We start from the raw sequence: 143,705 nt of genomic DNA, 5'->3' as shown, positions 1-143,705 counted from the left end.
TATACCCACTGTCATGCCATTGACTGAGTGTGATGGATTTGACAGTCAGCCGTGCCGCACGTCCAGCACGGGCTCTGAGAGCAGACACGGAGGATGAGTCCATCCCCTGGGCCATGAATGTGTAGAGGAAGAGCCAGGCAGAGAGCTGCCCTCTGGCTGGGATGTCCCTGCACAGTCCCCAGCAGCAAGCCACCCATGGCTGGTTCTTGATTCCTTCTTCCAACCACATGCTAAACTCCTGGGATCAGCCAGCTGGCAGGTCTCTCCTGGGCCCAAGAAAAGTGTGAATGTGAGAGCAGGAAGCTTGTCCTTGTCCCGGAGGACTCCCTCATCAGCGCCTGAGGAATCTATATTTCCACGGAACCTCAGAACAACCTAAAAATGGTATATTCCTCCCTGGCCAGAGAAAACGGATGCTCAGAGAGACAGGGTAACCGTCAGCAGTGGTGGGAACACCAAGTGGACAGGCTGAGTTGGGGACCTCGAACTCTTGTCCACCACCCGCCCTCATCCGGAGGCATGTCCCTCGCGCAGCACAGAGCCAGGGGCAGGGGCAGATGAGCGAAAGGGGTCTGTATTCCTAGATGACCAGAGGAAGCAGAGCGCCCCTCTCTGCTGCCAAACAGACTTTACATTAAGTGAGGCAGCCACTGAGGTTTAGGGGGCGAGAGGTTCTAGAATGACCCTAAAGAATCCCTAACTGAGAACAGAGGGCTGCTCAGATAAAGTGCATGGGGTGAGCAGAGAGGGGCCCAAGAAGGGTTCCTGGGGGCTCAGATGGTTCCGGGATGGGCAGAGGAAAGCCAGCAGCCAGCGGGGCTGAGAAGGAGAAATCGAGCGGCAGAAGGAAACTTCAAGAGGATGCAGCAGATGAACAAGGGACGTAAGGGCTGGAGGAGGGGGAGATGTCAGGAGGTCTGGTGCTGCCAGAGCTCATGAGATCTAGGTCTGCAAGTGTCCCCTGGGTTTAGCAACAGAGGTGGCCGCTGCCCTCCCTAGGAGCTGCCCACTTGACAGGGGAGCAGGTAGAATGAGGACAGGCATCGGAGGCCCGGCTGGAGGCACCGGCTGCACCGGGACGGAGAGCTGCAGAGCGCTGGGGCACTTTTGTTAAGGTAACAGAGGCTGGGGTGTTTATAGGCCAGTGAGGAAGAGGCAGTTGAGGAAGAGAGGGAGGTGTTTGAGACACAGGGCTTTGTTTTTGTCATATCTGTGCCTTTCATCTCAGGCTGCCTCAAATCCTAGTTGAAAATAGAGTATAAATAAATGATCAAATAATAAGACATTGTTCATTCCCTGCCAGCCGGTGACCTTGAAAGGGTCTTCGAACAGTCTTTGTTCTCTCCCGGCTCATGTCAGATTTGCTCTGTCATCCGCAACAGGCACACACTGGGGAGGCAGTTGCTGTGTTCCAGGCTCTGGGGCAGCTCGGGACACAGAGCCCAGCCTCTGCCTTCAAGGAGCTCACAGTCTGATGGTGCAACAGACTTGAAGATGAGCCCCAGTGAGACAGGGGACACACACACACTGAGAAATGCACACGAGGTACAGAAGTCACTCAGAGTAATCAAGGGAGGGAGGGAGAGAGGAAGGAAGGAAAATGTTTGGAAGGAAGAAAGGAAGAGAGGAAGGAAGGAAGGAAAGAAGGAAGGGGTCTCTCCAGACTTTGGAGGGCGGAAGTATCACAGAGGACCTCAGGGAAGAAGCAACACCTAACCGGGGCTTTGATTAACACCTAGGAGTCCACCAGGTGAGAGACACAGCAGCACATGCAAAGGGCCTGAGGTATGACAGCACAGAGCCTTGTCAGGACCTTAACACTGATAGAGCCTAAAGGTAAGAAGAAGATTAAAATGTGCCTAGAAGTGGGGGCAGGAACCAGGTCAGCAACCTACCAGGCAGGATCCCTTGGCCTCCTGAGGATTCTCACAATACCTAGTTCTCACAATACCTAGTACAGTGGAATAAACCAATGCTCTCCTGGTCCCCAATTTCAGGGAGCAAGTCAAGGATCAGAGGAAAGTGGTAAGGAAGTGGTTCATAGAGTGTCCCCCATGTCCTGAGCCACGTACCAGAATCCTGTGGCATGTGGGTGAGCAAAACAGGCAAAGAGCTTCACTTCTGGGAAGCAAGATACTGGCCGCAGGAGTCAGACAATAAATAGCCATCCTAATACTCCTTAAGTGTGTTGTGTAAGTTGCCAGGAGGCAACACATACTACGAAACAAAAAAAAAAAAACAAAAAGAGGGGGATAGGGTGAGGGGCTTGGGAGTTTTGGGGGTGGGGTGTGGATGATGCAATCCTGGTGTGGCTAGACAGGAAGCAGCCAGTTGAGCAGAGACTCAAAGAAAGTGAGGGAGTGAGCTATGCTCGTATCTGGGGTAAGAGGGAGTGGACAGCGCAAAGGCCCTGAGGCAGGAGGGTACATGGTGTGCAGGGAGAGGGCAAGGAAACCAGGGTGGGGGCCAAACTGAGTGGGCAGAGGGGAGCTATAGATATGTACCCAGGTCAGGAAGGCTCCCAGAGGCTACCTTGAACCTTTGACGTCACTCAGAGTGAAATGGAGAGTCACCACCCAGGGGTAACACCGTCTAACTTATGTCTTAAAAGGATCATTTCAGTCGTTGCAGTGGGAATGGATGGAGGTAGAGCTGGGGTCGCAGCAGAAAGACCAGTTAGGAAGCCAGTGGGCTAATCCAAGCGCCAGAGGATGGTGGTTCAAACCAGAACAAAGCAGAGAGAAATAGTCGATTGGGAATATAGGATTTCCTAATGTGGGATGAAAGAGGGAGAGGAAGCAATGAGGATTCGGGGGCTTTGGGACTGGGCACGAGAGGGACGGAGGCGCCGGTAATCAAAGTGGAATGAGCTACAGGAGAAGCAGGGGCTGGGGCTGGGGGAGACCGGGGGCCCAGGCGCATGGAGTTTGCGGTGTCCACCCACATTTGGCTGCAGGTGCGAAGGGCGCTGGAGGTACGAGTCTGGAGTTCAGGACAGGAGTCTGATGGGGGCTGGGGGGTAGGAGTCTGGGGGTCATCGATGCGTAGGGAGCACGGGTAAGGAGAGCGCCCTTTGTCCCCAGGATCTGGACATGACGCAGGGAGGAGGTGAAGTTCCCTTTAGCATCCCAGAGCCGGGATGATTTTTTCCTAAAGAGCAGGAGCAAAACCACATTCACAGGAGAAGGGTGTGTGCTTCTCCTGTGGATCAAACTATTGTCTTGGGAAGAATCAAATACCTCCATGCCTGCCTCGCAGTAAATCAGGAGAAAGCAGCCACTGCCACTGCTGAGGAACGACACCTAGCAGAACCAAGGACTTTCCATGCGTCCCCGGCAACATTCCCCTGCCTCAACCTACTCATCCATACAAGGGGTATATACCTCTGCAGCAGAGTTCTGGAAAGAGTAACCATAGCAACCTATGTTGCTGCTGCTTTCGTGATTAGGCCCGTTCTTAATCTCATAAAGGGCCCAGCCCATGGTAGGTGCTCAGGCAGTAGTGAGGGTCACTCTTTCCGACACTGAGGATGACGGTAGTGATGGGGAGAACAGCGAGTCTGGCCTTTCCCTGCTAGGGCCCTGCCTTTTGCTGGTGAGAGCCCACAGAACTGCGAAACAAGATGATCAGCCCCAGGCTGGGGACCCTGGAATGCTCCGCAGACGGCAGCAGGGCCGGCTTCCTCCAAACTCGCCCTGCTCCCACAGCTCTGAGGCCTGCCGGGCCCCTGATGTGAACCAGAGCCCAAGGAGAGAACAATGATCTTCATGGAGTGTCGGGTCCTGTCCTGAGTGCTTCTTCTCACAGAGACCGGGAGCATAGAGGGGTTCCCATCAGGCCAAGAGCCGGACCCCCGGCAGCAAGCACACTTGTTGGATGACAACAACGGAAACCAGCTGTGAGCATATAACGTGGGGGACCTACGTGGCTGGTGGGAGCACGTCAGCTAGTTGGCTGAAGCAATGGGCGAGCCAGAGAATGAGGGTCTGGCAGGGTTGGGGGGGCAGGAGCGCGGCAGTTCCAGGTCCTGGGGAGCCGGCAAGGCTCATTCGCTCACCACACCCCACGGGGGTGCCTGTGCTCCGACTCTTTATTGTTCGTGGCTTTCAACTAGGAGGGGAGATGTTTGTCACATATCTCTCTGTTCTAAACCAACAGTCCAAGAAGTCGAGTTTGGGTCAGTCGTCTAAGAACAGGCAGTGGGCAAGTCACCTGAATTGAGGGTGCCCTGAGACTGTACCCCCAAGAAATCAGGGTGTTGTGACTAAAGAATTAGGAATTGATTCGGGGGGGTGGGTCCTGCAGACAACCGACACCCATGGCCTTGGGCTCAGAAGACAGGCAGACCTGGATTCATGTTTACGATCTGCCACGTGCAGTCTGAGCCTTGGTTTCCTCATCCACAAAATGGGGATAACAGAACGCGCTCTGAGGGTCATGAAAAGCATCACCAGATGGTGCTTAGAAAGCCCCTGGCCGTGCCTGGCACAGGCTAGGACCTCGGGTAACAGGACGCCGGGAGGTCTGGCCCTAACCCAACCCCGCCGTCCCCCAGAAGAGACTCCACAGGTTCACTGTAGAAAAGGGGGCTGAATTCTCCAGACTGTCTTCAAGAAGGCCTGATTCCTAGGACGTCCTGTAGCCCCAGGGGCAGGAGACTCCTGCCAGAACAGCGTTTATCAGCGAGACATGCAAGAGGTCAGTCTGGGGTGAGATGAAGAAGGTGCGTCCGAGCCCCCCTTCTGCAAGACCTGGAACGCCCTGGACCACCTGCCCTGCCCTGCCCTCCCCCGGAGTCAGGGAGATTTGCAACGAGTGTGGAGAAAGCGACAGGGAGACTGTGGGGCGGACAGGAGGATGCCCACTGCTAGGTGTGGGAAGGACCTGTGGGTCTCCCGGGGCATGAGCAGACCTGGAAGCAGAAATTCAGGGCTTAAGTCAACGTCACAGCCCCCTGCCAAGATCAGGGGGGGACGCTGGGAGTTGTAGCTGTGAGCCAGCCTCCAAGACCAGGGATGCTGGGAGACAGCCGTGAGCGGATCCCTGCTGACTGTGAGCACTCAGAGAAGGAGGTAGAGACTGAGCCAGGGCTGCCTCCAACAGGCACCTCTTCCTGAGAGAGCCTGCCCTCAGGCACCTGCCTCACAGGAGGCAGCCTCAATGTGTTGGACAGAAATACAGGCAAAACCCTGGGGCAGAAGAGTAGTAAAGCTGCCATCTCTCACACGGGGCTATCTGCAAGAGGCAGCCAGTCTGAAGCAGGCAGATAGATAGCACAGCCCACCTGCAGGGCGCGGGCACACGAGGAGGCAGCTTTCTCTGGGACCAGACTCCAGACAAGGAATACACGGCAGCACACACATATATGTTCACATGCCCAGGCATGAACACGGGTGCACATGTATATGCACGTGCAAACACGCCTGCAGACACATGCCCAGACACACACGCACACTCGTGCCCCCCCCCACACACACACGCAAGACCCTGGTGCAGAGCCCAGCGTTCATGTGAGATCGACATTTTAAAATGAACAGGGTTGAGTCTTAATGATCGAAATGAAATGATTCTGTTCAATAACCGCAAGTGATCAGAAAGTAACAGGACGGGCCTGTTGTCCTGAGGGAGGCCAGCCAGAGGATGAGGCTCAACGGAGCACCGTGGGAGTGGTTGTTAGACAAAGACGCGTGATCACCGTTCCCTGCTGACCTCGAAAGCTGAGCCCCTTCATGCATGACTTACCTGTGTTGCCCCATCTCAGGCCAGGAGCTTTCGTTGCCACCCTCCCGGCACACGGAAGACGTCTCCGTTAATTTGGGAAACTGGTGCCTAAGCTAAAATTTGGGGGAGTTGGAGGATTTCTTGCTGCAACTTAGCTGCCTTCATGCCAAAGAGTACGTTTGCAGAGAGGTTCACCAGCGTAAAGGGGCTAGAGAAACTTCTGTACCTAGTCAAGGTACAAGAACACTCTCCTCCTTACGCTGTCGTGCTCCCCCACTCCCCCACCCCCTTCAGGCATTTCCATCTCCTCCCAAATTAAAATGAAGTATGGGAAGGAGCTGGGGATGGGAAGCCTGCTCCTGGCATATAGCAGCTGTGTGACCTGGGACAAATCCCTGCCCCTCTCTGATCCCTGCGTCCTCACCTGTCCTGTGATGATAACGCCCAGCCCAGGGAGGCTGTAAGAAGAGCAGACGGAAGACCCTGGTTGGGAAAGGCCCCCCGTGGGTGGTAACCCCCTAGACATGAGAGTTACTCCCTTTCTAAACATTTTCGCGACCCCAGCTACTTACCCGCCACGAAAAACCAGATCTGACACCGTAAAAATTCCCTTGTTCATTCATTCAAGACCAGTAGAGGCAACTAAGAGACTTGGTCCCCGTCTTCTGTCCTAACGAAAGAAGTTTCTGGGTGTGTTTGTTTTTTTTTTCTTTTTTGGCAAGCGCCTTTACACCTCCTGCCTGGGGGAGCCTGTGACAACCCGTATGCTCTCCCCCTCTCACCCCTGTTCACAGATGGGGCTCACCAGGGCTGCTCGGACAGGACCACAGGACTGCAGGGCTCCCTCGCCTCCCCCGTCAGGCCCCGATGCCGACCGAGGCCTCCGCTAGCCTGACCTTCCTCTCCCTGGGAGGGACTCTGCTAGAAGCTCAGGCTTTTCCTCTCTTACTGCAGGCTGTCTTCCCCATTCACTGATCCTCTGGCCCATGAATCAAAGCTTGTCTTTTTTTTTTTTTTTTTTTTGCCTCTGCTACCAGCCCTTGAGTTTCTGATTTCACCATTAGCTCATTGAACAGTGGCAGCGTTCCCAAGCCTCATTCAGGAAGGCTCCATCTTCGGCAGGAGGCCGAGCCCAGGGCACCGGGGCAGAGCTGGAAGCGGACCTCTTCCCCTCGGGGAACCTCGCCCCCAAGGCCACCCCCAGAGGCAGGGTCTCGGGCCCAAGAGTGCTCCCTGGGCCTACATGTCCTCATCTGTAAGGCTGGGGTCGGCGTCCCTGATCCCAGCAGATGCTTTGTGATGTACGCACTGTAAAGTTCTAGAGGAGTGAGGGGGTAGCGATGTGTGGTGCAGGATGAAGGGCTTCGTAGGCTGTGAAATGCGACACCCGTGCCGGGCATCCGTGCCTTTGCAAACACTGGGGAGCTGCTGAGTTGTGCCTTTCACGATGTCAGGAGAATGCTGTCTCGGGGGTGGACAAGCCACTGGGCCTGGGAGCGTGAGAAAAAGGGCTAACAGAACTACCCCCACCTGGAGGCCAAGGACACCTGGGTATGTCTTCAGGCCCCCTTGTACGCCCAATTTTCAGGGCTGGTATTAAATAGGGCAATAATAATGACTACAATTGCTTTTTTCATCTCAAGGCAGGTGACCCTCACACCATGCTCAGGGTAAAAGGGAAGCAAAAGTAGGATTTCCTCCTCTGTAAATGAGGTTGTAGAATCATCTGTCCTCCACGGTGCCTTCCCACGCTGGCTTTCAGGGCGCCCCGGAGTCACATTTCCTAGGTCCGTGGGACTGGTCAAGTGCAACCCCTACGTAATTGTCAAAACTGTATTTACTAAACCCCTGCCCTGTGTCAGTTTCCGTACACACAGAGCCTCTGGTCATCCTCAGTTCAACCTGACAAAAGGGAAATTGAATCCCCCCATATGGCCGAGAGGGAAGTTTAGGTTTTCGGGTGTATAGTCATTTGCCTATTGTCCCATAGCTGAGATTCAAAGCCAGGCTCCAGGTCTGAGCTCCTTCCATCATACTCCGCCACCTCCCCACCAGGAGTGGGCGCGGAGAATGGATTGCTAAAGCTGCTTCTCCCTCTGAGTGGCGCCCTGTGTGCTGCTGTGGTCATGATTCCTACCTCACAGGGCAGGACACTGAGGCCCAGGCACGTGGTCACAAATCGCCACCCTCTGGCCACAGAGCCTATGAGCTTAGCCACGGGGCTACACAGCAGTTCCCATGTGGAGGCGCCCCAGAAGATGCTGGGAAGGAAACAGTAGGAAGCATGGGGGTGCCAGGCAGTACCGTTAGGTATGAGAGAGGGTCCAAAAAGGGGGCCACCCTCCTACGCTGATGGTGGGAATGAAAGCTGGTGCAGCCACTCTGGAGAATAGCATGGAGGTTCCCCAAAAAGTTGAAAATAGAGCTACCCTATGACCCAGCAATTGCACTACTGGGTATTTACCCTAAAGATACAAACGTAGTGATCCGAAGGGGCACATGCACCCAAATGTTTACAGCAGCAATGTCCACAATAGCCAAACTGTGGAAAGAACCCAGACGTCCATCAACAGATGAATGGCTAAAGAAGAGGTGGTATGTATATACAATGGAATACTATGCAGCCATCAAAAAACCAAAATCTTGCCATTCGGAATGACGTGGATGGAGCTAGAAGGTACCATGCTAAACGAAATAAGTCAATCAGAGAAAGACAATTATCATACGATCTGACTGATATGAGGAATTTGAGAAACAATACAGAACACCATAGGGGAAGGGAGGGAAAATAAAACAAGACAAAACCAGAGAGGGAGACAAACCATATAAGAGACTCTTAATCTCGGGAAACAAACTGAGGGTTGCTGGCGGGGTTGTGGGAGGGAGAGGGTGGCTGGGTGATACACATTGGGGAGGGTATATGCTATGGTGAGTGCTGTGAATTGTGTAAGACTGATGATTCACAGACCTGTACACCTGAAAGAAATAACACATTATATGTTTCTTTTAAAAGTAATAATAATAAAATTTTTAAAAGAAGAAATAACCAAAAGAGGGGCATTTCCCATCCCAGACCAGGACAGCAGGAGTCTTCCCGTCGGGAAGTGGGGGGTGGAGTCCTGGAAGGTGAACAGAACCAGCACGGCAAAGGAAGAGAGAGGAGGTCCCCACACCATGTGTGAGGGGGGACAGTATATGGCTCAAAGGACATGAGGTTTGGAAAGCTGACACTAAGTGCCCTTGTGGTGGGCTGGAAACCAGGAACAGGGCTATGGTGCCCAGCAGGGTGGGGACATGCCTCCCACAGGCAGTGGCAGTGGGTGGAGAGGAAGATGCATGCTCAGGACATGTGAAGGAAACCCTTGATGCTTCCATAAGAAGGAGTCTGCGGTCACAGGAGACCCAGCACCCACAGCCCTCAGCCCTCAAGGCACAGGCGCATAGGCCAATCTCAAAGCCTTAGAGCTGTAGAACGTGTTGAGTGCTCTCGAATTCAGCTTCCCAAATTCGACTTACCGCAGGACGCTCATGCTGTCATTTTCAGTCTGACATCCTAGGGAACATGCAATGGAACTAATGTTCCATTGGAATTCACCATGAGGAAGTGAGCTGTGGGCATGCACGGATCGAACAGAGGAATGTCTGGCACACAGTGGGTACCGCGTGAACGTCTGTTGGCTGGACCAGGAGACACAGCTGAAGCAGACCCGGGAAGGGTCAGGGCTCTAGGGCAGGCTTTCTGTCAACCGCCCCCCCCCCCACTCCAGACCGTGAGCATTTATGGACCTTACTGTGTGCCAAGCACTTAACTACATGTCTGACTTACAATATCTTCTCCCGTTCACATGACAGCTCAATGACATGTGGAGAAGATAAGAAACCAGGGGCTCCCAGTGGGGTCAGTCAGAAGAACATGCAACTTTTCATCTCAGGGTTGTGAGTTCAAGCCCTATGTTGGGTATAGAGATTACTTAAATAAGCAAACTAAAAAAAATATGCCAATCACCATTTAACAAAACAAAACCAAACAAAAAAAGAAGATTAATAAACCAGCCGATGGTCACTCAATAAACAAGTGGCAGAACTGGAATTATGACCTAAATTTAGCTACTTCCAGAATCCTTTTTCTCAGCTGCTAGATGTTACTGATTCTCCAAAGTCCACATTTAAGCATTCACCCCTTTGACTTAAACATCTGCTGTTCAACATAAACATTTGAGGTCTGTGTCACACTATCTTATCAGACATTTACAGTGTGGTGTGAATGTGTATTTTGGTTTTTTTTTTAAATATGACTTTTTTTTTTTTTGGTCAGAAAGAGAGAGAATGAGAGAACAAGCAGGGGGAGTGGCAGGCAGAGGGAGAAGCAGGTTCCTTCCTAAGCAAGGACCTGGATTCAGGACTCGATCCCAGGACCCTGGGATCATGACCTGAGCCAAAGGCAGACACTTAAACGACTGAACCACCCAGACATCCCTGAATGTGTATTTTGAAGAGTATCTGTTATGTGATTATACTAATACAAACACCAGTATTAATATCATCCCTAGTATGAATTTTTACAGGGTATTTGTCATTGAACCCATATTATGTGCAAAATATTGTTATAAGCACTTGAAAGTTATTATCTCTTTTAACCTTCACAACAAACCATGTCAAAATGTGATAGAATTAGTATTCAACAAAGATTAACCTCCCCCCTACTATGGAGGGCATACATGTCCCTGCCCCCCGACCTTGTTTGGCCAACTGGATACCAGTAGACGTGACTCTGTAGGGACTCGATACGTGCTGACGTGGTTGGACATGCCCGCCTATGCTCCTATCTTCTGCCACAAGAACATGACCCCAGGTGGCCGCTGGTACAAAGAGAATGAAAGACAGATGGAGACCTGTGGTTAATGCACACTCGGAGCTCAGCCCAGCACGCTCCCCGCAGAAGCCAAACCCAAGCCCACCCACCCCACATATGAAAAATCTGAGATTTAGTAACTCAGATGTGTTCATGAATGTAGTCAATGACAGAGCAAACATTTCAACCCATGTAGTCCGTTTCCAGAGTCTATGAACACAGACGGGAGTGGCTGGGAATCTTGAAGAGCAAGTTCCCAAAGCTCGTTTGCCAAACAAACCAAGCGAGTAAATGACAACTCAATGTATGTTCAGCGTGGACGGAAGATAGCACGTCCGGACCAGTGTCTGACCGTGTGGTGCAATCCCGAGACTGAAGACATGGGGAAGAACTGAGTTTAGGGATGCCTGAGTGGCTCAGTCGGTTAAGCGTCTGCCTTTGGCTCAGGTCATGATCCCAGGGTCTTGAGATTGAGCCCCATGTTAGGCTCCCTGCTCAGTGGGGAGCCTGCTTCTCTCTCTCTGCCCCTTCCCCTGCTCGAGCTCTCTCTCTCTTTCACACACACACACACACACACACACACACACACACACACAGTCTCTCTCTCAAATAAATAAAATCTTTAAAAAAAAAAAAAAAAAGAAGCGAGTTTGGCGCTTAGTAGAGCTTTAGGGACTCCTCCCAGAGAAGGGCACAGTCTCCGGGGAGTGGGTTCCACGGAGAGGCACTCAGCCCATATCAGCACATCGGTGGTGAACAGTTGCTGAACTTGAATAAAGTTAGCGGCCACCCTCAGGGAGGATGGCACTTCCTCCTCCAGCCCCCTGAGGAAGAGGGAGGAACCAATGGACCAGGGAACAGAAGAGCAAGAGGAGAAGCCCGCGTACAAAGGATGGTGTGGAAAGAAACTCTGTGCTCCGGACCATGGAATTATTTTATTTAAAAAAAAAAAAAAAAAGCTTCAGGAACATCACTTTGTGGCTCCCTAAGTCTCGTTTAGTATCCTTGCTGAGCCAATAGAATAATCGAGGCATCCAGGAGGGATGTGACTTGTTTGAGATGAAATAATGAATCGTTTTCTCAGTCAGTAGGAATCCAGATCTCTCTCGCAAGTCCGGGACAAAGCCCAGTTTGAAGATGCCACTAGGTGTCTATGTGCGAGAGCTAGAAAGGTCCTTTTCATGCCTGGGATCCACGCTCTGAGATGGGGAAAGTGAAACCCAGAAGGGCCAGTGACCTGGAGAAACTCACAGGGCAAGACCCACCAGATTACTCTCCCATTGAAATTCACTGTGATTCTCACTTGTAGGAAACCATCCCATGGCAAAATCCAGAAACCATTTTTGCGTTAAAACGTTCATCTCATCATTCTTTATAATCATGAAAAATGGAAACATCCTTACCGCCAACAAGAAGGAAATCAGTCGCATATGTCCCCAACTACACAGCCTCTGGATTTGGGATCCATTAAACTGCTCTCCATTTTTGGAAGATTTGCCATTTCAAACTTAACTTCATGCCTTTGCACATGCTGTTCCCTCTGCCTAAAATTCCCTTCCCTGCATTGTCTGTCTATAATTTCCCGCCCACTCTTCAACACATAGCACAGACTTACCCAGAAAAATGAACAATGTATCTTTATATGCCCCCCACCTAGCTCGGGCTTGGCATATAGCTTGACATATAGAACTGATCACTTAGCAATCTACTGAATAAAGGAAGGGACCATCTAATGAAATAGCAAAGACAAATATGAAGGTGTCCTGAATCTCTATCCAGAGCTATTTATTTCTCTTGACTTTTTTTTTTTAACCTAGCACCTAAAACCAAAAAACAAATGTCTAATGTCTAAGTTATATAGTTTGGCATGAACTTTCACCAAATCTTTACGCCGCGCACCATCCTCCCCAAGCAGCCTCCCCTGGCACCCAGGCCTTTGCTCCCTGCAGCCTGGCTATAGCTGGGGCCATGTGGTCCAGTCCACGAAGATGTGTAACAAAGAATCAATCCAACAACCAAAACATTCCAGATAATCCACACTCCTTCCTTATGTGTCTCAGACACCGCAAAGGAACATACACTGCAGCAAAATGTCTTAAAATCCACCTTCCCATTGGCCTCTTCACCGCCCCTATAGCTCCTTCTTTGTGCTTTCCTCCAGCCCTCTGAAAAATTCCTCCCGAGCCTTAAATGGTGGGCTTCTTGTCCATTTCCTTCTGTCCCTTTCTTCTTGATTCTGTAGCCCCCAGGCTGCCTACGCACCACCCCCACCCCCCCACCCCCCCGCCAAAAAACTAGTCAGGAATCAGAAGGAAAACAAAACAAAACAAACGAACAAAAACAAACAAACAAACCTCAGCCAAACCTCGCTAGCTGACAGCCTGAAAGGAAAAACCAGGAACACTCCTTCAGAAATAAACTGTTCTTTTCAACAGCATCCTCTTATCCAAAGAATAAGTTTTATTTTATAGCCTCTCCGTTTTGTCCATCTGATGTTATGTCCTCAGCCGCTTCTCTTCCAACTTGCAACATCACAGGCGATGCTACTATGAAATAAACCAGCAAATGTCTATGCCCCGAACCTTGCTCGCCCACAACCGACACTCTCCTGGCTCGAGTCAAAATGGCAGAAGGGCCCACTGACCTCCATTCACATACCCACTCTACCTGCGTCAGTGTGACTTGTGTAAAAGCTACACGACAAAGGTCTGGGTATTGCCAGCTTCTTTTTTCAAGGGAAACATTGTGCTTGGGCACATTTTATCTACAGAATCCATTGAACTTGACATTGCTGGATACTTACTTAGAACAAATACAAACTAGCAGGGACCACATCAAATATTCAGCACACACAACGTGAATCTGATGCAAGCACTTACCACCACCTGCGCCCCTGACAACCTGCCCCGTGGAGGCTCCGGACATTTGCACTGTTCAACCAGGTAAATTCAACTCATCGGAGGTCAGCAAGGCCCGGCCCCCAGCCTCTCACACACACTTTTGTGTCTACACTGGCTTTGAAGAGTCACTAACCACTTGCTTCCTATGTTTCCAGTTGATTTGGCGTTTTATAGGCAGCATAGATCAATTGGAAAGTGAATTATCCCTGGTAGTGACTAATAATAAGATAATAAGGTTATAACCACCTCAAAAAGTGTGTAGGAGCTGGAGAAAATGTGGCAAGAGCGGAAAAATTGAATCAAGTTATGCAAAAAAAAAAAAAAAAAAAAATTAAAGCGGGTGACTTTGCAAGAAGGCAAAGAGCAGTTAATTTGGCTTCGGAATTAAATTATTCCTCTGTTACAGACGAATTTAGCAGGGCAAAATGTAGGAAAATGTATTTAAATGATCATTGAGGTAATAAATCCAATAAATCGTTTTGATTCTACTGAGTCTCTCGGTTCCTTTGTTTGAACCTATAAATGCCGTACCACGGTGTGCGGTAAGATCTCTGCGCACCACTGTGCCTACACCGCCTTCCACCTCACCAGCCGCGCTCCAGCCCCACCAAGCCTCCGGATTCCATCTCGGAGTCTTTGCACCTGCTAGTCCTGTGCTTGAACATCCTTCCCAGATCTCCACACAGCCTCCCCATCTTCCTTCAGTTTTCGGCTCCTTGGAGGGCCCTTCTCTGGTCATACCTGCTGAAGGCGGACTCTGCCCCTTCCTCCTCCCACTATTGGGTGACTGGTCTTTCTCTCGTTCCCACCAGCCTACCTTTGTATCTTTCATAGCCCTTCCTGCTATATGAAATTATTTTATTATACATACTGTATCATATTATGTATTACATACATAGCTCTTCATTTATAGTTTCATTGGAATGAACAGATGTAGAAGTAGAACATAGCAGGGGCGCCTGGGTGGCTCAGTCAGTTAAGCGTCTGCTTTCGGCTCAGGTCATGATCTTGGGGTCCTGGGATCGAGCCCCACATCGGGTTCCCTGATCATCAGAAAGTCTACTTCTCCCTCTCCCTCTGCCCTTCCCCACCCCAACTCATGCTTTCTCTCTCTCTCTCTCCCTCTGTCTCAAATAAATAAATAAAATCTTTTTAAAAAGAGAAAAGTAGAACACAGTGTTGACAGCAAGGCCTTGGGGTCAGAGAGCTCTGCTCCCACCAGCAGGGATCCTGGGCAAGTTACCGAACCTTGTGGAGACTTGTTTTTCTCAACTGGGATGATAACATCCACTTCGTAGGGTTTCCTATGGACTGAACTGTGCCCCCTACTGTCACCACCACCACCAAATTCATTTGTTGAGGCCCTAATCCCCAAGGCGATAGTATTTGGAGGTGGGGGTCTGTGGAAGGAGCTCTCAGGATAGAATCATGACCCTTGAAAAGAGACATCAGATTTGGGCACCAGGGTGGCTCAGTGGGTTAAGGCTCTGCCTTCAGCTCAGGTCATGATCTCAGGGTCCTGGGTCCCCTGCATCGTGCTCAACGGGGAGCCTGCTTCCCCCTCTTTCTCTGCCTGCCTCTCTGCCTACTTATGATCTCTCTCTCTGTGTCAAATAAATAAATAAAATCTTTTTAAAAATTTTTTTAAAAAGAAGAGATCAGAGAGCTTGCTCACTAGCTTGCTCTGCGCTGTGAGGACACAGCAAGCAGGTGGCCATCTGCAGGCCAGGAAGAGGGCTCTCCCCAGGAACCGAGTCTGCCGGCGCCTTGATCTTGGCCTTCCCAGTGTCCTAAACCGTGAGAAATAAATGTACGGAATTTTGTTCTAGAAGCCCTAGCTGACTGAGACAGGGCTTTTTTGAGGACTTGATGAATTAATGGATGTGAGGCAATTAGAATAATGCCTGAAACATAATAAGCTCTGTATGCGTTTTTAAAACTTTTTATTATGGAATATTTCAAACACAGACAAAAGTAGAGAGAGTAGTATAATAAATATTATACTATGAAGCCATTAAACCCTGTGAAACCATCACGGGGCTTCCATAATGATCAATTCAGCCTTGTTTGAGCTGTACTTCCATTCAGTTCTCCCATCCCCTAGCTTACTTAGCAGCAGATTCAGACTTCATATAATTTTATCTGGAAATATCTCCAGATACATCTCTAAAACACAGGGACTCTTGATTTTAAATATAACCACAATATTGTCATCACACAGAAAAATAATGAGCACGATACCATTGTCACACCCCAAAGCCAAACTTCTGTCTTGGCCTTGGCAAGACCCAGACCTAGATCAAGGTCTGGCATTCAGTAGGTGTCCAATAAACAGGGGTTGGAGAAAAACAATGATTCTTTCTCTTTGCTTCAAGTGTCTATGAGAGTCTCAGCATCCCTGAGGCTTTCTCTAGTTAGAGTCGTCTACTCTGTACCCACGTTCATGTTAACTTACTTTGAGCTTGCATTGGTCTTTAATACCTTCTAAAGTCCTAGAGGAGAAGGGCAGCAACAGCATTCAACCAATATCTCCCCAGTTAGTTGCTTGACCCCACGTAAGTCCCTGGGCTCCAGGGGTGGCCAGCATGCCATTGGCTAGAATGATCTCAAAGTTCTCCTGGAGGAAGGGAGACCTGGTAATAACCAGATCCAAGGAAAGGGAAAGCATCAGGGAAGGACACAGTTTACTAGAAGTGAGAATGTATTGAGGCCCCTGTTAACCAAATTCAGTTGGAGCTGGTGGGGAAGCGATGGGGGGAACAAACCGACAGAGAAGGACAAGATCAACTGATTCGTGGGGATTTAATATGGGGAAGAGACAGTATTGCAATTCAGCTGGAAGAGGGGTAATTGTTTAATTAATGAAATTTGCACGACCAGCTCTCTTTTGTAAGGAAGTTGAAACCTCACTTGACCTCAGATGGATCAAAGTATTGACATCCAAAAAATAAACCAAAACAATAAATGTCTTGGAGGAAAATGTGGAAGAAGACAGGGTCAGTCATAGAGCATAAAAAAACAAGAAAGTCGGACACCTGAGTGGCTCAGTCGGTTGAGCATCTATCTTCAGCTCAAGTCATGATCTCAGGGTCCTGGGATGGAGTCCTATGTTGGGCTCAGCAGAGAGTCTGCTTCTCTCTCTCCTGCTCCCCCTGCTTGTGCTCTCACTCCCTCTCTCTCTCTCTCTCTGTCCAATAAATAAATTAATTAATTTAAAAAAAAAAAAGGAAAAGAAAACAAGAAAGCAGTATGTAAAAAGACCCTTACTCTCCAAAATCCCTTTTGCAGGAACAGATTCTATTCACAACATCAATATGAAAATAAGGAATTCAAGTATAAAACTATTTGGCATTTTGCAGCACCTGAAACTAATATAAGGTTATATGTCAATTATTCTTCAATTAAAAGAAACTATTCCCAACATAGTTGTGAAATAAAAAGTTAATATTTATAATAGACAAAGAGCTCTTACAAACGGATAAGAAATTCACGAAGAGGATTGCGTCAAAGGGTAAGACTCAGGAAGACAAGGTGCAAATCCAGACGGCCAAAAAAACACATGGAGAGAGGCCCTAACTCATTACTTGCATGGGAACTTGAAATGGCAGTAACTGTGAGATTTCATTTTGTCCCCATCAGACTGGCAAAAACTAAAAATACTACTAACACCTATTGCTGGCATGGATGTGGGGAAATAGACTCATAAGATTATTGTTGGAAAGGTGACAAGTTACAGCATTGCTGGAAAGTGATGAGAAATTTTTAAAAATACATATACCCTCCAACCGAGCAATCCCACTGCTGGGTCTCTGGTACATCGAAATAAAAGCTCCAGCTGCAGGATACGCATGCACAGGTGGGTCCTGCCGCACTGCTTACAGGCTCAGGGTGCAGGGGCCGACAGGAAGTAGAGTGAATGCCTGTCAGTCAAAGACCGGATGAAGAAACGAGAGTGACTGCTCACTATGAAATATAATGCTTGTAATGTATTACAAGAATGAATTAGGGCTGATCCAGCTGACTCAGAGCCTCACAGGAGTTGCTATTTGAATGATAAAGCAAGATGCAAAAGCAGGGGCCTCCTAGGACCCTGCTTTGTGAAACAGCACTCAAGCCCCACACGTGCAGGGCACAGGAATAGGAGCAGGTGGGGGCTGACGGGCACACTGCTGCAGATACTTATGATTGTGTGAACGCCTAGAAATACACAGGATATTAACATGGGGATGAAAGGGATGGGAGAGAGAAATATGTACGGAGGAGGGAGACAGGCCAAAGGAAAAAAGACGGGGAAAGGGCTAGCATGGTGATGTGGTCCCTGTTAAGCCCTTCTGCAGATCATCTGCTCGCCAATCCCAGTGGGGAGGTAAGAGGAGATGTGTGAGAAGGGGTAGCACCAAAGGACCTGGCTCGTCCAGAGGAAGAAGGAGAGCATGGCTGGAACTTGGGGTATACGTGGGGGTCGGGGGCTATGGAGGGAATAAAGCAGATGAGATTGGAGGAGACGCGGCCAGGCCTCACAGGGTGAAGACCCCACTGAGGATTCTCAGCAGGGAGATGCTACCATCTCCCACCTTTGCCGGGCACCCTCTGTGTACCCTCTATGCACAGCTCTAGGTGCGTGATCTGAATGAATCCATACTATCTGAGGCGGCCGTGTGATTTCTCCCATTTCCAAGCTGGAGGAATTGAGCCTCTGAGAAGGGAAGCATCTTCCCCGAGATCCCTAGGACTCTAACCCCGTCTTTTAGCTCCAGACTCCATGTTGTTCCCCCTACCCCATTCAGTGTGGTCTCTGTAGCTAAGTACAACCCTTTACATCAGGGGTTAGGACTAGGTGTGAGGCCAGCAAGAAGGCAAGAGCTCAGTAGATGCCCACCTGTCACTGACTCAAGGAAGGGGAAGGACAGGTGCCCCGCAGGACCTCTCCCCCCTCTGGGGCAGAAACTCTACATGGGCAGAGCTGTAGGCAAACCTTCATGAATCTGCCGTTTGCTGCTTGACTTGGCATGTTCCCCTCCCTGAGCCTCAGTTTCCCCAGGTTTTCTGTACTATTAAAGGACGACGAGGCTGGCACACAGTAGGCAGTCAGCAAATACGAGACCCTACAGTGCAAGAACCTGAGGGCTGGCATCTTGACTCTCTCACTTCCTGGCTGTGTAACCTTGGGCAAGTTGCTTACCCTCTCTGTGCCTTGGATTCCCCATCTGTTGAATGAGAACTATGACAGACCTCCCCTGGAGGACTTGCTGTGAGGGTCACGGGAGTTCACGTGCCCTGAAACAGACCTGGTGCACAGGCCATGCTCAACCAACATGGGAGCTGGGTGGTCAACAGAACCCCCGTCATTGAAGAAAATGTGCTCCTATATCACTTTCGCTCCGCATCTCTCTCCTTCCCCCCAGCCCCCCACCACCATTTATCAACCAACATGTACGGAGAGCCTGTTTTGTGCCCAACTCTGCGCGGGATGGAAAGGACAGAGCAATGCTCACGAGGACAGGAGTGCAGCCTCTCGGGACCCACGACTGACCAGGAAAGATGAGGAACAGTGTTTGCAGCACAGGGAAGTGAGGCCCCAGGGAAGGAAGCTCAGGATGTGCAAGAGACTCCGCTGACACCCATGGGGGGCGCGCACAGGTGCACAGGGGTTGTTGAAGAGAACGCTACATCAGGAAAAGACGAACTTGACACCCTGCAAAACTCACTGAGGTCAGGAGGCGGGGTCTTCTCTACCTGCCACCACCGACTGTCCCCATCAGGCCTGGACAACGGGTGCTGGGCCACATCCAGTAGGCTTTGGACCTGGCTACCCTCCCCGCCCACCACAGAGCACCCTTCGCCATCTCAACCCCTCCTACAAGGAGCCAGGTCAGCTCACTTATAGAATCGGCGATGAACTTGGTAGAGCATAACAACCAATCGTTCGTACTGAAAACTTCCAAGGGGGAGACACACACTCGATCGATCTTCGTGATGACAACAGCCCCATAAAGTCACCATGACGTCCATTTTACAGATAAGCAGACAGAGGCAGAGAGGGGGAAGAACCTGTCTCAAGCTCACCTAGCTAGTGGGGCAGGCGTGAATCAGGATTTCTAGCCCTTGGCCCTAGCAACCCCCAGGTTCCCCACGTTCTGGTCTTTGGGTCAATAGCTCAATATGGTACCAGCTCCTCCTTCCCTTATACCCAAGGCCTAGAGAGAGTACTCTGCCAGGCTCAGAACTCTTCGCTCTTGAACCATTCTTGGGTGTGATTAATGACCCTTTAAGCCCCTTTAAGGTATGGAAACCCATCACTAAAAGGCAGGACCGTTGGCTTTGGGACTGCTAGTCCACTGGAGAAAGAGGCAAAGGTCACCTCCTCCATGAAGTCCTCCCCCACTGTTGTTTTCTGGGCTGTCCTCCTGTCACGCCATGGACTGCCCTCTACCACTCCATCTTCGGGCATTGGTTCCTGCCAGTGATGGCCTTAGTTTTGCTCACCTTTGTGTTCTTCGCACAGAGCTCTCACCCACCTAGCACTGCTCTTGATTCAAGACCTCCCCTGCCAGCGTGATCTCCACAGGTCCCTCCTGGCACCTTAGCAAAACAGAATTACCTGCAGCACCCACCCCCCCCCACACACACACGATGGCAATTAAACAATCAGTTTTGTAATCAATTACTCAAGGTCTGCCTCGTGGGCATGTGTGATCCCGGGGGCTGGGACCACCCCAGTCTCACTCACTATGTGCCTTGGCACATAGCAGGTGCTCAACACCAAGAAAAAAAAAAAAAAAAAGTTAGAGGATAAAGATTTTATTTTTAACAAATGGTTTGCAAAAATCACAAACACCTCTTGGGTTAGAAATAATTAAAAGATTGAGGGATTGATTTTCTAAATCTTTTTTTTTTTTTCAAGTATTTATTTTCTAACAGATTCTTGTTGCGGGAATGTTTCACCTCCCCTGTCTTTTCAACTACTGTTCCTTCTGCCTGGAAAATGGTGCCTTGGCCTTCTCTGTCCCTGTCTCCTCTTCATCCTTCCAGACCCAGCTCCGCAGCCACAAAGTCCCAGAAGCCCCGTGCTGAATACCCAGGTGACAGTGCCCTGCCTTCCTTGCCGTGTCCGCGTGTCCCCCTCCGCCCTCCGTCCACATCGTACTGACGGCCGCCGGCAGGTCTCTCTCCACTTGACTGATTGCCTCTGAGCAGGGACCACATCTTTTTTCATTTTTGTATTTTATTCAAAGCATGTAACATCCAATAGGAGCTCAACATGTAGCTAATATTTATTTAGGGCTTACCATGAAGGAGGCACTGGAAGTACTTTTTTATTTCATTTAATTGTCAGCATAACACCTCGAGGCCAATGACACTGCCCCATTTTTCAGACAGGCCAGCTGAGACTTGAAAATGTCTAGTCGCTTGCCCAAAGCCACAAGGCTAGGGAACATCTGATCCCCATCCTTCGGCTCTTGTGTGGTCCTGCCCTGCCACTCAGCAGCCCCTCCTCTTGATCTGCCCAAAATCTACAGAGAGAGGAGTGCCCTCCCTTCTCTTTGCTGCTTGTCACATTTCCAAGTTCCGCTTTGCCAGGGGATGTTGGAAGTACCCCCTCCCCCTTCCTCCCAGAAACCTCCAGCACCTTCTGAAGACACTGTTGGCTTCCCTGTGCAGAGTTCCAGGCCAACTCTCCCGGGATGTTCCAACCAGGCCATTCTGATTTCCTGCCTCCTCTTGCCCGCTAGAGCCTCTGATTCTCTTCCTACTAGCCCAGGGGCTTTCTCGAGCATTACACAAGTATTTGGTGAGCACCTGCCATGTGCCAGCCACTGTGGAGCCGACACTGTGGGGGAGGCATGGAGGATGATAATAACATGACCAGACCCTTGCCCTTACACTAGAACTCAGAGGATAGATGTATACATAAGGTGTGTGGTGCAGGGGTGCTGCTAAGGGTTAAGGGGAAATTTTCAGCAGGTAAAGAATGAGCGATGATAGAGGAGGGGCAGGGGGGTTTCTCTATCCAGTGGTCGGTTGGGTCTCTGAGCAGACAACTGTGAGAAGGAGAGACTGAATCAGCTGCCAGGGGACAGGCATCCCAGACACCAAAACTGTGATGCAAAAGCCCTACGGTGGATGTGGTGCCGTGGGATCCAGGCATGGAGTCTGGATTGACTGCAAGAGAGGAGAGAGGGAGGGAAGTAGCAGAGGAAGGACTTCGAGGTGGCTGAGCCTGGTCACGAGGGACACCAGGACCCATTCTCTGTCCCCTCCCAAACCTGCCTGTCCACACACAAGGCCTCCCTCTCACTTCCTCCACCACTGGGTTCCCCAAAGAGTCACCGGAAATCGCCTTTTCTTCCTGCCCTTCGGCCCTACTGTCTCTTGCTTCACGTCTGCATCTTTATGGATCCTCTGTATTGTATTATTTTTTTCTACTCTGTAACTTTCTGATTGATTTTCTCTCATCCTATTCTCTACCACGGCTCAGTTCCTGGTGAAACTGCACACTGGCCGGGGGACCCAGGTCGGGGGCAGCACTTTGGAGATTCCGAGCCCAGACTGGGGCCGCAAGTCCCAGGCGGGAAAGCCGCTTCTCTGCGGGACGTCCGGTCATGGCCACGTCCATGTGTGGATGTTCAGCTTCTGGTTCTCCCCAGGCTCAGGACTAACATCATGTACTCCTTTACGAGATGGGCTGGTCCCACTCTTCTAGCCCTTTCCGGCAGTAAACACTTGGGCCTCCCTGAGGCTCTCTCCACGGCCCTCAGCGTTGCAAGGCATGAAACCTGCCTTGTCTCCTAGCATCGTCCTTCCTCCCAGCCCCACAGGGCCTCCCTGCAGTGCCTGTTCCAGCATGAGGCTGAACAGCCATCCACGCGAGAAGTCTCTGGTCATCCATGGTGGCCTATGCTTGGGTTAAGAGAGCAGAGCAGGCCCACGAGGGGCAGCACAGAGAAGCCAGGCCAGCGCCGGCCTCCCAGCCACGTGCTTCCAGTCTTCCCACAGCATCGGGGGACCACCCACACCTCCCTCTCCCCACCCCACCCGCCGAGTGTCAGGAGTTTCTAGAGACCTGCTCCTACTCTCTTCCAAATTCTTGTATCTGGTCCCTACTATTTACTCCTTACAACCTTGACCTTATTCCTTCATTCAAAAAATATTCTCTGAGCACCTACAATATTTCCAGCATTTTCAAGGCATTGGGGATACTGTAGTGAACAGGACCAGTGTGGCCTGACATCCTGGGGGAGGCAGGTAGCTAGGGAGAGACTTCAGATAATAAACAAGAAATGTCAAGTTGTAAGAAACACTATGATGTGAACAAAAACAGGCTAATTGGGGCACCTGGGTAGCTCAGGCATTAAGTCTGCCTTCGGCCTGGGTCATGATCCCAGAGTCCTGGGATCGAGTCCCGCATCCAGCTCCCTGCTCAGCAGGAAGCCTGTTTCTCCCTCTCCCTCTGCCCCTGCTTGTGTTCCCTCTCTCACTGTACCTCTCTCTTTCAGATAAATAAAATCTTAAAAAACAAAAACAAAAACAGGCCAATGGCATATAGAATGGCATGTTAAGTTGTGCGACCAGCAATGACTTTCTGGAGGTGATCTTTCAGCTAAGACCTTAATGATGAGCTGGAGATCCAGTGTGCAGGGAGGGAAAACATTCCAAAAGAAGGAACAGTAAGTGCAAAGGACTTAAGGTAGGAAAAAACTAGGCACCTATTAGCCCCACTTACAGATGAGATAAACTGAGGCACAGGCCCGTTTCTGCCAGGAAGTGACAGAAAGAGGATTCAAACCCAACTCTGTCGGACTCCCTGGCCTGTCTTCTTCCCACTTCAATGCTTCTGCCCAGACAAGGGCCACACGGACAGTGACCCCAATGGGTGCCCATTGCCCCACTACCCCAATGGGTGACCCATCACCCTGGGCACAGCGGTCTCTCTGGAGTCAACCCCAGTCTTCCTTCCGTTCCCATCAGCCATTACCAACCTCCCGAGGTCCTCACACTGCTTCAGATCCCTTTGCATTTGTATGTGCTGTTCCTCTGCTCCAAATGCCCTCCTCTTTTCCTTGACCCATATGACCTTTTCTCCTGGCCTTTGAGAGTGAGCTCCTTAGCAAAGTAAAACCTTCTGAGATCCTCCAAGAGAGAAAGAAATGCGTCCTTCTGAACTTCATTCATTCATTTATTCATTCATTCATTGGTTCGACAAAAATGTATTGTGGACCTACTATGTGTCAGCCGTTAAACAGAAATTCCAAATCTGGAGAGAAGTACCACAAGAGGATACTCCCCAGGGGGCTGTGGGAGCACACGGTGAAGAATGCCACATACACCCCAGACCTTCCTTGGGCGGGGTCACACTGCCCCAGGAATTAGCCGTCTGCTTGCCAATCTCCCTGATTTGGGTATTTAAATATCATCTGCTTCCCTTGCACCTCAGCCCATGGCCTGACCCAGAGCAGACGTGCATTTAGACACATGCATTTAGATTTTTGTACCAATAAGGTAATTCATTTTTATAGAGCACCTACTATGTGCTGGCAGGATTCCAGGTGTTGGAAATATAGTACGAACACGACAGATCAAAATCCCTGCCTCTGCAAGGTTTTGCTCTGGGAATGGAGTTGGGAATAGAATGTAATTGAATGAAGAACTGATAGTCCTAATTAATGAATAAACATGCGGAGAAGAGGAAGAATGGGAGCAGGAGGTGGAGAGGCAGTAGAACGTACCAGAACCACATTCAGGACCAAAGCAGAATTCTCAGTCTCCCCACACCCCACATCCACCCCTCTCCAGCCTGTTTCTTTCTCAGAATGGCTATCTTGGTGACATGCGCCAGTGTGGATTAATTGTCTCCCCAACACCCCCCAACCCCTCCACTTCTTTCCATGGCCACTACTGGTCCGGGGCACCATTCTGTATTCCTGGGAGCCCCGTCACAGCTGCCCTACTAGCTCTCTGCTTCCCTGTTTGCTTCTCACATGCCCTGTCCCCCCAGGCTCCTCTGGGTTGCTTCTTACCCTCCCACCTCCCTTCCACGGCCTCCGCGTTCTAAGCCTAAAACATTTCCCGTCACTGTCTTTAGATCAGCCATATTTAGCATGATTTCCCTAAAACCGGCCAATCATCTTTTCCCATTTGTGCATCCTTTTAAACCCTGGTCCATGCTGTTCCCTCAGCCTAGAACATTCTTCCTCTTCTCAGTTCCTCTTCACCCTCTCACCTGTATCCTGGCCTAGCTCTTTCTCATTCCTACATCTCAGTTTAAGGACATTCCTCCAGGGGCAAGGAATGACCTAGGTTGGGTTTGGTCTCCATCACCTACCATTCTTCTCGCCTCAGTATGGCTTTTCCTTAGCTGTCTGCTCCTCCTATTTGTCTTCGGGTCCTTGGAGGAAGGAACCACGTCTGTCCTGCTCAACATGCCCAGGGAGTAGCATGACGTTGGACACATAGTACATGGTTGATTTTTGAACCAATAAATAAACTGCAGGGTTTGGAGCTAGCAGAACTTAAAGCAACCCGAAATATTCCAATCCCCATTCTTCCAGTTAACTTGATACATGAGCTTCTGCTTACTCACCTGCAGCATGAGATGTAATCTGCATTGACAAGGTTGTTGGAAACGTAGGTGCAAGCATTTCTGTGAAAACACCCAGCACCTAGAAGTCACTCCCTAAATTCTTGCCAAGTCTGTGGATGAGAAGTAAAACCCAGTGGAACACCCTCATTCAAACAGTTTGTGTCTTGGGTCAAGGCTACAGTTAAGATATAGGCCCTCAGGCTCGGCTGCCGGACTAGAATCTCAGCTCTGTCACTCACTAACTGGGCAGCCTCGGGCCAGATACTTAAACCATGAAGTGCCTTGGTTTCCTCATCTGTAAAATGGGAATCATGATCGTACATGTCTCACAGGGTTGTAGTGGGATTCAGCCCAGATATGTGCCTGGTCTGTTGGCTTCTGTTACTGCTATTAACATGTGATACTGACATCCACACTGTAATATTCCTCCCCTGGTCCTCCCTGATAGATGAAGAGAGGTTCCCAGAGAGGTTAAGAGACTGTCCAAGGTCAAAAATGCTTCAAGGCCAGGTCTGCTGCACCCAAATCCCATGTTATTTCCACTCCATCAAAGAAGGAGCTCAAAATAGGCCTGTGGCATTTCAGCTAATTTCCTCTAAGCCTTTCCCAAGTAACCAACCACAGGCACACAAAGCTGCTCCCCTAAGAGCACCCATTCAGCAGCTGCTAAGTCTGTGTGCCCGGTGGACCCAAACCATGTAATGGGGCTCACACCGAGCCAGCTCTTCCCAGGCAGCCTTGTTGGGTCTGCCAAAAGGACCTGAGGAGAAGGGCAGGTCAGTGAGGGGGAAGGGGGCGCAGAACAGGAGTTAGAGCGAAGGACACTGGAGACCAAACTGGATGTAAAAGTGGGGAGAAGAAATGAGAGGCAAGCCACATTTATTGAGTGCCTACTGTGTGCCAGACACATTACCCAACTCATATTATAATCATTCAGCCATTGCTATCAAGCATCGGCTATGTCTCAAACCTGGCACGAGGTCCCCAAGATGTCATGATGAACAGGACATAAGGGTTCACAAGTCAGTGAGAGAGATGATGCCTGCACAGTGAAGTGTTGGAAATGGGATGGTAGAGGCCTGAGCACGGTGGTGGTGGTGGCAGCGGTGAAAAGCAGGGAGTAACTAGGAACCATTCCAGAAAGGAGGAGAAAGCAGTACCAATGCTTTTGTTTTATGTATGGTAGACCTGAGGCTCTAGGAAGCTAACTTATTTGCAGTCATGCATTTAAGCTGCAGAGGTTAACCTGTGGCCTCAGGCCTGTTCTGTCTCCAGAAGTCTGCTCTGTCCATACTGACAACCCAAAGCTGTTACATTCCCCCCAACCCCTTTTCTCCTCTCAATGATGATCTGGCCAGGAGATTAATCAATGCTGCTAAAGCTGTAGCTACCATCAGTGGCTAAGGTGTTACCAGCTTCTGTGGGCAAACTGAAGTTCCTGAGCCTCTGCTACTGATTCCCTTTGAGCAAAAGATTCAGGGGTTGGTCTGTAATGGGATGGGCGGATAAGGAGGACTCTATCTCTAGTCTGAATGGACTTTGTGGACAGGTCAGAGGCTATCAAGGTGACAAGCATAGGAGAAAGCAAGCTGCTCAGTCCTGTGTGGCTTTAGCCAAGCATCTCTCCACTACCCCCCCCCACCCCCGCCAAAAGGCCTAACCCATCTAAGAGGCCTTCCTGCTTGTCCTTCACTTCCTCCCTACAGACCAGAGCCAAGAAAATCACCCACCCGAACCACGGGCTGAACCTGCTAAGTTCCCTGCTCAGTGGATCAGCACATTAGCCCCTCTCCCACCCCAATTCCCATCCCCGTCCTCAGAGGATAAGAAACAAAACTGGAGAAATCCTCAGTCTGCAAATGTCTTGCTCTATCCTAAAGGTACCTTAGCAGAAGTTGTTGAAATTGTCCGTCTGTTCTCCAGACGACAGCACCGTCTCCCATATGCCAGGGGCACAGCAATTGCCCCTCGTAAGAGGCCTGCCCTTCTGAGAAAGAACCGGAGCACGAGAAAAGGAAGTTTTCTGCAGGATGGAGAAGCAGGCTGGGTTTCTACACCGGTTATACCTGCAGACCAACTCTTGGCTAAGGGAAGGAAGACAGACAACACCAAAAAAAAGTCTGTTTTTAATTCAATCATCTATCACATACTCTTTGATAATCACCAAATCACTGAGAAATTGTGATCTTGAGACAAAAATGGAGGGAAAGAGAAGAAAATATGGAATAACTGAGTTTTGTGATTAAAACATCTGTAACCCCCAAAGAACCCACCAGACTCACACACCTCTCTGTAGGCTCCTCCCCCCCAAAATGAAAAACTGCACCTATCATGCCTCATGTTCTCCCACTCACTTAACTACGAAACTGATCAGAGAAAATTGTAATCAATAGCAGTATGAATCTGATGGGCTTCTTTCTCCAGGAGTCACATTAAGGAAAAGTTGCACATGCAGAAAGAAGTAGCGCTGTAATTAACCCAGGATACCATTCTGCTGAGGAAGAGGGGAGGGTTGTGATGTGTCTCAGGGTTCACAGCAGGGAGATTTATATCTCCTCCAATCCAGTTTATGAATGACACGGAAAGTTAGAGGGATTCACATCTCTCCCACTTCCCCTGCAAACATGTTCATCCCTGCAATGGAAATTATTGCCCAAGCCCTAGCCACCAGTCACCCTTTCGCACCCCTTTTTTCCATGAATAATCTTTCCAAAATGTCTGCTAGTAGGAGCAGATTCAGAATTTCATGAAGAACTAGAGAGACACACACAAGGCACTGTACACCCACTGTGAGCCGGAAGAGACAAAGAGAGGAGAGAGGAACCACCAAAAGGAGACGCGGCCAACATGCCAATAAAATAAAACGAAACAAATCCCCCAAAACAGCAAAGTGAAAACACATATAGACGGTGTTTGTAGTTACCCATCCAGGCTATATTTTCACTGCTTCCAGGCAGAGAAACGGCGGGTTGAAGTTTTGTGCCCATTTGACTGTGATGGGAGGGTTGTATTTGAAGCTCTGGGCACGTAGAGATGGAATGAGAAGGAGGCTGAGCTGGAAGAAACACCAAGGGGGGAGGGCAGGGGAGAGAGAGTGAGAGAGAGAGAGAGCGAGCTATCTCTAGCTACGCCTTCCTCTGAGCTCCGGGAGCCCAGGAGAGCGCTCATTTTAGGACTGGGGAGAAGGGTGAAAAGAGGAAAGGCAGCCCCCCTCTCTGCCCTGGCCTTGCCACCCCCGAAGGGAGGGAGGACTCCAGCCCCGCGCCCCCCTCCTGGCGGGCCGCCCAGCGAGCAGGGGAGCGCGCGGAGCAGGCGGCGCAGGGAGCTGTCCAGTTCAGCACCACCCGGTAATGCAGTAGGTGGGAGCGCCTCCGCCGGGGGCCGAGCCGGCAGCGAGTGGGGGGGCAGGCGGGCGGCCCATCCTGCAGCAAGACGCCGGCTCCCTTGTTTCCAGGAGCTTTGCAGATAGGGGGAGGGAAACCCGCCTCGATTCTCCGGGAGAAACCCCTTCCCTCCCCCACTTCGCCAACACTACCCCCGCCACCAACAACAATAACCGCCGCCGCTGCTCGTCCTGCCGCCGCCGCCGCCGCCGCCGCCGTGCCTGCCCGCCCTGCTGCCGCCGCCGCCGCCGCCGCCGCCGCCGCCGCCGCTGCCGCTGCCGGGGCAAAACCATGGAAGGCGAGACCCCCGCACCTGTTCAGCTGAGATCAAGGGCTTACAGAATACTGGGAAGTCTGGTCTGAAACGAAAGCGCCCGAGACCCCCCCCAAGGAAGAGAACTGGCGAAGCAAAGGATTTTCATGGCGCAGGCCGCAGAGCCGAGCACGAAGACCGAAGGTTGCCTCCCGGCTTTTACAATCTCTAACTGTCTAGGTCCCGACCATGAGAGATTGTGTTGAGAATGCGGCTGTTCCCTGGTTCACTGTGGAAGCCATCTCCAAATTAGCTATCACATATGGAAACTGGAGACCAGAATTTTAGGAAAAGAGATTAAGGCATCTCACTTGGGGGGGTGGGGGGTGTCTTTTTATTTTTTTCTTTAAAAAAAAAAAAATACTGCAACTGGAACAGTTTCTGATCTCAAAAGGCAAGCCTCTCTTCCCGTGTGATCTTTATAATTTACACTCTTTTCCGTGAGCTTTCTTACCTCCCTGTTTTTATATCTCTCCATAGTCTCTATTCACACATATATCCATTATATTAGTAGTGGAATTATTTTTATTTATTTATATATATATATTTTTTTTTGCTTTAGTACTTGTACCCTCACACACACTCTCCCGAGAACCAGAAGTCGGTTGGGTGTTTATATAATGAAGAATTATGGGGCTGTTTGATCGAGGTGTTCAAATGCTTTTAACCACCGTTGGTGCTTTCGCTGCCTTCAGTCTGATGACCATAGCTGTGGGAACCGACTATTGGCTCTACTCCAGAGGGGTTTGCAAGACCAAAAGTGTCAGTGAGAATGAAACCAGCAAAAAGAACGAGGAAGTTATGACCCATTCTGGATTATGGAGAACCTGCTGCCTAGAAGGTATTTGATTTCCCATCTCCTCCCCCTCTCCACCTCACCCCTCCCCTTCTCACTCCCCCTCCCCACCCTCCTCCAAATAAGTCCCCTTTACATTCCACCATTTTCTTACTTCACTCTTTCCACCGCAGATCAAGGTTGGCTGGGTTAGTTTCAGAGGAAAGAAAATTAATAAGCAAAAACCATACTCAACTCTCAAACCTCAACCATCCCCTTCCCTTCAACCTCTTCATTGGAATCATCTGTGATATGATGAAAACAATCAGAGATTGTCTTTAAAAGTCGAATGAGCTCTGCCTGCTTTGGAATCATTAGGATTTGCCATTTGGTGTAGCATTGCCATTTACAAGGGGGGAAAATGATTGCTTCTCTCAACACACTGCTCCTCTTTTCATAATGAAGAATTCGAAAATGCTCTTCCTTTGCCCCTCCTCCACCCCTTACTCCCCAAAAGTCCCAGACACATCATCATCTGCAAATCTCCTTAAAAAAAAAAAAAAAAAAAAAAAAAAAAAAAAAAAAAGAATCTGTTGTTTCTAAGAATCCGTATTTGGTAAATCCTAATTATTCCAGGATCTCAAGCTGAGTTCAAGAGCATTTCGTAATGTCTATGAGCCACACATATCTTTTGGGGTGACTGACTGCGTGTGTGTATGTGTGTGTTTTAACGTTTACAAAGTCTAAAAATACATACGTCTCTCGCAGGAAACAAGCCCAAGTTCTAATAAACAGCAATTCACTTGAGGGTTCGGCTGAGAACCAATTCACTTGCACGCAGAGTGACATGTCTGTTATCCAGAAGGGACAGCAGCATTGCAGCCAGCTTGAGCATCAGACATTGTGCAGGGAGGCCAGGAGCGAGGCAAGGGCTTGGGGAGCCTGAAAGGGGAAAGGGGGGGGGCTGTGGACTAGGGGTGTCAGCTGTTTGCCTTGATTTTGCAGGGTCACTGAGACGTGTGTGTCTGTGCATGTGCTGTGGGCCAAGGGGTCCCCGCGGTGTAAAGCCTGGGAGCTCAGTGTACAGATGAAGGCATGTGTTTCTGAGATACATTAACAAGCACAGAAAAAAAAAAAGGAAAAGAAAAAAAAACTCCTGCAGGTCATACAACCTGCATTTAGCAACAGACTTGAATATGAGGGACTGCATTCGAACGGCTATGTATATATATATCCATATCTGTATGTACAAGCTACAGCTACCCATAGAAGGACGTGAACAGAGAGCTACATGTTTGTGTGGAGAGAAAGGCTTATGTGCTTTGCTTCTGACATGAACCAGTGCCGGAGGCTGTTTGAGGCAGCGCTGGGAAGCGGGGACTGCAGGATTGTTTGTTAAGCTCAACATGGGATAGCGATGCAGACACTCGAAGCCAGGAGATGGGGGAGAAGAGAGGGAAACGGATGGGAGAGGGAGAAACTGATGTGGCCCCAGGGTCTAACCCAAACTGTGCAAAAGCCGCTCTTTGGGAAATGGTTGTGTCTGGGAAAGAGCACCGTTTCGTGCCCCCCTCCCCACATTCCTGGTGCAAACGGTTGAGTGATGGCTGAACATGTTTTGAATAGCTAAGTGACTTCATTGAGCGATGGTCTGTTTGACGCATACTGCATTTTGTGCCCTTTCTCAATCCAAACCGCTGCCTTGAACATAGTCTGCAGAGGAGCTCTATGCTGAGTGCTCTGTGCTCTTCCCCAGCCAGAGAATCAATATCAGGAAATTAATAGGGACTGTTTTAAACACACCCGTCCTTAAAAAATGAAAAGCCTTTCAAGTAGCTTGTCATTAGCAGTGGAAAGGCTTCCATTTAATTAAACATTTATGGCAGACTTCTCTTCCCAAAGAGAAGAAAAGCAAAGTGAATGAGAGTTGCTTTAGGGAAATGATCGTAGTAGCAATTTGCCTTCCTTGGATTTTAGTTAGAGGGATGGAGATAGGCAGCCAAGAAATTAGAGGAAAGACGGGACATTATTTTAGGAGAAATATACTCAGAAATTGGTAAGTTAGCATAAATATACTTTGTTATCAGAGATTTTCTTACAAATTCTTCAGACTGTGTTCTCTGAAACAGTTTATAATTCCCAGAAGGGAAGAGACCTAGAGGTGACTTTGGATCACTTGTGTATTAAAAAGCTGAAGTATTTTCTTTTAAATTCCATCTGTTTGGTGCCTACGTCCCCAAATTTGCTGCCCATCCCCTTCAACTTTCTCTCCACGCTGCACCTCCTGTCACCCTCCACCCCTACCTCTCCCCACCCTGAGCTATCCGTAAAAGGGTTAGCATTACAACACTTTCCCAAGGGTTGTGTGATGCTCAGCAGGAACTGTGGGTTTGGCCCCTCTCCCGGGTGTGGGGCTTCCAGGCAGTGAGGGCAGGGCTGGGCCAAGCTCCCTTCGGGACTCTATTCCCTTTCCACTTGCAGCCAAGGCCCAGGCAGGAAGGGTGGGTGCTTGGAGACCCCCATTCAACGTGGCCTTCAATTTCCAAAGCATCTGTCTCTATGGGGCTCTGTAGGTTGGGACCGCCTTCGGAAGTTGGGCTTTGGCCCCTTAGGAAGTGGTTTAAAGATTTTAAGCCACTTATTTTCACAGACTGCACTGATTTCTGAAGACTGTTAAGAGCATTTATTTCTGAAGATTGGCATAGACGGTTCTCTTGGGGTGTTCCTCTCCTTCCTTTCTGGAGCATTCAAAATAGGGTCAGCCCTTACGGAGATCATGTTGTCAGCGTTTCACCCGTTCCCCAATCTATGTTTTTTGTGTGAGAACTTGGACTTTCGAAAAAGATTCCCCCGTCACCTCTTTATTGTGTTTCCTGCCCGTACCCCCCAAAAAAGTTGTGAACAGACCTCAAATCGCCCCCAAGAGGCTACTGATAACTCCAGATGGAAAACAACCCTGTCTGCTTCTGATCTCTTCTGCTTTCTGGCTTTCACTCGGGCTTTTTGTCGCCTGAGATGCGTTTTCTTCTCTTCACTTCTTGGTGAAAATAAAAATCAGGAAATAGTTCCCTGCCTCTGTCGCTCCTTCTGAAGTGAATCCGTCTGCTGAAGAATGAGAAGGGTCGGGACCACCTGCTTGTGGTTGACACCCAGCAGGAGAGGAGAGGAACCAAGAAGCAACAACCTTTATTATGTTTCCCTCTGCATAGTGAACAGCAGCGTCTCTGTGTGTGAGCTTGAGCTCTCTAGCGGACTGTGAGTCCTTAGTGGGACTGACGGTGTGGGACGGGCTGCGAGAAGATACAGGTAGGTGGAGCCCGATGGGAGAAGTCCTTGAACTTTTCAGGAAAGCTGTGCTAAGTGCCTCCGAACGGAGAGATGAGTTAGCCCTTTCAGGGAACCGTTCAATAAAATCCACAACAGGACCCGAAAACATCATTTCAGCGCGAGGCATCTCTGGGCCTTGCTGCTCAGGATATTAACCTCTGTTGTCACCTAAAGGAATCATCGTCTCCAGAGACAGCAAGAAATTCACTCTGTGTTTGTTCTCTCCTTCGCCTCCCTGCCCTCTGCCCTGGCTCCGCGTCTCCCCCAGAGGATTTCCAGCCCTGCAGAGGAGGAGCCAACGGCAGTACAACGTGGTCTATAGCAGAAACCGCCCTCCCTCTCTCGCCCCTTTCCTTGCCGTGAGGCAGCGCAGAAATCTTCCTCTCTGTCTCCACTGTTCCATTCTCTCTGTTCCATTCCTCTTTCATCCACGGCTTCTCCCGTCTTGGCTTCCGGGTGCTGCTTGCTCACCGTTGCTACCTCCCCACTCCCTTCGAGCAAGAAGTGTCTCCATCTTCTTGAACTGTCTTTGCCAAGTTGAGAGTTGCATACCCTTTGCTTGGCCTGCGGGGTGGCGAGTGCTCCACGCTGGGTCCGGCCCTGGCTCTCTGGTTCTCCAGAAGGAAAACATCCATCTTTTATTTTAGGGATGACAACAGCTTCCCAGATTATGTTGTCTTTTAAGTGTGGGGGTGCTGAGTATGGAAGTTCCTAATGGGCCATCGCTTGATGCAAATATCACCGGAGAATCCCCAAGATAATCTGATTCTTTGTAGGCACTGTGCACACAATACGTGCATAAAAATATTTATCAAGGGATGGATTTTGAAATTCTTCAAATTATTTAGGTGAATTCATACACCATAAGGACATGTGACAAGCGAGTGATCAAGAGAGGGACAAGGGGGTGAGGAAGTCAGGATGGTTGGTTTGTTCCTCCTGGTGCTTCTTTTTTAAAAGAATAATAACGAGTCACAAGATTCATTAATTCAGTTCAGAAGGAGTCCATCATTAGGGTTGTGCAGCTCCTAATTGGCTAGTGGAAAATTATCAGCAGACTCTCTGCAAGCAAGGAAAAAATAACCGATCGATTTTCTCCCCTTTTCTGCTTTGAAAGTACACCAAAGTCCAGTTGGATTGTAATAGTCACCAGAATAGACACTTTGGGTAGAGAGCAGCCATTACGGACCCTCCCCATTTCGGTACTCCAGAACCTTCTATTCTCTAGCAAACCTCCCCCACGAAGCACCCAGATCTTGGGTTCTGACCAGCGCTTTTCCAAAAAGCCAAGCCCCACATTCCTAAGCATCCTCCCCTGGGAAGGCAAACTTGAACCCTTTACTGAGGAACAAACTCTGTGAGTCCTTGCCCACTCACACTGCCCTTCCCGCCGCCACCCCGACCCACAGCCGCCCTTTACCGCTGAGCAGAACTAGGCACACAGAAGCGACATCACATATGAAGGCCACATAGGCAGAGCCATTCAGAACTTGAATCCAAGCCCCTCGCTTCCACCCTGCGAGCCTTCAGAGGGCTCCTACGCACATACCCTGGCCTACTGTGGCCCTGTGCTCATAGACACTGTTAGCCCTGGATTTTATTTTGTGTCCCATTAAGTGTCCCCCATCGAGGACCCAGCCTGAGCTTGCCAGGAAATCTGGTTTCTGACGTGCCTGACTCTCCAAATGCCACTCACTCCAGCTGCCTTGCGCCTTGCGGAGTGACCATTTTGCCGTAAACTCCCTCATTCCTGCGAGGCCGAGGGAATGTGACACTGAACTTCAGGCCAGACTCACCAAGCGCCTCTTTGGGTTTTGCCCTTTCATTTTCGGAAGTGTCCTCAATGTCAACTTTCCATTGGTTTTATGTTTGCAAACATTTTTCAGGAAACAGCAAATTTTGGTCCCCTGGAAGTCATGGAAGTCTTCAGAGGAAGCTTCATGGCCTGTGGGGTGGTTGAAAGAATTTCGCAGCCACACAGGCCTGGGTTCATTCCAAGCACTGCAGCCTGGGAGATCCCGGACAGGCTCTTTCTCCTCTCCAAGCCTGTTTCCTTCTCCGAAATAGCGTTCTCACGGGGTGGTTTCTCTGACGGTCATGCCTGCGGTTGCAATCAGGCACCCCAACCTGCACCCCTCCTACAGTCCTCCTGACTCTGTCTTCTTACCACCTTCTAGCACAGTACCTGGTCTCCTCGTGATATTTGGTGTCTTTCTCCACCCCCGGACTGTGCGCTCCAGGAGGGCAGGGACTGTGATCTGTTTTTGCATGTTGCTGTAACCATGGCAACTGGGACGTTGCAAGCCACCAACCCGCCTTTGTTAGGGCAGGAAACGTAGGACAGGTGGGGATTCAGAAATGGCGGCCCCTTCACACCATCCCAGGGCTGTTCTTTCAGGGATACACAGCGATTGGTGGTGGCAAAAGCATCCTTTTTTTTTTTTTTTTGACATTCCAGAAAATAGTGAACTTGACACAGAGGAGAGCTGGTAGGGGAGGCGTGTTGGGCTAGGGGTGGGGGGCTGGTTAGGGCAGGGAAGAGAAAGAGAGAGAGCAAGAGAGAGAGGGAGGGTGGTGCTCAACACACAAAGGATAAGAATAAGGAAAGATAACAAAAAGGAAAGTGAAGAAAAAATAAATGCCTGAGAAGGAAGTGCTGGGGGGGATGAGCATCCTCTAAATAGATCCTGGCCACGCTTTCCTGCCTCCATATCACTCACGGTGGCTGGCATGGGGATGCTCGGGGACAGCTTCCCCTGAGTGTTCGCTTTCAGGTTGGGGGGTGGGGGGAGGAGAAGATCCCGGACGAATAATGCAAAAGATTTTTAACCTGTTCAAAATTCGATGGTTCCGTCTAGCCTCAAATATAAGTATTTTGGCCTTCCCACCGCCTGTATTCAAATGATACATGCATTTTCAGTTTCTTGGTCAGTTTACAGGTACGGATCGGGCCATTCCTTTGCTCATTTATTTGTTAAATCTTGGATGAAGTTCTGCAAAATGCCAGGTGGAAGTCAGGATGGGAAGTGGCTCCTTTCGGGGTCACTGCCCTCAGTCCTTACAGCCCACTGGGAGAGGTAGGCCCTAATTCAAAGAATAGACATACACACATACATGTAAATTACAACCATGATAAGGGCTCTCAAGGGAGGTCGCATGGGACTGCGAGTTCATAATATCAAGATTATATCTAATCAGAGAAGACTTCCCGGAGGAGGGGACATGAGAATGAATATTTGAAGGAGTAGGAGTTAATTGGGTAAAGAGAGGAAGAAAGACCATTCCGGGTCAGAGGGCAATGAGTGCAGAGATCAGTGAGGAAGAGGAAGACAAGGCCTGAGTGAAGGCTGGTGGCTGGAGAACAGAGCTGGGGGGTGGGGTATAGGGTGGGGGACAGTGCTGGAGAGTGTGGGGATGGGGGTGCAGAAGTAGTTAAGTCCCAAAGGTGTGTTAGTCTTGTTAAAAGGTTTTGCTCTTTGACTTCTGGCTTCTTGCTTATAAGCTGTGTGACCCTGGATTAGTTAATCTCATCTCTGTGCCTCCTTTGTGCCATCCATTTAGTGGAGACGACAGTGACCACCCTTTGGGTCGTTATGAGGATTCAAGCCCCGCTCCCTGCTCTTCTTGTCATGCTCCTCCTACTTCCATCCCAATCTAATCATGCTGGTCTCTCTGGCCTCCCAACTTCCCCTGACAGTACAGAGAAGGGAGGGAATAGATCGACTCAACTCCAATCAAACAAAATTCAAAATCAGCTCAGTGGAAGGGTTGATGGCAGATGCCAGCCCTGAGCTAACATGGGAAGGCAGTGGGGAGCAGGCCCCCACCGGCCCGAGAACCGTCCATGCCAGTCCCCACCGGGGATACTGAAAAGCAGGCATCTCAGTCCATATCAGACATTTGAGGTAGCCTGTTGCCACCTCCACTCCCCCTCCCACAAATTCAGAGAGATTCCTGGCATCTCTCCTAATCGGTTAGGATCATCAAGGATGCGAGCTGGAATTTGAATGAGGCTCAATTATATCCAGCAGACTTTTTGAAAATAGGAATAAGAGAGGAGAGATGCTCATCCCCGATGCAAAGGAATGCATGTCAACCATTGTGAGATCATCGGTGAGCTGTGTGGGTCTCACGATATCCTGGTCCTCTCTCCCGGGTACGAGAGGCCTTCTTCTCCCACTTCCGTTCTCCCCTTGGTTCCAAGGCACGATCAGTCATAAAGTGAACTATCTACTGAAACAGCTTTTGGTGGAGGGGAGAACAAATTTAATGGACACATCAATTGTAAAACATGCTCAAGGTTCAGAAACCTTGGAACCTAAAATATGTGCCTTAGAAGGAAAGGAAGATGGTAAGCTATCTTGCTGGCAGAGGGAAATGCAGGCAGGGTGCTGAGAGAGCCCGAGGGATTTCGCCAGCACACAGCTGGTGCCTGTCCCGTGACTCAGGGAGCAGCAGAGGACAGAAGAATGTGGTCCCACCAGCACCTTTCTCGACAAGGTATATAGGGTGATAGTGGATCTCTGTCCAACAGCCATTCCCTGAGCACTAGCAGGTACTGTGCAAGGGTCTAGGATGGAGTCAAAGGCTCTGTCCCTGCCCTCGGGCAAGAGGGACTTCTCATCCAGCACAGGAGACACACCAGTGAGAAGACAACAACAGCACAGCACGAAACATGAGCGCAGGGGATTCTGGGAGCACAGAGACTGGATGCCGCAGGAGACCAGGTCCTGAAGGATGCATAGGGGTGAGCAACGTAGGGAGAGGAAGAGCACCTCAGACTGAAGGAAGGGCCGAAACAGATGCCCAAGCCGCCATGCGAGGGTCCCGCGCTGCTGGAAGAGAGAAGGCAGGGAGGAGTGAGCGTGGGAGGCCGTGCGGATGCGCTCCCAAAGGAACAGAAGGCAGTATGTGTTTCAGCATGGGAGAAACAGAGGCCCAGTAAGGCGCAAGCGAGGGCAGCCAGTGGCTTTGCCCATCAGCGAGCTCATTGAATGTGAAGGCTGTCCCCGAGGGCATCAGGGCTTGGCCCAGAGCTGGTGAGCTTTACTGGGAAGGGGTGAGGCACGACGTGCAGGTTGTTGCAGTGAGCAGGTGACTTCCGCAGAGCTGGTTATAGTAAACAGAGGGAAGATAGAAGATTATAAGGGATGCACAAAACAGGTGCATTGAGGTCCTCCCTTCTCTTCTGACGTCCCACTATAATGCCCCACCCCCCCGCCACCTGCCACGGTTGCAAAGATGCAGGAAATCTCTGCTCAGATGTCACCTTCTCGAGGAGACTTCCTGACCACCCTCTTCTAAAGAAGCCCCTAGTTCTGTCACCCTCTTTCCTTTCCCTCTTCAACCTTTAACATTGACTTTTCCCTTCCTAGCATTTACTTGTCTGTGATCTGTGCCCCTCTCTAAGACTGTATGCTCCATGAAGGTGGGTGCCATGTCTGCCGTAGCCCAGAGAGAGAGAGAGAGGGAGTGCTAAGGAGCCCCACGTTGGATGAATGACTAAAGAAACCGCTCCAGCCCTCAAGGAGCTCCCATCGAGGGAGGGGACAGACAGGCTCCGACAAAAACTCCCAGCATCCTCCTGACCAGTCTTTTCTCCTAGGCTTGGCTGGAACCACACAGTGAAAGACTCGAGAATAGGCAGGTGTTCCCACTTGCATCCTGCACCCCTGGAGGCTCTCTGGGGCGGGGTGCCTCCTGGCCATAGCTTTGGCATAAAGCCTCAGGAAGCTGATAAGCCCTCCAGCGCCAGCTCCCTCCGGGGAAGCAGTCACCTTTTCTTGCGATCTAAATCCTTGTTCATTATCACCTGGCCCAGAGGCACTGACTTAGCAGCGCTGTGTCTGCTCTCAGGAGCCAAGAGTCTTTATTCCCTCTTCCCCGAACTTCCTTGACCTTGGGTAGTCTTCCAGCTGCTAACAAGAATGCTGAGGATTAAGTGTGCGATCCCAGGTGCATGGTTGCTGCGGTGTTGTTGGGCGGGGAATCAGCACCTTGCTTTGCTACACCAGCGACAGGCCATTTAAGACCCCCAGGGCCAGCTTCTCTCTGGCCTGGCTATGGGGCAACATTCACTAGTGACTGCTAGTGAGACAGGCTGCTGCTGACCCTGAGACCTTTATTCTAGTCTTGCCCTTTTGCTCCCCTCTCTTGCTTTCTCTGCACAAAGGATCATGCATTCTTTCCTGTCACTTCCCTCCCCGCACCTCTGATCCTTCATCCTCCTTGAATTGATCCTAAGGTTGGAAACCCTTCTCCCCAGTTTTCCTCTGATATCTTTTGCAAAGAAGGCAACCCCGGCATCACTTCGAAACTCACAGTAACTCTAATAGTAACAGCTAATCACTCACTGAGTTCTTCCTTGGTGCTAAGCACTATCTAGATGCTTTCCAGAGGTTAGCTCTTATTTAACCTTTATGATTCTGAAGGTATGTGCAGCGATGCCCATTATCTCCATCTTAAGAGGCTCAGAGAAGTAACTCAGCCAAGGTCACACAGCAGAGCTGGTAAGGCTGGGATTCCAGCCCAAGCCTGTCCATCCCTAAAACTTGTGCACAAACTTCTGTTACGCTAAGTGTATTTACAATTTTCCCCTAGCCCCCAGATATAGAGATAAATTTCTAGGAGAAATTGAAGGCAAGACCGAGCAGAAATTGTCACGTGCACTCCGCACTTGATGAAGTCTTCAAAGCTGTGACGCTTCAGTCGGATAGGCTCCTTACCCAGGGCAGAGTGGGGACAAGGGGAGGGGCTGTGAGTGGTTCCTTATTGCTTTGAAAACAGAAGAATGCCTCAAAATGCACAGACATCCTTTTCTTTGTAATCTACAGATATATATATATATATAATCTTCTCCCCAGCCCTCTGCCTGTTCCCAACCACATTCTGCTTGTCTCCAGGATTCGGCTAACTTGCCACCTCCCCAGCACCTCAGCTGCCCCCACGTAGGTGACATCCCATCTCTCTTTCCTTCCACAGCGTCCACACATGCCTCTAACACATCGTCCACCTTCCCTTTGCTCGTTTCCGGCTCTGTCTCCACTTCTAGACTAAAATTTCCCTTAGCCACTTCATCAACAAAATTCACTTGGTTCCTACGTGTCAAGTACCGCTTAGGCTCCGGTTTAAAAAGGGCGAGAGGATGTCGCCCCGCCCTCCAGGAGCTTTTGCTTTAGTGAGGGATGTAGGGACACGAGCAAGCACACTCGGGGTGGGGACCCTGCTCCAGGAAGAGGCATGAGAGAGCACGGAGTGTTCAAGGGACCACACAAGGTTTCTGGTATTGCCCAGAGGGGTGGGAGGAGAAGGTATTAGTACCAAGGGACAAAACTGGACAGAGCCCACATCGTGGAGGGACAGCTACGCTGTGCAGAGACTAGAGAGGAGATTGTCAAGAAGGGAACGACTCTGTCAAACTGGTACCTTGGAGAAGTAGGGCTGGGAGGGGGAGGACAGAGAAGGGATTCCAGGAAGGAGAGGACTGTGCAGTCTGGCAAGTGATGAAGCAGCCGACCCAGGGCAGAGGCCTGACCCCAGAGGATCCACAGGACCTGGGGACTATTGTTGAATAAGATGTGACCGTGAGTGACCTTGTCTGAGATGGGGCAAAGAAGAGAAACTTGCAGGGAGAAGTTGGGACCTTTCATCTTGGATAGAGGAATTCCATACCTGTGTCCGCCCAGGCCTCGCCCAGGGCCAGGCATGTAGTAGGAGCTCGGTGAGTGTTGTGTTGAAGGAATGAATGAAGAAAAAGGCATAGAACGTAGCTTTGCATCCCAAGATCAGGATACATATTAATGTCAGATTTTCTCCAGCACAATCATTTAGGATATTCCAGGCAGACCTGGGTTCAAATCTCGACCCTGTCCCTTACCAGCTAGGTGACCTTGGGCAAGGAATGTCACCTCACTGACTTGATTTCCTCAAGGGTAAATGGGGAAAGTTGTATCTCACTCCTGAGCTGGCTATGACATTTTTGGTAAGATGTTCCACGTCAAGTGTTTAGCAACAGGCTAGCTCAGAGTGCGCGCTGATTGAATCCCACGGGCACGCTTATCCAACTGGGGGCTTGTTACGGATCACACCTCTTGACCTAGCCAGGGGCTGCAAACGGTGACCTGTGCGTGAGTTGGGTGTAGTCCTCAAATCTTCCACAAATGAAGAACTTGCCCATAAAAATCCCTATTTTCAGCTTCTCTTGAGAAAAACAATCTAGTTTTTGTAAGCGCGGGCCCCCTTTTCCTATCTGGCCACAATTGGCAGGGGCGCAGCAGGCAGCAGCTGTCCCTCCAGGTGTGGCAGGGGCTCTGCGGTTCCCCCCAAAGTCCCCTCTGCTCCCAAGCATCTTCCCTGGCTGCCCGCCTCAAATGCCCAGTTCATCTGATGCCAATGGTAGTTTGTAGACAGAGTCTTTGTCTTCTGATGGCCCCCAGTGCTGGAAATGTAAGTCAACCAAGAGCAGCTCAGGCAGGGCAGAGCCACTAACGGAATGAGGGAAGCTGTGCCTCTGGAAACAAACGCATGGGGAGCCAATGTCCCCTGGCAGCAGCTGCTGACAGAGATTGATTAGGGGGAGAGGGAAGCCAGCCTCACCGGCCCCCTTTCGCAAAGCATCTCTACAGTAACTTGCTGCTTGTAAACAGAGGCTCTCACCCATTTTATGCCACCCCCATAGCTTCTCGCTCAGAGGTTGACATTTTCTGACCTTGACCCCAGTTCGGGGAAGCGCACCCTGACATGCAGACCACGTGGTGAGCTTTATTCAATAACTAAACGGCAGGCAGGCTCCGGGGAGACAGCCCACACTGTCGCCCCAGCTGAGGAGAGAGGGCGGGGGTGTTGATGGAGCGCGGGGGCACGGGGGAGTCTCTGCTTTCCGTGGTTGCCTCAGGAAGCTTCAGAGAGAAGAGGGAAATTTCCGGAGTCTTTGGCAGGGGGGAGGGGGCGGCAGTTTGCCGGGAGGTGGGAGGTGCCCAGCCATTGCTCTGGACGGATAGGATATGAACGTGAAGCCGTGCAGTTGGATCCAAGGGATGCTCACATCTGATCCCGGCTGACACGTGTCGGATGCTTGGTATGCCAGGTTCTGTGCTGATTCGTGGGGTTCAGAAACCTGGGGAAGGGGTTCTGCCCTGCTCCCTGCTGCTGACGTCACCCTCCCTACTTCGTTGTCTTCTTCATACTTCCCACTCCCTGAATTTGTGTACGGTGTATATTATTTCTCTCCCAACCAGAACAGAAACCCTGGGGGACCAGGGTCCTTTGTCTGTCCTATTTACTACCATAGCCCCAGGACTGAGATCAGTGTCTGGCACATAGTAGGTACTTAGTAAACGTTTGTTGGATGACAAAATACATGGCCCTGCTCTGAAAGAGATGGAGGCCTTGCAGAAGAGACAGAGCCGTATGAGAAGCATTGCCAGGGAGCTCCCACATGGATAAAGTTGTGGGTATGGGCGGGACGAGACAGCAGATCTATTTGGGGAGGTCAGGAAAGGGATTCTTAGGAAATGCCCTCTGCAATGGGTTTTGAAGCATGAATAGGAGCTTGCCAAGTAGATCTGAAGAGAACGGTGCGCAAAGAAGGACATGACACTACCTGAGGATGCCCCATGTGGGTGGGACCAAGGAGAGAGCAGGGGGCCTGTTCGAGAGCAGCATTTTCTTTTTTTTTTTTTTTAAGATTTTGTTTATTTATTTGACAGAGATCACAAGTAGGCAGAGAGGCAGGCAGAGAGAGAGGAAGGGAAGCAGACTCCCTGCTGAGCAGAGAGCCCGATGCGGGGCTCTATCCCAGGACCCTGAGATCATGACCCGAGCCGAAGGCAGAGGCTTAAACCACTGAGCCACCCAGGCGCCCCAGCATTTTCAAACACTGATGGAAACACTAAGCCCCTGGGAGTCTTACTGACCAGCTGGTGGTGATTCCGAGGGGGTCGATGCAGGGGCTGAGACGCTGTTTCTAGTTTCCAGGTGAGGGTGGTGTCACAGGTCTGCAGGCCATGCTTTGAGAAACAAGGTTTTGGAACATGGCCAAAGGACATGGATCTAAATCCTGACTGTGCCACCAGCCAACTGGGCCTGTTTTTGCTCACCTCTGGAATGAAGATAGTGGTCTTCCTCCCAAGCACTGAATAAGTTCAGAACACCTGAGTTGGGTAAAGCCATTAGTTCAGTCCCTGGCCCCTCCCATCAGCATGTTTCCGCTAATGTGATTATTTAGGGTTAAAGGTGGTGCCCACAGGTGTGACAGGAATGGATGGTTTTCCCTGAGTGCTGATGGTGTTTGAGGATCTCCTGTGTGTTGGGCCGTGTCCTAAGGACCACATGCATGTCACCTTGCTTAGGCCACAGAGTACTCTGTGACTTGCGGGTCATGATTTTTTATCTTCCCGGTAGGAAACAAAGGGAGCGTATTCACCTCCTATGACTGCTATAGCAAATCACCCCAAGATTAATAACTTAAAATAATACCAACTTATCACCCTTAGAGTTCAGGAGCTCAGGAGTCTGGAACTGGCCTCTCTGGTCTGAAATCAAGGTGTCAACAGGGCTGTGTTCCTTCTGGAGGCTCTAGGGGTAAATCTGTTTCCTGGCCTTTTCCAGTTTCTAGAGATGGCCCTCGTTCTATTGGGGCAGAAGGGCTTCCTCCATCTTCAAAGTTGGCAAGTGCCAGGCACAGTCCTTCTCATGTGGCACCCCTCTGACTCTTGACTCTTCTGCCCCCTTCCTCCACATTTAAGGACCCTCGTGATTACATCGGGCCTACCTGGATAATCCAGGATAATCTCCCTCTCTTAAGATCAGCCGATTAGCAACCTTAATTCCCCCTTGCCATGCAGTGGAACATATTTGTGGGTTACAGGAATTGAGATGTGGGCACCTTCAGCAGGCCATCACTCTGCCCAAAACAGGAGGTGAGTGTTTAAAGATCCCCTAATGTCACAACCTCAGAATGGTACTCCTGGAGGGTATTTTAGAGCTTGTATCAGGAAGAATTAGACTAGACAAGTAACAGAAACATAAAATGAACAGAGGCTTAAATAAGACAAAAGTTTATCCTCTCTTAAGTAAACCAATCTGGAGACATGTAGTACAAGCTTGGTGTACAGGTGCCACAAAGAGGTTAGCAATGCAAGCACCTACCAGCTCCCTGCTCCACCATCCCTCTGGTGTGGCCTTCAACCTCACAGTCTATAATGGCTGCCAGAGCTCCAGCCACTGTCCTCACGTTCCAGGCATCAAGGTGGAGAATGGCACAAAGAGACACAGGCAGAGGGCACCTATCACATGTTCTTAAGGGAGTTTCCTAAAAGATATCACATAACATTTTTGCTTTGGTCATTAGCCAGAAGTGTCACCTGACCATACATTCCTTCTAAAGAAGTCTAGAAAAGAGCATCTTTATTCCAGGTTGAGGGAAAATATCTACCAGTACAGCCAGGGAGCTCATCTAGTCCAGATCTTGTGGCCAAAGAACTTGAGGCCCAGAGAGGGAGGGGACCCCACCAATGCCATCAAGCCAGCCAACAACACTCCAGGACCTGTACATCCTGCTCCTTCCCGGCATTTAGTGTAGAGCCTCCAGCACCCAGCAGGGCACTCAGGACATAGTAGGAGCTCAGTAATAGTTGTGGGACTAAAGGACTTTTGCCATCCTGCAACACCAAACAATGTCCCTCTCTCTGGGCAGGGCTGCCTGTGCTCCTGGATCTCTATCCTGTTGCTCCCACTGACACCTCTGTGCACCCTTGAGTGAGCTCCAGGCTTCTCTACCTGTCCCATGAAGTCACATGGAAGGGCAGCAGAATCTGGCCAAAGGGAGCCTTCAGAGAGCATTGAGACACAGAGGGATGGGGACATCTGCTTGGAGACTGGGCTTTATGTCTGGGGGGTGGGGGTGGCCAAAAACCGTCTGGCATTCTGCAGTGGCAGTGTTCACGCCAACACGGTGAAGTGGGGGATAGAGACTGATCAAAGCCCGAAGCCAGGCAGCCACCCATCTTCCCACGGGCTGCAAAAGCCAAAGGTTAAGCGTCTGCTGCCCCTGCAAGTTCAGATGTGCGCAAAGACCTTATACTTTCTCAGGCTTTTCTGTTTTTCAAGCCTCTGTCTCTTCAAGCAGGTAATAAGGTTTTTGAGACAGGGGGCTGTCAGATCTGCCTGTGTGCCCCATTGCCTGGTGGGGTGCCTGGCACATGAACACTTGGTCCATAAACATGGGACTGGACGATCAGTCAGAATGAAATAGCCGTGCCAGCATCGGGCACATAGTAGGCTCTCGGCAAACTGTTCTAAGGAAAGAAGGGATAAAAGGAGGAAAGGAGCGAAAGATGAAAAGATGAAGGAAGGGAGGGATCAACTGGCTTGAGTCTTGGCTCGCTGTGGAAGCAGCGGCTTGGAGAACAGGCTGCTCTCCCGGCCTCCGCCCTGCAAGAGCAGAATTCCTTCCCCCAGGACTGAGTTCACAGGAGAACAGAAGAACCTGGCCCGGAAGATCTGTTTCAAAGGGCCTCCCCTCCAGCTTGAGAACACTGTGCCTTTCGGGCTTCCCAGGGGGCCTCGGTGGCCACGGCGCCTGGCACCAGGGTTCCACGGACCTGGCCAGAGGCAGAATAGGTGGGGTGACTGATGCACGCGAGGGAAAGAGTGGTGAAGGGGGAGAGGACGCCTCCCCACCCCCAGCTCCATGTCTAAGACAGTGGCTTAAAAAGGGAGAGAGCCCAGGAGAGCAGGAGGCGGGACCAAGGAAAAAACAGGAAGCAGAAACTCAGCAAAATGAGGTTGGTGCTGCGGGGAGAGCCTGCAGAGGATGGGCAGAGGCCGCTGGGAGGGAGGGAAGACAGCCGGGCATGGGGGCCAGCCCCTCTCAGAGCAGATGGAGCAACAGAGCCACAGGGTCTGTGACAGTTGGTCGGAGAGAAGAGAAGCAGCAGCAGGACTCCGAGAGGGGTCTCACCCCAGGCAGGGACAGACACCCCTTTCCAGCCCCAAAAACGCTGCAGGAGGAGAATTCACCCAGACCCAGAGAGTGCAGAGAACCACCAGGCAGGCGACGAATGTTCGTGGACTGAGGGATGAAGCCACAAAGCCTGTGGCCAGGATTTGGGCTAAAATTACAGGCCAGGTGAGAGGACCACACACCAGAGCAGCCTGGCACCATAGATTTTCCCTAGAACCCAACCACATTCTGCCCTAGTTTCTTCCCTGATTGATTAAGCTGCACGATCCAACAGAAAGAGCTCTTTCTTTAGGGCCTCAGACGGGCGTGGGTTTGAACCCCGACCAGCTCCACAACCCCGGGGAGGGGGGTTATTCTCTGCCATCTCTCATCTGCCACAGAACCTAGGAATTGTAATGCGTACCACACAGTGCGTTATAAAATTTAAACTAATCTCTATAAAGCACTTGTACACAGAATAGGGGTTCAAACAATCATCGATGTTGCGAATCGAGATTTCCCAGCCTTCCGTCATTTGGGCACCTCCTTCTTTACCTTTGCTGTATCCAGGTACCACCTATACTGTTATTAATTGAACAGTCCTCTTTAACTGGCCCTGTGTTAGCCTCATCCTAAGCAATAACAGGCAAGGAATCATTGGCTTGATGCACAAGTGAAAATTCTAACACACGTTAAAAATTCTCCACTTAGATCGGTTGAAATGTTCATCCCTCTACCAACTAAATTCATCCCAGATACCACAACAGCCCAACATTCACTTGGCAAAAGCACCATTCTGACTTATAAACCATCCACCAGGTTGGAAGAAGATGGAGAGACTGGCGTCCCTTCATCTTCATTACTCACTGACTTTCTTTAGTGGCAGGGAGTCACTGGCGTGGAAAGCAAAGAGAAAGTCAGAGGCCAATCCACAGAAATTGCTTGGACTCCAAGAGCCTTTCTGTGGCATAGGGAACACTCAGCTCTTCGTTAAAATTTGACCCATGCTTACATCTCTGGAAGGACAATGGTGTGGACGATAGCGCAAAGAGAGGTCATGAACCTATCTCCCCTGCTGACAGATGGGCTTGAGCTGGAGGACTTGCCCTCTGTTTTCCCATAGGGTCTTCAAGAACCTGAAGAGGGTCAGGAGATGTGAGATACCCCCTCACAAGACCACCTAAGTGAGAGGAATTCACTCTTTCCTCTGCATCTGCTAGAAGTAAAGGGATATCCTTCTCTACTCTAGAGTCTCTCAAACATCGAGGGATTTGCCCCTAGTGTGAAGAAGTGCTGTGAGATCTCTCAGTAACGATTATCCTTGGGAGTGAGACCAGCCTTGTAGGAATAGTAATGACCATCTAGCATGACAGTAATGGCAGAAAGGACTTGGACGGTCTGGGACAAGTTCACAGTAATGTGGGTTAGGACTCCAGGTGTTGGGTCAGAGCAGAGGAACACAGGTACGTCCTTTTCTACCTTGGGTCCTGACACAACCACTTGGTTTCCAGGCTCTTCTGTAGAGCATGCTCTTGAAATTGTAGCTCAGAACGTCACCCCAAACATGTTTTTCCTGGAGATCCAGCACTGTCTTGTTACAGCCTAGACCGCTGAGAAGAGACAGTTATTTCTTAAGCAGTTGAACAAATCAACACATTATTAAAGGTATAAACTAATTGCGGGGTATTAACGTGGGGGCCTAGAAATAAATCACTCTATGTGGCCATGAACGGAGAGGCTCGGGAAAGAAAGAAAGGATGCCTCAAAGAAAGAATTGAGAGCAGTGTGCTTTCCCTTTGGAGGGGCCTGAGCTGTCATGAACTAGTTGGCTCTAAGAGCCCCCTTTGGGATGACAGGCGTGGGGGAAGTAAGTGTTCTCGCAATGAAGCTGATGGGATTTTAATAGCCAGACAGATGGCCTGAGAAAAAAGGGAAGATTTTTTTTCAAATGAGGGAAAACACTTCCATAGCTTTCCTTCAATTAAAACAAAGTGAGAGCCCTCCGTGTCGGGAAGATTTATCACCATTATTAGTATTGTCAGTTTGGAGGTCTTTTTTTTAAATAATTGCATGATTAAGCATCAATAATAAAGTAGGGTAGTATTTTACAACAAATTAGAGGGTGTAGATGTCCACTGACTTTCAGTGCAATTATTATCACTTTGGCCTCATTTGATTTCACAATAACGATCCCAAATAATTGTGTTGTTGCTCTTCTTATTTACACAATCAAACATTTATTGCTTATCAGATTTGTTAGTGGGCATCCTCCTAGCAACTGCAGGTTCCACACAAGCCACCGGTGAGCAGCCAGCATCTTGTACCACAAAGCCTAGTAAGAGGAGGAAATGAAAAAAAAAAAAAAAGAAGGAGGCATTCAAAAAGAAAGAGAGGGAAGGAAGAGAAGAAAAAAATCTGCTGAGCAACCCCCCTGGGTGCTGAGGGCTTTCATTGTATCCTCAGAACCACATGTAGCATCTGTCTTAGGGTCTCGTGTAGCAGGGAGGAGACTAAGGAGATAAGAGAATAAGTAATTCATCCAAAGTGGCACAGCTAACAGGTGCAGAGGTGGGAGCCCGTTTCAGGGCTCCCTCTTCACCCTCTTCACTCCAGCAAGTTGCTTCCCACCCTGTAACTCCTTCTCCTGGCATTACCATGCTGTGAGAACCATCCCTGTCCTTGGAGATGGGCTATCCAGAGGTTAAAGGCAGCAAATCCACAGGGGAATTCTACCTCCAGGTCTGCCTATGTTACACTTCCTTAATTCAATGAACTGATTCTCCTAATGGCTGAACATTGTAAAGATAACCTAATGGTAGAGGGATTGCTTACTCCCAAGACCATGCAGCCCAGGCATCCTTTATCTGTGCCCAAAATGGACACCATAGCGGAGGAGGAAGTGATGGTCCATAGGAAATATACATGTACCAAGTACGTGTCTACCATGGGCTGGGTACTTTGGGAGCTACCACTGTATAGACTTTCTTTCATTCAATCTCTACCATGTTTCCTGCATGGCAGTAATTCCCATTGCACAGATGAGAGAACTGAGACCAAAAGAAAAATCACCTTTTCAGGTTAGTTGCTGGTGGTGTTGAAATTTAAATCCTAGATACCCAATGGATTCTAAACATTAGTAATCAATTTTACTTCAGCATCAGGGTCATGAATTTCCATAAAGGACAAAAGGAAGGAGTGGGAGAGATTAAGGATGTGGTCTGAAAGAGACTAAGAATAATGGTGGCTGCCCAAGGGACTATGGGTTTAGGTCCTCTCCTGCCTGAAAGCTGACACTCAAGTCCAATTCAGCAAGCACTCACTGGTTGTCAACAATGTGCCCATCCTGTCCCTAAAGCACCAGGTGCCATCCAAAGGTTTGGATTTACTGCCTTCTTCCATTTTAGAAGCTTTTGATGCTGAATAAAAAGATGTACTCTTTTCCCCACAAAAAGATAAAATAATTGAGTTGCTCTTCACTGCGCTGTTTCCAAATAAGAAAGTTCTGGTCTCTGTACTAGGGCGTTTGGAAGCATTCTCTATGTGCTAGGTTGCTGCATTAGTTCGCTTTAGGCTTTGAGCTCCAAACCAACTGCAAGTGAGAGTGGAGGTCTGAAGAAAAAGAAAAAGAGAAAAGTCACTGAAATGCAACCCAAAAGAGAAAGAAGATGACAGGTAGACAGACGATGGATAGCTTGATAGATAAATAGATGGATAGATAGATTGATCGATCAATTGATAAGATAGGCAGATCTTGAGTTTCTAACTTATGAAGAAAGCAGATAAAAATTTTTAAATAAAACATAAGACATTATATTTCTATTTTTCATTCCTATTCTTTATTAAAAAAATAAATTTATGGGGTGCTGAGTGACTCAGTCGGTTGAGCAATCAATTCTTGGTTTTGTCTCAGGTTGTAATCTCAGGGTCATAAGATGAGCTCTGCATTGGACTCCATGCTCAACAAGGAGTCTGAGTAGGGTCCTCTCCCTCTGCCCCTGCCCCAGCCTCTGCTCTCTCTTTCTCTCCCTCTCAAATAAATAAATAAAACTAATCCTAAAATTTTCAAAAAATAAAAAATAAATTTATAAAAAGGTTGACAGGAAAAAAGAATAAAAGAGTGAAGGACAGATTCAGAGTTGTTAGATGTGGTGTGCTGGTAAAAATAAAGATACTGGTGAAGAAGGTGATGGTGGTGGTAGTGGCAATGATGATGATAATGGTGGTGGTGGTAATGATAGTAGTGATGGTGGTAGGAGTAGTGGTAATAGTGGTGATGATGTAGGTGGTTATGGTAGTACTGATGGTAGTGATGATGGTTGTAGTGGTGGTGGTGGTGATGGTTGTAGTGGTGGTGGTGGTGGTGATGGTAGTGGTGAGAGTAGTGGTGATGGTGGTGGTGGTAGTGTTGGCGTGATGGTGGTGATGGTGATGGTGGCATCCTTTATCTGTGCCAAAAATGGACACCATAGCTGTGTCCATCACCATCACCATGGTGGTGATGGTAGTGGTGGTGTTGGTGTGATGGTGTTGATGGTGGTGGTGGTGGTGGTGATGATGCTATTGATGATGGTGATGATGGAGGTAGTGGTGATGGGGGTGGTAATGGTGGTGATCATGGTGGTGATCGTGGTGGTGGTGACGGTGGTGGTGGTAGCGTGATTGTAGTAGTGGTGATGGTGGTAGTGATGATGGTGGTGGTAATGGTGGTGATAGTGGTGGTGATTGTGGTGGTGGTGATGGTGGTGGTGGTGGTAGCAGTGATGGTAGTAGTGGTGATGGAGGTAGTGGTGATGGTGGTGGTAATGGTGGTGATCGTAGCTGTGGTGATGGTGGTGGTGATGGTGATGAGAGGTAGTAATGAAGGTGGTAATGATTGAGATGGTAATGACATTAATGACTACAGGGATTGTCATCATAAGAACATTTGGAACAGTCTTCATAGCATCCAAAGCCTTTTAACTCATTTTACTTCATTTTAGAAGAGAAATTCTGTTCATACCAATATGCTGGATTTATCAAAACAACGACTATCTCTAATTCTAGTTCCACCTCGAGTGTCACCCAGCTCAGCCAAGTTCAGAGAAAAGCAAGGAGAGCAACAGGCTCTTCCTGAATCAAACACAAAACAGTTACAGAAGGGAGGACGAGGCTCTGAAAGCCCTCTTGTGCCCTCCCTCAACCACCTGCCCCCAGCCTAAGGTCATTCACCCAAATCAGTCCCCAAAATTGATAGTATGTGATGTCCTTGTCACCTGAGAGCTGCTTAGGAGCTTTTATGAAATGCAAAAATGATGGTGGTCTGGTTCCTAGTGGCTAAATAAAAATAATCTGTGATAATTAAAACATATTTACTTTTTAATTAGGTAGCAACCGAGAATGAGGAGTCCATGGAGAGCAATCTCCTATAACCTCTTAAGGAGTCCCATTGACATGGTGAGGGGAGCGTTTGGTGGCTTGTGCCTTTGCTCTTTTCCACATTTTCCTGTAAAGACCTTCAGCCCCGAGCTGTCCACAACACCACCAGAACCGTTCACACATCATATTTTTTTATAAAGAAAATTCAAAATGCTGATGGATATGCTGCCAACAAAATGATTTATTCAAAAAAAAGCTAATAACAGAACATCAGATTAAGGCACGGGCAGCTGTGCGGTTTCCTCTGGTCATGCCAGGTGCCAAAACAATTGTCTGCCCTGGGTTGTGCTGAAAACTTTGGGAATGTTGGCTGTGTCAAAGGGCTGGATGTTCCAGCAATAACACAAACCACGTGTCTTTGGGAAGAGGGGGGTGTGATGACATTGATGACCTGAGCAAAGTTTGAGGAGTGGGAGAATCAGGTCAAACCCCTGTAAACGTACCTGGGGAAAGAAAAGATTGCCGCCAAAGGTAGAGCTGTGTCTTCAGCCCTGAAAGAAGGGACTGGTGTCACCTGTAAAAAGGGAAGGTAAACGTCTGGCTCTGGTCCACCGGGGCGGGGGAGGGGAACAGGTGTGAATGACTAGCATGGAGGTGGAAATTGGGTCAGATCTGTAGTGTGGGGAGGCGTAGGGGGAATGTTATCGCATGTGCATAGGGAAGGATGGAGCCAAATTGGGTCACGTCTTTGTGGAAATGATGAGAGAATTGGGTCAGAACTGTGGGGGAGAACGCTCGAGAATTGGGTCGCGTCTTTGGATAGAAGGGGGAATTGGGTCAAATGTGAATGCGTATAGAAAGAGGGTAGTAGAAGGTGATAGAGAGAGTGGGCTGATCCTCTAAGATCAGAGGGGAAGGGGATGAGGAAGAACCTTTGATGCACACAAGGGTTAAAAATTGAGCTTCTGACTGATGGTCCTTTTTTCCCAGTTCTGTGGACTTGCTGGCTCCCCTCACGTAACGTTGGACAAAGTCAGGCTTTCCTCCTCCTACCCCAAATTGTGTGTCATTAACCTCAGCCAGGACAGGGTGTGATTCATTCTTCAGCGCTTTGCAAGCCAACCCCAATTGGCATTTGGGCAGGTAACAATTCCATAACTTGGTGTGGCCTCATTTTACCTGGGATGTGAGCCTGGTGAACAGCCACCCTCCCTTTGAGCTTCAGCATATCAACAGATCCAACACCAATTCTCGCTTCTTTCCACCCGCTGTCGTTGTTGCCTGACCTCATGACTCGGAGCCTCAAAGTACATTTTGTAAATAACAGCTGAGTAATAAGTTCATGTTAGCGACCTCCAAACTGGCTTTGTTCAAGTATGTGCAATCAGGGGCAGCCGAGCCACGACAGTACTCAAAACCATACTTAAAAGGAAAGTACTTTTATTAATTAACTGAGCTCCTATTGGCCACTTGGTTGAATAGAACTATTCTCAGGGCAAAAACAGAATGTGCTGTTCACAACTCTGTCCGTGGTGACACTCAACGGAGAAAATGTATTAAATCCACAGAACTTTATTACGATTGAACAGAGCCACAGGGTCAGCACACGCCAGTATAAACTTCTCCAGTAATTTCAGCTTCATTTATACCCATGTGGGTTAAGCAGGGTTTCTATTAAAACGGATGCAACCCACCCTGACCTGCCAGGTCCTCCTGGGACCTAAGTAGGGAGTTATAATGAATCTGCCCAGATAGGACCTCATTGCTTAAATCTGCATTTCGGCTTCTTCTGAGAATTCCCTTGTATTGAGATGAATCGTAGTGATTAATGACATAGACTTCAGTGGTGTATAGACCACTCTGGTGCATCCTGGAGAAAGATGCCCGTGGAGACAGAGCAGTGATAGGGAAACCACATTATTCCCTGTGCCCCATACAATGTTTAAGACATGAGATATCCAAGCACCAGTGCTTTCTATTCTTAAGGGGATACTAGGGGTATTTTGGAATTATGGGGATGGATGCCTGACAAATATACATTTAGATCAAATACGTTGACTCTGGTTTTCCTGGTCTCTTGGAATCTTTGAATGTAGAAGGATCTCGCAGAGTCTGAAAGCCTTCACCAGGAAGCAGAGAGAGAAGGACTGAAAGAGAGCCATTCCCTCTGCAATTCAAATCAAACCTTCATTTTCCGCCGCAGAGTTATTTTAAGTCATTCATTATTATTTTTCCTCTGAAGCACAGGCCGTTTGATACCGCAAGATTGTTAGAACCAAAGAGCGTAAAGAGGACACTGAAGTATTATTCCTGCTGCAATTTCAGATGAATTTGGTGCTGACAAAAGATTGTTAAAATACACACAATGTATTTTACACGTGCGTGTACACACACACTTCATATTACAAGAGGCAGAAAGAGAGACGAGTCCTCCAATCGGCCGCTGAGGGAAGTGAGGTCCCTGCCATTTTTCCAGGGTGCTCGCCGAGGCTGGCCGGCAGATGTTCCCAAGCAGCAGGGGTAGGGGAAATGGCACCAGATGTGGAGGTCGCAGATCTGGGCTAGAGGCCGTCTGCTTTTCCACTTCTGGGTGGTGCGACCTTGACAGAAGCCCCTCCGAGGCTGTCTGCCCCTCTGGAAAACAGATAGTGTAGGTAATTCCTAACACCTCAGTAGGGAGCCACAGCACACCAAGAATCCTCTCGCAGAGCGCCCTCCTCCGAGCAGTCTCACTGGAATGGGGTGTTGGCAAGGTCGGGCTTCGCAGGGTAGATCCGAGACTACAGTGACTTAATACAGGGAGTCAGCTGGTGACCTGAGGCCAGTGGCTTCACCTCTCTGAGCCTCGTGATTCTCATCAAGACGAGCGATGCCGCTATTGCAGTGACTGGGGACACGTGCCTGATACACGGCAGGTACACCGTGAGCGGTAGCAATTTGCCTTAGTCACAGGCGGCAAATTCTCTTCTCCTAAAGAGAGGGCCATGGTCCCAACCAGGGAAGGATCTGCGGCTCCCACTAGAGAGTCAGGTTTGGAGGGACATCAAGACCATAGTAATTAAAGGGAAGTCCAAGTGCAGACGGCTGGTGTGCGGTGACTGCGACAGGGAGCACGAGGTCAGATGCGTCTGTGTGGCCGGCTGTACATATCGCATGTCTGACTTCCTCAGGAAAGGTGTGAGGCAAGCCTCCCCCCCACCCCGAGGGCTGGAGCAGGACCGCAAGGGAGGCCTGGACACCCCTGAAGGTCCTGTGTGACTAGTAGGCACCCACCGCCTCCAAATCAGCTTCCCTCTCGGTGCCTCCTTAGAATGAGGGAAGGGGGGCATGCCTGGCTCCTGGGGTCGCTGCGAGGGTGCAGCCCGACAGTGCAGAGCGTGGTCCGTAAGGATGGCAGCTGTCACTGCCATCTTGTCTCTGTTGTCAGTGGTAGCTCAAAAGATTCAGATCAGCCTTTCTCTCCCTCCCTCTCTCTCTGTCTCAAATACCTCCCTACGGAAAGGGAAGGAGCAGGGAGCCGGGTCCTTTGGAGCCCCTGACACCACAGTGACAGCCGTGTCTTCAGCTGGCAGGGTGACATCAGAAGCTTAATGTCGCCCAGCAGGCCCGTGGTTTTTTGATGGGACGTAATTCCTAGGACCGTTATCCATACAAATGAGACTTGCCATCTTGGATGTACTCCCAGCTCTCTGAAAAAAGTCAACATCCAGAAGAACCCGTGTCACAGGGTGGCATTCACTCCCACCTGGCTTCAGGAGCTCTCCGAAGTGCACCTGTTGGGTCAGAGAAGGAGATGAGGGGAAAGGCCCAATACTTTTCAATCCCTCACCTCCTTCAGTTACCGTATTCCACGCTCCCCCAGGCCGACAAGTACCAAAAACCAGAATTCACTGAGCACCTACTATGTGCAGGGTGCTGTTCAAAATGACTGGCTTGTATTATTTCACTTTAATCCTGATGACCAGCAACCCTTGGAGATGTTCCCCTGATTAAACACATGAGGAAGGAGGCTGTGGGAGTCACACAGCCAATCAGCAGGGAGGTAGTTACAAATCTCGCTCCGGGGTGCCCACCTTGAACCCCTGCAACTTGAGTCGGGCACCATGGGTCCGAGCAAGGTTTAGGGACTCAAACTGCCTGCGTTCAATCCAACTGTTTCGGTAGCTGCCCAAGGCTTTGGCTTCCTCGCTGAGGAAGAGGTGACGTCACTTTCCCGCGGTCACTCCTCCCCCTGCCCAGAGGCGGTAGAGCCAAGATGGTGGCCCAGCCCTGTGGCACCATCATCCATGGACCAACATCAGTTCCCAGCTGTCCACTGCAGGGTGGGGGCCCAGCCAGCCGATCTCCTTGGTCTCCAGGGCTGCCTTGCCCAAGCATGGGCACTGCCAGGCCTTTCTTGATCCTAAGGAAGGGATGGGCCACCAGCTGCCCAAGCCCCATGGCCCACCAGCAATCAAGGGCAGCAAGAGAGTCACATGGCCCATTACCAGTTTACCCCGTCCCCTCACTCACTGCACTCTCCCTTCCAGACGCTCGCTGCCACCTCTCCCACTCCCCTGAGCATTGTCAGTTCCTAGAATGACAAGCAGAGATGACATAAGTTAGAACTCTGGTACTTCGTCAGCTGTAAAGTGCGCTGCCCAGGTAGGGGTTGGCATGGAGGCTGGAACCGCTGGGCAGAGTCCAACGCCCTTCCTCCCCTACCTGAGCTCATCTACTCCAGTTCCTCTAGCAACAGCGCAGCAGCAGGGTGCCAGCCCTCTCTGCTTTCTCCCAGCTCTTGGGGCCACACCTCCTTCTTCACGTCCCCCCTCGCCTCCCCGCTCCCTCCACCCACAGTGTTCTTGCCTCTTCTTTCCACCAGAATGACCCCTCAGATGCTGTTTCTACTGCATTTAAGAATTTGTAAAAGAGATCAGTGTGCCTTCTGCAAGACACTTTCTTCATAGGCGACTGTCCCCATAAAAGGTTTACCAATAGTCCTGCCATTATTGGCGTTCAGAGAATTCGACTTCCAGGCTTTTCTACCTTCCCCTAATCCTTGCTGCCTATTCAACGTGATGGATCACCTTCCTTCCCGTCACTGGGCCCCGTCCCGACTCCACTGCCTTTGCCTCTGCAAACACTCATTACTTCACTCCCTCAACATGGATCTGTTAAAGATGTGTCCAGTCCTATTAGCAAGGGAGATGCCATCCTCAGCCCACACAGCCTACAGTCCTTGGGTTTGCTTCTCAGACTTCAATGTGCACAAGGCCCACCCCCACCCCAGGGTCTGGTTAAAACACAGATTCAGATCCAGGGGGTCTGGGTGGGCCATGGCTATGGGGAACCCACGTGCAAAAGGGGGAATCCGGTGAAGTTTGATGGTGGCGATGATGTGGGAGGTAGCATGTCTGCTGGGAGCGTGGGGAAGGAGGACTGACCATGTGAAGCGAGAGCTGGAAGGGAATGGAAACTGCTCCCGGGTTCAAGGTCATCCCAACAAGCTGGGGGAATCTGATATCCTAAGACCCAGCTAATTAGCGTCGCTGCTCTCTACCTGCGTGGAGCCACACTGAAGCCAGCCTGGCAGAGGACGCCTCTGGGCTCGAGGTTTCTCAGCCTCCTGCTCCCCATCCCCTTTCCATCTGTTCCAAAGGTTGCCCCTCCCTGGGCTCCTTCCTGGCCTCCCCCCAACACGCTTCCAGCAGCTGTGGCTCTAAGTAAGTTCTCTGTGCCTCTCGTCTCTTCTACCTTGGGCTCAAGGAAAGATTTTTAGCCTCTTTATGAATTGCATCTGTCTCCTTCTTGCCACCACTCCTTACACCCTTCTTCCTTGCCTTTTGTTGGGGTTACCACCGTTCTGCCCCCTCTGAGCCCCTCTCCATTATCTGCCCTCTTATCTCTGAATATACCTCTCTTCTCTTCAAAAAGGCTTGCCAGTTTTTCCACTAGTAGAAGCATCTTTCCTGGGTGAAGGGCTGGGAGAATCTGGAGTCCCACCCCCATAGCAGAAGCTCTGGGTTCCTGATGGCCTGGGAAGGAGATGGGAGCTTTGTCCTGCAGAACGTGGAGGGAGGGGGCTCCAGGCAAGCCCTGGGAGCACACGGATCCAGTCACATCTGTAACTTAGAGCACCAGCACGGCGGGTGTCCCAGGAAACACAGCCAGCCCTCACCCTTTGGTCGACAGGAAGGCTGGGAAGGCGTATGTGTTCTGAATATCCAAGCTATTGTCTGTTGACCAGTCCATGAGTTACTGAACAGTGAGGTCCTGACACAGAGAGTTGCCTTACGACGCTGGGGGAGGTGGCAGGTCTGAGCCTGTCTCTGCATGTCAGCCTATAATCGCCTGTCAGTCACAGACCTCATCAAGCAAATGTCAATTCCAAGCAATAGGCCCCACGAAAGGGTATGAATTATTTAAACCAATCAGCTGTCAATGAGTGGCCCAATTATGGGGGTCGAACCCAAGGGGAAAGTAGAGTGGTATTTTTCAGCCTGCTTGCAGATTGTCAGATTAATTTTCACTTATTTATTTCTGACCTTATGGAAAATGTATTCGCACAAGGTCAAAACATTTCTTTCTTTCTCTATAATTTTAGAACTTCAGAAACGTAGGCACGGACACCAGTAGAGTAAAGAACAGACTCTTTGGACCCGGCTGGCAATTCCAGCAGCCCGGCCTATGCTTTGGGCAAATGACTTAAACACTGAGCCTCAGTTTCTCCTTCAGAGAAATAGGAGTGAGAAGGCCTGCCCTGAGGGTGTTCTGGACACTGAACGCATTGTGGGTAGAGCCTATTTAAAGATAATAAATCTTTCTGTAAAAGCCCAGCAAGATCATCAGGTTAGAAAGATACAAACTTAAAAAATAGATCCCTCCAGGGCACCTGGGAGGCTCAGTGGGTTAAGCCTCTGCCTTCAGCTCAGGTCATGGGCTCGGGTTCCTGGGATCAAGCCCCACATCAGGCTCTCTACTTGGCAGGGAGACTGCTTCCCTCTCTCTGCCTGCCTCTCTGCCTACTTGTGACCTCTCTCTGTCCAATAAATAAATCTTAAAAAAAAAAAAAATAGATCCCTCCAAACAAGCCAACTAGCCAGAAGACGCAAGTAATAGAATCTGTATTTACATTTCATGTTCAATGTTATCTGTAAGTGACCTAATTTGATACCTTAGAGCAAAAGTTGGGTTGTGGAGTTTTGAGCTTCAGAAGATGAATTGCTCCCCAATCTATGGGTTTTTCCTTAATTCTTTCTTCATGTTTGCCCTCTCATGAACAATCAGTCATGGTCCAGCCCAACACCCCAGTGCAGGTCACGGTGTCTGGTGCACAATGGATGTGTAATACAGGCTTGTTAATTGATTTTTTAGATCAGTGTTCTACAGGAACTGAGAGACACAGGGAGACTTGATCCCTGTCTTCAAACAGTGTATAATCTAAATATGGAAAGAGAGTGATCACAGAAGCACGCACATGCATGCACACACCTGTTCACGCACACACTCATACACATGTTCATCCATGCACGTACACACTTGTGCACATGTGTTCGTGCATGCACACACCTGTCCGTACATACACACATACCCATGTGTCCAAACATGCACGTGCACATACTCACACAATGTTCATACACACACACTCATGCACACTCGTATTCGTACATGCACATGCAGGCACTTGTATACACACAAGTTCATACATGCACGCATACTCGTATTCATACACACATACTCGTGTGCACATGTCCGTACATGTGTGTACTCGTGCACACATGCCCGCACATGTTCACACCTGCACACGAGTACACACAAGTTTATACATGCATGCATACTTGTATTCATACACACATACTCGGGTGCACATGTTCGTACATGTGTGTACTCGTGCACACATGCCCGCACATGTTCACACCTGCACACGAGTACACACAAGTTTATACATGCACGTGTGTTCATACATGCCACTCATGGACGCCTGTTCATACACGTGCACGCTTGTGCACATATGCACACGTGTTCATACATCCACATGCACACATGTGCGCACACAAGCAGTGGACTGCCAAAGATTAAAGCAGGTGGTTTGAACTCTGAGTGCAATGTGAGTTCAGATAGAACTTTCTGGCAGTCTTGACTCAAGCCAGACCTCAGAGGCTGCATGGAGGATACAGACCCGAGGCAGGTGGACATCCCAGGGTGAGTGGGCAAGAGTACCCAGGAGGTAGGAAGCCCAGACCGTGGAGCTCTGGCTTGTGCCTGGGAAGCCACATGCTCCATGTGGCCAGGATGCAGAGTGGAGCAGGGACTGGGAAACAGTGGCGAGGGGGAAGAGAGGGCCGGGAGCTCAGCAAAGGTGGCAAAGGCCCCAGAAGCATTGACCAATAGTATCCCCTGCCTCCTGATTGCACGGAAATCTGAGCCGTCCGAGTGCCTGAACCGCTTAGACCAGCACCAGGCACCAGGCAGGAGCCGGACGTGCTCGCCGTTTGGTGGTGATGGTGAACGTGACCCTTGAAGAGCTTGAGAAGTAACAGCATGGGTGAACTGCTTTAGGAAGCCAAGACTGGCAAAGCAAAAAAACCAAGATAATTACCAGATATTTAGGCCAGAAGAGAACTGATTAGCATAGCTCTGTAAGGCATACTTAACAACACCCAGTGACCTAATTTCTCGAAGGAGAAACATGAACCCTCGCTTTATTCCTCCTTGATCCAGAGGCGATGTGATGGCAAAATGCAGCATTCCCTCCCCGGCTCTTTGTCTCAAAGGGTTTTTAACCAGGGAAATCATCTGAACAGCCTCTCAGGGTTCTGCACGGACTTAAAATTTCCCCCTCACTGGGCATGTTCTTACTTTATAATAATAACTGGTTTGCAAGTGCCCCCTCTGACCTACACTTTCTCCTTGTTAAATGGGCATATTGACTCAGCAGCCACTGACTGAGGCACAGTGCTACGTCCTGGACAGCACTGGGAGCTCAGAAACAAGGCCCAGACCCTAACTATCAAGTGGGGGACAACAGCCATGTGAGCAGGTCAGGACAATGAAGTCACGAGGGGACCCGGGGCCACACTGTGCAGGGGGCTTGGTAGAAGCACTTAGAAGAGGGAGGGGTGAGTCCTAGGGTAGATGAAGCGGTCCTTCAAGTTCTCCCCAGGGCAGGAGCTGAGTCTGAAAGCTAATTTCATGTTGCATATGGGCAGGGGCGGGGGATCCTCACAGAGGAAAAAGTACCAGCAAGGCCCAGCAGAGGGAAAGAACAAGGTGCTGCCAGGGGAGGCTGGTCCTTGGGTCCAGCGGGACACATACAAGGATGGAGCCACACAGGATACAGGAAACTTCTAGAAGGGCCAACAGAGGCCAGATCACAAAGGTGTGGGTTTTTCTTGGGGCTGTGTGGTTTTCCTTGGAGGGCAATGAACAGCCTTCACTCATGGGTTTTAGAAAGGGGAGTGCTGGCTGCAGATTTAAAATAACGAAGGCAGTTCATGCTAACTGAGCATCTACTATGCGCCAGGCTCCCTCTAAGTGCTTCAGGTACACTGGCTCATTCTAGCCTCATTGACAACCTCGAGTCTGGCCCAACCTCAACCTTCACTTCGAGATGAGGCATTGGATGTCCAGAACGGGTAAGTAAGCCTCCCATGGTCACACAGCTTGGGAAGGAGCACACCAGGCTTCAGACTGAGGAGGCTTGGCCCCAGAATCCACGGTGCTAATCGCCAGGCTCTACTCTTGCTAGAAAAATCACTCTGGCTACATGTGAGGGTGGATACCGGGAGGAGAAGCCAAAAGTTTGAGATGAGCAAGGAAGTGTTTGGAATAAATCCAGCAGGACCCTCAAACCTTCCCTCTAACGAGTCTCCCAAGGGCTCCTATATCCCATCCTGGGGTCCTTCTAAGTGGGACCTCCCACCCCCAGCAGTGCCCCCAAGGAGTCAGCCGCCAGGTGCACCAGGCATCCCGTCGTCAGAGCTGGGTTGTAAAATCAGGAATCGATTTCTTCTGGGTCTATTCTCTTTATGTTTCAGCCTAAAACACATGCTTTTCTCCCTGGAAATTCCTCTCTTAATTCTGCTTTCTTGTTCTGTAAACATTAGAAGATGAAGCTTATGAGGAACTCCGTTTTATTATACTGCAGTCTAGCGAACATAATCGAATTAGGTGATGTTTTATTTGAGCACACTTCAGCCGGGTTCTTCCTCCAGGATTGCACCAGCCCCCCCAGCTCGGAGTTCTCTGTTGCCTCTGAGCAGTGAGCAGAAAAGGAAGAGGCCTGGAAACCAGGCTCCGATCCTGGTCCCCAGCCTAGCTGGTCCCCAGCCTAGCATGCCGCCTCCCCTCCGACAGGCTGACCTCCCTGAGCTTAGCTCCCTGGGGCAGAAAGTGGGAGTGCCCATTTTGCATTGCACTGGGCTTTAGTGAGATTAACCTGTGCCATCCTGGCTCCTGGAGAAACTCCCTGAAGAACACTGGGATGAACATAAGCTCTGGGGACACAAGAGCTTCAGCGGTCCTATCCACCCCTGCATCCCCCGTGCCCAGGACAGTGCTTAGCACCGAGGGGTTTTCCGTATTATTGAAAGAATGAATGTCAAAATATACCTCTCCGGTTTTCAGCATGCATACGTGCATGTGTGTGCGTGTGCATGCGTGTGTGTGTGTGTGTGAGTGTGTGTGTGAGACCCTGCAACTTTCTCGGCTCTCCTATCCTTACTAGAAAACTTTACAATTCCGTCGCGCACGCCTGAACCTGTCTTGCGATTCCTGACTCACTCAGTCCACAGAATTAGGTCTGCATGGTATCCAGTTACAGACCTTTCCCTGTCTGTAGCGTGCTCGGGCGCAAGCGCGGCTATAGGAAAGGAGAGGTGTGGAGAAGCGCTCAGCCAGGCCATGCAGAGAACGTCCTCGGAACCCAGGGTGTTGATTAGTGTCTGTGCTCCTTAATGAACTCAGGTGTGCCCCTCCCCCCCAGGCATGATTTGTGCTCGTCCCTGCAACAGACAGCCTGGTTCCTTCGGAGCCTCTTCAGGGCATCGGTGCCCTTGGTTAGAAGCGGGCCCATGTGACCGAGGCCCGTGTCCTGAATTTCCCTTGTCATCCAGCCCCCCACAGATGGGAGCTGGGTTAGGGCTGCCTTGTTCTTGCCCGGGACACAGCAGGTCCCCGTGACGTGGCTTTGCTGGACTCTGGACGGTATCAGGCAGTCATCTGAGGCGCCCGGGGAGGCTGGGGAGCGCGAGCAAACAAGCTCTTTGCATGTCTGCTTCCCACAGCTCGTGGGGAGAGTCCCCCCGGAGACACATTAATAAAGATTAAAGGTCCCTCCAGTCCCTGTGATCTTCGCCATGTCAAAGGGAAAGAGTCACTTTCTACCCTTCTCGCTGCCGTTTATTAATATTACAGGGCTTTGCTCTAAAAAGAAAAAAAACTCAGGATGCTGGAGAAGATGGGTGTTCTGAGGGCTTTCGCTTCTGTATTGCTTTGTCATGTCTCACGGGTGCGTGCGGTACTCATCGGACCTCCAATTTCTCTGATTCGGGGAAAGCAGAGATCTAAATACCTCTCTGGCTTAAACCAAAGACCTTTGGATTCGGGGGTCCCCAAGCAGACTGGGATCACAGAGAGCAGGGCTGTCCGAGATGTCACCCGCTACGGGGAGACACGTCGGTATATTCTGAGCGCTTCCTACGGCAGGCCCTGGAGTGGGCCCGTGGGGACAGATGCTGGCATGGGTCTGTGCTCACGGGCCTTCTGTCCTGATGAGCCCTCATGTTCAACCAGCCCGGAGAATGGAAACCTGGGGCACTTGACTGAGGTCTGTTCTTTTTTTTAAAACTATTATTATTCTAGAAATACCTCATAGTGCTCAGGATTCATTCAAAAACTATTGTTTGAATCCCTATATGGTGTAGGGCCCCAGGAGGCAGAGACATAAATAAGCCAGGGTCCAGCAAAAGAGACAAGTTAAAGGGAACGCGTACCCAGCTGCCTCCGGGAGAACTACCCTGTGTTCAAATCCTGTCTCCTCAACCATGAAATGGAGAAGAGGGCACCTCCATTGAGGAGGGGCACAAACAGCCTCGCACAGGCCAAGGAGAAAGAAAGTGCCAAGGAATCCATTTAGTCCCCTGCAGGTGGTGGGAGCCTGCATCTAGGGGAGGCCAGGCTAAAGGAATGCCTACCTCTAATGCCTCCGCAGGAGTGCTTCCTGGAGGAGGAGACACCTGGGGTGAGCCTTGAAGGATAGGCAAGACTGAGTCAGGTGGAGGTAAGGAGACAGCCAATTCAGGCAGAAGGAACACAAAGGCAGAGAGGCGTGGGTTAGCCTGGAGAGTTGGGGGTAACCTGAACAAGTCAGTCATGATTCCCATGTACAGGGGAGTAGGAGATGAGAGCAGAGGAGGGAGCAGGGTCCAGGTCAGGAAATGAGACGAATGAGTGACCCTGAGCAAGTTACTGAACTCTCTGTGCCTCAGTTTCCCCAACGGTCAAGTGAGGCTATAATAGTTATAAGTACATCACAGAGTGACTTGCAATAGTGCCTTAGAATATAATTAATAAGCTGTTATTAATTCTCTAGTCTCACAAAGAGGGGTATTATCACACCCATTTTTCAGGTGAAGAAACTGAGGCTCAGGAAAATTTAAAAAGTTGCCAAGGCTCCCCTGGGAGTGGGTGTGGAGAAACCATTCAAATCCGGCCACTCCAAGTCCCCAGCCTGTTAGGCCACTTTGCATCTAATCCCAGAATCTTTGTGCTGTGACAAGTTCTGGACCAGGTCCCCCCACCTAGGGGACCATCAGTTGTGGTGTCCCTTTCATTTGATGACATGCAGTGGGGCTAGTTCCTTCCTTCCAGCCCTGCCTTCCAGTGGGGATAACACAGCCCTTTGCAAAGGGGAGCTCCAGGCAAGCCCTGGAGGCTTTGGGACAACAGTATCACTGGTATGGTGGCTGCTCTTGGGAACAGAGCCTGCCAAGCCCCTGACACCCATACGGCCCCAAGTCTCCTGGAGACCCTTCGTGGAGTGCAGTTACCAACTCCATTCGCAGACGGGGGCACAGGCACGGGACGAGAGTCATCTATACCAAGTCACTCAGCTCCCAAGTGGCGAATGCCACACGTTTTTCCTCCCTGGAGACTTTATGATCTCCCAACAAAGGAGCAGCGCTGTTTAAGCCTAAAATGGGTTCTCAGGAACCCAGCATTTAAATTTTGCTCGCCAGCCTGCAGGGAGGGACTGGAGAGAGCCACCATTAGGCCAGTAATGTGTCTAATAGACATGTCAGCCCAGCTCCTCGTTCATTTCTCGACACTGGATTTGGATGGAGCCTTCATCCAGACCTGCTCTCCCACGGTGCGCCTGGGAGGGTCCGAGCATGGAAGGGATGGTTTTCCCAGTAAAGGGGCTTAGAGTCGAGGAACGTACCACCCTGCGAAGGCCTGAGCTCTGGGAACAGGTGCTAATGCTGACACAGGACGTCAGCGTCATCGCCAAGACTTACTGAGTGCTTACTGTATACCAAGCGTACATGGCATTCGCATTGTGTCTCCTTGAATCCCCACAGTGGGGTGCCAGGGCTGTGACCTTCTCCATGTCCCAGAGGAGGACACCGAGGCACAGAGAAAGTAGGTAGTTTACTCCAAGTAGCGCAACTAAGTGAGAAACTAGAAAGAGGCCTGATGCGGGAAGCCCTGGGTGAGTGGCGAGTGAATAGCTGCCTCTGTCTAGTTCACGACCCACCACCCAAACCTGGGTGCATCCACCATGGGGGTGCCCAGTGGGTGACAATGCTGCCGGCCAGGCACATAGGCTGCCCCTCTTGCCTGGGTGGGGGGCCCAGGCTGGCAGAAGGGAGGAAGCCCTCCAGCTGAAAGTGGCAATGTCTTTGTTTATGTGGGAACCCAGTGCCATGTGCTCAATTCTGCTTGAATCACGTTGGCAAGGATTCCAGGAGCAGCGTGGAGTTTCCTTGTGATTTTCCAAGACAGAAAGTGAGAATGGGCTGGAACGAAAGCATCGGGAGGAAACAATGCCGAAATGTGGCAGGTGCCTCGCGCACCTCGCATCCCAGGGCTGCTGGGGCGGGGTGAGCCTTGCTAGAGCCAGCTGGGGCCACAGGGCTCTGTCTCCACCAGGGACCATCCCAAGGCAAGGGTGGGGAAATTTCCCTTTCGATGAGGAAGGGAATTCAACAAATACTTGCTGAGCAGCCCCTGTGTTGTGCCAGATCCTGTCATGGGCACCGGGGACAGGAGATGACTCAGGCTCATCCCTGTCCTGCAAGAGCTCGCAGTCTAGTGAGGGATGGTGACACATTGACACGCAACCATGTACAGTACGGCAGCACAGGTGTGTGCTGGGTGGTGAGGGACAGGCGGAGGCTTCTGCATGTAGCACCCGCAGAGTCCCGGTGGGATTGTCCCATTCTGGCCCCCGGAGGGGGCTGGGCAGTCGGACCAAGCTAGAAGGTATGGGGCCACTGGGCGACTGTCCTCCCCTGCAGCTCGGGTGGCAGGGAGCCAAGGTGAATGAGTCAGGCTCTTCTGGGGGACTGCTTACTCAGGCAGCCAGAGGCAAGAGGAGCCATGGGGGCCTCCTCTCCGGGTGGCAGGCTGGGGGAGGGGCAGCATGGAGAATGGGGATATTCAAGACGTTCTCTCTACCTGCTGGATTTTAGCAACTGGGGCAGGGGGGATTTGAACCCAAGTCAGTCCATCCAGAACTCAAAGCCCAGCCCAGTACACCGGAGTCCCACCTGTGCCCCCTTGTCCTCTCACCATCCTTGTCTCCCCACCAGCACTCCCCTCCCCCAGAACGACCCCTAGGTCCTGCTCCTTTGGTCCTGCTCCTCCCCTAGCCTGGCTGGTCTGCTGCCACTGAGCCTAGTTCACAGGAAAGAACGTGGGCTTTGGAGTCAGGAAAGCACAGCACACCCTTACTAGCAGACTGACCTTGGGCAAGTTACTTTAACCTCTCTGTGCCTCAGTTTCCCCCTTGGAGACCTGGGAGACCTCTAGGAAGTGAGGCGGGGCAATGGTTGACACACAGTTCTCGAGCAGAGAAGGCATCTGATCAAGGTTACCTCCCCCCTCCTCTCCTTTCCTCCTCGGTGAGAAATGCCATCGGGATCTCCACGGTAGATGGGCTCCCGCCCACACGGGCCCCCACCCACCTGCACTCCCAGAGGGCTCCACCCCAGCCTCTTTTCTGATCTGGGATCAGACCTCATGCTGTGGGAAGACAGCCTGTTGTCCCATAGAAAAGATGTCCCACAGCCTCCCATAGAAAGGATGCAGCCCCGCCTTCTGTTTGCCTTAATGATGCGTTCGGAATCTCTCCATGGAACTGTGTCCACACCTGTTGGGAAGCTGTTGGTATTTTCCAGACCCCATCATCTTTTTGACTTCCAAAGACCAGAAGTTTCCTTCCCACTGGGCAGGGCTGTATTTCCTCTTCTGACTGGAGTTCCCTTCTGGCGAAGCCCACGTACAAGGGCCAAGAGGGCATACACTTTGGAGACACACCCTCTGACTTCCTCTCCCTTCTGCTCACTCCTGTGACATGCATAACCCCTTCCCCCCACCCCTGACATCGCTGCTGCTCCCCCAGGCCAGATGCAACCCACACCCGGCCCTTCCCGCGGAGGGCTCCACCTTATCTCTGTCCCTGACCCCAAAACCTGAGGACAGCCCACTCCATTCTCTTCCCATGACTGCATCTTGATTGCCCCTCTGTGGTGCTACCACAGCCATGACGACTGGTTCTGCTTTGCCCATTACAACATCCCCTGGAGATCGGAAGCCCTGTGAGGGCAGGAGCATTCCTGCTTTGGCAATGGCCAGGTATCTAGCATCTAAGCAGGGCCTGACACAAGGTGGGCCCTCGATCCGTATGTGCTGAAGAAAGGAAGGGACTGAGTAAGAGATGGGTGAGGAAGTCAGCCTTCGGTCTGAGCTCCATTCCAACACTCGAAAGAGATAGTATTGATCTACTTCTGAGCTTCATTGTCCTGGTCTGTAAAGTGGGAACAATAACAATGCTCTCAGACATGAAATGTCTGGTACATGTTGGGTGCTCCTTTCTGCATGGCTTCCCTCCCGGTCCCATCATAGTCTCCAACAGTCTGTCCAAGAGGGTGCCCATCTCTCCCCTGCTTTCTGGCAAGGGCACCAGGCCCCCTAAAGTTAAGGGAGGAATCTGCCATGACCTTGGTTCTTGTCCTGGTTTGAGATTCACAGTCCAGGGCTCATCTTCTTCCCAACTTGCTCACACTCAAGTTCATGGGCCACTTTTTTTGTTCACTCCCGTGGCTTTGCGAAGCCTTTGTTCTTATTTGCTGTGCTTCCTCTGTCAGGATTCCCAGGGACCAAGCTGGCAACCCACTGCAAACCAGGACATGCTATAATACACACTTACAGACGACAACCCGAGAGGGACATTGGGATGGCCCCTAGAAATGACAGTCTGTAGGCTCATCCCCAGGGGCACAAAGTCCATGCCAGTCCTCGGTCTCACTGAACCTCTGTGGGGCCTTGGGCACTCAGAGCAGTTAGACAAGAATTTGAAAAGCGCATTGTGCCTCTGGGCACCGGAACCATACCAGGATTTTGCCATCTGCCTGGTTCACTAGGGTCCCAGATATCTCTGCACCAACTTGAAATTCTGGAATCCGAAGCTTCTATTCTCTGGGTCATGGCAGAAGAAAACCACCAACCTCATGATATCCTTCCTTGTCGCGGCACTACCCTCCCCGGGCCAATCTTATCCAGTTCAAAAAAAAAGTTTAAGATGTATTAAAATGAAAACTCTGTACAAGTTTAAAAAAATTATAAGCACAGAGTATAAGGGTCCAGTATCCAGGGTCCAGTCCCATCCAATTTAGGAAACAACATCTTATGAAGATAAGCTCCTCAATCCAGGGAACCTCATCCAGGTGCAGGAAATTCCAGCCCAGTGTCCCTCAGCCTGACTTCTGGAGCAGCCTCCACACCCTTCTCCTCCCAGGCAGAGGCTTCCCAAGTCCCAGCCGAGCTCCTCCATCCTCGACACATGAGCCAAATGTGTTCTCAGCGACCAGGACCTCTCCTCTGAGGTTCTGTGTAGTCCAAGGTCTAAGGACAAAGCATAACCTCCTTTGGTTTCCAACCACTGTTGGAACTCCAGACGTGGAGGCCTGGGTTCTCTTTTGCTCAGCTGCCCTTCCATAGGCCCAGAGCTACTCGATCTCCCTTAAAGAAGGCAACCAGGCAAGAATTCCACATGAATCCTCCACACTTAGGCCGCAGACATTCCACACATATAGATGATCATCTTGCCACCATCATTGTGAACGTCAGAAACCAAGGATCGGGTTATAAGGAGTGACCCACCCATTGCCTATTGCCTGTGAGACCTCTTGATATGTATTCCCTCATCACCGTCAAGAACTTCCCTGTGCCAGGTGCTGGGATGCAATGGTGGGCAGAGCCAACAAAAGTCCTCCTCCTCATGACACAACCTCGTGCTCCAGGAGATAGACAAGAAACAAATAAAAAAGCAAAATATAGGTCAGATGGAAGTAAGTGCTCTAGAGAATTCAATAGGGAAGGAGGCCGGGGCGGGCCAGGCAGAGGAGCCGCAGTCTGCACTGGGGAGGCCGGAGAAGGGAGGCCTCAGTGGGAAGAACACAAAGAAGGTGAGGGGGAAAAACCACACCGATATCTGGGGCAGAGCCCTGCATGGCAGGAGAAATAAGAATATGCTCCATGCATTTGAGGAAGGGTGAGGAGGCCAGTGTTCCTGGAGCTGGGGGAGGTTAGGGAGGCAGCAGGGGCCAGATTGAAAGAACTTTCTTTGGCTTTTGCTCTGAGCATAATGGAAGCCATCAGAGGGCTTTGAATGGAGGAAGTTCATGATCTGGTTGGCGGGTGGGGAACAGACTACAGGGGCCAGGGTGGAAGTAAGAAGACCAGTTGGGAGGCCATTACAACAGTCCTGGTGAGCGAGGTCGTGGCTTGGATTGGTGGAGCCGGGACAGGGATGGTGGTGAGAAGGGGTGGGACTGGGGCCATGTGTTGAAGATAAAGCCAACAGGATTTGTTATGGATTGAATGTGGGTGACAAGAGAACAACAGGAGTTGAGGATGAGTCTAAGTTTGGGGGGCAGCTTAGAATCATCTGCAAATTTACCAATGCACCATCTTTCCAGTCCCTGAATCATCTATAAGAAAGTTGACTACAAGACCATTTCCTGGTGTTACATGCATTTCCTAAGTTAGATCAGTTCCCAGAGGCAACAAGTTAGAAACTATTAGACTGCTCCTTCCTATACTGCCTGAATGTTTCCAGAACTTAATTAAAGAGAGATTTGGAAGTCTTAAGTGAATCACAGCCATTTGTAGCCTCATACACTCACTCAAAACACATTTACTGATAACCTAGTATGTGCCATCAAGTAAGTAAGGTCTTAGCAATGGCTGAAACTGTAAAGAGCAGTAAGATGTAGTTGGTCCCTATTCTCCAGAGCCTTCTGGCCAAGGAATAGATACAAACACATAAACTGATGAATTACTGTATCGAGGTGGGTGGGGTGGGTATGAACACTAAGACAGAGCCATAACCACATTGGTGGCCAGACGTCAAGGAGCTAGCTAATTGCTGAAAAATGGAGGAAGGCTTCCATGGATCCAGACTCGAATTGCTTAACTAAGGCCTTGGGTAGAAAAGTTGACATTCTCCTTACAGGAACTATTATATCATAAATCCAGTAGAGCCTAAATGTGTGGAATCCTAAAAAATAATAGAGCTCCAAGTGGCTCAGCTCTGCAATGTCACACGTGAGCCAAAGAGTAATTAAAAGAATTCTAATCCAATGTCTATTCCTGATGCCTAAAGAACATGAAAGAGGACCCAATTTCCAACCCACAGAGATAGCTCTCACGTCCAGAGCCTCCTACACCAAACCCAGAATTCTCCCGCCCAGGCCCCAGCTTTCTGCTCTCGCCCCTCCCCCACCTGCCTTTAGTTTGGATAAATTTGGGCTTCCTTGCTCCTTGATCCTCGGGTCCCCTTTCTGCCTGCCTCCCTGCTTCTCTCAACTTTTCCTGATCCCACACAACAAAGCTCCTGACGCCAGTTGGGCAAAGGCTAAGTCAGGGTAGAGAATGTGTCCCACCACATTCGTGTAAGAAATTGGAGATCCTGCCCTTGACAACTAGACCGCCCAACGAGGACAAGAAACACAGTCCCTTCAAGTTCTAAGAGATTCTTTTGAAATTCTTGTAAATGAAGATCACTCTGACACCATAACAAGCCTGAATTGGGTTGGAACATTTTTGTAAGGTTGACATGAAGACGGCCCTTCTTAATGGATCGGGATAGCTGGTTTGGGCTTGAGGTTTTCAAAGGTATGGCATTCTCCGTAGGCTCTCCAAATATGTGTAACGAGCAGTGTTATCATGGTCTTCTTGTAAGTATAGGTTTCAAAACTACAAGAAGAAAGGGAAACGTGTGGGAGAAAGCCCAAAGTCACTTAATACAAACCAGTTGAGGAAGGAAAGAACAGTGTTCCTCAAGGAGGAAGGCTGACACTCTTTTAAGAATATAGGAAGTATCACTCATATGAGGGGTGCGTGAGTTGGGACCGCAGCTCTTGTATGTGAGAAAGCTGCATGACTTTGTTCTAGAACGACTTTGTTCTAGAATGACTTAGTTCTCTGACTCTGAAAGTACCCCCCACCACACACACACACACACACACACACACACGCACATCTGAAATTTGTTGTGTTCTTGAGATGCCTCTTTCTCTCCCTATTATCTTGTAAGAATCCTTTAGGCCAGACACTGTCCAGAGCCTGTAAGCAAGGGCCTGTCGTTTCCAAGCCATTTCTTCATCCACGTCCACCCCATCCTGAAGGTGGGCAGCTCCATGGCTGCCACAAACTTGGACCCACGGAACCAGCCCAGTCTGGGAGCCTAGTGCCTGGGTCCCCTACAGAGCCCAGAGCCTTTAGAGTCTGCAAACACCTCTGGCTTCCCAGGTTGGCTCTCCTTGACCTCTGGTAGCCCTTGGAGCCCTTTTAATTTCATATAATCTAGCTCTGTTTTCTCCGAGAGCCAAGGCTGACACCACAGAGAGGCTAGGCAGGTAGCCTAATGGAGAAACCTTCCCCCACCCCACCAAGCAAGGACTGCGGGCAGGTCCCACACCCAGGTCCCAGCCAAGGCAGCCCAGGTTAGCTCCCGCCAACAGCCACACTGCAGACCCAAGATTACAGGATCTTTCAACTTTTCCAAAGAAGCCAAATATTCAAATCCTTATGTGAAACCTGCCAATTTTTCAGGGTTAGCAACTCAACCAAATTTCAAAAAAGAAAAGAAATACCGCGTGGACCAACTCTGTGCAGGCCAAATAGAGTATCTCTGCATACAGCCCAGGCCCTCCAGCACCAGGGCAACTTTGCATACTGGCTCTAAGGCTTTAACGCCATTAACATGCCCCAGGCTTGAAAGCTAACTAGCCACTGAAGACCCAACCTAAATTAATTGCTCTGCAGGGCCTCCCACCCAGCCCCAGTTCATTCACTTGAGAAGCGCATTGAGCACCTGCTATGTGCTCCCTGACTGCCTCGTGGGCAAAGATCTCAGAGGTGTGGTCCCCGGTCAGGGGTTCAGAAAAAGGGATGAAGGTGACCAGGAATTAGAGGGAGTGAAGGGTGTTCTGGAAACAGGGGAGAGAAGGGTTTGCATGCAAAAAACAAAAGGCATATTTGCAGGATCCGAAGGAGGTCGGAGAGGCAACGCTGCTGAGACGGCGGGATGTGGCAGAAGTGGACAGGGCTGGATCAGGCAAGGACTTTGACCTTCATCCTGGGCTTTATGGGCAGAAGGCAGTAACTATGGGGAGTGGATGGAGGGGACATATGGGGATGGTGGAGACCAGTTAAGAAGCACGTTATCAGGAGGCATCCAGGTAGCTTGGCTGACGGTGGCACAGAGGAAGTGGAGAGGAATGGACAGATCCAAAATATATTTAAGGAACAGAATGGGTGGAACTCAAATGTGGGGGCCTAGGGAGGTTGAAAAGTGTCAAGGGTGACTCCCAGATTTCTGGCTAGTTGAACTGGGAAGACTCGATTACTCCCAAATATTTTTCTCTTTTCTTTTTATTTAAATTCTACTTAGCTAACATACAATGCAATATTGGTTTCAGATGTAGAATTCAGTGATTCATCACTAACACACAACACACAGTCCTCATCACAAGTGCCCTCTGTAGTACCCATCACCCACCTAGCCTGTCCCCCAAGCACCTCCCTCCATCAACCCTCAATTTGTTCTCAATCACTAAGAGTCTTTTATGGTTTGTTTCCTTCTCTTTCCCCCCCTCCCATATGTTCATCTGTTTTGTTTCTTAAATTCCACATGAGTGAAATCATATGGTATTTGTCTTTTCTCTGATTTATTTCGCTTAGCATAATACTCCCTAGCTCTATCCACATCATTGCAAATGGCAAGATTTCATTCCATTGATGGCTGAGTAATAGTCCAGTGTGTGTGTGTGTGTACCCCAAATCTTCTTTATCTGTTCATCAGTTGATGGACATTTGGGCTCTTTCCACAATTTCATTATTGTTGATAATGCTGGGGTGTATGTGCCCCTTTGAATCTGTATGTTTGTATCCTTTGGGTAAATGCCTAGCAGTGCAATTGCTGGGTCATAGGGTAGCTGTGTTTTTAACTTTTTAAGAAACCTCCATACTGTTCTCCAGAGTGGCGGGCACCAGCTTGCATTCCCGTCAACAGGGCAAGATGTTTCCCTTTTATCGCATCCTCCCCAACACCTGTTGTTTCTTATTCACAGATCTGTCTTGAGCGGCTACCCTATATGCAGCTCTGTTCTAGGTCTAGGGTTACAGTGATGGAAGGAAGATGTGAGGAGCTCTGTCCTTGTGGCTCACTCTCAGGTGGGGAGAGACGCAAGCAACAAGATAAGTCAAATATATAGCATGTTGCTGGGACCAGCTACATCATTTTTGGGATCAAGGCCAAATGAGTTTGTGGGGTCCCCTGTTTAAATAAGGTATCTTATGAATTTATAGTCGGCACAGGGTCGTGTGACTGCACATGGTCACACACACCCACAAAACAAGCCCTACATACTGCAGAGATAAGTTCTAAGGAGAAAAATACATTAGGGACATTAGGCTATGTCCTAGAGTGTTTCTGGGGCAAAGAAGTTGCAATTTTTTATGGAGTGGACAAGGAAGGCCTTAGTGGGAAGGTAATGTTTGAAAAACTACCTGAAGGAGATGAGGGAATATATCTACAATTAATAAATCATAACTATCTAGGGAAAGATGTCTTTGGTAGAGGAAAGAGCTAGTGCAAAGGTCCTGGAGCAGACGTGTGCCTGCTGTGTTGGAGGAACAGCAGGGATGCTAGTGTGGTGGAAATGAAGCAAGCAACGCAGAAGGGAGTGGACAATGAGAATAATAGGTATTGAGGTGAGTTGGGGGGCAGATCTCATCAGGCCTTAGCAGCCACTGTGAGGAGGTTATCTTTAACTCTGAGTGAGGTGGGAGCCATTAGAGGGTTTTGAGCAAAAGGGTGACCTAACCTGACCTGTTTTAGCGTCAGGACTCCAGATGCTGGGATGGGGGGTTAACAAAGAGAGACAGGTGGCAATGGGGCAGAGGACAAGTACAGAAACGGAAAAGCCAGGACGCTGTCACCACGGCCCTGGACAGGAGTTGGTGGTGGTCCAGGTGTCACAGGAGAAGCCGTGAGGGGTGGCCAGATCTGGGGCACATTCTGAAAGCAGAGCTGACAAGGTCTGCCGGCTGATCGCAAACAGGGTGTTAATTAGAAGAAGCAAGGGGGACTCTGAGCTTTCTGGCCTGTGTGCCTAAGAGGCAGGGAGCTGAGGAAGGACAGACTGGGGACCAAGGGGGTTGGGAGCTCAGCTGAGATCATGCCAAGTTTGAGACACCAGAGGGGGAGATGTTGCATGGAAGGCCCCCAAGTGAGGACAGCAAGAATGGGAAAGGCAAGAACCAACTCGTGTGGGGCTTTGTAGGTCATGGGTTGGAATGTCTTCTTTGGCAAAATGGGAACTCCCAGAAGAGTCCAGTACATTCAGAAGACTATACTGGCTGCTGGGGAAGAAGGGAGGGGAGGACCCCTGGAAAACCTTTGCAGGGAGGATGGTGGTTCTGACCAGGACAATGGGGTTGCAGGAAAGGACCAGATTTGGGGCAGGACTTGCTGATGGATGCAATGCACCTGGGATTGGGAGGAGCAGAAAAAAGCAAGGATGATTCCCGTTACTGCCATGAGCCAGTGGAGGGTGTGAATGGGTTATTTGCCCAGGCGGGAAGGAAACATTAACATTTCAACTGGATAAGGAAATGTTGTTGGATGAGCTGCTGCTTGGGCAGGAAAGAGAGTGGATGCTTGCCCCGGAGGCCTGGAGATGGAAGAGCAAGGAGGTGACGGGAAAGGTAGGCAGTTTGAAGCAGAAGGAACCACGTTCCCGGCATGGACTTGTCTAGGGTGCTCTGAGCAAGGTCGTGCTGGAGCAGGTGTGAACAGCGGATGGCCAGACAAGCTAGACATGCCAGTGGGAAGCTTGTGAAGGGACACTTATTTCAGGTTACCCAGAGGATGGGTCTCTGGGATGCTTCCAAAATAGTGGTTTCTGGGCTATTTACTTCACTGGTAAAGATCATCATTGTACAATTGTATGGCATTATTTTATCCTGTTGCTTGATTTGGAAATCATATGCTCTTTTTTAATTGTTTATTTGTATTTAATTACGGGCTTCCAGACACTTGCCAGGATGTGCTGGAATTCTTTTATAAAGGACTGAACTTACACTGGGAAAAAAAATAGCATCATTTCGCAGGTTGATGTTGAGGACTCGCTGATAGTAGAATGGGTGGTAATGTTACCTGGATGATGAACACCTTCTTGGCAGCTGGGAAACAGACATCTGAGCACATGAATTTCTCCTGTGGCTCCTGCCTTTTTAGACAAAGATCTAAAATTTATCCCAAAGTTACTCATTCATTCAACATTTTTTCCCCCAAATTGTTACTTTGTTCCAGGGGAAAAGGTGGGGAGCAAATGGCAGAGCCAGTTCTTGCTCCCATGGAGCTTAGACATATACTCCCTAAACACACACACCTGCAAACCATCCTAAGTACTGTGAAGGAAAAAGCACTGGGAGTCAGGAGAGTGTACAAGCAAAGGTTTAGCCTGCCTGGGAAGGCTGGGCTTTAAGAGATGACATGGTGGTTAGGTGAAAGTTGAGGAAGAAGAGTGTTCCAGGCAGAGGCAACAGTATGTGCAAATGTCCTGAGGCAGGGAAGCAAATTGAGATAATTAAGAACCAGGAAGGAAGGTAAAGTGGCTGCAGCAAAGATAGCAAAGCAAGACTTGTGGAAGGAGAAACAAAGACAGATGTTTATTTTTGTCCTTAAAGCCCTGACAGCCCCTGAAGGGTCTTAAGAAAACCATGGTTGTGATAGAATGTGCATTTAAATGAGCTCACTGGTGACAAAGCAGATGAAGAGATAAGAAGGAGAAGGAATGATTGAGGGCAGACCTGTGAGGAGGCCACTGCAGCTGTCCAGGTGAGCGATGGTGGTGGTCAGGTCTAAGATGGTCAGTAGAGAGGGAGAAGAGTGGAAGGATGTGAGAGGTAAATCAATAGGACTGAATGCGGTTAAGTAAGTGACAGCATCCCTAAGAATTTTAAATGAAGATCTGCCAGGATTGTTTGACTTATTGATCATTTGCAATATGGCTAATCCACCAGGAACAAAAGCCATCCGGAGCTGTTGTGAGCCGACAGGCACTGGATGGTTTGAATAAAATGGTATTTTTGGCCATCAGAATGCCATACCAAGGCCCAGAAGCAAATAGAAAATAAGGGTCTCCACCCTCATGAATTAAGCCCATGCTCGTTTATTCATTCTTTTCTTCATTGATTACTGTATGAGACATCTCATGACACACAAAATATTAGGGGGCCCCAGCGAAGAGACCATCAGTGCCTGGCGTGGATAAGAGGGAGGGCAGGGGGAAGAAAGTGGTGGGGAGAGCTGATGAGAATTCCAAACCAAACCAAAGAGCATAAAAGTAGAACAGCCAGGAAGTGTGTGGTGTGGCCTGAGCTCAAAGTGCCTGCTTGAGGAATAAAAAAATGGTCATTAGTCCAGGTATGGGTTTCACACTTTATTCATAGAGAAGAGGCAATTACTGGCTCTGTTTTATAGACTAACATAGGCTTTTTAGATTTTATGGGATTTTTAAAAACCAATATAACTGATTGCAAATCAATTTGCGTGAGGCTACAGATAAACCTTGGCAGAGAACCAGCTAATGGCAGCAATGATGACATTCTTATCTGATTCAGACTTCATCACCATTTAAACGACTCACAAACAAGGTCTCATATAGTGCTAAATTCTCATTCTAGTCAATTTTTTTTTTTTTTTTTAGTACGCCAAGATCGGTATCGCTATCTCAAACTTCAGTTAGGAATCAGATACTTCAGAGGAAGGTTGATAGGCGTCATTGGCTAACCATACCCATAAAATAGGTATTTCCCTATAAAACAGGGGAAAATAGATAACAAAGAAAAAACAAATGCATACCTAACAATGGAAAGATATTTCTCAGGTGGGATCTTGCTATTCGTCATTTCACACAATTTTTTGGCTTAATACATTAAACCAAGTCAAGACTTAGAGGAACCCGATAAAAAATTTCAATTGTTAAGAGTTGACACCTATCCCTAACTTTCTTTGTTTCTGCTTCAAAATTTTATTTCAACCCGATGTTGCCCAACCTTTAGCATAAATGAATGGGAGGAGTGTTCTATACAGAAAAACTGACTCTGTGTGGGAAATTTTATGTAGAAATATGCGTGCCCAACTTTCTTAACACACAAGTGTATAGGACTAATTATTTGCCAGGCAGTTTTGAAAATGCTCAGTAACTTGTAACTCGTTTGGCCCTCACGGCAACTCTTCTTGGGATCAGTATTAGAATTAGTATTAGTATCATTACCATTCTTACTACTACCACCATTTTACAGGTGAGGAAATGAGGCACAGAAGGCAAAACCTGTCAGGCTCTGATAGGTGCTGTGCAAAAAGTTCCAGCAGGGTAAGTGGAGAGGGAACACCCAAAAGGGAAGGGAATGCTGTGAGAACAAAGGTGGCCAGTGTGCAGGGACTCTCTGCAGAGCAGGGAACAGTTGGGCAGAATGAATGAGAATGAGCCATGTCACTATCTGCAGGGGAAAAGCATTCCAATTCTGTTTTATGTAGAAATATGGATACACATGGTTGCTTCTTACAATGTTTCTTTTCACATGAGTTTCACTGTTGAAATAACAATTGAATGAGAGGGGAGGTACAAAAGCAAAAGAAGAAATGCTCCGTGTACATTTCCCACTATAGGACTCCTGTAGCTCTAGAGCTACATCTCCATAAAGTGATTTGACATCTACAAATGCCAATTTACAAAGCATTTCCCACTGCCATCAAGGAAAAGAAAACCATATTTTCCCTCTCTCCTGGCCCAATAAGTAAACTTTGAAAACAATTACAAGCACATGTAATAATAATACAACAACCTGCATTTCTATAGCAACTTTCACTAGAGAATTTCTCAGTGCTTTGCGAACAGTAATTAATCAGACCCTCTAACATCGCCGCAAGGAGCCCAGGGATGTGGGTACGTGCTGAACATTCCCCCAACACAGACTCGCTCTCACCCCTGGGGTGGATCAACAGCTGTTGTTTAAAAACTGTAGAGCAAACAGAATTCAACATTTCAGAAAATTGTTGGACTCGGAAGTCCAAGATGTAAAAGAAAATTGCGTCTGGTGCAGGCTTTTTGCCTTGTCATGCAAATGTGATAGAGATGAGAACAAGACACTGTTTTCTACATCACCCACCATCCCTGCATCCCCTGGAGCTAGATTTACCCCCACGGCTCCAAGTTACTCTGCTGGGTTCATTGTCCCAGAAATGACCCTGTTACCAAACCATTTTGCTCTAAGAAATGTAACAGACTTTCTTAACACACACGTATAGGACTTATTATTTGCCAGGCAGTTTTGAAAATGCTCAGTAACTTGTAACTCAGTTGGCCCTCACAGCAACTCTTTTTGGGATTAGTATTAGTATCATTATCATTCTTACTACTACCACCATTTTACAGGTGAGGAAATGAGGGGTAAAAGGCATTAAGGAGGCACCTGGGTGGCTCAGTGGGTTAAAGCCTCTGCCTTTGGCTCAGGTCATGATCCCAGGGTCCTGGGATTGAGCCCCATATCGGGCTCCCTGCTCAGCGGGAAGCCTGCTTCCTTTCTCTTTCTCTCTCTCTCTCTCTCTGCCTACCTCTCTGCCTACTTGTGATCTCTGTCAGATAAATAAATAAAATCTAAAAAAAAAAAAAAAAAGAAGGCATTAAGGAATTTGCTCAAGGTCTCTCAGCTTCTGAGCTGCTGAGCCAATGCAGTCCAACTCCAGAATCCATTCTGCACGCTTTATTAACCCTGTGTGACCTCGCAGGGTTGGTATCACCTGTAAATAAACTTGAATGGGTACAAACTGGTATATTTTCCCAGCTTGGTCATGCAGTTTGTCTCCTATTTTGAGGAGTGGGGTTTTTTGTTTTGTTTTGTTTTTTCCCCACTCATGTGGTTACCAGAAGTAATGACTCAGAGGCAAGCAGCCAATCCGATAAGAAAGCGCCACTTGCTTCAGCACCATGGAGAACGCCCCCCACCCCTGTTTTTCCCAAGCACTGCAGCACCCCTTCCAGACCTAAGAAGCTCCACTGTGAGGAGGAAGCCTGAGAAGAGGCAGAGCCAAGCTAATGGGAGTGGGAGAGGGAGTTGTTTTACACTTATTTCTGCCTTTATGACAACAAGAGATGGGCACAAGATTATCAAACTAGTTTAGCGGGGGCCATCTGAAGCCTGAGACCTAACACCCCTGGTTTCCCCATTCTTGGGATGTCTTGGATCTGGAAGCTGATGAATTAAGTACTTAATAACATTTTCCCACTTCATGTGGATGTGCCTCTCCCCTTTTTTCCCTCCCAGATCTCTGGCAGGAGACCATCTCCTGGGGCAATTAGGCTTTTGCCCAAGGACCATTCATGTACTTTTCCAGTTTGCCCTGGGGGACAGACATTGAAGTCACTGACCCTTGAATAACACAGGTTGGAACTGTGTGGGTCCACTTACATGCAGATCTTTTTTATATCAACACAGTACAGTACAGTACTGTAAATGTATTTTCTCTTCCTTAGGACTTTATTAACATTTTCTTTTCTCTAGCTTCTATTATTGTAAGGATACTGTATGGAATACATAGAGCCTAGAAATCTATGTAACTCATCTGTTTATGTTATCAGTAAGGCTTCCAGGAAACAGTAGACTATTAATAATTGAGTTTTGGGGGAGTCAAAAGTTATATTTGGATTCTTTACTGCACAGTTCAAGGGCCAACTGTATCTGGTTAAGAACACTGGCTCTGAATTTGGACTGTTGAAAATTCACTTCAGCTCTGCCACTTTCCACAAGTGACCTTGGAAAAGGCACTCAACTTTTTTAAAGACCCAGGTTTTCCATCTGTAAAGTGGGGATAACAATGGCCACTGGATCATAAGATGTTCCAAGGCTTATTAAGTAAGGTCCTAGGATTAGATAACAGATTTTATTATGAAAGGAAATAGGGAAAGTGGTGATATCCCTTTCTGAACAGTAAGACTCATGTGCATGACACACTTGCCCTCTCTACCTTGGCCGTCCAAGGTAGCCCCTGGGGCTCCCCCTTGGGAGCCCAGGCCTAAGTTCCCATTTAGCACTGGCAGCTCTGTAGGACCCTATGGATTGCCTCGTGCTATTTCTTTTCTTCTCTGATGTTGACCTTCCCTTCTCATTGACATATCCTTTGATCCTGATGTGTGTGGGTGTGTAATTTTATTGTCTGCGTTATTTCAGGTCACTGCATAAGATGGACAGACAGATGGATCATTAGAATATAAGCCCCAAGTGAGGAAAGAGTTTTGCCTGGTTGGTTTGTTGCTGTCCGCACAAAAGCCTAGGAGGTACAAGGCAATTGCATCTGCCTGTAACCGACACTTGGAATAATCCCTTTCCTTGGATATACTCCACTCACTAACCCAGTAGCTTTGCGCTGGTGCCGAGTTAGCTGGCTGCTACAACTTCACTAATTATCAATAATTCCAAGAGTCCTTGCCAGGCAGACGAGCTGCAGGAGCTGTTTCCGTGATGATGCTGTTTACAGCGCAGTCTGTCCCCCCCCCCCCAGTTGTCTAAGGACAGAAAATGAGGAAGCAGGATGGGAGGTGATGAGAGAAATTCCTCTTCATCAGGATAAACTACTCTTGGGATCTCAGCTGGTGCAGACCCCTTCCCTAAAATGCTAGCGAAGTTTTACCAAGGAGACAGAAATAAGAGTAGTAAAATTAGTTGCAGAAACACGCCCTTCTGACTCAGAGACCCAGTGTGTGGGTGGAGCAGGACAGTCTCCTGTGCTGGGGATATCCCCCGGGAAGGGCTGGATTCTTCCCTGTGACACAGCCAAAGGCTGCTGCTCTTAGTGACAGATTATTAGGTGATATGAATGCACCAGCGAGGGTGGGAGTTTGGGGGAGGGGGGGTGGCGGTGAGACGTAGTTGAATCAGATCACAGCAGCTAACACAACCTCCAAAGCCTCATCGGCCAAATTCAACTCCAATTCAGTGTACATTTCCTGAGCGCTTACTATGTGCCGGGGCCAGGGAATTGCTGATGCCGCAGATTTCCAGGCATTTGGCTGTAAGAAAACAACAAAAATTGGAAAAGATGCTCACACGTCTCCCTTTCTCCTCCACTTTCTCCCCTCGGTCTGTCGGCCCTGCCCGTCAGATTTTTAACACCCTCCCAAGTAGGAATCAGCTTCCCTTCTGGTTTCTGGAAGGCATCCAGCCTGCTCTCTTCCCTCTCTCTGCAGGGCATCGTGCACACAGCAATTCCAAGCAGGCAGGGAGCGCTTTCCTTTCTCCCACTTCAGGAAATCTTCCAGCTCTGGTCTTGTTACAAGAATCACGCATTTGAAGTCTCCCTGGGAATAAACACACGTTTCTGATAACTCTAAAGATTAAGCCAATGAAATAAAAATTCATTTTTGAGACATAAACTGTAAATGACCGGGATTTTCCACGGCAATATTGGCACTTTGGTGAAGGCACGGCAGCCCTCAAGTTGACAGTAATTTGCTGCAACGTGCCAGGCAGTCCTGAAGTCGTTCAATAGACAAGACATCATCAAATACCACATCTGAATTCTGTTCATATTACTAGAATGAAAAGGGTAATTCAATTCAATTGCCTGGAGAATCGTGGAACACAGGCATAAACAGAGCTGGCCAGAGGCAAAACTGCTTAGCAAGTGGAGTGCATCTACAGGGCCCTTGGCTTGTCTTCCTTCACCTCCCTCCGCAGCCCAGTCCCCCCCTTGGCAGAAACCCCGTGTGAACTGAAATCAACGCGTTGCCCCTCCCAAGGGTATTTGCTTTTTAAATGTCCTTTCTAGTTTGATAATGAAGGGATTAAAACCTCACATTTATCAAACACCTACAATGGACCAGGCCCATTTCCACAAACAATGTTAATCCTTGGGCACACTCTGCGATTGTTCACTCAAAAAACCACTATCTATGCTGAGCCAGGAACTGTGCGGGGTGCCCAAGATCCAGCAGAGATCAGAGAGTCAGATCCTCCCCTCTCAGGCTCCGGGCTCCGCAGCAGCCCGATGAGAGGAAGGAAGCAGTAAAGGAACAGATGCATAAATGTTTGTCAGGCTCTGAGAGGGGCTGTGCAGAAAGATCCAGCCGGCTAAGCAGAGAGGGAACACCCAAAAGGGAATGCTGTGAGAGAGGGTGGCCGGTGTGCAGAGACTTTCTGCAGAGCAGGGGACAGTTGGGCAGAACGAATGAGAATGAGCCATGTCACTATCTGGGGGAAACGCGTTCCAGGCTGAGGGACCAGGGGAACAGCAAGAGCAAAGGCCCTGTGTGTTCCAAGAGCAGAGTGAACAGGGGAGACACGGGGGAGACAGGAAGGGCTTACAGGCCAGGACTTTAGGGACTCAGGGATATTGTAAGCCATCAGAGGGTCTAAGGAAAGGAACAACAGTCCACATTCATTGACTTGGGTTTTCAGAAGCTTGCTCTGGGTGGTGGGTGGAGCGCAGCCTACATGGGAACCAACGTGGACACAGAGGTCTGTCAGGAGACAGCTGGCAGAACCAGTAGCCAAGGCAGCCTGGATAGGATAGGAATGAACAGTGCGGGGGGGGGGGGGGGGATTGGGGGGTTTGATGCTGAAAGGGCAGACCCCACCCTCTCCCCTGGAGAGGATCCCCCATCCAGCAAGTGAAGAAAGAGAAGCAAAGAAGGGGTAGATAATCCCCCACCATGAGGTGGGTAGGAACAGCCAAACAGAGTCCTTCAGGCTGCTGGCGGCAGAGGCCTGGCTCTCTCGACTCTGCCCTGAGCTCCTTTCTCTGTTGCCATACGATGAAAGGCAGTGAAGAAGGAATTTCAGTCCTCAGAGAACAGAAAGAGGGATTTGGGAGGCTGGGGATTTTTCTGGACCCTTGCTTTGGCAGGGTTCCACTGAGGTCTCCTGATAAGGGTCAACACACGTCAGGCCATTACTGTGCACAGGGCCGTGTTCTATGGGCCTCCCACGGGTTAGCGCAACCATTCCCCACAACAGCTGCCACGAAGGGACTTACTACCATCATCGTTCCTGTTTCACAGATTGGGAAACGGAGGCTCAGCTGTGTGAACTAGTCCAAGGTGATAGAGCCGGCCTGCGGATCCCGGCAGGGGGGGTTCCCGGGGCCCCACGCCTTCAGCATAACGCTCTTTCTTCCTTGAAAAGATGTTTGCTTTTCAGTACTTTCCTACCGAATTTTGGGCTTGGAGACTGACGTTTACATCACTGATACGTGTTGAAACTGACCCCACCCCCACCCCGAAATGACCTCGGAGCGCAGCAGAGAGTCTCCAGTAGGTCCCCCGTCAAGGCTTCCGACCCAGGACAGAAGGCAGATGAGGTGACCCAGATGGGTCCCCACCCATCTCCAAGTGGTTGCTAAGTCTCATATCCCTGGCTTGTCCATCCTGGGCACAAAGCTCCCAGAGGCTCGGAGAAGAACCACAGCCACCAGCTCCTAATTCCATCTGATGGATGACAGAGATGTTTCCAATGCTCCATTCTTCCCAGTTATGAGAGGAAAGGGGAAATAGAGGTACAAGCTTGGGGGGAGGGGAACAGGATGGGAACAGGGGTGAGCGTGGAGGAGGCAGGGTGAATGCGGGGTTTCCAAAGATAAGCTGAACTAGAAGAGAAGGGGTGTATGCCCCCCAAGAGGGAGAAATGGAGATATGGTGATTCTCAAAATGCCAAAATCTAGATTCCCCCAGAAGTCCCTCTCTGCTGTCGCACAACCACAACCTACCCCCATCTACCCTGCCTCAAAGGCACGTAATCCTGTATTCAGGCCTCTCCCCCCCCTCACCCCAGTAGAGGACCTACCTCCCCCGTTAGGCCCCACCCAGCTAATAATAAAAATAACATCTCCTCTCTGTTGAGTTTTGCTTTTACACACTTCATCTCATCCGTTTTAGCATCAGAATAGCGTGCCAGATGAGGCTCCTTATCTCCATTTCACAGAGGAGCCACGCAGGAAGTGAAGTGACTTAGCTAAGGTCACACTCTGAAAGGCTAGAAGGTCAGTGACCCCAGCCTGACTCAGAAACTCAGGCTTTGTCTCTGCCTCCCCCTCAACCCGTCCTGCCCTCCATCCACCGCACCCCCCCCCCACCCGTTACTGAGTTCCTGGAGGCCTGGCAGCTCTTCTCATTCGGTTTTGCACCCTCAGCATCCAGCATCCAGTTGGCACTTAGTAAAAATTGAGGGAAAGGACACACAGCTGAATACGCGGCCGAGAAGGGCCTGAGAATGAACCGGTGCTATAAACACACTCACGGGCACTTACGCTGTCAGAGACAATGCCAACAGTTTTTGAGAACCATTTTTTTAATAAGATCTTGTTTATTTATTTGAGAGAGAGCAAGAGTGAGGTAGCACAATCGGGGGAGCAGGAGAGGAAGAGGGAGAGGGAGAAGCAGGCTCCCTCCTGAGGAGGAAGTCCCACAGAGGGCGAGATCTGTCTATTCATTCAATGGATAAAACACACACTTATTGGAAATGTGCTGAGTGCCGAGCCGTGTGTCTGATGCACGGAGGTTATGGGCAACAGTCCTGGTGCCTAACCTTAAAAAGCTCATAAAATAGAGGCAAAAAAGACCAAGACCAAAGCAAGCGGCCAGCAATGTCACAGAAGAAAGAAATGGTTGCAAATAATTGACAAGCAGTGAAGGGAGAGCGGGGCCACTGAGGAGAGGGCTGTGGTGGACAGGAACGTTCTCTGAGGAAGAAACGTTTTCAAGGTTGAATAGAAGTCACCCAGGAAAAAGTCGGGGAAGCGTTTCCAGCAGAAGGAATGGCATATGTGAGGGCCCCAAGGCAGGACTAAGAGTGTGGAGCCTTCCAGAAAGCACAGGAAGACTACGCGGGTAGAGCCAAGAGTCAGGAGATGGAAGGAGACAGAGCAAAAGACCCAGGAGGCCCTTGAGGCCTCGTTAAATATCCTGGATTCCAGCCTCATGGCAAAGGCAACGCTGGGAAGGGTACAAATCATGGAAGTGCCCTCCTGAAATCCGGTTCCGCTCTGTGGGAAGCGGCGAAGGGGCCGACCGGCTGGCTGGGAGGCTATCCTCGGGCCAGGGGTGGTAGGGAAGTGGATGCATTTGAGATCTTGTTTGGAGACAGGAAACAAAGCAAAGCAAACAAGGTTGACCCAACTCGGCCATGTCCACAAAGGCACCCAAATGGAGTAAGGGCACAGTGGGCTTGGAAACAGATTCTAACCCACTCTTTGTCTGATGCTCTGTGGTTTCAGGCGGGCCATGAAGCCCGTGGGAGCCTCCAGCCTCCAGGAGAGTTGTCGCTGAGACAATGCATACAGCCGTGTAGAGAGCATGGTGACCTTCCTCCCCCTTCGCCACCTCCAGAGACCCGTGGCCTGACTCCCCAAGTGGACCCGTAATACTGGGCTCCACCAGTCCCGAGCAACATGTTTAAAGACAGAACGAATCCCCATACACTCCATGCCAAAGGCCAAGTGCAGGAAGGCCCGCCAGCTTCCTGCCACTAATACTTGTCACGGCTCATCCCTTTAGCAGTAATTCAATTACCCGTCCCTGGGCACCTTCCGGCACAAGCTCCCCTGGGTCCCCATTGTTTTCCTGAGACACCAGGACACAAGTCAGTGCCTTTGTCCTAATGAGAGCTTTTCAACACCTGACAGTAAGCCACCAAGGATGTGCTAAGCGCAGGCCACCCAGGCTGCCTCCCAAGACAGGGGTCCTGGCCACCCAGGAGGTGCAACGTGGGCTGTGGCACCAGGGGCTCACACAGCAGATGTTGCCACCTTCGCAGCCGGGGCAATTATGATGTTAACGCCCTGGACATTAATCCCTGGACCCCTGCCAGCCAGGACCTGCTCTGCTCTCTGGCTTCATAGCACATGTCCTCTGGGGGGCTCAAGGAAGGGTCCTGGAAAAGTCGCACTTTCCACCGCTCAGACTCAAAGCCCGACTTCTCCTCTGCACCACATCCCAGGCCTGAAGACCCCCCAAATATTTTAGCAGCAGGAAACGCCAGCCCCAGGCACCACAGGGCGGTCAGCAAGCAATGTTATTGCAACTGAGACCCCGAAAACTAACCATCTTACTCAAGGAAATAAAACCCACTTGCGGGAGTTCCCTGAGTACAGATTTGCTCTCCTGATACCCAGATTTCTGAAATGTGTTAAATAAAAGGTAAGCTCCTGGAGAACAGGGGAAAGAGCACAGGATCTGGCACATGGTAAAGATTTTTGGCACAAATGAGCAGCCCAGATCAAATTCAGTATCGGAACAGTGCCCCAGGTTCCACACCTGGTTGTGCAGAATGTCCACTCTGCATTAGCAGGGACAAATGTTTTTTTTAACATCTGACACATCACCATCCAGAATGCCCCATGCCATCTTTGCTGTTGTCCAGTCTGTGTGTAAGACACAAAGCAGGTCCCCAAGGAACCTGACCTAGATGCAGAACCATGGAGGGCTTCCTTGGGGTGACTGAGTCCAGGGGATCCAGAGGATATGGAGACGTGAGCCTCGCAACGGTGTGTTCAGAGGTGGGGAAGCGGGTTTGGAAAGTGCATCCGGAGCAGAGAAAACAGCTGAGCAATGACGTGCAGCTGGATTGTGCGGAAGGAGGCAGAGAGGAACAGCAGGACAAGAGGGTGGAGAGATGGGCAAGGCTCAGACAAGGAGGTAGGAGCGGGCCAGGGGAAGGCTCTGGGTCTTTGTTCTAGAAGCATCAGGCAGTCTTTGAGGAGTTGCAGGGTGAAGAACAGCAGGGGTGAAATGCTCAGACACGATGTGGAACAGACTAGAGAGGAGTCCAGGATCCCTCTTGCAGTTGGAGACGGCAAGGCAGGAGAGGCCGGAGGAGGGGTCTGGCAGAGGGGCAGGGACTCATAAGCTTTGGCTGGGAACGCTGAGTCTGAGAGGTCTTGGAGACACCCCGTAGGCAGCTGGCGATTCGGGAGTGGAGTTTGGAGCAGTCAGGGCCAAAGTCATGGATGCAGGAGCCATCCGTGCAGGCAGTAACGTACATGGTGCACTTTGATAGCATTTCACAGGGACAGAGGACATCAAAAGGATGCACCTGGGTCTACCTAAGCCTTCTCCCACTATTGGACATTCGGGTCACTTCTGCTCATTTGACATTTTAAGTGTCCTAGTAATGAACATCCTTGTCCTAATTTACAGCTTTTCCATATTCTAGGTTACTTTTCTAATGGCCTACCTTGCTAACAAGGTTGGTAATGCACAACTGCTCACGGTGTAAATGTATCATGTGTCCAAAATGAAACAGAATTTTTTTAGTTGGAGACTATCTGTGGTAGCCTATGTAACATTATCATCTCTCTTCTGATATCTGCTGATTTATTAAATCTTCCCTAACTGGCCCAACCAAAGGGAACGTCTTCCTCTGAATTCTAATGGCTAATCCTGGAGACACTCCACTCTTGTCCTTCAAGGTCTGATATTTTAGGATCTACAGAAGTCCCCTTATCTGCAGACACACATTCCAAGACCCCCAGAAGACCCCCAAAACCATAGACAGTACTGAACCCTCTATATATGATGTTTTTTCCCAGACCTAGTACCTATAGGTACTACATACCTATGATAAAGTTTAATTTATAAATTAGGCACAGTAAAGGGTGCCCGGCTTGCTCTTGGAAGAGCATGGGACTCTCAATCTCAAAGTCATGAGTTCAAGCCCCCACACTGGGCATAGAAGTTACTGGAAATAAGCAAATAAAAACTTACTTTAAAAAATTAAATAAATGAGTCAGGCAGAGCCCCACATCAGGCTCTGTGCCCAGCTCAGAGTCTGCTTGAGATTCTTTCTCTCCCATCCCTCTGCCCCTCCCCTTCCTAGCTCGCTCACATGCTCTCTCTCCAAAAAAAAAAAAAAAAAAAAAAAAAAAAAAAGCCTGCATGATGAGATTAAGTATGGTGAAGGACATAGGCCTTGTGACACCACGTGAGGCTATCCGTGACCTCCAGATGACATGTCAGGAGGAGCATGTTCTTCCCAGCCCAAAGTTGCCAGAGGGTCACTGAAACCACAAAAAGCGAAAGCACACCTAAAGGCAGACAACTACAGATATGCAGGAAGGGTCATTGTTGGCCCCATTGTCCACACCTAGAACTCAAGAGCTGGGACTGTGCTTCATCCTTCTTGAGTCCTTGACGTGTACTGACTATTCTAGATGAACTCACTAGGCAAGAGGATCATAAGAACTAGGATCTGTTAATCCCTTACGGCTCACCGAGACCTGTTCTGGGAGCTTCAAACACAAAATGCATTTCAGCTCTCCCTAAAAACTCCCCAAATCCCAGGGGCTTAATACCCAGAACTTTCTTTCTCGCTGACATTTGTTTCTCAGGCACTCCGAGTCCCAAATGGGCAGCTCTCCTAGAAGCCCGGGTTCGGAGACCCACGCCTTCTGATCTGGTGGTGTCACCATCCCAGGGACGTGGCTTCTGAAGGGAGTCAGGCTCCTTGGCCTCAAACTAGAAGGGGACACACCAGGAGGGATAGCCCATGAGAGGTTCTTCTGGGCTTCGCTTGCAAGTGGCCTACATTACATTCATCACCTTCCTCGGACCAGAACTCAGTCATGTCATAACCAAGTGCAACGAAGGCTGAGCAAGGCATTCGGCCTGCGTGCTGGACTGCAGGGAAGACAGACTGCGTGGTTCACAGTCGTCTCTGCTCTGCGACAGGAAACACCAGAGCCCAGAGATGTTAAGTAACTTTCCCAAAGTGACAGAGCAGAGCTAGGATTCATGCTCCGTTGAACTCCCAAGTCCGTGCTTTTTCCACTGTACCCATCCTTCTGGGGCCTCTGCGCTGCACCTACTTGAATCACCTTGGCAAGTGTTTAATTTCACTTATAACCTAACTTCAAAGAGTGGCAGGTTCACCCTAAAATCAAGTTTCAGATGTGTTTTACAGACACAGCTTGTTTCTTCCAAATATGCTCCCAGTGTCCTCCTTCAACAAGTCAATCAATTTGCTGACACATCCTCACATTAGGTAGGCTTAGTCCTGTTCAAAAGTCTAGGCCTTGTAAACTTGACATATTCAGATGCTATGGCTTTTATCGTGAGTAAATTAAAGCTCTTAAAATGTCAGAATGCTTCTGTCTCATTTGACATTCTCACCATAGGTCAAACTGCCTCCAAAGCAGACGTGTCTAAATGGCTGTCTAACCATATCGCTCAGGGTGGCTTTTTAGGAAGTGCGGGACGCCCAGCAGCGCGTAGTTCTGAGGCCCCTGAACATCAGTAATTCTGTCTGGCTCCGTTTCCATGTAAGCAATTTACAGAGCATCTGCTGGACTTGGAAAACCAAGAGGGACCTTGGGAGGTGAATGGCACTCCCTCTTTGCACGCATATACCATAGAATCTTAAAGTTGAGAAAAATAATGACGTCAGTAACAATAGCAATGACCTTCCGTGAATGTATTCATTCAGCAAAAATTTATGGAGACCCCATGATGTGCCCAACACGGTTACAGAAACTGGAGGTTCTGTGTGTAAAACAAGATTCCTGACCTCACGGGGGTGACATTCTAATGCGGGAAATGCATGAGTAAGTATATAATGCATTGAGCAGTACTGAGCCCCATGGCAGCAGGTTCAGGACAGAAGATGTAGCTTGATGGTAGGTTATCCAGAGCTCTGGGGAGGGCTTCTCCAAAACGGTGACATTGGAACAAAGACCTCAGAGAAGAAAGGTAGTGAGATGCTAGGTAGAGGGGATAGTAGAGGCTAGAACAGAGAGTACACGTGGCATTTTCCAGAAACAGCAAGGAGATCAGGTGAGCCAGGGGGTGGTGGTAGGAGGCCACAGAGGAGACTGGGAGGAGCAGAATGGCAGAGCCTGACAGCCCATAGTAAGAGCACGGGGCTTTCTGCTTGGGCTGAGAAGAGGGACAAGTTAAGGGGTGAGCATAGCTGGAGGAGGGGGTTTGAGGATCATGTCCCAGGACACTCCATCTCTTGGGGTCTGGAAGATGAGGAGGAGCCAGCAAAGGCAGAAAGGAGTAGCCAGAGGGGCAGGAAGAGAACTAAGCTTGGGGAAGGGGATGCCAAACTCGTGTAAGAAAATTCAAGGACAGTGATGCGCCAGTTCAAATGCCACTTTTATTGGTTGAACAAGACGAGGACAAAGAGCTAACTGACAGATCTGACAAGGAAAGCTCATCTACAACCATGTCCATCGGTAGAGGATGCTGGAGATGAAAGCCTCACGGGAGAGAGATGGAGAGAGAATGGGAGTAAAGGTGGATCTCCTCTCTCCCTCTCTCCCTCCCCGCCTCCCTCCCTCCATGCCCACCCCCCATTATTCTCCAGGCACAGAAGCTCCTTATAGGAGTTTCCCAATTTAATTCACAGAACCAACTTGGGGGGGGGGGGGCATTTTACAAAGAGGCTCAGGGAGATAACACAGTTCCTGAAAGTATGAAAGCTGGACTTGACCTTCACGGATGCCAGAGCCCAAAGCTGCCGTCTTCTTTCCTCTGGACTAGTCTCCATCTCTTAGAGGTCGCCTGGGGCAACCAACACAAAATGAATTCCACTTTTAAAAAAATCTCAGAAAATAGGTCATTCAGCTTCTCTTTGAACAGTCTGAATCATTCTAATGATTAGCATCTCTCCTTTAGATGTTTAATTAAAGGGGTTCCATAATCCACCCCTACACTACCACATGGCGGAGTGCTCTTCAAGGAACTTCTTCCCTCCGCTACTCTACTTCTCTCCTCTTTAAAAAAAAAAAAAAAAAAAAAAAAAAATTCTTATTTGAATAGGAAAACAATCCATACCAACCTTCCTCCTCAGAGGAGCGTGAGCTAGAGTTCTTGGTCCAGCTCACACCCTAACCTGAGCTCCAGGTCCCCGCAGAGTGCCCACGTGCCCGCTGGAAGTCCCCGCCTGGTGCCCCACTCCCACCGGTCCTTGCATCTCCTCAGACGCTCTGGGCTGCTAGTCAGACGAATGCAAACTGGCTCCACAACGTGGAAACGGGTTCCTCTCCTAAACTGGGCAGCCCCAGCCTGGGTCTCATTATCCCCAGGGTGGTGGCGAGACAGCTGCAGGGATCTGGGGCTGCACATCTGCCTGGAACAGCACCCAGAAGACCAGAAACAGTCGCGTCCAAGCGCTCTTGGGTAAAGCACCGTAGCTGCTCTCCCAGAAGCCCCCGGAAACCTCTCCGCCCATCCCATTGGCCCAAGTGAGTCACATGACCATCCTCATACTAATCATTGGCCGGACCGGCATACCTGCCTAGACCAGAGACCATCCCTGCAGCAGGGGGCGGGGTCAGCCTCCCTTGAAGTACCGGACTGCATGCAAGGAAGGGCAGGGAGGTGACTTGAACAAATCCATGTTCTGTGGGGAAGAAAGGAGAGCCAAATGGCTACTACTAGGGAAGAGACACATCGTATCTGCTCCACTGGAGTCTATAACGTAACTCCTTACCTCAACTCTCCCCATGCTTTACGCTGCCCTGCAGTGAATGGAAACCCCACCCCTGAACTTCATGGAACCCAGAAAATGAGAGTTCACCACCTCATGTCGCATGTCTAGTGAGGTACTATGTCCTGCACCTTCCACCCACTGAATAGCTCGCGAACTTTCCTCTTCTCGCCATCCCCTCTTACTTGAGCTCCCAGCTCCACCCGGGCTGTTACAACAGCGTCTTGACTAAACTCTCTGCTTCCGGCCACATCCTTCCAAGCAAACATCTACCTGGAAGTTCATCTCTCAAAAGACAAAAGCTAACAGTGTTACTCCCCTTTGTAAAAGTCTCCCTGGGCTACCTGAGGCCTGTGTTGTGTCTGGCACTCTCCTGGGGCCAAAAGGACCCTTCCTAACCTCTGACTGTCCCCCCTGCCATCTCTTATCCCTGCCTGTAAACTTAGGTTTATGCTAAGCTTGCCAGCCCCCACTTCAAACAAAACCAAACCCCTTTCCCCCACCTCTATAAAAGGCCATCATCTACCTGCTGCTCAGGCAAAAGCATCCCAGAAGGTATCCTTTATTCCTCTTTCCTTCTCCCATCACTTCTAATCCTTCCATGGACACTGCTGCTTCAACTTCCGGAACATATTCCCAAACTGTCATCTTCTGACCACGTTCATCTTGTGACCATGTTCACAACTACCACCTCTACCCAGGCCACCCCGGCTTCCCACCAGGTCGCAGTAGCTGGCCAACCGGTCTACCTACTCACTCCTGCCCCCTACAAACAACTCTTAAAGACCTCACCAAGGGCCACAAGTCCTACAAGATCTGGTCCCTGCTTACTTCTTTGACCAAATCCCTTCCCTAGTACCCCCCTCACTCACTGCCTTCTCTTCTGATCCTTAAAGACACCAAAGCTCATTCCCACCTAAAAGCCCTGATGCTTCCTGTTCCCACCACCTCCTTGAATGTTCTTCCCTGGAACTGCTGACTCAAGGCATAGTGTGGAAGGTCTGCGTTGGTCCCTGGCCACCTTCAGGCCCACCACATCCTCAAACCACATTATTCTTTCTTATATTCTTCACAACACATCACTATTTGAGCCTTTTGTGTACTTGTTTGCTTACTTGTTCATCGCCTGGCTCTCTAGAAATATAAGCTCTCTGAAGGCAAGGATATTGTTCATTTGATTCTTGGGCTAGTGCCTGGAACACAGTAGGAGCTCAGTATATGTCAAATGAATGAATGAACAAATGACCATTCTGTCCTTCCGGTTTACATGCTTATTACCTGGGCGCCTTTACCTACCTAACTTTTCCCGTCATTCAAATTCAGCTCTGCTGATCATCAGTACCCATGCCAGCACGCGCACACATGCACGCACACACACACACACACGAGTTGCCTCTCCTCTATCTCCAACAGTAACAGCCAGCATTTACCTCTGTCACTGCATAGAACACCCTGCACTATAGTTGTGGCTCCTTCCCCCATGTTCTGGGTTCTGTGGGGGCATGTCTGTGTCCTCCCCCCTGCAGCTCCATCATTCAACTCTCAGCCTGCCCAGAGAAGGCACTCAGCAACTGCCTGGTGAATGAATGAATGAATGAATGAATGTATTCTTCATTGATAGTTAGGGCTTTGATTACTCCTTAGAGATAAAACTAGAGCTGTACTGCCCATTTCTCTCAATCAAATCTCCAAGTCTGGGACTTCAGGGGCATCCTAAATTGCCTCCCAAGGTCCCCTTAAGTCTTTACTCTTGCTGTAACAGGCTAACACTTCTCTAAATTATTTGGGAACTGGAGCTTCCCTCAGCGTTGTATTTCTGATTGGTTGCTATTTGTTTTGACAGTTGTCGGATTTTTTTATTTATACCAAGTTCTCTCTGGGGTTTAGTTTACTGGATCCTCTCAATCTAACACCTAGAAAGAAGAGAAAATGACTTACCTGTAAATCTTTTTTATTGAAGGTGTGCCATAAAACAACCTTCCTTCACCTCTCCATTCTCCCCTGAGATTTAAAGACTCTTGGTTTTTATTGCTGTCTTTACCACTCGTTTGGAAAGGACAGAGCAATGGGAGGCTGGAGAGGCTTGTTAGGTCCACCCAGGAGGGATCTTGGGGCTTATACTCTCCTTGTGGGTACCCCCAAACAGTGGGAGCTTTCACAGAAATGCCTCACAGTTTCATACCAGAAACGCACAGCAAGCTGAGGAAATGTACTATGTGACAAAGATCCACAGAGCCTAAATTACAGACCATTTTCTCCTACCTGTCCCTGTTGTTTGATTTCTGGCAGATGTCCATGGGTAAAACCACCAGTTTCCGCTGGGAAAGCAGAAACCTAACTATAAATGAGGACTTCGGGGGCGCCTACAGACAGAATCTTTCTCTTGCTCATTTTAACTGGTGTTTCCATAGGCGATGGGGTAGAGTAGAGGATGTGCCAGAAATGAATTATTTCAGAAACTCAAATGAGCAGTCCCTCAAACAATTTACTCCTACTCCCACCTCTCTCTCCAGCATCCATCTAGGCTAGAATGTTGATTAAGGTCAACAGGAAATTGCTTAATACCCTGCTTTATTTGGTCTCTGCACATAATAGTCACTGTGTATTTCAAAAACATCTCGTCCTCAAACATCTATCCTTTTTTAAAAATAGCAAATTATTCTTTGACTGTATAAGCAAAACATGCACATTATAAAAACTTTGATAATACAGAAAAATATAAAGAAGACAATGAAAATAACTCACCCAGAAATGCATAGTGATAACATTTTAGAAGTACTACAAATTCTTGGCCTTTTTTTCCTGTGACTGTAGATAAACATCTTAATCCAGGCTTAGATCATATTGGGTACACGATTTTATGTTCTCTTTTGTCTAAACATCATATCAAAATTTTTCTCATATTGTTAAGTTTGGGAAAGCATGACTTTTAATGGGCTAATATTTTACTAGCTTTAAAATCCATCTTAGACAAAATAAACCCTAAAGAAGTTACTGGGAGACAACAACCCAGCTACCTCCAAATTGAGTCCAAAATTTGAAAATCAGTTATTCATGTTAACTGCTTTTTGGTAGTCTCCATGGCAACATGCCAACAGGCAAGGCTAGGGTGAATTTAAGGTATCGAAGCCCAACAATGCAGAACTCAAAACCCTGTTGTGGGTCACAGTTCTTTCTGGTTTGTGGAATTATGGGCTGTTTTTACTTCCTTTATTATCCCTTTCTGTACAGACTATATTTGTTACCAGAGCATGCCTTGCTTTTAAAATCAGAAATAAATCATAATGCTATTTTCATTTTGGAAGCAAACACCTAATTACACATTACTGTGGTTTTATCATTTTCCCTCTCTGTTTCTGTCTATACACCCTCCCTGCCAAGGGAGCCCCACCCGGAGCCCACTTCCCATCGCCCCTCCCACTTTTCCAAGTACAGAGCCTCCATCCCCACCTGTCCTGGGGAGACAGCTGGGGGAGGAAGGGGCTTTTGCCTGATCCCCAGCCCTTTCCTTTTGGGCTACAAGCCACTCGTCTCAAGCCTGATGCCAAGAGGCAGCATGTTCAGCAGAAAGGACAAACTCTGATGGAAATAGGCTTATGACGTGAGAAGGACTGGGTCATTTCCTGTCTGTGTGGCCCTGGCCAGGTCACCTAACCTCTATGGACCTCAGCATCCCCTTCTGTAAAAGGAGGATAGGATACCACCCTGCACGGTGATACCATGATCAAATGACGTTATCTCTGACAAAAGCTTGCACCAGATAAATGCCTTCCCCATGTGCTCACTGACTATCTTTGGGGCCTTAGTCTTCCCCAGAACTGCCAATCCTCCCTCTGGCCAAGGCTGAGGCCGAGATGTCTTGGCTGTAGCTGCAGACTCTTAATCAGCTGGGACTTTTCTGTTTGCACAAAGAGGTACCTTTTAACATTGAAGCCGGAAACTCTTGCAAAGGGCTGGGAATCTGGTTTCAAAAGCAAAACAGTGAGTAGATGAAAACCAAAATATTACCGGACTCTTGAGAAAAAAGCTCTCTCCTGATTGGTTATGATTCTTAGCTTGCCTTTGCAGTGAAATCCACAAGATCTTCTGTAAACACTGTCCTCATTGATAAAATGGGAAGCAGACCAACAAAAGCCTGATAGTTTCTCTCTTCTAATCGCACATTTCATCTAACTAAAAATTAAGAAGAAAGAGGGATGGGGGTAAAGATGCAGAAGGCAGAAGAAGCGAGGATAAAAATGGGCAAGAGTGATATGGATCAGATGATTATTTAAAAAGACAAATAAAAAAGAAACAAACAAGAGGCAAGAATGAAGTAGGTCAATGCTGTCATCCTTTGCCAGAGGAGCAAGCTTGGGTCCGGCATTTAAGTGACTCATTTCAGAGACTAAAACAAGTCAGGGTCAGAAATAGGATTAGAATTGGGAGCTCTTTGTTGGTCTGCAATTGACGCCAGTGGTAAAGATGTCAATGCCAATTTATAACTGGGTTTTCAGGGGCAGCTAGGGCACTCTGCTAGATTTCTCATGTCTATGCCTTTAAATTCCCAAACAGCACTGCCTATTACTAACACTTGTTTTCACTTTTTGCTTTTCTCCAAGAAAACGACTAGAGATTTAAAAAAAAAAAAAAAAACACAAAGTGAAATCATTTTCAGAAGGTTTGCTAAAAAATTTTTTTTCTAAACTGTAGTTAAAGATAAACAAGATTTCTCCAAAGCTGAGCTGTTCTATCGAATCAGACAAAATATAGTATGGTTTCTTTTAGGACCCTGGATTAGCTACTATCATTGGTGATTATCTGGATCTGATATGTGACAGTGTGCAGACTGGAGCCGCCTACTAGATGCAGTCATTCATTCTACAGTATTTATTGAACACAGAGTTTGTGAGAGGTGCTGTCTAGACCTTGGGGACCCTGACCAAGGCAAAGGAGAGGTACCAGAGCCCTGCCTTGAAGGACCCCGCCCTCTAGGCAGTGTGAAGGCAGAATGTGACCTCCAAATTACAGAGCCCAGAAGGTTCCTTTCATCCGTGAGGTCCAAAGAGAGGAAGGGACTTGTCCAAGGTCAAACAGTAAGTTTTGGGGAGAGCCAGAATGTGTTTGCAGATTCCACACCCAATGTTCTTTCTTCTGTGTAAAGTACAGATTTGAGTTAAAAGTATGAAATGCACTATAGTTCCACCCCCGGATTTCTCCAAGCTAATGGAGCTCTAGATGTTCCTTTCTGAACACATTCAGGATCCTAGCCTGAAAGACTGCTGGATCCAGTAGGGACCCCCATGGATCACCTATCTGGGCCTGTGGTTCATAATCAAGAGGCCACATCACCCCAGACCTACCAAATCAAGGTCTGGGGGTAGGTGTCTTTACTTATTCTTAGTACTTTGAAGGAGCTTATCAGACCTTCCCTGGGGTACCAAGCGCAGGTTCGGAGAGAGACCTGCAGGATGAAGGGGTGACTCAGAATCAGCGGAAAGAGGAAGAAAGAGACCAGAGACTGTTTGCAGTGGTGGTCACTGGCATGGGCTTGGGAGGCAGACGGGCCCAAATTCCAATCCTGAGTCTGACCCTTGAGCTGGGTGACTTTGGGTGAGCAGCCTGACCTCTTTGGGCCTGTTTTCTCATCTGTGAAAGGGATGGCTTACTACAGGGCTCAGGGAGCTCAGGGGGACGACACGCGGTGCCCAGCAGGCAGTCAGCGGTGCAAAAAGGACAGCGGCCGCACCCACTGTCAGGGTGGGCCAAGATGGTGCCAAGAAGTCTCCTCCCAGTTCACAGCTTCACTAGGGGCTACACTGCCCCGTCCCAGATGCCCAGTGTGCAAAGGTGCTGTATGGCGGACAGGATTCATGAAGTGTCTACAATTCCAAATCACGAATTCCAGGGAACCTAGTCCTTTGACACCTGAAGTTCAAGGGAAAGGAGCTCCCCACTCTGGGAACCACCAAGGCTTTATGAACGTCTTAATGACTGGGGAGAACAGTCCCAGGAGCAGCAGAGCCCTTAGAGAACATCAAGGTCAATCCCATCCTGGAGGCCCAGAGAGGTTAGGCAACTTGCCCAAGGTCAAACACTGTTCCAGGGATTAACCCCATAGACCCTCGGTCTCTTCATCCCAACAGCAGAGGTAACAACTGGAATTACTAAAAGAACTAGGTAGAATTTTGCACAATGACTGGCCCACAAATGTCTCAATGAATAACATTAATAGCAGTTATTATTATTATGACCATCATCATTAATATTATTATTAACATCAGTTTGTAAGCAATTCCCCAGACTCTCAGCCCATCTCTCTTTCAGTGGCTTGAACCTTATTCATTCAGACTCAGTCTTTGTGTTGTTGACAAAGTCACTGACAAACTGGGGGCCAGGCCTTGCTGTTCTAACTCACTCAACCCTCCCAGCGAGCATTATAAGGGAGGTACTCCTGTTACCCCAACCCCCAAATTGGCCAACTAAGCACAAGACAATGAAGTCATGTGCCCAAGATGATACCTGCAGGAAGGCGTAAGGCTATGACTTTTACTGAAATGCCAAATGCTCTACTCTTGCCACTTCGAGACCTTCTCCAAAGCATGCCTCTGTTACTTCTCCAAATTCCAAAGACTGAGGGAGATGTCTTGCCTTTGAAGTAATTTAGTGTTGGGGTGGGGCTGGCAGAGAGGAAGAGCCTAAAACTTGTTCATTCTTCCCTCTGAAGTTTCAGAGCTAACTTTTCTGCTTTCACTGAGCATGTCCTGGGCACCCAGCCCCACTCACAGATGGCCTGTGTCTACATACCTTGAGGAACTCGCTCTTCCTGCTCTGAGGGAAAGGAAGTTAAGATTTTAGAGTGCATCCCCAGCCCATCAGCACCTAGGAACTCTGGCTCCTCTCAACGCTCTCTTAATTGGAACCTCTGGGGCTGGGGTCCAACAGTCTGTCTCAACAAGCCCTCCAAGACTTGCTGGGGGTACGCTGACAAGTGAGAAGCATAGATTTAGTGATTTTGTGCGACACCTCGTCGGTGCTCAGTGCCCAGTGGGGACTCAGGAAAAGTAGGTTGAGCCAAAGGGCCAGGTCTGAGTCCTGCCCCTCCACCGACTGGCTAAGCAACCTTGGGCAAGTCACTCACCTTCTCTGTGATTCGGTTTCCTGGTTTCTAAACAGAATGACAACAGTGCCCGTTCACAATCACGTCTAGAGGGCTAAACGAGATCGCAGATGCAGAGCACTGACAGAGTGAACAGCAGACAGCGAGTACTCAGTAAATGTCACCTGCTGTTTAATTGTTGTTGTCATAGGCAAGTACGTGAACCAACGTGCATACTTAACACGGTGGCAAACACACGTTTGCCTTAAATGGATGAAGCTCCAGTTGTCTTTTTAATTCAGCTCTTCAAGAAATACTCACTGAGCGTCTGTTACTTGCCACGGCAATGTGAGGCCGGGAGGAGTAAGACACTGTCCCAGAAGACAAGTACAACAATGCTGTGGGGGAGGTGGCCAGGGACAGGCACGGGTCACAGTACCTAGGGGGCGCACGGAGCAGAACGGGGAGGCTCCTGGAGAATGTGTGTGTGTGTGTGAATGCACACAGACTCTACTTAATCGTTGATCTTTTTTTTTTTCTTTTTTTTTTTTTCTTTTTTAATATAAAGCACATACGGGCATTAGGGATGGAATGCATTCTGTTCTCCTGGCTTCCCTTTTATCAGTTTCAGGAATGAGCTCAAAATCTATGCAGTATCATTATTACTCATTCATCCAAGCACTGAGTGTAATCCAAAAACAAGTCTTCTTTGTCCTCAATTCGCTCCCATTAGATGTAAAATTCTTAAAGACAAAATAGGTGGTCAGAACAGACAGGCTTGGACTTGGGGGCAAATCCAGCAATAGGAGTATGCTTCGGGAAGGCAGCTCTCTCACTCTGAGCTCCTGGAAGCAGGAAAGGCATCCCAGAGGAGATGCAATCCTTAGTGGGCTTTCTTGAAGGATAAGGACTTGAATTATTGAATATCCCTTCCTTTTGGTGCTCCTACTGGCCTCTGGCCGGATGCTAGAGAGAAGTTGGTGAATAATGCAAATGTGATCTTGTACTGGGTCTCAATGATGCGAGTCCCATGCAGAACGTTTAAAATGTACCCTTCTTGTGAGCACCCCCCACCAACAAATCCAGTAGGTGGCCACACATTACCACCAGTACCATTTTACAGATTTAAAAAAAAAAAAAAAAACAGAGTTCTTTTAGGTTCCCAGACCGAATTCCAGTGGTGGGGGGGGGGGTGTCCCCCAATGCCCACAACACCCAGCAATTCTCTAACTCCAGCAGGGTGTTAAAGAGTTCAAGTCAATTCTGACACTGTCTACCCAGAGACAGCCCCAGATCCCACAGGGGGAGGCCCACACCCCACCTCAAATCCAGTAACAAGTCCCTTGCTAGGGACCTGTGGTTCCAACCCACCCACTACAGACTGGGGATTCCAACCATCTCCTCTTTGGGGTCTTTTAATTTGCTAGGGCAGCTCACTGAACTCAGGGAAACACTCCCTTAGGTTTACTATATTAACAGATATGATAAAGGATTTGCATCAACAGCCCAATGAAGAGATGCATAGGGCCAGGTCTAGGGAAAGGGTGTAGATCTCGCATGCCCTCTCCAGGAGAGCCAGGGTCCCCACTTCTCCACGCGTTCCTCAACCATGGAGCCCCTATGCTTAGGCCTTCTGGTTTTATGGAGGTTTCACTGCATAGTCTTGATTGACTAAGTCCCTGACCATTGGCTGATTCAGCCTCCCGCCCGTCTCCTGTCCCCTGTAGTCAGGGGGTGGGACTAAAACTTCCAACCCTCTAATCACAGGTTTGGTTCTCCAGGCCACCACCCCCTCCTTGGGTTACCTAAGGGTTCTCCAAAGGTCACCTCATTAACATAGCACAAGATGCTTTCCTGGCCCTTAACATGGGCAATTCCAAGGGTTTGAGGAGTGAGTCTGGAACTCTGGACAAGCCCAAATACCTCGGAGAACTATATTTTGGTCATTTGAGTGACCGAATAGATATTTTTCATCAATCACAGTATCACAGAGGTTAAGTAACCTGCCCAAGGTCACACAGTCAGTAAGTGGTGTGGCTGGCTCTCGGATCCAGGGAGCCTCCCTCCTAAGTCTATGCTCTTAAACACTCCACACCACAGAACAAACGAACTGGCAGAAGGGACCAGAGAGGTTTTCTAGGTGGGGGCGTTTAACTCAAGGAAAAGGGAGAAAACACAGAATCCTTTTTCGTCAAGTGTACCCATGGGAACACATCTCTCCCCACACTGTCAGCCTCACTCTGGACTCAGGGTTTGCTATCACTTGGTTGAGAGTCATTCATTTGTCTCCTAGAGGACCACCTGCCTTAAGTTATCAAGCCAGGAAGGGAATGCTTCTCCGAGCTGCTTGCCCTCTGCAAACAGATTTGGAAGGTTTGCACTGAAAGCTAAGTGTCCAATTACTTCTCTTTGCTGCTCTAATCTGAGCAAAGTCACAGAAGGCAGGGGAGGATTTCCCTTCCTAGACTCGCGGTCCAGGCACTGGGCATGTGTACACACACATGTATGTGTTCTCTAGTTGATGATAATCTTTTAAAATCCACTTACGCATAACTGGCTTACGCGGATCTGCGGAGGCCCCTCTGAACATCCTCGCTGCACAGGAGCTGGCCTTTGTATAAAGCAAGGACCCCAAGTGATACCATTTAATTTGTAACAGCTGATAAACATACCCAGCCTCCAGAGGCAGGCGGGTCCGACTTTCAAGTGACCACAATCGGCTCTCAGCTTGAAATCGGCTCCATTATAAACTACTCTCTTCTGTTCAATGGAAATATTCTGTTCACAGAATATTGCTTTCACTGAAATTATCTGATGACCTGAGACTTGGCTCTCGCGAAAATAATATCGTTGAGGAGGAAATATACCCCCTTTGTTGTCACAGACTAATAGAAAGGAGGAGAAGCAAACGTGGATGACAGGCTCTGGTGAATGGGGGGCCTTTATGGAGCAGGGTCTTGAGATGATTCACCGTGAAAACACTGGTCGACAATGGAATAATCACTCGGCATGTCCCAGCCAAGGCACAATGAGCTCAAGAGAGGCCTGGGCGAAACAACGTCCTCCAACATGTTAAATCAGGGCTGTTGATTTGAATTCGATCAGTACTGCAACTCCACAGTTCCCTGGCACTTTTGTTTACATTTTACAATTGTGTAAGACTTATAAACTCGGGCTGCATGCGTAAGAAATTTGCAACCTGGCAATTATATGCTTTTACAGTTCAAACATCAGACTTGTTAAAAACCTGACATCCTGCAGAACCCTGAAACTTCTGTCCATTTGCTACAGCCCTACACTAGTGGAGTTTGAAAAACCCCAATGCAGTGCAATGAGCACAGATCTGGAGGCCTCACCGAACGGAGGTTAAGTCCTAGCTGTGCTCCAGCCATTGCGTGATCTTGGCCAATGAGTGATTAACCTTTCTGGGACTCCGTTTCCCCATCTGAATGGGAATAATAACACTGCTCCTCACCTCCAACTGTCCATGAGACTTTTAAAAGATCTTTTGTGGAAAGTGCCAGTCATGCAGTAGATCCTAAGGGTGAATTTCCGGCCCTTTCCTCTAAGCTTTCTCCCTATCTGCACGGCATTCTGTTGCTTCTCTCTTTCTCTCAAAATCGGAGGCTAGACCAGGAACAGCAACCACATCCACTCTCCGTGACAACTCTGGTTTAATGTCAGCCAGCACCGGGGGCAGGCAAGTCCCAGAGGCCATCGGGAAGGCAACAAGGAGGAGGGAGACGCAGCCCAAATAGCTGCCACCTGTCTCCCCAGGAAGGGGAAAGCCGGCCACTGGCGAGAGGGCAGGGAGCAGACCTGGCAGCAAATCGGGGCAGCCTCTGCAGCCTGGGATGGAGCGGAGGAGCAGCTGCCTCCGAGGGGCCCCTGCAGGCACACTTGGCTGCTCTCCTCTGGGTTCTACCCAGGTTCCAGCCCAGCTGAAGACACAGCCATATGGCAGCAGGCTCTTCTTCGGGAAGAAAGGGGAGGTCGGCCCTTCCAAAACCCAAGGGAGCAAAGTCACAGAGGAGAGGCCCGCAGTGGCTTGGGCCCAGAGTCCTGGAGCCCATCCAAGGGCCGCCAGGTGTCACCAGCTCTCAGTTCAGGATTCACTCCACCTGTCCCTCCCCTCTGCCCTCCACCTCCATGGAGGATGGCTTCCGGCCACCTAAAACTCAGGGACAGTCTTGCAGCGCATGTGTAGCGGTCAGCTGCTGTGGCCAGAGACAGACTGCGAGGCTCTCATGCTCACACTCTAAGCAAGCGGCTGAAACATACAGGCTTCTAAATTTTAGACTGATGGCTAACAGAGCTACCAGACCCCAGAAGGCAGCAGGTGTTCAACATAAGTGATCTCAACTAATCTCCTTAGAAATCCTCAAAAGCAGGAGCTATTATCCCAACTAGAGGTAAACAAATAGGCTCAGAGAGGTTGAACAGAGGGGCAATGAAGGCACAGCTCAGTCCTTGGACCGTCCAATTCCCAAGCCCATATCCCTCCCTCCACGGCACACTTGCATTTGAGAGGGGAAAAGAAACTGGTGTTTTATTGAACACCAACTCAGGACCAAGGGCTGGGATTTTATACCGATTTCTTCCTTTTATCTCCACAATAAGCCCATAAGGTCAATATGATTAGACATCTTTTCCAGGGGAGGAAACCAAGACTCAAATGGGTGCAGTTAGCGGCTCAACATGAACTAGCTGGTGACAAAGCCAAGGTTCTCATGAGGTCTGTCTGCTTTCCAAAGCCCTTGCACTGCGCCCCCCCCCTCAAGTCCCTCCTCGTGCAACTGCCCAGATTACAGCACTCTCAACACGACTAGGTTGGCATAATAACTCTACCTACCATCAAGGAATTTACAATGAGTACCTATGTTGCTTCCAGCCCTATGCTAGGCTCTAATAATTTTTTTAAAAAATTGTTTCTGTTCCTAGTCCCCAAGGAATAACCATCCAGACAGACAGGTAAGACATGCAACACACAGACAGACTAGTAAATACTCTGGTGCTCCGAAGGACTAGGCGATGGGGAAACTTCAGTCTCCCCACTTCCTTGTCCTCTGCGTAGCTAGTTCCTGGTCATCCTTCAGGTCCCTATCTCACTGCGGCTTCCTCAGGGAGAAAGTCACTGAAAGCCCACCTTGGTTCAGGTCCTCGGTACCCATCTCCAGGATTCTTAGAACTTTTTCTTCCCAGTACCCTCCACATGTGCCATAACTTGCCCTCCCACCAGCCTAGGTATGTCTTGAGTGCAAGGATGGCCCCTGATTCATTCACTCTCTCCTCAGTGCTTAGCATCCCCAAGGCCTGGCATGACACCTGAAAAGAGTATCGATATATAAAGAAGAGTAGAAAGTAAGTAAGTCCTGATGTAATAACTGAATAACGACTTAGGAAAGGCTTCGCAAAGGACACGGGATTTTAGTTGTGCCTTGAAGAACATGGGAGACTCAAACTGGTCATGAGAGGGGACATGACAATCCAGGAAGCCAAACTAGCAGGACACGTGGCACTGTGTCAATGGGATATGCACATGGGGACCACATGAATGGCAGCCCCTACCTCACACCATACATAAAAAAATCAATCTCTGATGGGTCACAGATCCAAATGAGAAAGAGAAGGCCTAATGCTTCACCCAGCCCTCTAGTAGTGACACTGTCACCTCTGGAGAATTACTCACCGGAAAGACAGGGTAACATGAACTGGAGACAATAAAATCTAGTGAATCATAAGGCCCTACTTTCTGTGGCAGAGCTTCACCAGGATAAACTCAAGAGTAAAAGACAACTGTTTTAACATAAATCTCCAATGCAACTGCATGAAAAATACATCAGAAATTCAAGGATGGAATTCTAATATGGGGAAATTTCAATAAAAACTCAGTAGGAGAATAACCCAACAATAACTGCATTCAAAGAGTTCTTCGTATGTGTCTGCCTCTTCTCTGAGCACTTGACCAAATCAGCTCCTTCACCGCAAACTGGGAGGCACATACTTTTCTTATCTCTATATCAGATGTGAGGAAACCAGGGCCACAAGAACTTAAATGATTCGAGGATACTGTCACTCAGGAGATAGCCCATTTGGAGTCTTTGGGCAGGTGACTATTTTTCTGAGCCCTGGGTTATGGCAATGGGACATGAAAACTCTACCAGCCACCTTCGTAGTGGTGAAGAATAAATGGGGGCAGGGAGAAGGGCGAATATTTTCTTACTTTTAAATGCAGTGTGCCAGTAAAGTCTTTTTAACTGATTTCTCGCCTGGCATTATTTCTTTAGAAAGTAGAAGGCTACATCAGAGCACACACAAGATCTATTCACGTAATCCACAAGTATTTACTGAGCACCTGCTATGTGCCAGGCACTGTTTTAATCCCTGAAGCTTTTATAGAATGAACCAAGTAAAGCCCTACGCTCGTGGATCTTCCCATCTAACGGGGGAGACAGAGAGTCAACACCTAAGCAATAAAAAGGCGACCGGACATCAACTAGTGATTAAATAAGAAGCAAAAGAAATCCAGCTAAGGGAGTAGAGGATGACAGTCAGACAGGTTTTGTTCAGAGACCGAATGAAGCGAGAGAGACAGCCATGTGGATGCATGGTAAAGACATTGCAGGCAGGGAGGCCCAGGTGCAAAGGCCCTGTGGAGGAAGCCTGCTTGGTATACAGTTAAGGACAAACTGGCTGGAGTTTGGCTGGAACCAGGGGAATGGGACAGAATGGCAGCAGAGGATGGCAGTCCATCCCCACGAAGCCAGCTGGGCCCTGTGGGCATGGTACCGATGAGATGCATAAAATGTATACAGTGGGTGCCAATCTATGCAGTTTGCTCACCAGGACTTCTCAGCATGAGACTCCAGCCAATCACAGCCAACCTTGGGCAAACGCTTTCCCTCCTGGACAGTCAGATGGGGGGTTATGTGCTGTCGTTAGCACAGGGCTATGAGCACACTGTTCCGTTCATTCATTCCCCAGACCTTCGCTGAGTGCTTGGTATAAGCCAACGCCCTTGTTGGACAGCAGGGAGACCTCGGGAATGCTCCGACGACAGGCATCCTCTAGCAAGGGAGACAAAAAGCAAACCGAGTCACAGTGCCTGGTTACAAAGGTCCTTGCTGCCTGTCTGACACTGCTCAAGGGGTGAGGGGAGGCCCAAGAGAAGCTGGAGGAGAAACAGGTTCTGCCTCCAGGATCCAAAACCTCCCCCCGCCCTTTCCTGTGCAGTAGGTCCAGGCCGTATATCCACGTTCCCAATTTCACAGCACAGCTGGTGAGGGACAAACGGATCTCCGCAAACCACAGAAAAGCCCCAAATTTCACTGAGTCAATAGTTGTACCTTCTTCCCTCCGCCAGCATTCAGGAGAGCCCAGCAAAACTGACTGCGATGCACCCATCCCCACTACCTGCTGCTCCCGCCCTCTGTGTTCTCTGGCAAGGGTCACACAGTGCTCAGGCAAGTCTGGAGACACAGAAGGTGGGCGGGCTACCTTTTGCCCTTAGATGTGATGGTAAACCCAATAGATTTTGAAAAGGCTGCACTCCCACGGAGGGGCTTGGCAAGGACACTGGCCAACCAGGGGTTTTTACAGAATGGGCTAGCACAGAGTGCAGTGAGGGGCTGCACGAAACAGAAGAGGGGCTGGCAGCTCTCTGGGAACATGAGGGGAAAGCAGACCTGAAGGAAGCCTTCCTAGAGGAAATTGTGTGTCAACTGAGACCGGAAGCTTGAACTAGAGGCAGGGAGGGAATGGGTGCAGAGGAGGGAGAGGGGAGGGAGTCCAGGCGGAAGGCTAACGAGAAAGTCTGAGATAGGAGTGTGCCCGATGTGTGGTGGGGAATGGAGTGCGCATGAGCGAGGCAGAGAAGTCAGCTGGGGCTTGGAGCTGCCCTAATAATGCGGGGAAAGTCACTGGTGGGCTGGACTAAGGCGTGGGTGATTCTGGGACCTGTTAAAGAATTAGAGGAGTAGAGGTTAGACCAGAGTGGGGATGGAGAGGTCAAAATCAAGGACGACTCCCAGATTCGCAGCTTGGGAAACCAGCTGGATGAAGAGAGAGCCTCTGGGAAGGGGGTCTGTGGGGAAAGGAGTGAGTTAAGGCTAAGGCTCATGTAATTGTGGGTATTTCTGGGGGTACACCAGTGCATCGTGAAATCAGGGCTAAGAGACAAGTCTGGGAGAGAGAGAGAGTCTCGGGTCATCACTGCGCAGAGGGAAACTGAAGCCACAAGATGAGGGGCTCCAAGGAACTTTTATAGAGGGAGCCATGAACGGGCCAAGGGGAGAGTCCTAAGGATACCAAAATTTAAAAGATAATCAGAGGAAGGGGAGCTTGTGAAAGACTATGGAAATTAGCAGGAAAAAACACAGCAACAGGGCTATCTCAGGTGCCCCGGGAAAAGGGCACATCGGGAGGCCAGAGTGCTAGGCTGGGTCAAATGATGCCAACAGGACACAGCAGGGGCACAAAAATGTGTAAAAAGCCTTCCACGCTAGCACGCAAAGGATTGAAAGGTGTTGGAAGTGTCCCTTACTTTTTCACGACCCTCTGCTCTCCATGAAAGCATAGCTAGAAATCCCAAGATTCATTCAGTGCAGTATTGTCCAAAAGATGATGCGAGGAACCAGCGCCACGAGACAGAAGCCACACGTGCGCACACGCAGTCTGTAGCCAACGCAGGCTCAGAAGGGCCACGCACTATATTCTCCCATCAGGGCTTGACGATGCAATTAGCAGAGCCAAGGCTCTGAAAAGCCCAATGGTAAAAACACCTGTTCAACCTCATTTCATCCAACACTTCCCAAACCTATTTGACAACGGAACCCCAGTATGGTGTATCCCCACGGAGCATCTCTCGGGTGGGCATCGGCAAAACGCACTTTGGAAACTGCAGTGTTAATGGAAAAAGGCACATGTAACTGATGAAATTTCTGCAGCTGGTAAACCACTGGTGAAAAGCAGCCTCTCCCAAGTTTGTGACAGAAGGAGTCCTTGGGCTGGGTCCCCCCCACCCCATTTATGCATTGATTTAGAATGCATGGGTGTCTGCTAGGTAGCGTCATAGCTAGAGGGGGGCAGATGTGGCACATTTGGGGGGACAAGAAGGGTATTCTTTGGATGTGCGTGCTCCTGTAGAGGATATGACCAGTCAAATAACCAGGCAGATGCCAACCCACATAGCAGGATAAGGAAGAAACACTGCCATGGGGTGGCCTTCTGTCCTCCAAGAAGTTATGAGATCTGGGGAACTAAAAACAGTAAGGGAAACATGGTGATGAAGGCCAGGAAGAACCCCAATAAGGACTAGACTCCAAGTGGTTTCACCTGCTACTATTTATTAAGCACCTACTATATGCCAGGAACTCTACACAATAATGACATAACAACAGCTAACATTTACTGAATTCCTTCTTTTGCACCAGATACTTTCCTAAGTCTGTCAGTTTACTTCTCCTTCCAACAATCCAGGAAATATTTATTAGCTTATGGACCAGACAGAGCAAAGGAGATGGTCAGAGGCGACACTCCTCACCCACCCAAGGCCATGACCAGCAGGGTCAGAGCAGAGACTTGAACCTAGACAGTCCGCTCCAGATATTTCACTCTCGCAATTCTGCATTCTAGACCCTTTAAAAACATTCCACTGATGCTTGAACTTGGATGGCTGGAGTGTGGATCTAACGTGCCCACTGCCATACTCTGGAAACACCCATGTTGTTTATGTTCTTTGATCTTCACGACATTTTGACGTATGTGTGATAAACTCCATTTACAGAGGAGGCTCGGACTATTAACCCAGCTCCCAGCGGCTCCTGTATTGGGGGGGGTGGGGGGACCGGGGTCTGACTCCAAAGCTCAGACTACTAGGTCTCTAACATCTTGCTGTCCAGACTGCTGTCATTTTTACAGGCTGGAACTGAGGGGATAGCGTAGGGAGGTCTGGCAGCCGGACCAGCCAGAATACGGACACTGGATCTGATGGGAGGACAGCATCCTGGAAACACCCATGCGTCAGGCTCCAACCCTTGATTTGCTGGGGGCTGGGGGCGGGGTTGTCCAGGAGGTCCTGGAAGAGGGGTCAGCATGGCCACAGGGCAGAGGGAGAAGGGGAATTTGGGGGTGCTTGGACAGCAGTCATTTTCCTGACCGATATCTGACATCCAGCGTAGGGGTATCAGTACACACGTGCAGACTGTGAGCCCTGCCTGGAACCAAAAACCTGATTGGTTACCAGTTTCCTGTAGCCTTGACCTTCAATGTCCCTGGACTCAAGGCCGTGTGGGCTCCAAGTCAGTTCCCCCGTGCAAGTTTGGCCTCCTCTGAGAAGTCCTCCCCTGAACCAGGGTTGTGGCCTTGAGCCTGAGGTAGGTCAAGTTCATCTACCCCTTTCTTGGGTCACAGGCCATAGCCCCAATCCCACAAATGCAGATTCCCCGGCCCAGAAGAGGCGGGACCTTGCAGCCCCTCTCCCAAAGAAGCCAAAAGCAGGGACTCTGCACCAGGACCTGCAGACCACAGGCCTCAAGGGAGGGGCAAGCCGGTGCAGCCCACACAGCCCACACAGCCCACACAGCCCACACAGCCCCTTGCCTGTGCCACACACACCAGGCCCCGAAGGAGCTCCTAACCAAAAGGCCTGCAAAGCCCTCTGTGCGTTGTGGATCTAATTAAGTTCTGACATCATCTCAAATTGAATCCTTTTATTAAACATTTATCTTCAGATTCTGGAGTGTCACAACACCACATTGTTTTAAGTGACAGAAATGCAAACAGCGTGCGCCTCCCCCACAGCAACTGAAGTCCTACTCCTAGCAGTCAACCAGCAACCTGCTCTCCCTCCGCCTTGGCGGTTGGCGCGGGGAGAAGGAGTGGCTTGGTGGTCCCCCTGCCCCAAGCTTGCCCCCGGCTCTTGGACACACCTGCCTTCCTCCTGATCTCCCGAGGCCTCACTGAGCTGTCTGGATCAGCTGCAACTCCTCTCGGTAATTTTCCTCACCCTCCCCAGAACCTTTTCCTCCCGGGGATTGCGGTGAAGAGGCTGGAGGCAGCCCTCACTGTCTTAGCTGCCCCTGCTCTGTGCACAGGCTGGCTCTAGGGGGCTGGGGCTCACAGGGTCTACTCCTTGTCCTCCCCACATCCCCACTCCCGCCCCCAGATTCTGAAGGCTTCGGAGCAGATTCCAGTGTTTTCATCCTTCCCTGCTTCCCTAGCAGAGTGCCATCCTAGCACGGAGAAGGCTGCCGATGTGTTTAATCGATGAATGGCTCAATAAAGACCAAGTCTCGTCTTTAGCTTTGTAGTTTTGAGAACTCTCTTCGCACTTTTCCCAAAGGCGATCAAGTTCTCAGGAACTGAGTCCTGCCGGTTAGACTCCTGGGAGACCCACCTTCCCTCTTCTACAAATGCCCCCCTTGGGCAGAATTCTCTCTCTTATAGGGAGCAGACAGTTCTGAGGAATCAGAAGCTCCCACCTGGGTGACCTTGCCAAACTAAGGCTCGAGTTCTGACCGTTCTCATTCCAGACAAGACCCACCACTCCTCTGACAATAGTAGTAATAGATCACGTGTTCTTACAGCTCACAAGGTACACTGTCCTAAGAGCTTTACCTGTGCATTAAATGCATTTAACCCACACAAGAAATTCTGGAATAGGTAATGTCTATTATCCCATTTTATGGAAAGGCAATTGAGGCCCAAGGCTATACACCCAGCCATTCTGACAGCATCAGTCCTGAGTTTCTATGAAACTAGGTAATACTCATGCACTAGCTCACACTTACCAAGCTGTGCAAGCCTCCAGGTCCTCACCTGTAGCATGGGCTTGTGAACAGAACCTACCCGACCAGCTGATAAAATTGAATCAGGTGAGACATGCAGTATTGGCACAGAAAGGATTCTCAGCGAATAGCAGGAAATCTCCTATACCCACCGGGAGAATGGAAAGTGTGCAGTTCAATCCCTGTCCTTGATGCGTGCAGAACGCTATTAGGAAAATGACACACAAACTCGTGAAATCCGAAATAACAAGACAGGCCAGCTGTACAGGAGCTGTCATGAGGCAGCCCGTGGCTGACAGCCACATGAGTGGTCTTGGAGGTAAAAGCAGAGTTGGAAGGAAAGAGGCAGCTCTGAGATGTGCCATCAGGAAAGGCTCCTTAAATCCTAGCTTCCAGGGAGTAGAAGACCCCCATTCAGAATCATCTATTCCACCTCCCAGCTATTAAAGAAATGCCCTCTTCAGCATCCCTAAAAGGCAGCTGCTACCTTTGGCTTGAATGCCTCCAGTGACAGGCAGCTCACTACCTTGGGAGGCAGTTCTGAAAACCACCACACTCGACCAGGTACTGACCTGACATCTCCAGGCAAGGTTGAGGTGCAAAACTAAAGGAGGTGCTCACTGCACCCCCTCAACCCCAAAAGTGAGTGCCTCTTAGATTTGAACCTTACCTGTGCATGCCCACCCATGGCTCCTGGCCATCCCTCTGCAATAAAGCAGGTATTGCTTTAGGTGAAGAAGAGGGAAGAGCTTGATTCTGCTGGGAGAGAAGCTGTAAGCAAAGGTGAGCAAAGGGACAAGGACAAATGAGTTCCCAAGACGGGAGTAGCTGGGAGACGAGCATGTGAGCAGAGAAGGTGAAAAGCTTTGGGTCCCACTGAACATAGCTGGAAATGTCTGGTTCTCCAGATGTCTGCCCTTTGTGCCACAGGCGTCCGGAGTCTTGCAGATTTCCAAGTGAGGGAGTGTGTTTGGCTCGGAAACAAGAGCGTGCGTGGATGGGTATCCCCAGTCTTACAGGTCTTCATCACATAAAACGTTTACATCCTTGTGGGTCAATGGTTTAGATGCTGTTTGACCACTCTCTGGCCTGGATCTCTGTCACAGAATTGAATGTGCCTGAGCAGTGAAAATGACCCGAAGGGGGCTTGGGGAAAACTGTTGTCAGAAATTTAAGGTGGATTATACAAAGCAGGAGAGGACTTTGGCATTTTTCACTCCATGGAGGAATCTGGACAACATATTGGAGACCTTCATGAAAGCTACCTAAATGTCTGAGGGACATGTCCGGGCAGCTGGGCCCCAGGATCTTGGTGTATGGGGGAGCAGAAGAGACGCTCTCCCTGAAGGGATCTGTACTTCTCCAGCATTTATTACATGTCAGGCATGGCATCCAGCACTTTCCGGCATGATCTCGTTCGTGTTCACAATAACCTTAGCCCGTGGGTCAGAGGGGGCAGAGGCGTGGCTGGTTTGCCCAAGGTCGCAGAACTAGTGAGCTCCAGCGCAACGCTGTGTCCAGGGAGTGGGAGCGTCTGTGAGGTGCGTGTCGAGCCGTTTCGTTCACTGCAGGATGCCCTGCAGCTCAGCCTGCATTTCGGCACCGGGTTTACAATTTACCAAGTGGGTTCATTAGTTCTCACTTCGTTTATTCTCTTACACCAGCAGGGAAGCAGGACGGGGCCATGTCCCCATTTGACAGATAAACACAGATCTCAGCTGACTTCATCCCTCTCCCCAGCCCCACCGTCCCCACCCTGCCTGGGCCACCTCCCTTTCTCCCCTGGACGCCTGCCACAGTGACCCAGGCAAGAGGCTCTGGTGACTCCGACGGGGCTGGTGGTTTCCAGTCTCACCCCTCCTGCCTGGTCCCCACTTGGCTACCAGCACGAACATCCTAACACACAAGTCTGGTCACATGAACTCCCGGCTTCAGACCCTTCCGTGGCACCCCATGGCTCCAAAACTCATACTTTGAATAGCTTATTAGGTCTGGAGTACTGTGACTGCAGCCACTATCTCTCCCAACTGGTTACACACACATACACACACACATGATTATATCCAGCACAACCATCTGTCCTTCAGAAAGACGAAGGCTCTTGGCCTCAGGATCCCATCCTCTGTCTCTATTTAACCCTTCCTCCTCTCCCTAGCATCTGTCTGCTCTGCCTTTTATCTGCCAATTTCTACTTACCCTTCATGGCTCATCTGAGATGGGGCTTCTTCCAGGAAGCCCTCCTGACAACCCATCACCACCCAGACTGAGCCACGCACCCTTCTGCCCACCCTCCAGCGTCCCACGCTCTGCTATAGCAATATCACGCAGGAATCACCTAGAAACCCACTGCCTGGAGTCTGATCTCAGCTCCTTCGCTCACACTGGCAGCGAAGCTTCAGATGCATTCCTCCAACTCCATGCCTCCATTCCCATAAACTTTAAATTGGAAATAAAAGGGTTTCTTGAGGACTAAGTGTAAGGTGCTAACTTTTTAACAAGTCATGCAAGTTAATTATTTGTCCCGGTGCTTCCTGGACTCAGATGTTGGGAATAGGGAATCCCGCTGCACCAATCTCCTCTCTATCGTGGTGCCCAGTTCAACTACCATACCTGGCAGGCACTCAGTGAAAGTTCGAGAACTGGCTGACATACAGACTGAGTCAAAACATGTGCAGCTTGCCCAAGCTCATGTGACTAACAAATGACAGAAAGGGAGCCAACCGCCTTGCCCTAAGTGGCAAGGCCACCTTTCCACCACACCACAAGGCCTCTCAAGACGAACGCAGAGCTACTGACACATGACAATATTTATTCGTTACTCACCTGCCTCTGGGTCTCTGGGGTTGACAGAATCATCTGAACAATCCTGTTTCATAGGACCCACGCATACTGGGTTCTCATTCAGCCTGGGCATGCCTCCACCAGGGAGCTCTCCTAACATCTTGGAAGTGTAATCACCACTCTCTCTGGCTAGACTGCGAGCTTCCTGAGAGCAGGGACTGTCATGTGATCCATCTGTGTCCCCCAGCATGGAGCCCAGCGAAGGCACTCGCACATACCACTTACCTAGCATCTACTAGGTACCAAGCACAGAGCTAAGCCCTCTCAATACTGTGCTTTGGGCAATCCTCACAATGTTATCAGGCAGGTCCCACAGCCTCCTCATTTCACAGATAAGACTGAGGTTCAAAGAGGTCCAGTGGCATAACTGGAATACAAACCCAGCCCGTCTCCAGACTCTGAGGCTAACCACTGACCTTCATCGCTGCCTCCCTAATAGTAGGAAATGAACTAATGGAACTGTATTTTGGGAAAATTCCTTCATGGCCTATGACAACACCCAAGCCTACAGGTCTGTTACTTCAAAGAGTATGGCTTAGGTTGTTTCCTTACGTGTGAGGAGAGTCCTTAACCTCATCTAGAACAGGCTCCATCACATTGTGAAGCATTTCCAAGGTCTTCCTGTCTCCAAGGCCTGCTCCAGTGTCAACGCTGTGGGAAGGAGAGATGGGGTCGGGCGGGGGGGGGGGGGGGGGGGGGGAGACAAAGTTGGGATGAGGGCGCTTAAGTTCAGGACCCAGATCCTCCCCCATCCTGTCTTAGTGAAGTCAGGCCCGTATCAGTCCACAGGGTAGCCCTGAGGACCACCACCTCCGGCATCATCCGCCAAACCAGTCTCTAAGCCCACCTGCTGGTCTTCACCAGACTCTGTTACATTCTTCCTGCCAAAAGGCAACACCCCCCCACTTCCCCTTCCCTTTGTCCAAGGCCTGCTTACAGCCATGCCGTGCCTTCCCTCACCCACCACCACAGCTGGCACCGTCGCGAGCGAAGGTCATACCAACCAAGGACGCAGGGAGGAGCACTGAGACACCTCTTCACTCATTCATCCGTTCAGTTACTCTATAGACACGTAGTGAGCACTTGCTGGATGCGAGCACTGAGGTTGTTCAACGAGCTGCCTTCTAAAACTGTGTCTCGTATCAAACCCATAGAAAAGACGATTTTAACATGTATCATTATGTTCATTAGGAGTAGGCTTGGCTCCCAGGGCTTCTTCGATAAACTAAAATTATAAAGAGTTGTTTACTTCTTCATCACTCAGCTCTGGAGGTAAGATGCCCGGGGCTGGTGCGGCTCCATGGCGGCGTGACCCAGGCGCCTCGTGCTTCTTCTGCCGTGTGCAGCTCTCCACGCCCGAGGTGGTCTCCCGGTGCAAGGCGGCAACCAGCCCACAAGCCCACCAAGAACGTTTCCCAGCAAGAGCACTTCCCACACGCAGCTTCCCTTTTCCCGGAAGTCCCACCCACCACTTCCGCTTACACCCCATTGGTTAGAACTCCATCACGTGGCCACCTGCTTCCGCGTGACCCGTGCAAGTTCCGGGAAGCTGTCTGCGGGGGTAAAACATGGCCAGATCTAGAAAACACGGTGCTTGGTGCGGGCGTAGAAAATAACTATAAAATGAACCCCCTCCCACCCCGCCCGCATTCTCTGCACTAGGTCAGGAGCTAGAGCATCCCGGGCACTGAGGCCATCCTGGGCCCTCCCTGTGGCCGCCCCCACACCCCCACCTCGGGTCCACACTCTCTTGAATTGAGTATGCTGTTGCCTGCCCAGGCTTTACCAAACACGTATTTCTAAACAATCTATACGGCCTGGTTCGACAAGTTTTTACCTTCTTGAAAATAGAATCCTACTTTATATACCTGTCTGCAGCTTGATTTTCGGTTCAAGGTGATGCGGGTGGGATTCGCCAGTGTTGATGTGGAGAGCCGTGAGCCACTCATTTTCACTGCTGTATAATATCCCGTCCGATCAATATACTCTAAGGTGTCATCATTCTTTCGACGGTAGAAATGTAGGTTGCTGCCGGCGTTTTGCTGTTACAGCGTTTCCCTGAGTGGCCGTGAGCCACTCATTCTCCCTGCTGTGTAATATCCGGTCTGATCAATACCAGGGTGTTATCATTCTTCCGACGGCAGAAATGTGGGTTGCTGCCGGCGTTTCGCTGTTACCGCTGGGCTGTTGGGAAGATTCTCACACACCTCTCCCCGGGGCCTACATGCAAGGGTTTCTCCAAGGCAAATTTCTAAGAGAAATCGCTGGGTATTGGGATATACACAAATTTCCGTATGGCTTTTAATAAGACAGGTGCAAAAGCTGTGGGTGCCCCAGGGGTTCTAGTAGTTGGGATAGTGTTCCTCTCATTTAGGAGGATGGAAATGTGGAGTACATTCCCTGCCCACAGGCATGTGTGCTCACACACACACACACACACACACACACAGACTTATCTGTCCATTTGTTCAATAAACATTTGTCATGCAGCCCTTATCATTAATTTTAAGACACCCCATCAATGTAATAATGATTTTTCAGGAGAAAAGAAACACACTGCTGTAAATGAACCCCTCAACTATAAGGCACATTCCAATTCCAGAAACACTGGAATGTGCATGTGAGCATCTGAGAACCAAGGGAAATAGGGTATATTCGAGGAGCTCTCAAAACTTTGCCCCTAGGATCTTACAGATTTGCACCTACTTATTCCCAAGGATACCAGAACACCGACTCTGATCAAAACAGATACAAAGTGCTTGAAAGCCTCGCTACCCAATCCCAAGTGTGGTCCACAGGGGATGCTGCAGCATCAGTGCCACCTGGACGCTTGTGGGCAATGGAGTCTCCGGCCCCACCCCAGACCACTGAGTTAGCATCTGGCTTAACACGAACCCCAGATGATTCCCATACCCATTAAAATCTGAGAAACAGGGGTGTCCGGGTGGCTCAGCGGGTTAAAGCCTCTGTCTTTGGCTCAGGTCAGGATCCTGGGGTCCTGGGATGGAGCCCTGCATTAGGCTCCCTGCTCAGCAGGGAGCCTGCTTCCCCTGCTCTCTCTGACCGCCCCTCTGCCTACTTGTGATCGCTGTCTGTCAAATAAATAAATAAAATCTTTTTTATGACATCTGAGAAACAAGCAGAGACCCATCGGAAAGGGAAGGAGTCTTTCCAGTTGAGGGCAATCAAGAAAGACTTCCTGAAGGAAACGTCATTTGAAAAAGTAAAACAACATTCAGTGAGTGCCTGCTCTGGGTTAGGAACCACACTAGGGAACTTCACTTCTAGTATTTCATTGCATTCTTAGAATCACCCCATGCGGCAGGGATGAATATCTCTATTTTGCAGCTAAGGAAACAGAGGCACAGAGAAGTCACGTAATTAGCTGCTAATAGTAGCAAAACTGGGCTTAGAAGGCAGATCTTTCAGTCTGGAATCCAGCCACTTCTCCTGCGTCAGATGGAAAGAACTTACAAAGTAGCTGTGGGAAAGCATCAGAACAGGACACACCTGGAGGTTGTAGGAAAAAGTACTCTCTGGGAGATGAGCACTTAGACCAAACAGAAAGGGTAGAGTCAGGGAAGGTGGTGGGCATTCAGACACCTTACCCCACACTCACCCTCCCCGGTGACTACACGGGAGCTAGCACATAGTAGGCGTAACAAACAATCCAATGAACGCATGGACGCATGAGCAAACTCACGGACAACCCCACAGGCGGCTTCAAACCCTCCAGCACCAGCTGTCACCGGCGCTGTGCCAGGGGGCTGGGGTTCCAGCCGGGGAGGAGCCCGGCACTGCCCACCCACCCTGAGGTCTCCCAAATCCCCGCCGGCAGGGAGGGCCCTGCCAGCAAAGCAAAAAGCCAGGAGCAGCAAAGGTTTAAAACAGAGAAAGCAGCTCCCACCAAACCCTTCATTTGCTTCACTTAAAAAATTACTTAGCCAGCCAGCCTCCTGCCGGTGCCTCACCCCCTCCCTCCGTGCACCCGCCCAGCTCTGCTCGGCTCCCTCAGCTTTTCATGAATATGTGGGAAATAAAACAGCGTCTGTTCAGCCCCTAATGACCAGGTTTATGAAGAGCTTATTGTATCTCAAAGAAATGAGACAGCAGTTGGTGTTGTGAGATATTAATGCGTTTTTTACAAAGCTGATGAAACCTCCTTTAAACTACTTAATACCTGCAAGCTGAAATTTCCAGTCTGAGGGCAAATTCATGGAGGCAGAGCTGCAGCAGCCCGAGGCACAGCCCTGGGCTTTTCTGTCTTGGCTTGGCCTTCAGTCCTTTGGCTTTGGGGTCGGCGGAGCACTGCTGTCCTTTGGGGTGGAATGCAGTAGAGATTTCGTGATTCCCTTGGTGGAATAATCCTTTATAGTTCAAGGGTGGGAGAGTCCCCCCTACAGCCTCATGTCAAAGCCAGTGTCTTTCTGTGGAATGGAGGGTGAGACGCCCCCTCTTCCATTCAGCCTGGCCCGAGCCCCTGGGGACCTGGCCAGCCATATCCTTCCCTCCCTCACCCTTGCCCAGGGAGCCTCTACACAGGACCCATCTTCTTGGAACTCTCCAGCCCCCCTTGGAATTTGTGGATCTGCACCAGCCAGCCCCTCTCGCAGGTTGCCCTTCCTGCAGTGGTGTGCTCACAAATATTTAACAACTGGCTCTCTGAGCAGGGAAAGGGGACATCGATTTACAGTACATGCCAGTTCTCGCAGTGCACATCCTCCCACTGTGGCTGGTTTCCTGCTGCTCCTGCGAGTTACGAAGAGGCGCTAACAAGCAGATCCCAGGAGCTGGAGCAAGCCTGCTGGCTTCCTTGTATCCCAACTCTTCTCTGGGGGCCCTTCCCTGAGCCCCTGAGATAGTTTGTTCCCTCTCATGTGCCCAGCACTTCCCTGCCTTTCCTTCTGCTGATCCCATTCCTAGAAATCTCTTCTCACCACCCACTACCTCCTCATCATGCCCTGAGACACACACGCACACACACATACACACGCACGCACGTATGCACTCACATGCACGCGCGCGCACGAGCACTCACACACCTGGATGTGCACCCCTCCTGCGTGCTCCCAGACATGCTCTGCTTCACCACAGCACGTGTCATCCATCTCCCACCACACACTGCTAGGCCCTTGGGGACAGAAGGTATATTTTTTCCTCTGTGTCCTTAGCAGGTTGCACAGAACATGGCATACAGTTGGTGCCACACAAATGTTAGCTGAACAACTCGGCTCCCATATGGCCTTGTGGATTCTCTAAGATAGTGCAATTACATTCTAGTAAATTCTGTGTTGTCTTCTCCCCCTCCCCCAGACTGTGAGCCCCCGAAGGACAGGGATCAGGTTAGATTTCCCTCCACCCACCCCAGTTCCAGGCACTTGGGCAACCCTTAGTCCCTACCTGGGGGAAGGAAGCCTGCCTAAGGATGAAGCCAATGGAGAGGAAAACCAGAGATGGAGAGAGATAACAGATTTTTTTTTTTAAGATTTTTATTTATTTATTTGACAGAGATCACAAGTAGGCAGAGAGGCAGGCAGAGAGAGAGGAAGGGAAGCAGGCTTCCCGCTGAGCAGAGAGCCCGATGCGGGGCTTGATCCCAGAACCCTGGGATCATGACCTGAGCTGAAGGCAGAGGCTTTAACCCACTGAGCCACCCAGGTGCCCCGAGAGATACCAGATTTTTGAGCACCTAGATCCATCTGTACCTGAAGCCATATGAGCCGCTGGGCTTGATGACCACCAACCACGAGGAAACACAACAGATCTCTAGGCTGGCTTCAGGAAAGCAAGATTACACACTCTTCATCGACTGATGGGGTGTCCCATAGACATTCTACCAAATTTAAACTCCAGGAAAAGTGATTAAATGCTGCTGGAACCACCTACCCTTCATGAACCTCGGCACCACTTTATTGGACCATGAGTCCATGGTCACAGAGCTTCCAAGGGCTCCTGGAGACCCCTTATGTCTCAAGCCCATCCTTCCCACCACACTGCCACCATCAGCTGCAGGTACTATGGGACCAATCCCATCTTGACCCCGGTTTACCTCCGTTATTCCTCCGTACCAGTCATCTGTCCTTCGGGGCTCTGCTCACCTCCCCGTCTGACCCAAGCTCCAACTCCCCAACCTTCCAAACCCTGGTCCTGGGCTCCCCGGCATTTTGTCTGGATGTCAGCAAACCCCCCATGTTCCTAACCTCCTTTCTTTTCTTCTTCTTTTTTTTTTTTTTTTTTTTTTTTTTTTTTTTTTTTATTTGAGAGAGAGAACACAAGAGGAAGGAGGGTCAGAGAGAGAAGCAGGTTCCCCACTGAGCAGGGAGCCCGATGCAGGACTCGATCCTGGGACTCCAGCATCATGACCTGAGCAGAACATAGTCGCCCAATCACCTGAGTCACCCAGGTCCCTCTCCTCTTTTCTGCTCACTCTGACAGAAAGCCAGCTGTCCCTCGAGGAGTGGCTCCTGGCTGGGGCAGACAGAGCAGGGAGGGGCAGCGTTGCGACCCCATCTCCTCTGAGCCCCAGGCCCTGCAGCTCTCCAAGCTGTAGGCCCAGCCCAGCCACACCTGCCTCTGCGGAGGTGGATCAGGGCGCCAGGAGCACAGAACCTTCCTGCAGCCAGAGCAGCCGGGCCAGGCTGGGCGCACACCAGCACCCGTGAGAGAACTTCCTTTGCTCTCCTCCTCCCAGTCCCCACTCTGCCACCGCCAGGAGAATCCCTCCCCACCTCCGGGGTTGCCCGGGATGGAGGGCTACCTTCTGGGAGAAGCGTACGGCATGGGACGGGGGGGAAGAGAACTCTGTACTCACTGACATGAAGCAAGTCTTACTCTAACAGAGAAGTGCTGGAAGCTTCTGGCATGGTTCCCTGTGTCAAATCATGATCCGGACAAGGCCATCATTGAGCTTGAAGGAGCCTCACACCAATAGTTTCTAAAAACCAACTAATGATTTGGGGGTTATCAGAATAATGTGATGAATCCTTTGCATATCAACTTGAACAGGGCAAGCAGGTTCCTAATACGTACGTGACTGCATATAGAAAGTAAAAGTGAATGTTAAGTTTTCTCTTCTGTGTTAACGGGGATGAACTTCCCAGTTGCTAGATCCTTTGACTGTCATCCCTACCTCCTGAGCCAACCCAGTTAGTTCATGGACTTATCCTTGACCCTGACATGACCAATCACCACACCCCTCTACAGTCTCAATCCTCAGCATCCACTTTCCGACTCCCACGCCCCAGACTTCCAACTCATTCCCATGAGCCTCCCGCTCCCACAGTTCCTTGACCTCCCACCCAGGCTTCTAATGCATTGACCCCAGCACTCTCCCCTGCCCCCTTCCCCAGCTGAAAGCCTGGCCCATCTTCATAACCACTACCTCCCCCACCGCTGACCGCCACAGACCCCCACCCTGGTTAAAGGCCACCCCTCCAGCCAGACTCAGCCACACCCTAAATGTAGCCTGAGAAAACCACAGAATCTGAAAGGGACCTTCAAGGCCAGACACACGTGCTTCATGTCTTGGGCGTGGTCCATTCTTTCTCCCCGTCTCAGGAAGAAAAACCGCACTCCTTTCCTCCATTCTCAAATCTGCAACCCTGACTTCCCTTGCTTGTGCTCCAGTAATGGTCCTGCTTCCCATCTCATGGATGGGAAATGGAAAATGGAACCAACCAGAAGAGAAGTGTCAGGGTTCTCACCATGTCTACTCATCCCAGCAGATGCTCCCACAGGTGGCGCCTTCCCTTCTGCTACAGCAGACACACCACCATCTACCCCATATGATGCCACCCTCGCCCTTGTGTCCTGGACCTCATCCCCTCTCTCATTGTTCCTGCATCACCCATCACCCCTCCTCTCTCAGGCCATCACATCTTGCCTCTCTACTAGAACATTCCCACCAGCATCACCCACCTTAACATTTCCCCCCAGCACAGAAAGGACAGCAGAACAGCAGTCACCCCACTAGCACAGTGCAAGGGGGATAGAGGAAGGTTGAGGAAAGGAGATGACGAAGGATGTGGTGGAAGCTCAGGCAGCCGGACCAGCGTGTGCAAAGGTCCTGTGGCAGGAGGGAGCATCCGTACAGGCCCGCCGAGATGGCATGTGTGCCGACAGGGAGGTAGGTGGGAAATAAGGCCAGAGAGAGGTCAGGGTCAGACCTCTTGAAGACACAGAGCTTTCCCTAGAGCCCTAAGAAACTGCTGAGTGTTTCAAGCTAGAAATGGCTTGATCAGATTTGCACTATGATTACTCTGTAAAGACGGATAGGAGTGGGTGTAAAATGACCAGTGGGGAGGCCACGGCCGTCACGTAGGGAAGCCAGGACGGTGGCCTGGCCGTGAGTGTTGCTGCCAATGGAGAGAAACCGAACTGACCGTTTTGAGAGCTACTGAGCGCTAATGCAGACAAGACGTCCTGAGGGATAGAGCCTGTAGCAAGGATGAAGAGAGGTCAGCGGTGACAACTGGGCTCAGGCTGGCAGAGGCAGCAAAGGAGAGGCATTCCCTGAGCTGGTTGGTGCCTCCGGAAGGCCAGGCTTGAGGGAGAAAGATCCCGAGTTCAGATCTAGACATGCTGAATATACAGTGCCTATAACACATCTACCAGGACGCATCAGAGAGGCAGGTGGATACCAAGGCTGCTGGTGACTTTGCACAGCCTCCCCATAGCGTCTCTCGGGTCCTTCCTCTGCCCTGGGCCCCCCACTGGGAGCCCAGGGTCTAAGAATGATGGGGCATCGTTCACACAAACAAGCAGGCAGGGTGCAGGGGAGCGGGTATGCGTGTGGGAGAGAGAAGTGGAGAGGAGTGGAGGGACCATTCACGAGCCCTCCCCCACCCCCATCCCTGATCAGTGAGGAGCCTCAGGGCACGTGAGCACCGCAATCTCGAAAGATGCCCGGCACTGGGTGGGCACTGACGAAATATTTGTCAGATTGAGTTGCGAGAAAATGAAAGTGCTTCGCAAATACACCGATTTGTAATTTGAACAATAGGGAGGTTATTTGATCCTCTTAGCAGCGGATACAAAGACTTCTCAGGAGAGAAGGGTGTGTGGTGGGGACCTAGGGAAGAAGTCCTAGAGGGAGCCCAGACCTCTTGTGAATTCCTGAGGATACCCCCAGAACTCTTGGGACAGGAGGCAAGCCCCAGGGGAGAGTTTCAAGTGAACCCCTAGGCTCCTGAGACCCACGAAGCTTCAGAAAGTCCCCATGAGCTCTGAGGAATGGTTTTCTCTTGCAGAAGTCAGGAAAGGAGGTGAATTTGGTGCAGAGACAGCGAATGGGGAGTCAACCAACTTCTCTGTAACATGTAATAGCTAGAAATGTCTCAAATGCCTATCTTTATGAGTACACCTGTATCCTATATAAGCAGGGGCATATATATAAGAATGCCTTAAAATTCCTAAATAAGATCTATAGGACACAAGGAAACCTACTTTACAGGATCTGAAGGCTTAGGACTCTACAGGAAATTAAATTGCTAACACATACCGAGGACTGTATTAATTAGGTTATATTAGCTCCTGTCACAGAACAATCCCAAATGTCAGTGGCTAAATATAGTCTGTGTCCAAGTGTCCCTCACAAGGATGCCCCCAAGCACTTTTCCCGACGTGCCAGCCACTGCACTGAGCACTTTCCCGGCGTTCACTCTTTAATCCCCATGACAGGCGAAGGGAGAACTCTGATCTCCACCTTTCAGATGAGGGAACAGGGGTCTCTGTGATGCCGAGCTAGACCCAGGCAGCCCAGCTGCGGTTGCTGCCACAGGTCGGTTATTTGCAAGAAAGTTCGCCGACATGGGCTGTAGCTGGGCTGGTACCGGGGTACAACAGTATGTGAAACAGATGGAAGTTTCTGCTGTCCCTAAACGGACCCGCTCGTTCGCAAGCCCTATTCCACGCATCTGTCCTTAAAAAGATTGCATTGCATTCAATGGTTCACTTTTGGTCGCTGGTGGGAGGCAGTGGGGGGGTGGGTAGCTGTGACGTTGTGTTTTTACCTGGCCGCTGCTCACCTTCTCAGCCAGCACCCCAGGAAAGATTTAGAGTCCACAGGCCTTCCTCTGAGCATCATTTGAGCCCTGCTTCCATCATTTCCTGGCCACGAGCACTTACTCCCACCAAGAAGCCTCCATGAGCCTCAGTTTCTTCATCTGTACAATGCAGGAGAGAATACCCCACTCACAGGCCTGCAGCAGAGCCCAGCTGAGTTGTATAGTTCAAGGGCCTGGCCGAGGTCCCAGCCCCCAGGGTGGTTCCACCTCCTCCCTGCCCCCACCCTGGAGCATTTCAGCGCAGCGGGGGGCTGGGCACAGAGCATCCCAGTCACTGCTGATGGGGAGGTGCTTCTGCAAACTCACTGAAGGGCCGTGGGAACGTTTGCCATCCTCCATGTGGGGTCTGCCTTCTTTGCAGAGCGATCTGCTGTCTGGCATGCAAAATGCGAGGTGACTCCCAGCCAAGCGGGCGCACAGAGGTGGGTGGACTGACCCGTTCATCAGCCTCCTCGGCGGCAGTCCCCAGCCCCGAGCCAAACCTCTGCTGCCTGTCAAGCTTCCGCTAATCTTCATAAGCCTCAGTGCAGCGATGGAAGGCCGGGTTTTGAAGTCTTAGGCCTTAGATCCTCTCCACGGCACCGCGGGTGTGTGTGTTTTGATTCACCAGGCAGATGTCCAAACAGACAAAGCGATACCTTCCTTCAGGGGCCTGGGAGAGGGCTGAGCCAGCTTCAGAAGTGCTAGAAGTCAGCACGAGGCCAGTGGGCGCTGAGCCCCTGGAAACTCTGATGTTTCAAGTGTCCTCTCTCCTCTTGTTTTCCAGGGAACTTCAAAGGTCTCTGCAAGCAAATCGATCACTTCCCAGAGGATGCAGATTACGAAGCTGACACAGCAGAATATTTCCTTCGTGAGTGCATGCAATTTTTTCTCCCTTCTGGGGGTGGGTCCTGTCCATCCCAACCTCCAGGAGCACTGAAGGCCAGGATTACCTAGAGATCCCTGTCTCAGCAGAGGGCAGGAAAAAGCTGAGCCTCCCTCCTTTCCTCCTGTCCAGAGACCAAAACGTCATGCATGCTGTTTCCTCTGCCTACAACACTAGTCCCACCCCCTTTGTCTGATAAACAACTACCCATCCTCCAGGTCACAGGCTGAAACACCACCTCCTACAGGAAGCCCTCGGTGCCCTTGAATGGGTTCCCAAAGCACAGCACCTTTGTCATGCTGTGGGGTCCTTGTCTATTTGTGTAAACATCTCCCTGGCAGTCCTGCTGATTCTGTGAGGACATGCGCTCCCCCCCCTTATCTTGTCCACTTGTTCCTATTCCCAGTGCAGGGCCCCACACATAATGAGCGCTCAGTAAATATTTCTTGAATAACTGAAGGAAGAAACTCGTCAGGCAGTGTCTGATTGGAACTTCTCCCGAGACAATAAGTGAGATTTACATTTTCCCCCAACAACCAAGTCAAAATCCTGAAGCAATAGCTGTGACCTTAAATCTACCTGAGGCGTATTGAGTCCCAAAGAGAATTTCTCAAGAATCAGCAAAAACTAACACGGTAAAATGCTCCCTGAGAAAGGGATTTCCAGGAGAGGCTGATGGTCCTTGATGCCTGGGACAGCAAAGCCACCTGAGCAGAAGTGGCTGAAAGCTCGGCTCCGGGCTCTCAGGAGGCTCTTCTAGAAGAGGTTTGCTCTCTTCCCAGGAGCGTGCCCACCTTCGGCCCCCAGTGCCCTTCCCAGCGGCTCAGAGCCCACTACTGCCTCCCTCCCATCCCCCACAGCAGAATGGCTAGCATCACTCTCCGATCACTTTTATGGAAAGTGTAGGAGGCATTTCATTACATGGATCACCCTGTCTCTTTCAATAACTACTCCTCACATCAAAGCCAACTCCCGGGTCAGCCTGGAATCAACCTGGTTTCATTGAAAAGCGCCCGGAACATGAAGTCAGCCGGGCAGCAAGGAGGAGAAAGGAAGGGAACACGATGTAATTTATAGATTTCTTTTTAAAGGGAGAAAACTATCTTACAATGCTCATCATTTCCTTTTATGAGTTCCCAAGAGACACTGCTCTTAAATGGAATTCCTAAAAGACCGTTTGATCATCCTTCTCCCTTACCGTGTTGGGGTTCTTGAAGGAGCTGGGGGCGGGGGCAGGGCGGGGGTGACATAAAGGCAGCCTGAGACTGACTCTGGGCCAGAGCCCGTGCTCAGGGCTGGGGACATCGAGGGGAAAGAATGGCGCGCTGTCCAGGGCCCCAGGCAGGGAAACAGCTGGCCTTGGGAGACAGGCCATGGCACAGATGTAGCCAGCTGGTGCAGGTTCAAGTGGGGGACCAGAGCTGAGTCTCACGCCGGAAGCCCTCACGGTTGACCACTGTGAGGATGTAATACTGAATCAGCTAGATACAAAGGGCTGGGGGTGGGAACTTTGTCTCTTTCGTGGCTGCCTTGAACAGCTTCTAGAATAGAACAGGTGCTCCATAAATGTTATCTGTTAACCAACGGGCATATATAGGATTCCTCAGTGACTATTTCTACCGATTCTATACCTCCATCTCTTTATTATTATTATTTTTAAAGATTTCATTTATTTATTTGACAGACAGAGATCACAAGTGGGCAGAGAAGCAGGCAGAGAGAGAGGAGGAAGCAGGCTCCCTGTCGAGCCGACAGCCCGATGCGGGGCTGGATCCCAGGACCCTGAGATCACGACCCGAGCCCAAGGCAGAGGCCTTAACCCACTGAGCCACCCAGGCGCCCCCATCTCTTTATTATTAAAGAGAGAAGAGCTCAGAGTGTCTGGTTCACTTGACATCCCTGGACAAAAGACTGGAACTGGTGGTGTTAACAAGGCAGGATTCCAAGGCTCTGACTTAAGCTTACTTAATCCAACAGTACTTTTTGAGTATTTGTTAGAAGAGTTGGCAAAGTTTTTCTATAAAGGGCCAGACAGTAAATATATTAGGCTTTGTGGGACGTAAAAGCCTCTGTCCCAACTACCCAAGGCTATCCTTGAGTATAGACAGATGCTCCAAGGAAACCGAACTTTATTTACAAAAACAGACAGCAGGCTTCATTTGGCATGGTTTGCTGACCTTGATATATAATATGCTAATCTCAGGCCAAGCAACAAACGTCATTTTTGAAAGTTGCAAGATGTGAGTTCCTATCATTCTCTAGCAGATTCTAATCCTAATTAGAATCTCTCATTTTTACTAAGCTCTAACCTGTAAGGCCCAGGGAGGTGGATGGAATTTCTCCCAGAGGTGGGAGCTTAGGTGGGCGGTGCTGTGCCTGGAGGTGGGCGGGACTGCCGCCGGTGGGCAGGGCCTGAGCCCGCTGCCACTTCGGGTCTGTTACACCCATGCTCACTGCCAGCCTGCCACGTAGGAGGGCAGGAGAGGGGCTCACTGCCTAGAAACAGGCCCAGGAAGGTACCATGTATGGCATGACAGACAGGGTTAGAGGGAAGTATGTGGTGCTGAGGGAGCCTGGCTCCTAACCCAAGCCAGAGATCATTCCAGAAGGCATGAGACTTGGCCTCTAGCAGCATTGGCTCATTTACTAATGAGACATTCACTAAGCACTCACTCCATCCAGGGCACTGTTGTCTTGGTACAGGGGATCCAAGGATGAAACAAAACAAAGTTGGCACCTCTGTGAGCCTGAATGTTCCAGGGGGAGGAAGCAAGCAGTGAGCGGAGGCACAACCAACCCCCTGAGACAGTTTCAGAGCTGGGAGGGGGCCGGCGGAGGGCAGTGGGGTGGGAGGGGGGTATTCCTTAGATGTAGGACAGCTTCTCTAAATGAAGAAAAGGAAGGAGCTAAGAGAATTGGGGGGGGGGGGGGGGGCGGAGCACACCCCTGAGTAGAGACTGGCAAGAGCAAAGGCCTTATGAAGGCAGGGCGGAGGTCAGGTGTGTGGGGGTCGGGAGGGCGGCTGGCCCAGCTGAGCCCAGGGCAAGAATGGAGGGCATCCCACAGCATGAGGTCAGACAGGTAGAAGAAGAGCCCAGTCATGTCAGGAAAAATCGGATCTCATTCTAAGTGTGATGGGAACCATGAGCAGGGGACACTGATTTGGAAAGTCAATTCTGGCTGCTGGCGGGGGGTTGGGGGGGGGGGGCTAGAAGGCCAGCGGGGCGCTCTTGCAAACATCCTGGACATCCTGATGAGAAGCTGTGGCTGCTGGACCAGACTTTTAGCTGTGGGGATGGTGAAAAGTGAGGGGCTGTTTGGAAGACAAGGCTGAGAGGAGTGGCGTGGCCATGCCACATGGGGTGGGCCCCGGACAGGACCCTACTGGGTTTCCAAAGGACAGCAGAGGACCATGAGGAGGGATAGGGTAGGGGCAGATGACCTAAGAGGGTGGAAAGGGGCTCAACAAAGAGAGACCCTCTGGCTTTGGCCGTTCACACCCAGCCTGCTTCAGACTCAGAGGGCCAGTAGGGCACGCAGGGTGGACCCCGGAAAGACGGCTGGAGCTCCTGCTCCTACGGAGGTCAGGGACACAGTCTTCCAGACCCTGCTCAACCAAAGGGCAGGATCTGTTCAGAGTCTGACACAGGGCCAGCCCCCTTCTAGAATGGACAGAGGCCTGACTATGTGGGATTGTGGCCTTGCCTGGCAGAGCCAGTTCCCAAAAAACCCTCTGAGTGTCTTCTGCTCAGCTCTCTCGGGTTGGTAGTCCAGATGCCAGAAAAGATCTGAGCCACCCAACAGCCGTGGGTCCTTTTTGGCTGCAGACAAAATAAAGACCTGGCCCTCGTGGCACTTGCAACCGATGATAAATGAAAGGAGCAAGTTAATGATATAGTCTGTTAAACCATGAGGAGTGATATGGAGAAAATCCAGCAAGAAAGGGGGGGTTAGGAAATTCTGGGGTAGGGGTGGGGGCTAATAAAATCCTTCTTGTGAAGTTTGAGTAAAGATCTGAAGGAGGTGAGAGGGAGCCATGTGGAAAACCAAGGGAAGAATGTTCCAGGCAAAGGGAAGAGCAAGTGCAAAGGTCCTGAGACGGGAGCATGCCCAGAATGTTTGAGGAAGGGGTCTGAAGCCAGAAAGACGAGAATAGAGTAAGCAAGGGGGGGGGCAAGAAAAAGCCCATGCAGAGAGGCCCAGGGGCCCCTGGGGGTCATGGAAAGGGCTTGGTATTGCAGAAAGCCATTGGAGGGTCTAGGCAGAGCAGTGAACACCATCTCACGTTCTACAGGACCCTCTGGTTGCTACACTCACAGGAGACTAAAACAGGGCAAGGGCAGAAGCAGGCAGAAGAGTTAGGAGCCTGCTGGTGATAATTTAGACAAGAGAAGGTGTCCTGAACCAAGGTAGAAGCAGTGGAGGAGGAGGGAAGGGGTCAGAGCTGGAAACCATTCCCAAGGACCCGCAGAGAGGATTTCCAGAAAGGCTGTATATATTTACCAGGGAAGGAGGAGTCAGGGTTTGAGCCCAAGGCTGGGTTTGGGGAGACTGGGAAGCTGAGTGTCGGGTGCCTTAAGTCCGAGAGGCCTGTGGGACTCTCTGGGGAGATGCCCTGGAGTCTGGGACTCTGGGGACAGGTCCGGCCCCGGCAGGAGCGCGCAGTTGTCAGCAGGTAGATGAGATCTAAAGCCAGGAGACTTGATGAATGAAGGCAGGGGTGCAGAGAAGAGGGGCAGGGTCTGAGCCCCAGGAAGCCAAGGCTCGGAGACCAGGAAGCTGGGAAAGGCCCAGGGAAGGAGGCTGAGGAGGGAGGCTGAGGAGGGAGGCTGAAGAGGGAGGCTGAGGAGGGAGGCTGAGGAGGGAGGCTGAGGAGGGAGGCTGAGGAGGTCCGGGTCATCCCTACCATCCTCATTCGACCGGCTGCACTGAAGATCTAGAGCAGGGCGGGAAGGAGAGAATGCCAGAAGGACGTGGCTGGTCAGGAATGCAGAGCTCATCTCCTGCGGTGGCAAAGAAAGCGGGGCTCACTTGCTCTCAAGCCATCATGCCAGGCTTTGGACATTGTCCAGTGCCTCATGAGGGACCTGGCAGAAGTAAGGCACCTAATCAATATCTGATAGAATGAATGAATGAATGAATGAATGAATGAATGCTCTTACCCCACCCCCATAGGCCCCCTTAGGTATTTGAGGAGTTCCACGGCTTGTCCTGAACCACGGAGTCCGGGGGCTTTCTAGTGACAGGCGGTGGTCACAGCATGGGCCTCCTGACATCTGGGCCCCACAAAGGTGTGGCCAGTGCACCCCTCACCCCCCCCGTCACTAGTTTACCCAAGACAAATGATGACCAGACCTGTTTTCCCCAGCAAGCTTTGGGGGGCCACCGATGTGTCCTCGCTGGTGCTCCCCGTCCTTATACCTCCTAACCAAAGCTGGAGTGCGGGTGAAGACAGAGGCCGTGGTGACCCGGGTGTGACTTCCTTTGTGTGTCTGTTTTTGTGCACAAGGGGGTGAGTCTGTGCTTCGTTCTGTGTCTTCTGGTACCTGTGTGTCCACGCATGTGAGCGTCTGTCTGAACTAAGCGCCTATGTCCTTGTGTCTGCTAGTGTGTCTGTGGGTCGCTGCAGGGTGTGTGTGTGTGTGTGTGTGTGTATTTCTCCGCGGTCACAGTGTGATTTGGAAACATCTGAAGCCGCCACCCACACTCACTCACATCCACAGAACCAGAGCAAACGGGTCTCCAAACAGAGCTGACCTCCTATACGCCACACATGGTGACATCCTCAATTTGGTCCTGGTTTACTTCTTTAAGTGCTGGTTACACCTGGTGGGCTGACTTCAGCACCTTCTCCTGACTCACAACCTGCACTGGGATAACTACCAGCCCAGAGAACCCCGCGCCCCTCAAGAAATTACACAGGTCCCTTCTGCCACCATGAGAACTAGCATTTGCTGGCACTCAGCCAGACAGGCCACTGTTGTAATTGCTTAAAGTGTGTTGATTCCTGATTCCTCATCATGGGCTATGAGCTGGGTGTGCTCACGATCACCCTACAGCAGGCGGACAACCAAGGCTCAGAGGGCAGACAGCATAGTCAAGGGAGGCACGCAGGCCGCCTCCATCCTGAGCTGGTGCCGCCGATCGGCCACCTTGGGGACAATAGGGAACGGGGCAGCCTCTGGAGCCTGCATAGAGGGAAGCTCCCGGAGCTTCCAGAATTCTTTTCCAATGTCATTCTCTACAGCACACTTGACTACTTTAGACATTGTCTGCGTTCCCCTTCATGACACCCTGGGAGCTAGGTCTGGTTGGGGTCTCCGTGGCGCAGACAAGCAAAGGAAGACACAGAGGCCACACTGCCAGTGGGAGGCATGGGGGGACTGGGCTGGGGCCCCAAGGAGGCCACATGTGGAGTCCAGACCCTTAACCACCACTCTCGACTCTCTCCCTTCCCTCATCCGCTGTCTTGTCCTTCCTCTTCCTCCTTCCCCGAGGAGGGTCTCCTCCAGAACACACTCTCTCCCCCTCTTCACCCTCTCTTTCACATTCATATGTGCATCTCGCGCATACATCTGTGGTCTTGGCCACCTCCTCCAGCACAGCACGGAGGGAAGCGACGTCGGAGAAAAGCCCAAGAGCTTAGAAGGTTCTCCTGGGCCACTGCTGGGTGATCCTGTCCTTCAAGAAGGCACCAAATCCCAGGGGAATAACAAACTTCAAGAGTTGAGCACTGGCCCCGGGAACTAGGGAGCACACCCTCCATGCACCTGGGAATGACAACCATTCTGATCAAAGGACTACATAAGACAGTGCCCTGGCCTGGCTGAGTGGCCCCTGAGGGGACGTCTGGGGTGTAGAGGACCCTCAGAAACAGACATCACCTGGAAATCATCTAATCCAGACAAGGAAGTGGAAGCCAGTCACCCCCACGTGATTTGCACAAGCTCTTCCTGAGCTGTCTCTAAACCCTGCAGTCCCCCAAGCCCCAAAGCTAGCCCTCTCACTCGTCCATGGCCAGGGTCTCCCGTGCTCACCTCTGTGTCTATGATCCTTCATTTACAGCTTCAGCCCAGACCGTGCCTCTGTGCCCCAAGCCCACATGTCCACCCATGAACCACAACCTCCCCCGCAACGCCCCGCCAGCCTGCCCTTGGCCCACCTCATTTCCTTTAGAGCTCCCCAAACCCTCCAGGGACTCTCTGTGACCCAGTGCCTTCCAGTTCCCTGAGCAAGGATCCTTCCTCCAGCCCGGCTCACACCGCTTCCTTTCCCTGCCTCTCTTCTGCCTTGTCAGCTTCTCCTTATCCATCAGATGCCAACTCCAACATCACTCCCTCCGGGAAGCCCTCCTTGATCTTGTGAGCTCAGAATAGGGTCCAAGGGGCAGGAGGCACAGGCCTGAGAGCAGGGGAGTGCAGTGGTCAGACACCCAGACCCTGGAGGCAGACTGTGTGGGTTCACAAACCAGCTTCCCTACTTCCTTGCTGGGTGGACTCAGACGATTGGCTTAACCTCTCTGTGCCTCGGTTTTAGCTGCTGTAGGAAGGGGGAATTCCAATACTTACTTGGCAGAGTTGTAATGAGAACTGATGAATTAATATATATACAACGCTTAAAATAGTCCTAGTGTACATTAAAGACTGGATTATTATTATCTGGTGACATATCTATATCTCCTTCACAAGAACCTAAGCCCCATAAGGACAAGAACCAGGCCTGTCTGTGAACCCCCAGGTCTCCCACACCCAACTGGAAACCCGTTCCTTGGTAGACACTCAGTCTGTATTTATTCACCAGGCTCGCAGCTAGTCAAGGCCAAGCCCCTCCCTACGCTGGACCACACGGCCTTTCCCCGGGACACCATACTACATTCTCAACCAGGAAGGGCCACACTGCAGCTAGTAGGCCAAATCTGGCCCACCAACTGTTTTTGCAAATAAAGTTTTATTGGAAAAGAACCGCACTCATTTGTTTACAGATTGCCTAAGGCTGTTTTCATGCTGCAACAGCTGAGTTGGGTAGCTGTAATAGAGAGCATATGGCCAGCAAAACCAGAAATATCTACCATCCGCCCTTTTCCAGAAAAAGTTTGCCAATACCTGCTTCAGGTATTTGCCATCTCCATGAGGCCAAGGCCATGGCTTCGTGGGTTTTGTCTGAGGTTTCAGTGGGTTTGTCCACATGCCAGGATGGGGTCTGGCATGCAGGAAGAGCTCCGTAAATGTTGGTAGGTACTGCATAGTCCCATATGCTTAGTCGTAGGAGATCAATAAATATTTATTCATGAGATAAATCTGATACCTTCTGCTCCTCATGAGAGATTTCAGCACTAAAACCACACCAGCTTCAGTGGGAATCAAGACGATTCATGGGGAAGTAGGGTCTGAAGGATGGAGGGGAAACAATAGAAGTCAGGAATATCACACCTTTGACTGTACACTTGCCAGACAGAACAAGGACTGGTAAGATCCAATTTGATCTCGACAACAGCGCTTGTCAAACTTTCATGTGCATATGACTTGGGTTACACACTTTTGTTAAAATGTAGATTCTGGGGCACCTGGGTGGCTCAGTGGGCTAAGTCTCTGCCTTTGGCTCCAGTCATGATCCCAGGGTCCTGGGTTTGAGCCCCGAATCGGGCTCTCTGCTCAGCGGGGAGCCTGCTTCCCCCCTCTCTCTGCCTGCCTCTCTGCCTACTTGTGATCTCTCTCTCTCAAATAAATAAAAATCTTAAAATGTAGAGTCTAACAGCTGCCAAGTGAGGCCTGAGACTCTGTAGTTCTAACAAGCTTCCCAAGATGCTGGCCCTCCAACTGTCCCTCAAGCAGCAAAGGGGCCTTACATCCCCTTTTGCTGGATGGGTGGGTTCCTTTTCCCATTCTGCAGTGTGCACAAACAGACCCAGAGAGGTAAAGACCCTTGCCCACGGCCATGCTGTGAGGCAGTGACAAAGCCAGGGCAAGAACTCCTCTGCAACTAACCCCCCCATCCTCACTCTGCCTAGGACACTGCTCAGCCAGAAAGACCACCTTCGAGAAACTTCTCTAACGTGGGAGTCCCGGCTTGCTCTGAAGTCCCTCCATGCCCAGCCTGAATTTGGGTCCTGCAAACATAGCTTCCCTAGGCATGGCACAATTTACCGGCTGTCCCCTGTCACCTTCATCCTGGGCAAACCTCATCCAAGAGAGGCTGGTGTTTGGGGTGGCCCTGCTGGACCAGAGAGGTTACTGTCCACATGGCCCACTGGCTACCCTGTCCTAGAACACATCGTAAACTGCCCGGGACCTTCTGAAGTGGTCCCATTGCTCTCTGCTGGTTACAACACAGGAGACCGCCCTCTCCAGCCTCCTATCTTGTCTTTGCACACGTGTACATGCGCACGCGCACATACACACGGCTGCGCACACAGCATCCCAGCTCCCTCCGCAGCTGGCGCTCCTTCTTTCTGCCGTCTGCAAGGCTAAGTTGGGATATCCGGGCTCTGCCGGCAGGCTGAGCTAACACCATCAGGCCCCTGCTGCCTGGGAGGCATTGGCTCCGAGGGTGCAGCCTGGGTTTGCCAAATGTGGGCATACGGTGGGCAGGAAGCGCCTGCTTTCTCAGAGGGGAAAGACTGGAGAGCTTCCTCCTCCGCTCTGCTCCTCTGAACCACTGCTGCTGCCCCTCGGAAGTCACACCAACCCATCTTTCCTCCTTTCTGCTATCACCCTCCATTCCCAGCTGGCCAGAAATCACAGGCACACGGAGAGGGCAGAAGCATGAGAAATCATCTAAAGGTCCACACCCACTTTTACACATGAGGAAACCAGAGAGGGCGAGGTACCTGCCTCAGCCACACAGCAAGTGAGTGGCACAGCTGGGACCCCAAAGCCAGATCCCTGGACTCTGTAGCACCCTTCCCAGGCTCCTCGAAAACCCCATAGGGAGAGTACAGGGTGGTCCAAAATTGGGACTGAGCTGAGCTTGAATCCTGACTCAGGAGCTGGGCTGCCTTGGGCAAGTAACTTTGCCTCTCTGAACTTCGGCTTTCTTGTCTGTAAACTAGGGCTAAAAAAAAAAACACAGCCCCCCAGGGCTGGTATGAGGATTAAATTAGAGAATGTACGTTACGTACTCATTCAGGACTCGACACAGAGTAGGTGCTTGTCAAAGATTCTCTCTTCTCTCCTGAGTCTTCAGTCAACTCTCCTATCCCCATGTGCTTATGAAGATGAAGACTCGAACAGTACGGAGTGTGCACGTCCAGGCACCATGTATGCGTATAGGAGGATCACGATGGGGACACAACCATTGTCTTAAAGTGGGTTGCAGGTGGCGATCTGGGGGGAGGCGGCCCAACCCTGCCTGAAGGAGAGGGGAGCCCGATGGCCCAGTAACCCAGCTGCGTCCCCTGCACGCTTCATTCTTCAGTCCCTAGTTCAAGCTCACCCTTCTTCAAGCCCCCTAAAATAACCCATTCACCCCACAGCATCAGAAAGCGGTGTAGACTTCCTGAAGTGCCGGGGGAAGAGAGAGGAGGAGTTTTACGTGACACATCAAAGCGAACTGCTTAAAATCCTCTTGGAAAAATTCCTCAAGTTCTATATAGAACTTCCTCAAGTTCTCCAAAACACATCCCCAGCGAACCAACCCCACCCCCCTCCCCAGGGGGCTTGAGCCAAGGGGCCCTAAACCTCCTCAGAAGCCACTTAAACAACCCAAACATGTAAAGAAAACTTCCTTTCCCTCCCAGCAACTGCCTCCTGCCTGGCCCACAGCTCGCAGGAAAGGGACTCAAGGTCCTGGGGTCAGCGCCGCCTTATTTGAATCTGGAGAGAAAGACTCTTGTACTCTCCAGAGACACTTTGTGGGGGACCCGGAGCTTCTGGGTCCCCATAGGGACACTGCGCCCCACATCCGCCCCCTGCCGGCCTGGCCTGCCCCTCCCCCCTTCCACCCTCGGCCATCTGCGTCCCTCTGCCCTCCTGGTCCTCCCACACGCAGAAGTAAAATGTTCCCGAGGGTGTTCTTTTCTTGTGCCTGTTTGTCGGTCCTTCCTTCTCACCTTATCCTGAAGGCGTTTTTTTTTTTTTTTTCTTTTTGTTTTTCCCTTGTCCTTTTCTCGGCAATATGTCTGCTTCTTTCTCTGTCTGGACTTCCTCCCCACAAATATGCACTCAATGAGCCTGCACTGGGGACCTACAGTGTCTCCAGCATCTACCCGAGTTGCGGGGCCAGAGAGATTAAAAAGAGAGAACTAGGGGGGAAAAAAAAAGAAAGAAAGAAAGAAAGAAAGAAACAGTTCTCGCCTTCATGGGACCCCACGGCTTACGGAAGCATATAGAGAAACAAGTTTTTCCTATACTAACTAACTATCCTTTACCCGGCGTTTACTACATGTCCCCAGAAACTTATCCAAGTGCCTTGTCAGCATCAGTTCATTTAATCCTCATGGCAATCTGAGGAGGCTCAGCACTAAGACCATCCCCATTTTACAGATAAGAAAACTGAGGCACAGGGAGACAATTCATCCCACCCTACACAGCTAATATATGTTAAAGCCAGATTCAGATCCAGGCCGTGTGGCTCCTTCACCACGATAACACACTGCCCCAGGGGCCCCAGCACAGAGGAAGGGATGGGTCCTTTTGCTTAAAGAAGTCAGGGAAGGCACAGAGGAGGTGAGTTTGAGTTGAGTTTTGATGGGTGGATTGAAATCTGCTGAGTCAGAAAGAGCAGGAAAATCATTCTAGTAAGAAAGGTCAATATGTCAAAAGTCAAAAGCATGCAATGACAAGACATGGGAAGTTTGTTGTGTCTAGACCAGAGAGGACATGGGGACTAAGAGTGAGGACCAGGAGGCATGAGGCTGGAGAAGGGCCGAAGCCATGTCACATAGGGCCCCGTGGGCCTCGTGAGGCCCTGGTGTTTGGTCCTGTAGGTAGACGGGAGCGCCCGAAGGGCTGTGAGGTAAGCACTGGATTGTTCCTCCTCCCTCCCTCCCTAAGCAAACTTGACTGTGGCCCCGAGTCCACAAAACCCCCACCCCATGGGCCACTCTCTTCCCCATGCGTCCCTCTGGCTCACAGCTGTGCGGTTCTCTCTCTCCTTGACCGTGTTCCATAGGGGCTGTGAGGGCCTCGAGCATTTTCCCGATCCTGAGTGTGATTCTGCTCTTCATGGGTGGGCTCTGCATTGCAGCCAGCGAGTTCTACAAGACTCGACACAACATCATCCTGAGTGCTGGCATCTTCTTCGTGTCTGCAGGTAATGGCCTCTGAGCTGGGCAGGCCAAAGCCCGGGCATGCTTGTGGGGAGCAGGCCGAGGTGTGGGTGCTCGGCGGCTGGGAGGACTTGACAGAGACAGGGGGGAGGGAGGTCTTGCAACGGGTCCTGTCATAGGCCGTGCTGGGGTTCCTGCCCCACAGGAATGACCAAGCCCCCCGCGGAGTCCTCTAGGAGCACCCCCAGACCCTGTCTCTCAGCTCCATGGCCCATCTCCCTTCCAGTTTATAGAAAAACGCCCAAACCCCAGGTCCTTCTCAGAATACTGGGCCTATCCTCACTGCCCTGTCCCCTCACTGTCCCGCCCCCCCCCCCCCCCCCCCCCGGAGCAGGCAAATACCTAAAACCACTGGCCTCAGCCCTGTTACAGGACAAGTCACATTGCTTCGGATGCCAGAAAAAGTCCGTGGCTCTATTTACTATACCTCAGCCCCAAACAGCTTCACATGTGCTAATTCATTTAATCTTCTACATGGCCCAGAGAGTCCTATCACCTCCCCGCCCCCCCCCCAACTTTACAGATCTGCAAACTCTGACTCAGGTCACTTTGCCAAAGGCTTTGAATCCAGGTAACTGGCTCCGGGAGCCAGTCCCAAGCCCCTGCTCTACCAGCTCAAACCTCTGTGCAGTCTTTAGAGCAAGTTACTTAACCTCTCTCCGATCCATTTCCTCATTCGCAACCCCCCAGACACACACAGCACAGCGAAGGCAGATAGCAAACACTCAATAAACAGCAGCTCTCCTGGTTACTCCGCACTGTGGTGGTAGAACGCCTCAGCCCGCCCCTAGCTTCGCTTCCATCAACCCTCCCCTCCGTGGCTCTCTCCAATAGCACGATCCAATATTAAGACCATGCTTGCCACTAGCCTTCTCCGGCACTGGCCACAAAATCCCTAGAGCCAGTAAGGCCCCTGTGGCTGTCCCTGGTCTGACACGTGCCGGGAACTAACCAACCCTCTCTCTGATCCGCCCCCTGCCCCCGGCCCCACCCTCTCGCTCCATGTGTGCCCCGCAGGTCTAAGTAACATCATTGGCATCATAGTGTACATATCCGCCAATGCCGGGGACCCCTCCAAGAGCGACTCCAAAAAGAATAGTTACTCGTACGGCTGGTCCTTCTACTTCGGGGCCCTGTCCTTCATCATCGCCGAGATGGTCGGGGTGCTGGCCGTGCACATGTTCATCGACCGGCACAAACAGCTGCGGGCCACGGCCCGCGCCACGGACTACCTCCAGGCCTCCGCCATCACCCGCATCCCCAGCTACCGCTACCGCTACCAGCGCCGCAGCCGCTCCAGCTCCCGCTCCACCGAGCCCTCACACTCCAGGGACGCCTCCCCCGTGGGCATCAAGGGCTTCAACACCCTGCCGTCCACGGAGATCTCCATGTACACCCTCAGCAGGGACCCCCTGAAGGCCGCCACCACGCCCACCGCCACCTACAACTCCGACAGGGATAACAGCTTCCTCCAAGTCCACAACTGTATCCAGAAGGAGAACAAAGACTCTCTCCACTCCAACACAGCCAACCGCCGGACCACCCCCGTATGAAGCCCGCGGGGGGCCTGGAGCACGCCCGCAGGAGGGGCGCGCGGCCCTCCCCTCTCGCGTGGGCCCCCCGAGGTTGGGCGGGGGGCGGGGGTAGGGGGGCGGGAACCCAACCATCCATTGGAGGGGGGGAACCTTCCAAAAGCAAAAAAACAAAAAAACAAAAAAAGAGAAAAACATAACAAGTAAATTAAAAAAAAAAAAAAGAACAAACTATAAGAGGAACAAAGAAGCAAAACGACAGGAAATGTGAAAAAAAAAATATTAACCGAGGGAAAGAAAAACAAACTTAAAAAAAAAAGCGAGAGAGGTTAAAAAAATTAAAAATAGAAAATAAATCTAAAAGAAAATGCATGAATTCCCATGTACCATTATTTTAACATTTAATAAAAACCAATTTAAATGAAAAAAATAAAAGGGAACCAAGATAACATTAAAGCAAAAAATGAAGAGCAAAAAGGAAGGGGGAATGTTCTCTGCACTTATCAGGGGTTTATGTTCCTTTTTGTTTTTATGCGGGCGAGTTACTTTTCTGTTCTCTTTAACCCCAAACGGGCTCTGCCTCCCTGGGCGAGTGGGGGGTGGATACTCAGGGGCCCCGGGGCCAGGTGAGCCCCTCGGTCACTGCCAGGTCCCTGGAGCCTCTGGATGGGTGCCCCAGGAACGCTGGGCAAGCTCCGAGGCTTGCAAGCCGACTCCACCCAGCATCGTTGGGGCAATTGTAGGCCTCCAGGTGACCCCAGAGTCCTTGGTCCCTCCTGTCCGAAAGGTGCCTGGAGGGGGGTGCACTTGGGGCCTGTCCAGCCCCCAAGTTCCCAGTCCTTAATGGTCCTTAACCCACTGTGATGACTTCCTAGGCCTTGAGGGAGGGGAAGGAGAGGGGATGGTTGCCGTAGGCTTGCGAGATGCCAGAACCCTGGAATCCTCAGGGTGAGCTTCTTGGGGTCACCACCCCACGCTCCTGCCCTTAAGCAGAAGATGCTCACTCCCCGGGGGGGATATAAAGCAGCTCTCCCTCCTCACCTCTCACCTCAGGGCCACCTGATGACCCTGGGGCGATGGTGGACCCCCAGACTCATAGGCCCCCCCGGCCCCCCTGGGAAGGGGGCTTATTGACCCTTTGGGGGTCCTTGGACTCACTGAAGCCCCCCTGGGGCCCAGCGGGTCCAACAACGACACTGCAAAAAGGTTTCTTTTTACAAAAGAAAAAGGAAAAACAAGTGGTGATTTTTTTTTAATAAAAAAACCACAGACTATAAATAAATGTAAATATATAATAAGTGGATTTACTTGCAAGAAAAACAGATAGTATTTTTCTTTTAATTCTTTTCCAGCTTTAAACTGTGAAATAAAACAATGGGGTGGGGTGGGGGACTTAAAATTTAGCAGGGAACTTGTAAAGAGAAAACAGAAAACAAATATACAATTCCATTTAAAAAAGAAAAAAAAAAAAAAAAACACCTGCTGGGAGAGATCAGGGCTGGGCTCAAGGGGGAGGCCCAGGAGGAAGGCCCCCGGGGGAGTGGCAGGGAAGTCGTAAGACAGAGATCTCTTCCTTATACCAGGAAGGTGCTGCTAATACGGAAGAGAGAGAGAATCACGACGGAGAACCAGGTCTATAAGAAGGAGATCGCACACCCACTCACACACACACACACACACACACACACACACTCACAGTCCTCCAGGCCCCACGCTCATCCAATCCACCGGGATACACAGTCTAAACCTTTCCCTCCCCATACACAGTCAGAAGTAGGGTTCAGAGAACACTGACTCCTGCCTTCCAAAGCCATTGACAACAGTAACACCACTGACACACGCGCATGCGTGCGTGCACACACACACACGCACACACACACACACACACACATACACACCTCACTGGCATGCATGGAAAGGACCCCAATCAAAAACCCAGCTCTGGATTCTGGAATCCCTTGCTGCAGTGGCCTCTCTGGGCCTCAGTTTCCCCCATATGTAAGCATATGGATTGACCTAGATGAGCTCCAAAGGCCTATTCTTATTCTTGGTGTTGAGGACTTTAAAATCTGCCACCTGCCCAGAGGAAGATGCCAGGGATGACCGAAATAGCAGCCATCCAGCCCCCAGACATCGAGAACATTCCCAAATCATCAGTCAGCCTCTCAGCCACACACACACACACACACACACACACACCCCATATGCCTCCTCACTGTGCTCCCAAACCCCTGCCCCCACATCAGATGTCAGAGCAAAAATACATACGTATGAGCAAACGTATCCTGCCATTCAGAGAAGGGGAAAGCCACCAGAGGTCCCCAAAGTCACTCTTCATTTTGTGTCCCCTTTCTTTAGTGCCATAACCCAGTCACAGAGAGTGAAGGGGGCTTCTTCGAGAGAAGAGGTCAGCTGCCAGGCCTTCCCCGCTCTCTTTGGGCGTCAGAGAAAAAGAGGATCCTCTGGGGTTGGCTGGGAGGGTTAAGGTCAAGGGGATGGCGGAGATGGCTTTACAGAGTCTGGTCGCCGGTTGAGGACCAACCCCCAAAATAAAGTTGATGCCTCAGACAAAGTCTGGGGCACCCCGTGTTGCTCCCCATTCTTCCCAGACCAACAAGGCCCAGTTCAGACAGAGAAACCCAACAGCTTTCAGCCCGGCCTGCCGGCTACTCTGCTGCAGGAGGGGACCCCCCCCCCACCAGACCCATCGGCAGGTCTCGCGCTTTGCCTCTTCCCTGACCCTGGCCCGGCCTGAAGTTCTGAAGCAGGGAGTGGTTCTGGAGGCTTTGTGGGCGCTGGCACACTCCCAGCCCCCCTTCCCATGTTTTGTGGGGGAAACGAGAGCTCTGTTTTCAATTCAGCTGCAGCGGGAACCCCAAACTCAGCCTGAGCCACAAGGCAGAGCATCTGCCCGCCCAGCCTCCAAGTGCACCGAAGGCCACACAGGCTCCAGACAGAGCACTGGCGGCCAAGGCTGGTGCGGTGGCGACCCAGCACTGGTCACTCTGGGCAGAAATCTCAGTCTCTCCCTCCCTTGCCCCACCAGCTCCCAAACCCAAACCGGAAGAGATGAAGGACTAGAGGGATGGAGAGGCCCCGAGGAGACAGTAAACAAGCGGGTGCCGTGCCAAGAGCAAAATTGGCCCCAGTTGTGGCAGAGGGTTTGGGATGGCGACCGGGGCTTCTTTCCAGGCTGAAGCCCGGGGTCCCGGGGCTGCCTGAAGAAGGCCATCTGGGTGTGGAGTGCAGCCAGCACTGCTAAGAAAGGGCTAGGGGGCCCCCCCACCAAGGGAAGGAGCGGGTAGCGGGATGCAAAGGGCGCTGCTTGCCGGGGGGACGATTGCTCACGTCCAGCTCAAACCAGTTCAAGAAACCAACCTCCGTTTTATTTTCTTGGTGGGTCCTTTTTTTTTTTCAGACTGTTAACAGAAAAAAAAAAATTTTAAAAAGCAGAAAACTTAAAAAAGAAAAAAAAAAGAAAAAAATCCTGGTACATGAAATAAAGATTTTTTTTTATAGCTTGGTCCTCACGTCAGTGGATTTCTTTCATTGCTTTCCCAATCCTGGCATCCCCATTTAACACAATCCTAAAGCCGCAGATTCTGAGAGCTGGGGGATGGGAGGCTTAGAAGCCGTGCAGTAGAGTGTCCCCACTCCTCCGGTCACGAATCTCCTCTTAGGAGATAATATCCCTTAGGGATGTTTGCATACCTCCAGTGACAGGGAGCTCACCCCCCACAATAAGCAGCCCTGTCTGGGCTGGGCAGTGTTTATTCAACAGAGTCTCCTCCACAAGCTGAATTTCAATCCACGTCCTCCTTTGAATCCAGCAACACTGAACGAATGCCTTCCCTTTCCAAAACAATCATCCTTCGGATACTTGAAGATCGCCAGCATGACGTCCTTGAGTTTCCTGTTTTAGAATAAACCAGCTCCACTCCACAGCCCAGCAACTCTCCAGGGTTTCAGTTTTTCCCATGAAAGTGTGCAGCCTGGAATGAACATGACCCTGCAGGTGTACTCAGAGGGCTCCCTGCACAGGGCTCCTCCCTGGAGAGGACTGTGGATTGGGAGACAAATGGGGGAGGGGATAAAAGGGAGTCCTGGGGATTCTCCTAACTTGGAGAGCTAGGAAAGGCAAAATGGGACGTGTCCTAGTCTGCTCAGGTTGCCATAACAACAAGCGCGCCCTAGTCTGGGGGGCTGAAAGAGCTAACATTTACTTCTCATAGTTCTGGAAGCTGGAGGTCCGGGATCAAGGAGCCGGCAGATTCCGTTCCTGGTAAGAACTCTCTTCCTGACTTACAGATGGCCACCTTCTCTCCTGTGCTCATGGGGCACCAAGCTCTGGGTTCTCTTCCTCTTCATATAGGGTCACTAATGCCATTGTGGAAGCCCCACCCTCCTGGCCTCCTCTGACCCATGATCTCCCAAAGACCCCCACCTCCAAATATCCTCACACTGGAGGCTAGAACTTCAATATATGTATTTCAGGGGGCTGCAAACGTTCAGCCCATCACAGGAGACCAACAGTGGACATTGACACTGGCGAAAGGCCCCATTTGCAGGGCGCTAAAGAGCCAGCCCTCCGATGTCCCGCCCTGGTCTGCTCCAACTGCCAGCATCAGCTCTCTGAAAGATGGCTATTACTCCTCTCAAAACCCATCAGATACATTTAATCTAGTTCTTTTTAACTTTAAAAAAAAATAAATAAATGCCACATTGGAGAGGAGGGGAGGAAAGAAGGTATTTCAAAATCAAATCAAGATTTAAAAAGCAAACAGAAAAGAACTCCTCTGCCGGCAAATTGTAAAATGCTTCCTTCCTCCTTCTTCTATTGCTTTCCAGGGCCCACCTTTCCATCACCACCTTCCCGAATTTATCATCCTTAACTAGGAAGGTCAGGTGCGGAGCGCGTGACAAACAGGAAAACGGAAAGCTAACCAAAGCTTGTTTAAAAGGAAAACACGTTGTTCTGAAAAGAGAAAAGAGCTTCATCTGTCCTACTGACATCCACGATCACGGACAAAAAAAAAAAAAAGCTTGGCGGTCTCATTCATGACGATAGCTGGGCTTCTTTGGCCTGGTTATTTTCGTATTTTCATTTGGAAAGCCAGAAGAGTGACCTGTGTGTGATCTTAGAAAGAGCCATGGTAACACACAGTGATGGGCACTGGGGAGGGTCCCAGATGTCACAACTCCTGTCCTGACATGGTCCCGGGTTTCTTCTTGAGCTCTGGAAGGTGGAGGTCCCTGGGGGGTGGGGGACACTGTGTACGATGTGGGGAGGAAGCTTAGTCATGTAAAGTTTTTCCAGGGAGATAAACACAACACCAGGCAAAGTGGGTACAAGGCAAGATTTATTAAAAACACTCTCCAGCGAAGTTTCAGGGCTCAGGAGAAGGGGAGCCAGGAAAGTTGCGCGGGAGGAGGTGGGCACCCTCGGGCGAGGTTCCGGGACTCTGGAAAGCAGAGTGGCGGAAGTCGCGCCCAAGACAGGGAGGAGGGGGCTTTTAAGGGTCTCGAGGGGAGCTCAGGGGTCTTTTGGCAAATTTCCCTTATTCGGATATCTCGCCTGCTGGTCGGGGTCCCATTGGTCCACTGGAGCCCAGGGCGGGGGTCTCAGATTCCTGCTTGGGCCTTTGTTCACCTGTCCGAGCTCAGGTCTTGTGGCGGGAACTTTCACCATCTTAAGAAGCCCTTTCTGCCAGCCCAACAAGTCATTGTACACATCTCCTTGGGGCCCAAGAGAATGGAGACCCAAGTGACACAGATGGGAGAGAAGACTATCCCACACCGCGAGACTCCAGAAAACTGCTCTGGAACCCGCCAACATTCAGAAGTCCCTTCTTCGCGCAAGTCGC

General features: G+C 50.3%; 1 protein-coding gene across 1 annotated transcript; it reads left to right on the top strand.

Moving 5' to 3' along the window:
- Positions 1-28,361: 28,361 nt before the first annotated feature.
- On the top strand, positions 28,362-141,359 carry CACNG2 (calcium voltage-gated channel auxiliary subunit gamma 2). The gene is made up of 4 exons (XM_059186860.1): positions 28,362-29,591; positions 123,946-124,029; positions 136,153-136,293; positions 137,327-141,359. The coding sequence occupies exons 1-4, from the start codon at positions 29,381-29,383 to the stop codon at positions 137,860-137,862; spliced, it is 972 nt and encodes a 323-aa protein (XP_059042843.1). The 5' UTR covers positions 28,362-29,380; the 3' UTR covers positions 137,863-141,359.
- Positions 141,360-143,705: the final 2,346 nt, after the last annotated feature.

This window comes from Mustela lutreola, chromosome 8, assembly GCF_030435805.1.
Source record: "Mustela lutreola isolate mMusLut2 chromosome 8, mMusLut2.pri, whole genome shotgun sequence".
NCBI lineage: Eukaryota > Metazoa > Chordata > Mammalia > Carnivora > Mustelidae > Mustela > Mustela lutreola.
The sequence above is the reverse complement of the archived record's forward strand: the minus strand, read 5'-3'. Positions and strand labels throughout refer to the sequence as shown.

Coding starts and splice junctions, on each gene's coding strand:
- CACNG2 (XM_059186860.1), top strand. CDS start 29,381: ATGGGGCTGTTTGATCGAGGTGTTCAAATGCTTTTAACCACCGTTGGT. Junction 124,030..136,152: donor CACAGCAGAATATTTCCTTC/GTGAGTGCATGC, acceptor CGTGTTCCATAG/GGGCTGTGAGGGCCTCGAGC. Junction 136,294..137,326: donor CATCTTCTTCGTGTCTGCAG/GTAATGGCCTCT, acceptor TGTGCCCCGCAG/GTCTAAGTAACATCATTGGC.